This window comes from Podarcis pityusensis (genome assembly GCF_964106645.2).
Source record: "Podarcis pityusensis genome assembly, chromosome: 1".
Lineage (NCBI taxonomy): Eukaryota > Metazoa > Chordata > Lepidosauria > Squamata > Lacertidae > Podarcis > Podarcis pityusensis.
The window spans coordinates 26,826,158-26,970,336 of NC_138028.1; the positions used below are offsets into that span (position 1 = coordinate 26,826,158).

At 42.6% G+C, this 144,179-nt stretch overlaps 2 long non-coding RNA genes across 4 annotated transcripts; both read left to right on the plus strand.

Moving 5' to 3' along the window:
- Positions 1-13,325: 13,325 nt before the first annotated feature.
- LOC308459254 lies at positions 13,326-120,153 on the plus strand. Of its 3 annotated transcripts, XR_013977942.1 has the most exons (4): positions 13,326-13,511; positions 114,728-114,911; positions 116,780-116,838; positions 119,959-120,153. It is a non-coding gene; the product is annotated as an uncharacterized lncRNA (long non-coding RNA). The 3 variants fall into 3 exon arrangements; XR_013977943.1 differs by lacking the exon at positions 116,780-116,838; XR_013977944.1 differs by lacking the exons at positions 116,780-116,838; positions 119,959-120,153 and having other exon boundaries at positions 114,728-115,295.
- LOC308459360 lies at positions 29,885-38,694 on the plus strand. Its single transcript, XR_013978026.1, has 2 exons — positions 29,885-30,467; positions 37,896-38,694. It is a non-coding gene; the product is annotated as an uncharacterized lncRNA (long non-coding RNA).
- Positions 120,154-144,179: the final 24,026 nt, after the last annotated feature.

The following is a 144,179-nucleotide window of genomic DNA, read 5'->3' on the forward strand; positions in this document are numbered from 1 at the left end:
GATTGGGCTGGCTCAGGAGAACCTATGTTCAAGCAGAGAGCCTGCCCCCCATTTCGCCACCGTCGGAGGGGAAAGCAATGATAACCTCTTGGCGTATGGCCAATGCCTCCCCTCAAGACCCCTTTAATGGGGAACCCTGGGATCACCACCACAAGGGGGGCGTGGGTCACTGCTTCACACACGCACCTTTAGGAAGATATACTAAAGGATTCTGCCCAAGGCCTGAAACCCGCAAAGTTGTGACGTTTTGCTATGGGAAAGGCAAAACCTGCCAATGCAGGAAAATTCCTTTCTGACCCTTCAACAGTGACCCTGACATAGCAGTGCCTGTGTACCTGTGGAGAAGAGGTTAACCTGCAAAAGAAGACTTAACTGAGGGAGGGCAGGGTGGTAGAAGGTATGGAGCTGACTGACGCTTCGCAGGTAAGATTCTCCTTCTGTTGTGTGGGCAGGGCGGTCCCTCCCCTTACCTGGCCAATCCCCTGGCAACGCCTCCCCAGGCGGGATTGGGCGATTGACTGAGGTAGGTGGAGACCTCCAGGTATCCAGCCTGGGGAGGGAGAAGCCAGCCCAAACTACTGGGAGCCACTCTGGGATCCAGGGGGCTGCGCACGTCCATGCAAAAGGCGCCCCCCATTTGATGTGAGGAGTGATCATTCCCCTTCCCCATTACAAACAAAATATCTTTATCTTTGATGACTCACTGCCAGAGAGTTCCCACCAGACCTGCCTGTCTGCCTACCAAATTGTCCGTGACAGCACGGGATGTTACCTAGCCCACCCTCCTGTGGTCCTCAGTACTGCTATCAAGTTAATGCCATTAGTTTCCCTGGTTGCCTTCACTAGGGCTGTCCTCCAGCCCATTATTGTCTATGATTTTGTCATCTGCTATAGGTTTCCGCCTTATCCCAGCCAACTCATTGTACCGTCTAGAGTGGATCCAGTAGTTATGTGGTGGGTGAAAATTAAGGCTTCAGATCAAGGTTAAGCCAACAATAAATCTAGCTTTTATTAAAGGTTTTGAAAAGCCGCAACATTATTGATTTCTCTCCTTATTTTAAAATGGTTTTAACAGTTTATCATACAAGCAATTTGGATATGAAAATAGCAGAGGAAAACACATCCATCTAAACCTTGCTTGCACCATTTCTGTACTTTAGCCAAGTTATAGTGAAAAGAACCATTTCTCTCTGCTCATTCTTCTCCATTTGCAGTCCAGCTTCCAATCCTCTGCTCTTCTACTTTCAAGCTCAGTCTCTTTTGTCCCTGCAGTCTGGGTCCTCTGCACCATTTTCTGGCTTATTTCTTCCTATGTTTCTTCCATTCTCTCTCTCTCTCTCTCTCTCTCTCTGTGTGTGTGTGTGTGTGTGTGTGCGCACATGTGCGTGTGTCTAACCCTCATTTCTTGCTTTCCCTTGCTTGCTTGCCAGCTTCACATACATACATTATTTCAATTACCTTGCCCAGCCATGCAGCCAAACAGAAGGGCAGTAGAATTTCCATAGTACCTAGAGGACTTCATACCCATGTTAGTTTCAGTTTCCTGGACTAATCTGTAGTACCTTTAGAGTTTGCCAAAGTGTGCCCACCAATAGTACCTAAAACAAATGTGGCTGTTTTCAGTAAATAGCCCCTCAAAAATCCACAGTGCCCCTACAGCAGCCATTTTGTGTTATTATGTCACAACCCATGGCAGACATTTTGTGACTGAGGCCCATCGCTTTCTCAAGATTCCAAATGTGCCCAATGGTAAAAAAGGATTGACCACCCCGATCTATTATTTTTGCAAATATATACACACACACACACCAAGTATAGCCTCCACACCAAGATCAAGCATTTTATAATTCAAAAGAACCACACAATGATGAAAAGGTCCATTGCTTCCCACTGCCATTCATCTTTGAAAGAAACCTTATCACAGCACATGCTCATGTTTTCTTCTTTATTTTAAAATCCATTAAACATCCAAAAATGTTATGTCTCAGCAGTAACCTGCACAAATGTCTCTGTTTTCATTTTTCAAAAATAAAAATGGGTGGCATCACTATATCTGAACAAGTAGACACAAAACTTGCTGACAGAAATGGTTTAAATGAAGCAGAAAACTATAACAAAGTAACAGAATGACTGATACTCTAAAACAGAGCATCATTGAAATGATCACTCTGCTTGAGATCCCAGACTGTGATCCCAAAATGAAAACAGGAACACAAGCAGGAAGTCTGCATTCAGAACATCCAGGTCAAAATCATTTAAAGGGAAGGCAACAGAAAAAAATAAATAGAGAAGGAAAAATAAAAATCTAAATTTTTAAAAAACCTGTATTACTTGTAACCACACAATCACCTCGCCCCTTATGATTAATTGTACCTATGCAGAATTAGGGGACATTGGGGGGAAAACAGGTCAGGATATTTCCATAATAATGTTTAAAATTCATAAGATTGATGCATGAGACTAAACCTCCTTTGTATTACTCTTTCTCCATTAATATTAATTTTAAAACAGGCCCATCAAAAAAATAAAATTCTTTCTGGTGGATGAAAACATTGCTGTTTGTTAGGCTCATGCCTCCACTGCACATGTCAAACTGGACATTTAAAATTGCATCTTAGCTGCCAAGATAAAGATGTCCTCCAAAGTGTGCTAATATCTGGGAATTGTATTTGGCAGAGGGTTGCTGTAATAGAAACATAATCGTAATTGAGACATTTAAGCTGCCCCTGTACAAGAAATCCTTTCTGTACATCTGGTGCTTCCTGGAAACTTAAACACCAGGGACTTCATTTTAATTTGCCTAATGCCGTGTTCCTGTCGGTAATGATGGCTATGAACTATCCCACTAATCTCTCCAATGTCAATTTCACACACAGACAGTGGTCATAGGGTTTGTGATTAGATTTCCCCAGGTAAATTCACTTTGCACTGGCAGATCCTACAGCAAATATATATTACTGAGGGAGCAGGACCTGTGTGCGGTGAATAAGAAAGCCCTTCCTCCTTTGCAAATACCAAATGTTGCTTGATTCCTATTGTCAAATGGGTATGGAACACAGCAGGCCCAAATATTTTTCTAGCTGGAGTATGGTTCTGGCTGGATTGGATTTATAGTCATTGTCATTACCACCACACCAAACTACAGTGGTCAGGGGCATATATGCCAAATCTCGCTGTGCTAGGTTTGTGGCATATAATCTAATTGATTCAGTTGCCCAGATTTTTCATCTTGCACCCAGATTTTACTGCAAATGCTTCTGATAGTAAAGCTTGAGTAATATATCTGTATAGAACACTATTGCAACTATTCTTTCAAGAAGCTTAGCATTAGTAACATTCCTTCATTCATTATGTTTCTATCCCACTTTCCTTTCAAGAAGCTGAAGGCAGTGTAACACAATTCCCCTTTCCCCCCTCATTTTTACCCTCACAAAAATCCTGTGAGGTAAGTTAGGCTAAGTCTGTAGTGACCATCCCAAGGTCACCCAGTGAGCTTCACAAGTGAGTGGAATTTGAACCTGGGTCTTCATATTTCTAGCCACTCTAACCACACTGGATTTCATGTGAATTTAAGAAGAGCCCTGTTAGATGAGACCAATAACAATTACAGTAACAACAAAAATTGTAATTAATTAGATTTGAAGGATGTGATTTGATGTGTCACAAGTCTGTTTTTGCTGTGTTTTGTCAATTTCACATGTGTTCATTCATAAATACAGTCCAGAGACTCCATATGTCTATTGTAGTAACAGACAAATCTGGGATTTATGTCCACCAATCTGCCACAGACAGCCATCTAGTTCCCGGGTAATGGTGAAGCTGGAATTATCCACAGGATAGAATACAATACCATATTAAAATGTCCTCAATATTGTATCTGTTATGGGTGCAGCCCTTAGCAGCAGCAATTCCCTGGTATTTTGGAGCTTGAGTGAACATGGAATGCCCTTAATGCACCATGTTAAAGTGAAACTTTTTGTTAATTTACTTATTCTATGACTTAAACTCCAGTGTCCTTGAGATCTTCTATTTTTAGCAGAAAATAAGTAAGAAAGTTGTTCTAAAGGCACAAACCTGAGTTTCATAAAATTGCAACTGACTCCCCTATATTACAGTCAAAACATGTTTCATGTGAGATGAGAGGAAAACATGGGAGTGCAATTTTAATTTGAAATTAGGAAAATTTGTAGTATGGTTGTAAATTCTAATTTTATTGGATTTTCTGTTGAAGCGATAATGAAGCATTTTCAGAGCATCCCTATGACACTTTAATCAATACTGTTTGTCAAAAATAGGAGAGAGGGAAAGGAGCGGCATAAATCATAACCACTAGCAAACTGCTAGTATCTGGAGCTTGCACAACAATTGAATGCTTATGGAGATAGAGACAGAGAGAGAAACTGTCCTTGTTCAGAATCACTCTCTGGAAGCTGTATCAAAAAGAGAAGATTCCAGCCTTCTTCTGGCATTTCCTGCAATAAGCCTGAAGCAACATTTATCTCATTGACAACCTCAAGAGCTACCAATGTTTCAAGGAATGAATATGTGAATGATTTCCAACACAGGAATCATGAGAAATCTGATTGGCCGTTATCTCTGCATGGACTGGCTCCACTTTGTAATCAGTATGGTGGCCCGAATTCTAAGTGCATTCAGGAGGATGTGGTGATAATCCACCTCACAGTCAGTAGTCCTGCACAGACATGTAAAATTTCCAAATATTTTGAAGCCATGAGGGGGGAGGGGAAACATTTCCCCCCGGAAAAAATAGAAACTTTGGAAAAATTGAAAAAAAAGTTCAGTGTGGAGTAGTTTTACAAATTGTATGAAATGCAGTGTATATAAAAGTATTGTGCTTGCAATAAAACAGGTAACCACCCCCCTTTCCCTCAAAAGCAAAAAAGAAAAGAAGAAACCATCAAAATAAAAAATAATCAGATTTGCCCCTTAGCACCAACAGCAAATAAAGTTAAGGTCCACCTCAATATTTAAGCTCCATAGAAGGTCTACTCTTTGAGAAGTGCTTTAGAAGAAAAGAAACAGAAGATACAACATATACATGCAGTTTATTCGATCTCATTTTCTGAACTACTGCTATCATTTTCCATTTCTTCTTCCTCTTCCTCTTTGTCATTTTTCTCATGGACTTCTAAAAAATGGCTTTGGGGGGAAAACCTCCCCCCCCCCAATTTTTCCGTTTTTTCCCCAGGCCTTCCCATCTCTACCTGAGGACAGCCAGGGCAAAGTAAGTGTAAGGCAAATTTTTTGCATGCCAGGCCCGGAAGTAACCAACATCCAGTTACTGAATAGTATGTCTGAACTCTGTTTGAAAGGAAAAGGAGTGTGTGTGGTTTTATAAATTAAATTTGTTATTATATATTATAAACCGCATGATGGTAAGAGAGCTTCTAAACAGTTTACAAATATATACAACAGAACATTAAAATGATTGATAAAACACAGTTAAAAGCAGGTATTTAAGAGTATTCAAAAGATTATTAAAGTCAGCAGTGGTTAAAAGGAAGTAAATCACATCCAGCTTCTACGTGTTCAGATGGACTGGCCCTAACGAAAATGTTTTGAGCAGTTGCCGGAAAGAGTACAGTGAGAGCACCTGCCTGGTGTCAGTCGGCAGGGAGCTCCAAAGCGTGGGTGCTGGAAGGCCTGGGGGGGGGGACAGGAAAAATGGGGGGGGGGGGACACCAGGTTTTTTTTTCCTGTTTTTTTCCAAAGCCATTTTTTCCCAAGAACTTTTTTTTTAAAAAGTAAATGTGTGGAATAGTCAAACTATATCAAACTATTTTTTTCATTTTTTCGGAAAAAAACAGCTTTGGGGGGAAACGGGGGGGCAGGGTCCCCAAAAAATTTTTCCAGGTTTTTTTCCAGGACTTCCCATCTCTAGTCCTGCATTACCACCCAAATGCACTTGGAATCCCCTTTTAAACCTTTGCACTGAATTGGAGTAGGTTTGAAGTGTCGCCAGTACGCTTGCAGTTGTTGGAGGTTAGGACTTGCTTGCATTCCCCCAGTTCACCTTCAGCTCACATGTATTTGCCTTCAAATGCATGCAGCCAATGTTGCCGACCATTCAGTACTTGGATGGTTCAAGGTATGACTTGTGTTAAAAACCAAATACCCAACTAGGGACTTAGCAGAGAGGCAATGTAATGCAGCAGCTAAGATCTGGTACAGAAAACATCTTCCCAATACAATTCTAATCTTTAGGATTGCCAGCTCTTGAACGTCAGATGCCTAGGTTGGAGTCAATAATGGATCTGGGGTTGCATGTGATGTGTGTACTGGGTCACTGAGTGAATATCCTAGCACCAATAGCAGTTTTCCTTAGCAGAAGCTAAAGAAGAGCAATTTTCACTAGCAGCAGGAAAGGGTTAAATTTGCCATTTTCCATCAGCTTCAGTCCTGACAATTATCATTAGCACCTCCTCCCAGTACTGTTATTTTTGTCCCCCCCCCAAAGGTGCACCCTAAATGCAAAGGTGAATAAGAACATAAGAAGTGTCTGCTGGATCAGGCCCATGATTCATCTAGTCCAACATTCTGTTCTCATAGTGGTCAACAAGATGCCTATGGAACAGGTGGGAAAGGCAGGGTATTAAAAAAAATAATAATCAAAAAAACACATCTGCAAGAAAGCTCCGAGCATGTGAACACTCTTCCCTTCTGTGTTTTCCAGCAACTGGGATTACTGCTTCCAATGTCAAAGGTAGAGAATAGCCGTCATGTCTAGCCTGGCCTTGATGCTTTTGAATTATGGTGCTGGAGGAGACTCTTGAGAGTCCCTTGGACTGCAAGAAGATCAAACCTTTCCATTCTTAAGGAAATCAGCCCTGAGTGCTCACTAGAAGGACAGATCGTGAAGCTGAGGCTCCAATACTTTGGCCACCTCATGAGAAGAGAAGACTCCCTGGAAAAGACCCTGATGTTGGGAAAGATGGAGGGCACAAGGAGAAGGGGATGGCAGAGGACGAGATGGTTGGATAGTGTTCTCAAAGCTACCAGCATGAGTTTGTCCAAACTGCGGGAGGCAGTGGAAGACAGGAGTGCCTGGCGTGCTCTGGTCCATGGGGTCACGAAGAGTCGGACACAACTAAACGACTAAACAACAACAACAACACTAGCCTGTCCCTCAACTGTGACTGCATGCAAATTACTTTTTGTCTATTGCTTCAACAGGCGGAGTCCCCCCAACCCCAGCGACCCCCAAGTGGAATAATGACTCAAGACAACGTACTATGGGATTAAAATTGGCCACAACTTTATTAAGTTTTGGATGCAGGGAGACCTTGACTCAAGCACTGGGCGTTTATCCTTCCCAGAGCCCAGAGACATCAGGGTTATCCAGAATGTGTGGGTATTGGGCTGGCTCTGAAGAACCTATGTTCAAGCAGAGAGCCCACCCCCCGTTTTGCCGCTGTTGGAGGGGAGAGCAATGACAACCTCTCAGTGTATGGCCAATGTCTCCCCTCAAGACCCCTTTAACGGGGAACCCTGGGATCATCACCGCAAGGGGGGCATGGGTCACCGCTTCACGCTCCCCCTCCCATTTAGGAAGTGAGACTAAAGGATTCCGCCCAAGACAAGAAACCACCAAAGTTGTGACATTTTGCTACAGGAAAGGCAAAACCTGCCAATGCAGGAAAATTCCTTTCCGGCCCTTCAACAGCAACCATGATGTAGCAGCACCTGCGTACCTGTGGAGAAGAGGTTAACCTGCAAAAGAAGACTTAACTGTGGGAGGGCGGGGGGAGAAGCTCTGGAGCCAGCCGACGCTTCGCAGGTAAGATTCACCTTCTGTTGTGTGGGCAGGGTGGTCCTTCCCCTTACGTGGCTGATCCCGTGGCAACGCCTCCCCAGGCGGGATTGGTTGATTGGCTGAGGTAGGCGGAGACCTCTAGGTATCCAGCCTGGGAAGGGAGAAGCCAGCCCGAACTACCGGGAGACCCACTGGGATCCAGGGGGCTGTACACGACTACACAAAAGGCACCCCCCCATTTGATCTGGGGAGCAGTCATTTCTACAGACCCTCCAAGTCTCCCTATTTTCCATGGATGACCCTGATTTAGAGAAGCCATCCTGGTTTCTGATTTGATCCCAGAATGTCTCCCTTTTCTGTGGATGCCCTATTTTCATTGGAGAAATGTTGGAGGGTATGGAATTATCCAGCCCCTGAGCCATCTGAAGACAATCTTGTATAGGGAGTTTTTTTAATGTTTCATGTTTCATTATGTTTTTATATATGTTGGAAGCTGCCCAGAGTGGCTGGGGCAGCCCAGGAAGACGTGTGGGCTATAAATGGTAAAAATATCATTATGGAATGGGACGTCCCTATTTTCATTGGAGAATGCGGCAGTCTTCATTAGAATATCCATTGTTCCAGTGGATACTGGTGTACAGATATAGAGGAAACAGATTTGGAGCAATCTAGGAATGGATAGTTACTAGACATAGCACTTAAGCTGATTCTGTTCCTTGTCACTGTGATAAAAATAAACAAAGTGCTTTTGCACCTGTACTGGCAAAGGACACTTTTACCAAGCAGGCATCCACATCTCGTACAACACTTTCAGAAAAGACTTAATTCAGCGGGGAACCAGCACAGCCCCCACCACATGCAGGGACGCAGGCTGCAACCTCAGCTTATATTTTCTCTAGCCACAGGCTTTCTGGGTATCTCCAAGAATGCCCTTGTTAAAATGCCCTTGTTAGAATTATTAAAGAGCTTTCTCGGCTCCCAGAAACAGCTTAATTGCCTCTCCCAAATGTGACATTTTCTAAAGCTGGTCTGTTGCTGCATACAGAATTGGAGGTGTTGGGTTTTCTGTTGGTTTGTGGAAAAAAAATATATACGTAGGAATTAGAAATTATTAGAAAATGAGATTCAGAACAGCTTCACATTTAGCAGTGAGGGCACCCCCAAACCCTGCTGCACATGAAATGTTTCATTAAACATATTGGCATTTTGAGAAGCAAGTGAGATGCAGTTAACTGTGTGATGTATCTTTTTAAAAAGCTGTGTCGCCCCAGTCCAACGAAATGTTGCACTCACAGCTGACATGTGTGGGATGTTCATCAACAACAAGCCTTGGAGCCATTATGTATTACACACAAATTAGTCTATCTGCATGGCTCTGCAAACATTATGCTACAGATCTGTGCTTCCAACTTTCTTGGGTAGAGAGGTGTTTCAGGGACCTAACTACAAGGAATGTTAATGGTGTGATAAGCAGTTATGTTGTGAGTGTTTGAAAAATAAATATCAGGCATCTTACCCCTACCCACCCAAATGTTATCAGGATCACAGCACACAGGGAGGGGACCATTCAGTCTTCCCACCACAGTTCCCCGCTGTGCCAGTTAGTACTGGGGGAGGGGGGAGAAAGTCACACTGAGAAAATGGAAGCCTTTTTCCTCATGTTAATTGTCACTGGGGGGGTGAAGTTCACTGAGATTGTTGCTGGGGAATGAAGCTTTTAACCTCTACACTCTGCACACTGTGATCTTGAGAACAATATCCTCTCCCAACACATAATTTGGTGTACTTAAAAAAGAAGAAGCATGCACAGTTATTGTTAAACATGTAATGTGGTTCAGCTAGGGGTCACCAACTGCTTTTAGACATGCAGGGACATTTGGATTTGAGAGGAATCAAAAAGGGCCACAAAATTTCTGTTTACACACACAACATTTGCCCACTTACTGTACCTGAGAGGGACTGACTCCTTCCTAAAGCTCTGGAGGCTTTCTCAAGGGGGGGGGGGTGGATCTACACACAGGAAAAAAGCCACTATAAATAAGTTAGAAATTAAATGTTATAACAAAAGAAAAAAACTGTGATGTAAAATCGCAAAGAACTTTCTTTTTGCTCTCCAGTGCCACCTGGTGTTACATGTTTATAACACATTCAAAGCCCTGTTTTTATTAAGTCTGGTCACTGTTACTATAGCTGTGGTCGCAACACCAACCATACAATCTCACGTGTCCTTTTTAAGAAAAGAGATTCAAGCAGTGGAGGTGAATCTCCATTAGGGTGAATGGAGCCATGCCTCACCAACCTCAGACAACCCTACCTGCCTGCCTTCTTACTTAACAGCCAGTCCAGGAGATAACCCTGGCCGTCAGCTTTCGGGGTTGTCCCTATAGAAGTCAGCAGGGAGGAGGAAGGGGGGGGGAATTAGTTTGCTCGGCCCATCACTGCTGTCCTCCATGTCTTCTTCCTTACCAGTCCCAATGGGTACCAGCCACCACTGGATGTGAGTTTTGGGCATGCATACACCTAACACATAGGCCTGCAACAATCACTCAGTATATACAGTCTGTGAGCTTGTCAAGGTTGGAGAAGATGGCAGCTCTCAGACAGTCCTATGGCTTCCCTCAAGGAGTTCCCCTGAAGTTACCAGGATTTGAAAGCCACATTCTAATTCACACAAACCACATACTAATTCTTTCCCTCTTTGATTACTAGGCAACAAAACAGAACACGCTATTCAGGCTGCTGGCTCTATATTTCCCCTCATCTAACAATGGCATTAGAAATTCTAACATTAGTCATATTTATTATATAGTCGGATAATGAAAGATTTTTTTGTGAGCTTTAATGATGCATCCAACCAAGGAAATACAATTTTATACTTTCCTGTATTAATGGTTTACTCACTGCTCTTAACTACTGGATTTTAATTACATTTTTTAAAAATAAAATAAAATAATGAATTGTAATTTTATGTTTCTATATTAATGGTTTCTTTGCTAATTTTCAGTTCTGGGTTATTTTACTGCTGATTAAAGTTAACACTAAATTAATTTGAATGTATTGGATTGTATCGAGTGGTAGCTCTGGACTAGCAGAAAGCACCTCCCAGAAATCCAGGGTGGGGCTCCAGATTTCCACTGATGTACCTCTACCCACTGGACCCCACCTGGCCCCTGAATGCTGCTCTTGAGCATTGAATAACCTTTTGGGACAGTATAGCAGAGAGCCACAGTAGTTGCTGGAGTTTGGCAAAAGTTGAATGTCCCGCCCAGTATGAGTATAAGGAGCTAATTCCAAAAGAACTGTGAGAGCTGAGAAAGACTGTGTTTGCCATCTGAGCGTGGCTGTTTCCACCTGCCTTGCTCCTTTCCCTGCAGCACTGGGAGCCAGGCCTGGCATTAGCCAAGGTCCCCAAAGCTCAGAAGGGCCACTCACTGGCCAAGCCTAGCTGTGCAAACTTCCCATCATCCTCGCTGCCCCCCCATGGCATTTTAGCAGATGGCAGTGCCACTTTTGACTCCAGCTCAATTCTTACCACCTACAGTGGCCACCCACCATTTTAATTTACCCAAAATTCTATGAGATGGGGTACTGCATTTGGGGTAAATTGAAATGGTGGGCAGTCCATCATGAAAGGGAGCCAAGGTTGACTCCCATTCAAATGTGGCACTGCAGCTCTCACCTATCACTAATATGTCTAGCATTGAAAAGATCAGTGTCGGCACCAGGCAGGCCTCACTTGGGAGAGCATTCTGTTGGCAGTGGGCCACAACTGGGAAGGCCTTCTCTGGCATTATTCATTGCATTTTTCTGAAACTGGCTGTGGCGTTTGTGGTGTGTGACATCATACTGGGTTCATAAGGAAAGGGTTAACTAATTGTAAAATGACTAACCTATAGGAACCCAAGGGGAGGAGTTAGAGTTAGAGTTAGAGTTAGAGTTAGAGTTAGAGTTAGAGTTAGAGTTAGAGTTAGAATTGTTAAGAAGTCAGTCTGGAGTTAGAGAAGAGAGAGGAAGGATAAGTCTGTGGGTTGGGCTAGTCTGATGTGAGAGAATCTGTTAAGAGGAGTCAGTCAAACAGTTGAGATAATCAGTCAGACGGTATTAGGAATGTATAGGCTGATAAAGAAACTAAGGTTAAGAAACTGAAAAGAAAAATTATCTGAAACCATAAACTTGTTAATGCTTATAAAATAAACTTGTTTATTTGGTTTAATATTAACAACTGTCTGGACTCAGTGTGTACCCAAGAGTAACGGGTTGGTGGCAGCGGGGAAGCGAGCACAGTGGTGGCACAGGGATCAATAGACCGTCAAACGTCCGGGAACCCTGTGTGATCGCCACACTGGCCCTCTTATAACCCATACCAGGCAGATCCCTATCTACAAATTCCAGACTGATTAAACAGATCTTCTTGATTTTATGGTCACTCTAATTCCCAGGTACTATAATGGGATAATGCTAAAAAGAAAAAGAAATCTAAATATGTTAAGTAACTATACAGCTGTTTTTGGAGTCCATAATTCAAATTACCTGAAACAGATGAGAAAACCAGACCGTCTTTGTATGTATACAGTTATATTCATATTATAATATGAATTAATACTATAATATTCATATATATTCATATACTATCATATTCATATATAGTATTCATAAAGGAGTCATATATGTGTGTTATATGTGTTACACAGTCAGACCTGGGTTTCTGATAGAGAGTTACGAGTCTCCGAGTTTGCTTTCTCTTCTTCTCCGGCTTGCAGTGGGAGGGAGGAATCAACATTTTGTAAATATTCAAGTCACATAAACCAGAACACACACCACAGAAGTGCCCCACAGCCAATCTCTTGCCCACCATGGCTCCTAAAAGATTATTATAGCAGTTAAAAAGATTAGAAGTTTTATAAATTATGATTATGCACTTATATTTCTGTTTATTGATCCTTTAGGGAAGACTAACTTAATAACCTAGACAAAGCACTTTACGCATTTGTTAGGAAGATTTGTTCAGTGCTATGAAAATGACATTGTCAAATGGCATGACTGGTCCTTTGCCAACAGGCTTCCCGTCAGGACAGAGCGGGCCAGAAAAACAAGTCCCTAGAATTGTTCTACTATGTAAAAAACAGCAGGTGAGAATGTTGGAGTCTTTTCTCTTTCTCTCTCTTTTTAAATTTTTTTTTACAGGGGGGGGGGAACTATTGCCACTGCTTCAAGTGGCAGAAGAACAGCAATGATCACCCTGTCTGTATTCTTCCTTTCTACACAATTTCTATACAATTAATGGGGAAGCACCATAGCTCAGTGGTAGAGCACCAGCTTTGAATGCAGAAGGTGCCAGGTTCAAACCCCGGCATCTCCAGATGGGGCTGAAAAAGTCCCCTGGAAAGCCACTGCTTTTGTGGATGTTATTGAGCTAAGTGGACAATGGCCTGACTGCTGAGGTGTGCCTGCAATTGTGAGACCTGAAGAGATTGTGATGGTGCATCTCCCTCTGTTGCCATTGGCTGACTACTGCCTGTGATGTCACAAAAGCACATGGCAACACAGCGGATACAAAGATGGGCCATGAGAAAAGCTGGTAGGCTAAAGGGGAAGCATTTCTCTCTTCCCTACAGAACACAGACGACAATGACTGTGGCATAAAGCATTCTCCTATCTTCTTCCACCTGCAGCAGGCAAATTGGCAGATGGAAAGAGGTGACCTTCTGGAAGCAGAATGTTATGGAGTAATAACAAGGTAAGCTCACTTGCTGAGTGGGGTTATAGCTTTCAGGTGGCTCGTCATACCCATGGTCAGAAGCTTCCTGGTGTCTAGTGATGGACCTAGTGGAGCTCGTATTTGGAAGTCGGCAGATGCTGTAAGGCTGAAGCAGGCTGATCGTTTTCATCTTTTGAAATTAGCCAACAGAAGCTGGTGGATTTTTGTAAGATGAAGCTGGAACATGAATGTGAATGAATGGAGAGAGAATGATGAGTGAATGTGTCTGTTGGGAGCCTGAAGGGCCCCGCCCTACTTCTTTCCACCTGGCTTGGGGCGGGGCCTGACAGGCTCCATAAAGGACTGCTGCTGCCACTGCTGCTGGGTAGAGATGGCTCCATTTTTGTTTTTGAATTGCTTTTATTTTTTTATCTATGTCATTTTAAATTGTGATTGATATTAATGCTGTATTCTTAGTTTTAGATTTTACGATTTATGTGGAAATGGTTTTCCATTTGGTTGTGTACTTTTTGATGTGTTTTATTTATTGCTTATGACTTTTTTATGTTGGTAATTATGTAAATCTTGTCATGTTTTAAGCCGCCTTGAGCATTGTTTCAACTATGGAAAGGTGGCATACAAATAAAATGATGAATGGATGAATGAATGAATGTTTTTCATGGATGTCTGCTGCGTGTGGGTGGATGGGTAGAAGGTTTCTAATGCGGTCAGTGCAAATGCTGTGTGCATGCATGTGAATGTGCTGTATGAAAGCACATGTGCTGTATGTGCTGTGGATATGTATATGAATAGATGAAAGCCATGGGAGCTGGCAGGATGAAGCTAGCTGATGAAGTCATGAGACAGAAGCTAGTGGAGGTGCCTGGGTGATGCTGTTGGATGGGAGCCAATTCCACTCATTGTCCCTGAGGTTTCTTTCCTGCATCATGCCCACAGTACCCTGAGGGTACATTCTATCATATGTGGTGGACCTGTAAAAGGATCAAAAGAATATTGGGAAATAATTCATAATGAATTGAAAAAAAATGTTTAAAAGTACTTTTCCAAAAAACACACAAAAAACCAGAGTCCTTTTTGTTAGGGATAATTCAGACAGAAATTCCCACGTGTCAAAAAAGGTTATTTATTTATGCCACTACTGCCGCCTGTGTTTTGTTAGCCCCCAAATGGAAAACGAGCGAGGTACCAACTAAAGAAGAATGGCAACTTAAACTGATAAAATATGTGCAGCTTGCGGACCTAACAAATAGAATAAGAGAACAAGAAGCACATATTTTTAATGAAGATCAGAAAATGTTTGTTGATTATATGGGGGGAAATTGTGTACACTTGAAAATGTTGGCAACATTAAGATAAATTCAACAGCGTAAATAAGTTGTGATGGATGTAATAATGGAATACTGAATGGTTTAGTTTATGTAAAATATGCAGGGATTTATGTTATGCAAAATAAACCATGGAAAGAGAAGAAGGGAAGTCATTGATATTTTAAGGTTGTTTAAATGAATATTCTAAAATGTAAAACAGAAAATTCAATAAAAAATATTGAAAAAACAACAATATGAATGTTTGAAGGCAGCAAGGCATTCTCAATAATAAGACCACACTTGTCAATTATGAAGAGGAATGCAGGGCTGTCTGAAGACTGCAAGGTTTTCTCAAAACCCCACCCCTAGTGAAAGCAAAGAAGAGAACTGCAAGGTTTAATTGCAAGCCAGCTTCTATTTCTAAATATATATCTAAATATTTCATATTATATTTCTAAATATTTCACTTTTATGGTGTTGTCCATCCTGTTGTCAGTACACTTGTGGGGTAGGCTGATGTGGCGTTTGCCCTCCTATGTTTGTGACATCATACTGGGTTCATAGGTAAAGGGTTAACTAATTGTAAAATGACTAACCAATGGGAACCCAAGGGGAGGAGTTAGAGTTAGGGTGGAGAAGACAGTCTGGAGTTAGAAGAGACAGATAAGATAAATCTGTGGGTTGGGCTAGTCTGGTGTGAGAGAGTGAGAGAATTTGTTAAGAGGAGTCAGTCAAACAGTTGAGATAATCAGTCAGAAGGTATTAGGAAGGTATAGGCCGGTAAAGAAACTGAAGTTAAGATACTGACAGGAATATTATTGGAGAAACCATAAACTTGTTAATGTCTGTAAAATAAACTTGGGGTTTTTGGTTCACTTTTAACAACTGCCTGGACTCCGTGTTTTACCAGAGAGTAACTGGTTGGTGGCAGCGAGGAAGCGAGCACAGCGGTGGCACAGAGATCAATAGACTGTCAAATGTCCGGGGACCCTGTGTGATCACCACAGCTATATATATATTTCATTATAAATAAATCATTGTGAGGTGTTCGCACAATTGTCTTATTGAGAGGGTGGGAGTCCTATGGTATTCTGAAAATTGCATTGCAATAGGCTCAGAGCAAAGACTAAGGCTCCTTCATTGATTATTGTGATTAGGAAGAACAATCAGGAAAGGGTATGAAAGTCCACTCACAGAAAGATCCATAGACATAAATAACTAATAATCAAAAAAGCTGGGAAATGGCTTTTTCATCCTTTAAATTTTATGACCCAAACTGGCATCTGCTGGCTATGAGAGCCTTTGAGAGTATAAGCGGAAATTAATAATAGCTGTTTTGAACTCCAGAGCTTTCTGCTCCTGAAAGGTTAATAGAGAGCCCATCTTCTTAAAAATAAGAAAGAAAGAATAATTCCTTTGCTTTTTTTAGAATGGTTATTGAGTTACAGAACAAGCCAGTAGGAATTTAACCATCAGCTTCCATCATCCTGTAAACCCTTCAGCTGAAGAAATCTTCATTTACTTAGGCTGCAATCCTAACCCCACTTACCTAAGACCCATTAAATTCAATAGGACTTACTTTGAAAAAGACATGGTTAGGATAGCACTGTTAGACTGCCCACTTACAACCACTTTCCAGGGTGTAAGTTCTTCTGAAGTCAACAGGGCTTACTTCTGAGTAGACATATGTGGAATTGTGGTATTTCTTACTAACATGCATAGCTGCTGCAGAGATAATAAGAACATTGGAAGAGTCTGCTGGATCAGGCCTTATCTAGTCCAACATCTTGTTCTCATAGTGGGCAAACAGATGTTCATGGAAAACCTGCGTTTCTTCTTTGGTGATCACTCATAGCCAAGTAAGATTGTCTTCCATAAACAGGGTTTTTACAATGAGTCCATAAGTGACTGTGGAGGCCAATTTTGGATCCACATGTCCTTCCACAGTGGGGACATTTGTTTCCGGGCAGGAGCTGATCACGGTGTGGATTTGCCAAGCGTGCCTTCCTCCTAGCACGTTTCTCCCTTGTGCCCAGAGTTCAAGTGTCTTCAAAGCTCATGACACCTTTGGTAAAGGCTGTTCTCCAATTGGAGCGCTCGCAGGCAAGTGTTTCCCAATTGCTGTTGTTTATACTACTTTTTTTTTTTTTTGTCTTGAGAGAGTCTTTAAACCTCTTTTGTTGACCACCAGCATTACGCTTTCCATTTTTAAGTTCGGAATAGAGTAGTTGCTTTGGAAGACGATCATCAGGCATCCGCACAACATGACCAGTCCAACGATGCTGATGTTGAAGAATCATTGCTTTGACATTGGTGATCTTTGCTTCTTCCAGTACACTGGTATTAGTTCGCCTGTCTTCCCAAGTGATGTATAAAAAATTTCGGAGACAAGTCTGCTTGTCTCCCCACTTGTGACTACCAGAAACTGGCATGCAGAGGCATGTGACTTCCAACAGTAGAGGCAAAGCGTAGCCATTGTGGTTAGTAGCTAATGATAGCCTTCATGAATTTGTCTAATCTATTATCCTCTTTTAAAGCTGTCCAAATGGTTGGTCATCACTATCTCTTGCAAGAGGCTGTGAAAGAAACCTGTGAAAGCAAGTCAGCTTCCCAGCAAGAATATCCAAAATTGTGGATTTGTACACAGCTCCCATCTTTGTAACTTTGCTATTCCCAACCCACTTTTGTCCCTTTTCTCCACTTTAAGAACAACAGACATGACACCATTTCACTGTAAAATATTGATAGCATGCTAAACTATGAACTACAGCTGTTTCATCCCCTTGCCACTTAAATTCTTGTTACAAATCATGTTCAAAGTGACAAAGGTCACACTCGATGCAAATCTGCAGTGCTCAATTCACAGTTCCGCTTGGCAATTGTTTGAATATGCAATATTCTCACCAAAGTGAAATTTGCATGAATATTGTTATTTGGCTCCACTTTGATAGGAACAGCTTCTGAAAGCATTTTCTAGGAGGCGATTTGCTGCATAAAAAAAATAAACTTTGTGCGAAAAGTTGAGGCAGAACAAGAAAATGAACATGGTGGCTGCCTTAGACCTTCTAAAAGCTCCTGTCCCTTTTCTATTACATCGTTCAGAAAAGCACTTCACTTTGCATTGCTACTAGTGCTAACACAAATCAACCTTTTCTTTAGAGCCAGGGTGGGAAAACACTGATAAGGACAATACAGTGGTACGCTTCAGGTTACAGACTCCGCTAACCCAGAAATAGTACCTCGGGATAAGAACTTTGCTTCAGGGTGAGAACAGAAATCGTGCTCTGCCAAAGCACGGCAGCAGGAGGCCCCATTAGCTAAAGTGGTGCTTCAGGTTAAGAACAGTTTCAGGTTAAGAACGGACCTCAGGAACGAATTAAGTATGTAACCAGAGGTACCACTGTAGTGTTGAACCACCTGCTTATTTTAACACAGAGGTCAAAAAGTATGTGTACTGGAACAAAACAGCTGTTAAATGTTAATTTTAATCAACAAGAAAGCATTTTTAAGGTTTTCGCCTTTTTAGCTAAAGACAAAACTGCTTCAGGATCCAAAGCTAAGTCAATAAAACACAAATTATGAATCATAGCAGAACACACTGAAAAAGTAACTTCTTGATCTCAGCTTGAAAGCAATATTTATAATAAAAATATTGCGCTAATATATTCTGGGCTTTTCACATAGGGTAGTTCTAAAACCTGTTCTCATTTGAACCCCAGAAGTACAAAAGCAACATGCAGCAGCTTCTGATCTATGGAAATGTTGAGTTTTAAATATGTACTATTGCATTAACATCCTTCTCCCACCACCTCAGCTGATCCATATTTACAAGCAGATTTTACTTTATTTTCTCTCTCACTATGTAGCAAAGAATGTTCTTAAACACATGCAGGGGAGAAACTGTATTTACACTGACACAGAAATCATTCCAGCAATTTTTTTTAAAAAAGTATAAAAGCTAATAATAGGTTTGATAATGAATGCACATTTCCCTGCTTTAAATAGCAGCAGCTTCTTTATACTTACAATAATACTGACAATAGTGTTGAACCACCTGCTTATTTTAACACAGAGGTCAAAAAGTATGTGTACTGGAACACAACAGCTGTTAAATGTTAATTTTAATCAACAAGAAATCATTTTTAAGGTTTTCGCCTTTTTAGCTAAAGACAAAACTGCTCCAGGGTCCAAAGCTAAGTCAATAAAACAAATTATGAATCATAGCAGAACACACTGAAAAAGTAACTTCTTGATCTCAGCTTGAAAGCAATATTTATAATAAAAAAACCTGTGCTAATGTTGTTATCAATGCCACCCTTTGCTCTAGCTGATTAGACATAATTGCATTACTTTCCATTTTATAGCAAACTACAGAGGTAACACATTGGATTAAAATTATAAATGATCCATTTTACAAAAAATAATGTGCCACTTTATAATGTGCATGGTAAGTTGATATTAAAGAATTATTTAATGGTTTGTTTATTGTGGGTTTCTAGACAGGAGACGGCCATCAAACTTTAATTTTGTGTGAGCTACCAGAATAAATTAGCTAATATCCTGCAAATTGCATCATCTTTCATAAAACCCTTTGCCTGATGTTGTTCAGGGAATCGGTTGGTTAGAAGACTCACTGTCTAGCTATAGTTTCTGCTTAGGCAAAACCCTCTCCTGTCAAAGCACATGAATGCTGGTATCCAGGCAGAATCTCTCCACATTTTCCAAATGTTCTCTTTTTGGGCAGCCTAAGACCAAGCTTTTCCTAGTCTGCAGGACTTTAAGCTGCAAGGAGAGGGGCAATTTCTTGAATGCTCCCTTTGAAACGAGCTCCTTGTGTGTCAGGCTTCTGTATGCCAAAGAGAAAGGCTCAGCTTGGCTGTCACTCTGACATGTTATTACTTTACCAGAGAATTCTGGGAAGTGTAGTTTATTAAGGATGCTGACCCCACAGACCTACAATTCCCAGCACTTTTAACAAATACACTTCCCAGGATACTTTGAGGGAAGTCATGACCCTTAAAGTGGTATAAGGGTGATTTAAATGTGTTGCATGGATATGGCCTTAGACGTGGAGGTAGTAATGGGGTTTGAAGGAGTGATATTTCTGAGTATCAGCTGCTAGAAGCCACAGAAGGGGAGATTGCTCTTGTACGTGGTCCTCTTGAGCTGTTCTGGCAGGCATCCAGGTGGCATCTGTGAGAACAAGATGCTAGACTTAGATGGGCCATTGCCGTGAAACAGCAGGCTCTTCTGCTTTTCTTACGTTCTTAAGTTACTTTGGCAATTAAGTGGTGTACAAGTGAAAATAAGATGCAGAGATGACCACTGACAATAAAAGTTGCAGAGTGTGCTGGCTGCAGTCTCCTGCAATCTTGTGGGCTTTCTTATTCTCTTTGCTGCAGCACAGATAATTCCCACCACTACAACCAGCATTTTAAGATGGGCTGTGAAGTGTAGGTGGGTTCAGGCAAGACCCAAGACTGAGATTCAGCTCAAAAAGGATTTATTGGAACATCAGGAACAAGAATGACAAACAGGGACACTTGGCCCAGTATATATATACCTTATATATATACCTTGGAATCAGCCTGATCCCCTCCCCCTCTTTCCTTTTTCTTCTGTGATGGAACCCCTACTTGGGGACTTCCCTGGCTTTTTTCTGGCCCACATAGGACCAGTCTGGATAGTTGGCCTTGGTGAAGATTTGACATTTTCTCCCCTCAAACAGTTTTTGATCTGGGCTTCCACTGAAATGAGGCTGCATTTTAAGTTGTATTTTAATCCTGTATTTAAGTTATATTTTAATCAATTATTTTTATACCTGATATTAGCCGCCCTGAGCCCAGTCTTAGCTGGGGATGGTGGGGTATAAATAAAGTTTATTATTATTATTATTATTATTATTATTATTATTACACTGGTCAACAACAAATTTGTTGTCTGCATTTTTTCAGTTGATTTAGGACGAATCTGGTGCACTGAATCCAAAAATCACATTGGTTTTGCTCAATCAGGTCAAGTTTTTGAGCTATGGCCACGTGTCGTTTTTTTACGTTTTTGTTCACATGTACGCTTGTGTGGAGCATTTTAGAAGAAGTTGGTGAGGGTAAAATGCCATGTTGAATAATTGTTTTGATTGGAAATGATTATTTTAATGACAAGAAGTATTCAGGTCCAATAGTTCTGGGTTATTGTGTCGAAAAGGGATCAGTTTGAAGTGATAAAACCTCGAAATCTTCCATAAATTGGTGCAGCTGGGATCAACAGAAAGAACTGGAGCAGCCTCAAGTATTCTGATCTTCAATCAACACGTCGTCCTGTAGCTCATTGTGATGAAATTCCAGTGCCTATCTTCGGAGAACTTCCTGACATTATTGATGAAGATGCCTCCAGTGTTGAAGGACATGAAGAAGAAGTGGTTCTTGAAGATGATGCTCCACATCCATTATCCCAAAAGGAATTGAATGATCTAGTTCGCGACCTCAGCTTGTCAAAGGACTCTGCCGAACTGTTGGCATCCAGATTGAAGGAAAAAAACCTCCTCTCTGGCAGTGCTCGCATCAGCTTCTTCCGCAACAGGCATCAAGAGTACCTCCGTTTTTTCTCGGAAGAGAAGGACTTGGTGTACTGTACAGATATTGCGCAGCTTCTGCTCAAGCTTGGAGTGCCACAGTACGAACCCAAAGATTGGAGACTGTTCATTGACAGCAGCAAGCGATCACTGAAATGTGTTCTGCTACACAACGGCAACCAGTTTGCCTCTATACCCCTGGCTCACTCAAGTACACTGAAGGAGACCCAATAGCAGATATGGAACAGGTCCAACAGGGCCATTTCAGTGGAAGCTGGTGAATTCCTTCTCATCCAACATGCCCCCCAAGTCAAAGAAGAATGGACTTAAAGGGAGCATAGATTGCTTGCTACTCCCTGAGCTACCTGTCACAGCTGCCAAGTTTTAATCAGAGCTTTTCCTCCTCCCTCGCTAGCTCTACGCTGCACACATAGCATTGACTTTCTGGTTTTTCTTTGACAGAATCAATTTGTCTTTAACGCTTGCACGACAGAAATTAAACAGGTGCAACTTTCTGCACTGTGTTTCCCGGACAGGAAATTCTGCATGAAATACATTTCTGTGCATCATGAAGTCACTAATGGCACAGAGCCTATGTCTCGAGTTGGGGGAAGTGAAGTAGCAACTATTCTATCTCTCGGGGAATTTACACTGCTTCACGGCTTGCTCTGCAGGAGGCATCCGACTCTTGTCAGACCTTGCAGAGCAGTTCACAGGAAGTCAGATGCAGAATCTGAAAGATGCTCTGTATTGTTAAGGTGATCACCAAACAAAGCATTCATGGGTCTGTACCTAGATCAGGATGCTTCCTCGTGCTCTAGTCAGGTGGGGCTTCACCCACCCGATATATGATATGACTCACATCTTCTTGTATGACTCATAGCTGTGAGTTTTATTCCAGTCCTCATTGATCCCTGGGTTTATTCCAGAGAACTTTAATAAGTGACCCCATACACAAAGCCCTGAGCAATAAATAAAAAAAATGTTCTGAATATTCCAAGCTCTGCTTTCTTATGATTAGTGTTATTAAAAAACATGATTTTGGAACTGACAAGCCAGTTTTGCCAGCCACCTTCGTTGCTAGAGATATTAATAGTGTTAAGAAAGTGATGTTCTCCAGGAAGAGATCATGAGAGAAACAATGATCTTCCCTATTGAAGGAATGACTTTTGTACGCCCATGGGTGAGTCACAATGACGGACATACATTATAAAATTAATATTGTGTATTTTAATTGCAATTTAAATGTAGAAAGAATCTAGTTGCCGTGGTTGTGTCTTTTACTAGATCTAAGAGGTGGATATGAACTTTTCCTGTGGAATCATCTGATGGTTCCTCCTTCACGTCATGCTCCCAGACAGTCAGTGACACATGATTAGCATGATGACATTATGTAACTATGATGTACATGGGAGACACTATGGGGAGATGCACTGTCACTCCCTTGAACTTTATTTTGTTTTGTTGCTGAAGCCACTTCATTGTTAGGTTTATGAATACACTCCTCCCTCTACATGGGAAGGGCTGCATCTCAGGGGCAGAACATCTGCTTGGCATTCAGAAGGTCCCAGCTTCAATCCTCGGCATCTCCAGGTACGGCTGGGAGAAAACCCTGTCTGAAACCCAGGAGACCTGCTGCCAGTCAGTTTAGACAATACTCAGCTGGAGAGACCAATAAGTCTGACTCAGTATAGAACAGCTTCCTACTCCACAGGTCACTATCATCTGGGCTTAACCCCATGATTTCCATAAACCTTGCCTTCCAAGTGAATAAGGGACGCAGGTGGCGCTGTGGTCTAAACCACTGAGGCCCTCAGGCTTGCCAATCAGAAGGTCAGCGGTTCAAATCCCCGCGACGGGGTGAGCTCCCATTGCTCGGTCCCTGCTCCTGCCAACCTAGCAATTCAAAAGCACGTCAAAATGCAAGTAGATAAATGACTGGACCTAACGGTCAGGGGTCCCATTACCTTTAAGTTGACTACACAGCTAATATAATACCTAGTTGAGCAGTGCAAGCCAACATCTCCTTTCAGATTTTAAGGTGAGAGAAAGCTCATCTTAAATAGCCTAAAATTTGAATTTTGGGGTTGGATGGATGAAGGGATGAAATTCATTTTAAAAAGCATACACCCAAATGAAATATGTATTCAAATACACAATTGGACGTGAAGTTTTCTGTGAATGTTAAAAATAAAATAAAATAAAAATGCATTTTACAAATGCAGAAACAGGACAGAATGGATTTGCTTATTTATTTGTTTAGAATATTTTCAGTCCACCCTTCATTGTAGTACAATGTCATTGGAATATATTCTATTGTCTTTGGAAGCTATACAATCTTAAGAGCAGGTTGAAACCTCAGAAGGTATTTCTAAGATAAAGAAAACATTGTTGAACATGCATAATGCTGGTGATTCTAAAGTCATCATGCAAAGCCATGAAATTATATATTTGGAATAGGGCAATTATGAGAAGCAGTCCTTGATACTGAAAATCTGTGTTAACATCAACATATTAATTTTGAGTACACACAAGGTACTTGAAAAAAGCGACAGCTTGTAATTTCTTTAATAAATACAGAGCCACGTTCAATTCCACTCATTACAATTGTTTGCTATGGCTAATCCATGCAAAGCAATGGGTCAAGTTTACACTCATGGATCTCTTATGAATGAATGAGAACTAAGTCGGGAAATAAAGCTTGAAGCAAGTTCTGCACCAGGCAGGAAACGCTGGAATTGCAAGATGGTTCCGTGGGAAAGAAATTCACATTATACTTCAAGCAAGAGACCAGCCAGTCTCTACCTTGTGAATTAACCAACTTTGTGTAGAAAGATTCCAGGCAGGGACAAACCAAGCCTGAATGCAGCGAGAAGCCATATAATATTATTAGCTTTCTTATTTTGACAATGGCTTAGTTCAACCATGTGAAGCAATGATGTCTGACCATGCTGACAGGTGCTGTGATTCATGTAAAAACTGTGGGTTAAACAAAAAAAAATTGGGCCAGCACATTGATGCACTAGAATGGCTGCTCAGTAGATTTCAGCACTTCATTTCCCTCCTCTCAGCTTCACCGCTATATTACTCAAAGCTGGTTCCCCACCACCACCTTGGACAAAGGGACTGTTGTCTAGATGTCAAGCATTTTATGAGAAGCATGAATGCCAGTGACTAAGATCCAGCGCTGCCTCCAAATTCATGGATGCCCAAAGAAAGTGCCATCCATGGGTCACCAACCACCACTGGTATGGGCCCCTCACCTACTGGGCTTACTGGCAGCAGCACCGCAGTATTCAGCAACAGTGCTCCTGAGGGTAGCATCTATTTGCCAGTCAGCATTTTGACATTCCCACAATGCCTCAGCATAATGGCATTGTGGGGGGAGTCAAAATGGCACCTTTCTAACCACTCACCAGTGCCTCTCAGGAAACCAGGTTAAGAGACACAAATGCCAGCTCCATTTTGAATGTCAGGTCCATCTAGCTCAGCATTGTCTACACTGACTTCCTCAGACCTACCTGAAAATGCCAGGGGCCAGCCCTGGACCTTTGCCTGCAATGCACAACATCTACTTCTGTGTTTTGTTGTTGTTTAGTCATTTAGTCATGTCCGACTCTTCATGACCCACATGGGCCAGAGCACGCCAGGCACTCCTGTCTTCCACTGCCTCCCACAGCTTGGTCAAACTCATGTTCGTAGCTTCGAGAACACTGTCCAACCATCTCGTCCTCTGTCGTCCCCTTCTCTTTCCCAACATCAAGGTCATTTCCAGGGAGTCTTCTCTTCTCATGAGATAGCCAAAGTATTGAAGCCTCAGCTTCAGGATCTGTCCTTCCAGTGAGCACTTAGGGCTGATTTCATTCAGAATTGATAGGTTTGATCTTCTTGCAGTCCATGGGACTCTCAAGAGTCTCCTCCAGCACCATAATTCAAAAGCATCAATTCTTCGGCGATCAGCCTTCTTTATGGTCCAGTTCTCACTTCCATACATCGCTACTGGGAAAACCATAGCTTTAACTATATGGACCTTTGTTGGCAAGGGGATGTCTCTGCTTTTTAAGATGCTGTCTAGGTTTGTCATTGCTTTTCTCCCAAGAAGCAGGCATCTTTTAATTTCATGACTGCTGTTACTATCTGCAGTGATCATGGAACCCAAGAAAGTAAAATCTCTCACTGCCTCCATTTCTTCTCCTTCTATTTGCCAGGAGGTGATGGGCCCAGTGGCCATGATCTTCGTTTTTTTGATGTTGAGCTTCAGACCATATTTTGCGCTCTCCTCTTTCACCCTCATTAAAGGGTTCTTTAATTCCTCCTCACTTTCTGCCATCAAGGTTGTGTCATCTGCATATCTGAGGTTGTTGATATTTCTTCTGGCAATCTTAATTCCGGCTTGGGATTCATCCAGCCCAGCCTTTCGCATGATGAATTCTGCATATAAGTTAAATAAGCAGGGAGACAATATACAGCCTTGTCGTACTTCTTTCCCAATTTTGAACCAATCAGTTGTTCCATGTCCAGTTCTAACTACTGTATATACATAGGTGTGGAATGGGAGGAAACCAAATGAACAAGGTGAGAAAACCAAAGTGGTTGCAAAGGCATCCTGATAACAGAAGGTGTGCTTTCATTTTCTATATCATTTGGAAACTAGGGATGCTAAACATCTGCTTGCCTCTCAGGCTTTGTTTCTGTCGGAGACTTTTATTAATTAGTAAATGTTTGCAATGTTCTTGGGAGGTGTTAACTATTATTCAAAGTAATTTACAGGTGCAATCTGGTGTTTGCTAAAAAGAACTTGCTTGCTGCACAGGCAGGGCTTTGTTTACTAATAGCTATCTTCCTGATTCTTTTACAGCTGATAAATGAGGCAAGGGGAAGGAATAGTCTAAAGATTTTTGGCAGGTTGTTGTTTTCCTTAAAATGAAACCCACTCATTAGCCCATCACAAGCTGAGAAATAACTCAGATTAATTAGGACCAAAGCTGATCTTGTTAGAAAATGTGTTTTGAGCATGTGCAACTGGGATTGCTTGACTTAGAGAGAAGTGTTCATGTGGTTGTTTCAGTTACTGCATGGTTCAACTTGGCTCAGTTCTGGCTTAGTTCAAGGGAGCCTCCAGCATGAAACTAATTGACTGCCATTTGTCAAGAAAGTTACATGAGGCACTTCAGTCTACACAGGGACAATGGTTTCTTTCCCTACTACAGATGTTAATGACAGCAATCAACTTGTGAATGGTAACATTTTTGAATTAAGGTGGTGCCTTGACTCATTTTTCCTTCCTACCTGAAGATTTTTAGCAAAATGCTTGGCAAAAGAAGATACACTCAGTCTCCTTTTCAGCTGCATCCAATGGGACATGTCTCACAGCTTACACAAGACATAAAAAATGAACTTTAGATGCTTGGGATTTGCTTTGGATTCTCAATCTGTGGCTAGATTGGGCTCATGTGAGCCCAATAGAGCAGCTAACCCCCCCCACCCCCAAGAAGGGATAGGCAAGAGTTGGAGAAACAGGGTGACACCAATGCCGTAAGAGGACTTGTTGCTCAAATTTGCCTATGATGGAGAATCTCTAAACTTACCAAAAGCATGGCAGAAATCACAGCAGCAGCTAATGAAGCTGTGGACCTCATCTTAAAAGAAAAAACCTCTGTAAAAATGCTAAAGTATTCCCAAGCCGAATTTAAACTGCATCTTGAAGACATACAGAACCATCATCATGATCTGAACATATGTGCATGAAGGATCCCTGAGCACTGAAAGATATTGAATACAGTGGTATCTCGGATTACAAACACCTCGGGTTACAAACACTTCAGGTTACAAACTCCACTAACGCGGAAGTAGTACCTTGGGTTGAGACCTTTACCTCAGGATGAGAATGGAAATCGGGGCCACTGCCAAGAAGGCCCTCTGCCTGGTTTCCTGTAAGTTCCCTTCTCTCAGTGAGGGAACCACTAGCAGACCCTTGGAGGAGGACCTCAGTCATGCTAAACATATGACTTTCCATGCTCCTAAAGGGGCAGAAGGGGTGAGTTTGATGTCATTCTCTGGAATTGTTTTCTACTTGTTTGTAACCAGCGTGTTTACAACATGGCACCCTTGTTTAAGGTGGCCATCAGTAGGTGTTAGAGATATTAGTTCTTTGGTGGAAGTTTAGTTTGGACAAGGGAGAGGGAGGGAGGGAGGGAGGGAGAATGTTGGGGTGTTCAGAGCACATATTCTTAGCAATTATTTCACAAAAGGGAGAGTGCTATATATATAAGAAAATTCTGTACTACAAGAGATTTCAATCTGGAGGTAAAATTCTAATTGTAATTCCAATTGAGCATTGGCATTAAAGCCCAATAATTTCAAAATATACATGGGTGGTATACAAATTTAATAAATTTGGTATAGAAATTTAATAAATAACAACAATAAAAAATCTAATAATAAAAAGAAGCATGGAGTCCCTGGTGTCATTTATGGGTGAAACCTTCATATTGTGTCAAGTGGTTTTCTTTTGTGTGACTGGAAGTGACATTCTGTATCCTTCCCAGTACACTGCATGGAGGAGTTGTTTGGTTGCAACTTGCCATTGTTTCCGTGCCTAATGTATTAATAGTTTGTTTTAAAAGAGGATGTGTGTGACTAATCCATTAAGGGCAGCAGTGCACTGTGGAATTAGAGTATATTAGCACAAGGGAAGGACAAGGGCAATTAAATGAGTGTGTCACAGAGTATGGTCCACGTGTGCCAGCAGTATAGTAGAAGCTTGTTAAAAATAGAGAGAGTCTCATAGCATAATTCAGAGACAGAATGAAGAAATGCATACTTCATGGAGTTTATTATCAGATGTCCCCTACTGCTGTGTTTTTAAACACTGGTAAATAATTTAAGGTAAAAAGGTAAAGAATTCTTGGATGGTTAAGTGCAGTCAAGGGTAACTATGGGGTTGCGGCACTCATCTCGCTTTCAGGCCGAGGGAGCCGGCGTTTGTCCACAGACAGCTTTCCAGGTCATGTGGCCAGCATGACTAAGCTGCTTCTGGTGAACCAGAGCAGCGCACGGAAACACTGTTTACCTTCCCGCCAGAGTGGTACCTATTTATCTACTTGCACTGGTATGCTTTTGAACTGCTAGGTTGGCAGGAGCTGGGGCAGAGCGACGGGAGCTCATACCGTCACGGGGATTCAAACTGCTGACCTTCTGACCGGCAAGCCCAAGAGGCTCAGTGGTTTAGAGCACACACCACCCATGTTATTCATCAAAAATATTTTAAAAATAAATAAATCAAGTAGCACCTTAGAGACCAACTAAATTTGTTCTTGGTATAAGCTTTCGTGTGCATGCACACTTCTTCAGATACCAATTTCTCAAAATTGTTACTATTTATAAAAATTGAGTAGGCTTAAGTCTGCTTGATTTCACTGGAAGAAAGTTAAAGGACATGAAATCAATGAGATTTAAAAGTGGCAATGAAATCAATGAGATTTAAAAGTGGCAATGAAATCAATGAGATTTAAAAGTGGCTGGATGCCAACTTTGGGGGGGGGGATGATATCACATGCTTGACAGGTATCCAGCCCCTCCCACATGCTAGATTTGGCCCAAGCAGATTCTCATAGGGATCTGGCCTCTGGCGCCTCAAAGCTTCCCCACCCATGGTGTAGTGTTTCCAAAAGAGTGCATTAGGTAAGCTCACCATTAAAAGCAAATAGAGCTGAATTCCGTCCCCATCTCTATGTACTAGGGACATAATTTCGCTTTATTTTCCTAATCTAGGCATTTTTGCAAGCACCTTCCCATAAAAAAATGCAGTTTTTTACATACAGACTTTGCAAGATAACCTTTCTTAGGTTTAACATTTTCATCCTTAAATATCTGCCACACTCAGGGTAATGACTCTCAATGTTTACACTGCCTTATTGCTGTAAATTTTATATGCTGACAAGCAGACCGTCCTCTTGGGAGTACCCTAAGTACAAAATTAAATTTAATCACCTAAGTTTTTTTATTATCAATTTACATGATTTGCTGTTGCTGTTGCTACATAGCTTGAAATAATTATACACACCCATCTCTTTTGTCTTTGCTGAACTATTTCATCTCCCCAACCTGTCGTTCAGCTTCTGATTACTTTCATATTGTTTTCCGCCTCAGACCAAGATTACTATTATAACACAAATTTAGATGTATCACGCTTTTTTAGCAAAGGAAGCAGCCTAATAAGAGTCCTTCGTTTTCCTATTTCTTAAAGAGCTGTTATTCTTTAGCCATTACTTCATATTAATTCCAACTTTCTGTTGAATAAGAATGTAAGAGGAGCCTTCTGGATCAGGCCCATCTAGGTCAGTATCCTGTTCTCACAGCTGCCAACAGCTATTTGAAGCCTGCAGGCAGGACCTAGGTGCAATGACACTCTCCCCTCCTGTGGCTTCCAAGAACTGGCATTCAGAAGCATTACTTACTGCCTTCAGCTATGGAGGTGACTCAGGTAAGTGTCAAATAGTATATACTTTTGTAGATTGTCCCACTCATGATTATGGTGGTCGTCAGGTGTATGATCTTGCTAGATTTGTCATTGTCAGCAATATCAAAAGCAATACGATGGCCAGAAACAATTGCAGTGGTACCTCGGGTTAAGAACTTAATTCGTTCCGGAGGTCCATTCTGAACCTGAAACTGTTCTTAACCTGAAGCACCACTTTAGCTAATGGGGTCTCCTGCTGCTGCCGTGCCGCCACTGCACGATTTCTATTCTCATCCTGAAGCAAAGTTCTTAACCCGAGGTACTATTTCTGGGTTAGCGGAGTCTGTCACCTGAAGTGTATGTAACCTGAAGTGTATGTAACCCGAGGTACCACTGTACAATGTGAAAATCTTTATGGACTAATTCAAAACATCAAAACTAACAAACTGAAGTCTCTGAAAGTCCTTAAATGAATCACAGTGCCAGATTTTACCCAGCGTAGAGCAAGCTGTGAAGCTTTGTATAATCAGCAAATGTCCGATTCTGATGTCCAACTCTGAACTCTGCTGAACAGTGTTTCCGAATAACAACTACTGTTTTGTTGAATTCTTCATCAGCCAATTAGTTCAACACTCGTGAGTAGAAAGATATGTAATTTCTTCATTAACCAAACTTTTTTCGAATAGATATAATATACATGAGAATGAAAAATACTCTGGAACAGTGCTCATGCGATTCCATGCACTAAATGCCAGGCCAGGGATTTTGGAGGACTCTGGTAGAAACAGGAGTAGAAATTCCTGATATTCACTTATTTGTCCTAAGTCTGGAACAGAAAACAATCCTGCAAATACATCAATATTGGCTGCTGCTGTTGCTTTCAGTCTGCAAAAAAATGCATAATGCATTACATTTGTTGCCCGTTAGCATTGTGTTTCCTTTGCACTGGAATGAATGGGAGTGGGGTAAAGTAATGGCAGTGCAATTTACATAATCAGTTGCAGAAATTATGTAGGTGACATAATTTTGCAACAGTGGACAGTGAGATGAATAATGCCGTTTTCAGAGGAGGGTAAACTACAGCGGAAATGGAACAGTGCTGCTTGCAACAAATGTAGGGCAGAGCGAAAAACTACGCCATTTAATATCCCCAGCCCGATCTCACATTTCATATAGCCATTGGTATCATAACTAAACACAAGGACAGGCTTTCACTCTCAGATAATAGTAAGACACACTTAACTACAGCAAATATTACACATGCCCAAAGAGGTGTTATTTGGTGCAGGCCATATCTTTAGCACAGAAGCTCATTGCAATTTCTATTCCTTCAAATGTATTTGTTATCATGCACCCGTGTGCCTATCTTAAATTAGGCTGCCATGGAGATGAAGAGAGCTATTCATATGCCTTCTCAGTTTATTTTTTTTTTTTTTAAAGCAATTTATTAAATTTTACAATAAAAATAGACATGATAAACAATGTAACATCGATCTTGACATATTTTCACATTTTCTTTGGACTTCCTCACATCTCCCGCTCCCATTTTCATCGTTGAAACATTTTGTCAGCAATTTATCATCTTATTTAAAATCTTATATCCCTTCTATATTTCATAATCATATAATTCTCAAAAGGAGCTAAATTTTCACAGTCTTACTTATTTTCTTAAAAAACTTCTAAATTTAGTGGTGCTCAGTTGTTTTAGTCTAGCATCTTATTTAGCATTCACTCAAATTACAATGCTTTTGTAAATAGTTCTTAAATTTCTTCCAATCCTCCTCAATCCTCTCTTCTCCCAGGTCACGGATTCTGCCAGTCATTTCAGCCAATTCCATGTAGTCTATCAGTTGTATCTGCCATTCTTCCAGTGTGGGTAGATCTTGAGTTTTCCAGTGTTTTGCGAGAAGTATCCTTGCTGCTGTTGTTGCATACATAAAAAATGTCTGGTCCTTCTTTGCCACCCCTTGGCCGACAATACCCAAAAGGAAAGCCTCTGGTTTCTTAGTGAAGGTATATTTAAATACCTTTTTCAGTTCATTATAAATCATTTCCCAGAACGCCTTCACTTTAGGGCAAGTCCACCAGAGGTGGAAGAACGTTCCCTCGCACTCTTTGCATTTCCAACACTTATTATCAGACAGGTGGTAAATTTTAGCAAGTTTGACTGGGGTCATATACCATCTATAAATCATTTTCATTACATTTTCTTTCAGGGCGTTACATGCAGTAAATTTCAATCCATTACTCCACAACCTCTCCCAGTCCTCAAACATGATATTATGCCCAATGTCCTGTGCCCACCTTATCATAGCCGATTTAACCGTTTCATCTTGTGTATTCCATTTCAACAGCAAGTTATACATCCTTGAAAGTACCTTAATCTTTGGTTCTAACAATTCTGTTTCTAGTTTCGATTTCTCCACCTGGAACCCTAATTTCTTATCATTTTTAAAAACTTCTTTGATCTGAGCGTAATGTAACCAATCTCGCACTTTGTCTTTCATTTTCTCTAGACTCTGCAATTTCCATTTGTCTCCATCCTTTTCTAGTATTTCCCAATATTTTGGCCATTTAGCCTCCATATTGGGTCTTTTTCGGGCCTTGGCTTCCAAAGGTGAAAGCCACCTTGGTGTTTTATTTTCCAGCAAGTCTTTATATTTTGACCAGACATTAAACAATGATTTTCTGACAATATGGTTCTTAAAGGCCTTGTTTGCTTTAACCTTGTCATACCATAAATATGCATGCCATCCAAAGGTATTGTTAAACCCTTCCAAATCTAACACATCAGTGTCTTCAAGAAGTAGCCAGTCTTTTAGCCAGCAAAACGCTGCGGCTTCGTAATACAACTTTAAGTCTGGCAGGGCAAAGCCCCCTCTTTGTTTTGCATCGGTTAATATCTTAAACTTAATTCTGGGCTTTTTGCCCTGCCAGACAAACTTGGAAATATCTCTCTGCCACTTCTGAAAGCACTCCGTTTTGTCCAAAACCTGAAGTGTTTGAAATAAGAACAACATCCTTGGCAATACATTCATCTTGATAGCAGCAATTCGGCCTAACAAAGAAAGTTTCAATTTTGACCAACTATCTAAGTCTCTCTTAATTTCTGTCCAACATTTTTCATAATTATCCTTAAATAGACTTAGATTTTTTGCTGTTATGTTTACCCCTAGGTATTTTACTTTTTTCACCACATTAAGTTCCATCTCATTCTGAAACCGTTCTGACTCTGTATTAGTCAAGTTTTTCCCCAAAACCTTAGTTTTCTGTTTATTTAATTTAAATCCAGCCACCCGACCAAAGTCATTAATCAGTTGTAATACTCTTTTCGTACTGGGCTCTGGCTTCTGCAAGGTCAAAACCAGGTCATCTGCAAAAGCTTTTAATTTATATTGTTTCTGACCGACCTGAATTCCTTCCACCAACTGATCCCTTCTAATCATGTTCAATAGCACTTCCAGAACCGAAATAAATAACAAAGGGGAAATAGGGCAACCTTGTCGTGTCCCTTTTTCAATTTTAAACTCTTCCGTAACCACATTATTAACTATCAGTTTAGCTTTCTGTTCTGAATATATCGCCTCAATCCCATTCTCAAAACCCCGTCCCACTCCCATCTCTTTTAAATTTCCCATCATAAATTTCCAGGAGATATTGTCAAAGGCCTTCTCCGCATCTATAAAAATTAAAACTGCTTTTGTATTTATATCTGTTTGCAAAAGTTCCAAAATGTCAATAATGTTCCTTGTATTAGCAAACAGATGTCTTCCTGGGAGAAAGCCAGCCTGGTCCTTATGAATTACTTCATTTAAAACTTTTTTAAATCTATTTGCCAAAATGTCTGCAAATATTTTGTAATCCACATTTAAGAGAGAGATGGGACGGTAGTTCTTAAGTTGTGTCTTTTCAGCTTCCGACTTTGGTATTAATGTGATAAACGCTTCCTTCCACGACTCCGGTGCCCTCCTCCCCTCCATAATTTCATTGCTGACCTCCATCAAAGGTTGTATCAAGTAGTCTTTCAATGTCTTATAGTACTTGGAGGTCAGCCCATCTGGTCCTGGAGATTTGCCAAGTTGCATGTTCTGGATAGCTTGTTCGATCTCCTGTCGTGTTATTTTAGAATTCAGGATTGTCCTATTTTCTTGTGACAATTTAGATAATCCGTTTTTTGCCAAAAATTGTTTAATCTCAACATCATCTTGCGGCCCTTGGGTGTATAATTTTTTGAAGTATCTCTGGAAACACTTTCTAATGTCCACTGGATTCTGGATGTTTTTTCCATCAACCTCTAAGTTTGTAACAGTATTTAATCTTTGTCTTCTCTTCAACTGCCAAGCTAGCAGTTTTCCACATTTATTCGCCGACTCAAACGTTTTTTGTTTCATTAATTTAACCTTCCATTCAATTTCCTGATTTATCAATTTAGAATATTGTGTTTGATAGAGTTTAATTTCTCTCAGAGTTGGCTGTGACTTCGGATTCACTCTTAGTTTCTTCTCTAATTCTTTTATTTTATCCAAGATCTTATCTTTTTTCTCATTTTGTGTTCTTTTCTTCACTGCATTCTGTTGTATCAAGAATCCCCTCATTACAGCTTTGCTTGCGTCCCAGATTATTCTTTTTTCCACCATATTATTCATGTTTATCTCAAAATAGTCCTTCAAAACTTTTTGGGCCTTCTTGGTAATTTCCTGATCTCTAAACAAATTGTCATTCATCTTCCATCTAAAGGATCCAGTTGGTAATAGTGTCATATCCATCTTTACTGCATTGTGGTCGGAGCAGGTCTTTGGGCAGATTTCCACTTTTCTGACCTTAGGTGCCAGGCCTCTAGAAATCCATATTTGGTCGATTCTTGTCCAGGTCAGTTGGGCTTCAGAAAAGAATGTTCCCTCTCTTCCTAGTGGGTTCTTTGTCCTCCAAATGTCAATCAAGTCCATATTGTCAATCATTTCAAAAAAGGTTTTAGGTAGTCTGCCGTCTTTTGTAACATTTTGACTTTGTGACTTGTCCATGTTAGTTGATACGACCCCATTCATATCTCCCATCATTATGATGTTGTTGTAGTCTAGATAGTCCAGCATTGTCTCCTGCAACTTCCTGTAAAATTCCGATTTCCCTTCATTAGGTGCATAAATTCCTAATATCAGCAGTTTCTCTCCTTGATATTGTATCTCAATAGCCAAAATTCTTCCATGATCATCTTTAAATAGGAATTTAGGTGACAGGCTCTCTTTTGCATATATCACTACGCCTCTCTTCTTAACTTTGTCTGAAGATACAAATTCCTGGCCCAATCTTTTATTTATTAACACTTTTCTGTGGAGCCTCGTCACATGTGTTTCTTGTAAACAAATAATGTCCAATTGTTCTTTTTTTAATATATGAAATATTTTCTTCCTTTTTTCCGGAATGTTACAACCATTAATATTCCAGCTCAACAGTTGCAGAGACATCCTGAACTATCTGGTTATTTTTCAAGGTGTGGTATCTTCTCAGGGTCTTCAGGTTCCACAGATGCTGATGTTGGTATTGGCGTTGCCTCAGGCCCAGGAGGTAATTCAATTCTTTTTTGAAGGTCCTCTCCGTGTGTAGACAGGAATTTGTCTCTCTCTTCCAGTGTTCTCACTTTGACCTTTCTCCCTCTAAAGGTAAAAGAAAATCCTTGAGGAAATTCCCACCTGAATGGAATTGCGTTGCTCCTTAGTAGTTTAACAAGTTCAGAATAGGCGGTTCTAAGGTCAAGCAGTAGTCTTGGGATATCTTTATAAATTTCAATTCTTCTATCCAACACCTCCAGTGATTTTACAAAGTGTAGTCCCAAAATCTTATCCCTTTCCTCCTTTGATCTCAATGTTATCAAACAGTCTCTGGGCCTCTCCTTCTTTATGAATCTTCCAAGTCTGAAAGCTGACACAATTTTAAAGTCCTTTTCTTCCAAGTTCCAGAACTTGGAGAATTCTTTGGTCAAAAACTCAGTTAGATTTCCTTCTTCTGCCTCTTGTAGTGATCTAATCCTTAAGTTGTTCTCACGGTTTCGCAGTTCTATCATCGAGAGATAAATCTGGTGTTCCCCAACTTGTTTAGTGAGTGGTCTTACCTCTTGCTCTAAATTTTCAAATCTTTGTCTGGTATCCTCAGTCAATTTCCGATTTTCTGCTGAGGCCTCCGTTAGCTGTCCAATTGCTTGTGCATTCTGTGCCACTTGTGTGGTTAATTTATTTAGACATTCTGTGTTTTTATCAATCTTTGCTGATTGCGCATCTGCTTTCTTGTCCAAAGCTTCCAATTTTTCAAAGATTTTGTCTAGTACAGAAGCAGATGCTCCTGAGGCCATATCTTCCAGTTGTAACTGCTCTGCTTCGCCCTCACCCTCCACTTCTGAGGGCAAAGTAGGCACAGATGATCTGCGTGTCTGTGAAGCTGAGGTTAGAGTTGTTAGAGTTGTTTGTTTAGCTCTCCCTCTTTTTCTTGTGCCACTCATTCCAACGTTATCTGTCAGTCAAGGTCACACTGAGTTGTTCCCATGGGAATGGAAAGGTCCAGAGCAAGCAAACAGCAAAGGAATCGAAAGTAAAAAGTGTATGTAAAATCACTGTTATAATCCAATCCTCTAGAGGGAGCTTAATCTGTCTTTCAGAGTCTAATTTAATGTCCAAGAACCTTCAAATACAAATGTTTAGCAGAGTTTATAAATGGTCACCTTGTTGCAGGCAGTGCTTATTTATCTCCAAAAAGAATGTTTCAAATTTAAAAGGTCTCAATACCCTCAGATTGTTTCAAGTTCCAATATACAGTATCCAAATCTGCAGTACTGACAGCTCCCTTAGTACTCAGGCAGCTCCTGACTCTGGGTTTCACCTTTTAATTTGTAATCCAATAAGAGGAGGAAAGTCAAGTGCAAATAGAAATCCCAAATCTTTAACTTAAAGTCTTTACTTTAAAATGCAAGTTCAAATAGATGCTTAGATCTGTAAAACTTAGAGTCTCTTTCTTTCAGCCTCCACTCCTCCAGCTGATTGCTTTTTTCCAAGTTCAATGGCTGCGGAAGACGGACTTCCTGCTTCCACGTCTCTCCGCTCACAGCCAAGTTCAAGCCAATTCAAGTTTCCCTTTTAAAATCTCAAATTTCAAGTGATTCAGTCTTTTACTCACAAATTAGTTGCTTTTTCGTCCGGATCCGTAATTTAGCAGGAAAAGGGATCAGCGCTCACCGACAGTAGCAGCGCGGCTTCGCTCCTCAGGCTGTGAAACAGCTCACAGCGCCGCAACCCCCCTCCGTGCTCCGGAGCCCCTTACGGGGTTCCTTCTGCACTTGGAGGGTCGCTCTAGGCGCCCACCGAGCCTCAAGACCCCAGGCTCTTGCCGCCTGGGGTTTTCCGAAGTGGGTCTCCGCTTCGCCGTAGCGGACGACCCGTTGCCTGCGGAGCCTCCTCTCCCGTTCAGAAGAGGACCGCCATTGCCGTTCGCCGCCTTCTCAGTTTAATTTCCCCTTTCTCCTAATTTTTGCAATACTTTCTTTGGTAGTCCTCAAAGACTGAAATCCAATACAAACAAAAATGCTTTTAGAGAGATTATTCAACCTATAATGTCAAATTCAATAAACTCAGGCAACACATTATTTATAAGAGGAGAGAAGGAAATGATGCCCCAAATTTCAAGTATTTTCAGAGATGCTCCGAGTTGAAAATTAAGGATGCATTATTGAAGCACTGAGAAACCAAATTGTTATTCAGAAAATGGAACTAACATAATGATTTTTCCATCTGGCATATTTATTCTGAATCCAATGGTCATTAATAAATCTAAACCCAGGGGAACTGAAGGCACATTTGGGGGTAAACGCCTACTGTTATTTGTTGAGAGAAGCTAAAATTGAGATCTTCAGAAAAATATAGTTAATTACAAATCATGCTGCCTTCTTCAATGCCCAATTGAGCTGTATAAATTAGTGTATGTGAAGCAAAAATACAAATATTAGCTAAGGTAGGCTACACATACCATGTACTCTGGCCTGTTTACATCTGCTGCAGAGTTTGTGGTTTGTTTTTTTACAGAAATGATATTGCATTGCTATATATTGGCACCTGAGGATGGGAAGTATTCAGTCCTGTAATTGTTTTGGTGGAAAGCTGAATGGAGTCATTTCACTCTTCCAGAAATGCATTCTACCACTCTGAGCATACACAGAGGCCTCAGATAAAGGAGCGAAGGATATTGTGAGAATAGGATGCTAGATTAAAATAGTAATTGGACCAGCTGGATCTTCTTATGTTCTTAAGACTCCCAAGAACTCTGCATTATCTTGTGTCAGGGACTGGCTGGATGAGGAAGAGTGGTGGAAGCCACGCACCCAAGAGCCCCCCAAGGGAAGACACAGAAGAAGATGACTTAGATCCAGGAGCCTGGTGGTGGGACACTGGCCACACCTCAGAAGTGGGGATGAGCTGGGAGATACTAGAAGCAGAGAGCTTGAGGGATAGTGAAGAGGCAGAAACAGGCAAGTAACCCAGCACAGGCCAGGGTTATGAGGTTTGCTGTTTGGATGCAGGCACCGACAGCGACGACAGATGGGAGCCAGACTCTGCAATTCTCCCATGGATCTCCTGCTCCACTAATTCCTAAAATGTGACAAATGTTACATATTGCCAAGCAACTAGCTAGGTAGGTACAGAGGGAGGCTCCTGGGGTTTGCCGTAGCAGAGGATCACAGAGGGAGAGGCCCTGACTCAGAGGGTTAGAGAGCAAATGAGGGGTTGTACAACAGTTCGAACAACTGCTTCATAAAAGGGCTTGCCTTTACGAACGTCCTTGCATTTTTTTTCTTTCCTTAATAAAGAAACTAAGTGCATGTTAGCCTCATTTCTCTCTCTCTGACCTATGGATGACCAGCTCTGCCTGTAGGCTCTGCTACATCTTGATTCTCCACCATGAGGAGACTTCCATGCACATTGCACATTTAAAAATTGAAAATATGTGTATATTTGGGAAAATTGCATACAAAAATGTGTGTGTTCCCAGTGCACATTTTAATGCTGACAATTACTTTAAAAAAATACAAACTGATATGGAAATGGAAACTGAACTTATAATTGGAAAGAATGAAAAACCAAAAATGACAGATTGGCCCATTCATTATACCCCATGATCATTTTGATGCTCCATTTCTGAACCTTTTCCAACTGTGCCCCCAACATTAAAACTCTCTCTCTGGGTTAAAAATAATCTCTCTCTCTCTCTCTCTCTCTCTCTCTCTCTCTCTCTCTCTGCATGTGTAACAAATATGTGCTACAATTCTCCTAAGATATTGAAATTATTTCATCACTAAACACTTCCAGCAACATATAGCAAGGCTTATTCATGGTAAGATATAAAATATATTTTCTATTCAGTGGGAAGGGGGAAAAGGACTTTGTTTAAAGAGAGCCAAGAGAAAGACTTAATAATCCCCCCCAAGAGATAAATCATCTTGGTCATGTAATTAACTCAAAATTACAATGGCAATAAAGGTACAGTTAAATTCTTATTGACACATTAAAATTGTGTGGAAATGTTAATACATTTAATTGGCATTTAACTAGGTAGCTGCAGCTAGTTAATTAGATATCAATTTACATACTTAATAAATGCCAGAACATTTAACGATTATGCCCACACCCATCAGAAAAGGCATATATATTATTGGATCTCTCTGCTACTGTTGCATTACCTGCAGCCTCTGTGGAACTTACAGCCATATTGTGCAGCCTGAACAGAAATCTAAAAGAGAAGCTGTGGCTTTTAAGGTGCTGGTGTTTTCTTATCCTAAAGACTGGTACAACAAGGAAATGGGATACACATTGTCCCTTAAGTGTTTGTAGGAATCAAGAAACTGTTTGTTCACAGGGTGGACCACCACGTAGCCAGTTGGACGTGTACAACTGCTTTGGAGACTATACTTTCTGGGAGCCAATGACCTATTTTGTCCGAGAATGAAGATGTTGTGCTTCATGCAGAAGAATTGTCTGCACTGCTCACCTATTGGTGGTGCTTCTCTATTCAACAACTCAAAGTGAAATTTTGATGGAATGTTAACAGTTCGAACGATACAAAACTTGGCTCTGATCATTCTGACATCCATTAGGAAATTTACCATACATGCTTCTCCTAAAATAAGGTGGTTCTCATTATTTCTGAAGTTGTGCAGAAGAAGGCTAAAATATTTCCTGTGACTCATCAAATCATGCAATACCCCATTTTCTGCCAATATCCCTTACATTTAACCAGTACTTGAAGAGGACAGCCTGAGCCACTGCCAGCCCGAGCAGAGGCAGGACCCTAGCTCCTACCTGATCACTCCATTGTGGCGCTTCTGGTTCTGCGGCACAGCGCCCTCTGGAGATTGCGTGTGCCCCTCCAACCCCCTCCCTCGCATAAAACAATTTTTTTTCAAAAACCCGAACTGGACATTTCCTTAAAAATCCTCCCCAATGGGCATGTTGACCCCGCAAAAGAGGACATGTCCAGGTTTTCCTTGACATATGGCAACCCTACCTTCACCCGAAATGATGCAAATCTCCAAATACAATAGGCACATCAATATGTGAAATACACATGCAACAAATATTCTTGCATATGAATGGAGTTTCAAATTCTACCCGAATGGTCTTAATCAAGGGTGGGTGTAGGGGTACGGCAGTTGAAGCAGTGCTTGAATTCAGTCAGACTGCTAGTGGTAGACTCCTTCTGAAAACATTTATATATGTACAGTGCCCACATCATTTTATATTATTTCAATCATCCGTAAAGTAAAAAATGTTGATTTTACTCCCATAATGCAGTGTTGCAGCCTCCTTAGTGAAGTACGTTCTATACTGACCCACCCAAGCTGACCACTAGATCTTTCCAGGCTGGGAGGATTATAAACAGCTTACTTCTCTCGCTGAACCTTCTTTGAGCAACATTTTTTTCATGAGCTTTGGAATGTTCCTTTATTGTTGGTTGTTCTTCAGTCTTGACGCCTGGCTTGTTCTTCTTGGTTTATCCTCTGGTTTTGACTTGCTCTTCAGTCCTGGCTCTTGGGCTTATTCTTGCTTCTTGACTTGTCCTCCAATCCTTCTTGCTCTTTTGTTCTGACTTCTGGCTTGACTCATTACACTTATCAGTTCAGAGCATTGACCTGTTTCGTTGCTTGGCTCCTTACTTCAGAGTGCTGCCGGTGGCCTAACCCAGACAACAGACTAGAAATAAGTACAGCACAGAGCACTAGAGCACATACTTTTCAGATTGACTTGTGACAGCACACACTTCCCCTGACCTCACAAATTCATGACTAAGATGAGATATTTGAACTGAGGGTTGTCCAGCTCATAAACTTAATCGTTACTCTGCATCAGCTATACAAGGAATATTATTCTCCAAAACTCTGGACCAACTTTGATAACAGACTTAAAAAACAAGACAACACAAAATTAATGAGTTTTCAAAGTTGCATGGAATGGCTTAACCAGTGTCCTTAAAAACCAAGTAGAAGCGTGCAGTAGCAAAATGTTTAGCAATTAAAAATGGAATTTTGACCTCCACCGAGGTCAAATGAGCAACCTCATGAAACTTCCACTCAGCACAACAGTTTAATTATAAGTCTATAACCTATGAAAACAAGTGGGAATACTCTGTTGCTTATGTACAAAGGGCAACAAAAGGGCTGTGTCTCAAAGGATAACAGAAGGGCTAATTTGCATGCTGCGCCTTCATGACAACCACTCTGAATAAGGCAGATGTACAAAGTTTTGTTGGAATCCACCACCAAAACAATCAGACTTATCCTTGTGTGTGTCCATGCTTTGATGCTGTCAGGCTTCAGGGAATCCAGTCCCTCCCACAGTGGCAGCCAAGAAGCAGATAAACAAAAACCAGGTCTTACCAAGTAATTTATTCACTATGCACAGAGAGAGACGAAGGAATGCAGTCTACCTATGATAATGGCATTGCTCCAAGTAAAGTCCCACCCCCTCCATCTCTCCTATTCTATGTCACCCCTGTGTTGGCTAATCTGAGCTTTCTGCCTCTGAGTTTTCTGTTCCACTACTCTCAATGCACACCTGATCCTGGGGGGGGGGGGGGTCAGGCATGCTGTCCAAGGACACTGAGTCTGTCATGGTGTTTCTTCTTCCTGCTGTTCCTCTTTCAATATTTCCCATCTTCTCCCCTCTGCAGCCTCTGAACTATGCCCTTCTACAAACCACTGTTCTAAATCTGTACTATCCTTCTGTTCTCGGGAAGGTTTAGGAGAAGGGGGGGCAGTCCCCACCATTCATCCTCAGTCCAGCCCCTGACAGATGCATTCATTGAGCTCTTACCTGATACAGAGATCCTATATTGGGTCCAGTCTTTGGGAAAGTTCTGTGCATGCATCACTGTTGCATACTTAGACTTCCCTCAATATTGGAATGAATGGGGGAAATCTGCCGAGAGCTCCATTAACACACCAGGAGGCCTACAGAATTATAGACGGAGATCAATGTATGTGAGAACAGAGAAACCATTCTATATGCATTAATTTATTATCTGATTCCAGATTTATTTCCTCCAGCTCCAGAATAATCACACTGCTTAATGCCTTTCGGGGAATTGCCCCCAGTATCTAGCTATTGCTTGGAAAGTACTGAAATGAACTACATTGCTATGTAGTTGAGTTTTAAAGAGACATTTGTAAAGAAATAAGGCCAAATTCCTCTGTTCAGTTAATGTGGCTTAACTGTTGGTTAAGAGTGGAGTTAATGGCAATCAATGTGATGGAAAATGAAATTTGCCCTTGAAATGTAAATGTTACAATCTTGCAAAGTATGTCAGACATTCCTCTATAAAGTCACTGCAACACTTTCTCATGCTAATCAAAATTTTATTTACATTTAAAAATAATCCTTTTAATGAAGCGCCTACCAGTTTCAAATATCACCAGCACTGAATGTTCAAACTGAAAAAGTACAAACTGCATAGCATGCAAATTTTTCACAAGAAGGTAGAGATTAGTTCACCCCCTGACTTTTAAGATATATTAATAAGGCATGGCTTGATGATTGCATTGCTGAAAGTATAATATGGTTAACAAAGAACTTTTTTTAATCTTCTACATAATCCTTGGAATAAGAAATGCTTTTTAAAAATGTTTCTAGCCCTTATGACTTTGAAGAAAAGCCTGCAATCATTAGTATATTTTCATATATCTTTTTAAGGATACATCAGATGTTGATCAAAATAATGGGCTGCATTCAACTAACTGGGCCTGCTAGCAGAAGACCATACAAGGACTTCTGTTAGCTCAACCAGGCTTTCCTCCCTCTTCTCCCCTTTGCATGCCCCCAAATTAGGTCAGGGGCGGAGGAAGGGGGTACACTGGGTGCGGGCCACCCCGGGTGTCACCACTGAGGGGGTGACAAAATGCCGGGTGGCACTCACCGCAGGGCCTGCAGTGTGCCCAAGCCACACGTCTTGCCTGGGAAAGACGCGGTGGCATGGGCGCGTGCAGGCTCCACGCTGCACAAACTGTCAGCCCACTGCCTCCCCCCCAGCTGTAGGGCAGTTGAGTGGGAGGAGGCAGGCAGACTCTAGAGGCCTCACGGTGAGCCCCGCTCCTATGGGCAGCTCGCCCTGCTCCTAGGCGCGCTGCCTCAGGCGCCCGAGTGGCTTCCTCCAACGCTGGATTAGGTTGGGAGATCAGGACAACCCCAATGCCTGGGGGGAAGGGGATGGTTGTATCAGGCAAGCAGAGATGCTTGTGCTCTGGGAGCAATCTCCTTAACGCTATGTTGGATTTTATTTTTTTCAGATCATATTGATTTTGGTTGTTGGTTTTTTTTTTACAGCACAACTGTTCCAGCGTCCTATGTTCATATCTGGTGTGTGTGTGTGTGTGTGTGTTGTTAGAAGTGAAGGTAGAGAGAAACACTGCCAGCAGTGATGGATTTTATTGTCGCAGAGTCCCAAACTTTGCCTCGCCCCAGTATACCTGAAGGAGCATCTTATCTCCCATCATTCAGCCTAGACACTGAGGTCCTCCTCCGAGGGTCTTCTGCTGGTTCTCTCACTGTGCCAAGTGAGGGAACCAGGCAGAGGACCTTCTCAGAAGTGTTGCCTGCCCTGTGGAACACCCACCCTTCAGATGCCAAGGAAATAAACAACTATCTGACTTTTAGAAGACATCTGAAGGCAGCTCTGTTTAGAGAAGTTTTACATGTTTGATGTTTTACTATGTTCTGATATATGCTGTGAGCTGTCCAGAGTGGATGGGGAGCAGCAAGCCACTGATAGTTTTCTCACTAGCGGTAGCCAGCATTGAGCCCTGAAATGGGGTATTCAGGGTTGGGTGGGCAAATGTGCACTTTGGAACCTCTGAAAACAAACCTCCAGGGATCTTCAGGGATCCTGACCCATTAGGCCCCTCACCCACACCAGCCTGAAACTGGAGGAGCAATTTTTGTTTGTTTGTCTGGTTGTTGTTTTTTAAAACACACACACCCTGCTGCCTTGGCTGGCACAAACAGAAAGACTTTGGATATGGCTATCTACTTATGACAGTGGTGCTAAGTGGGTGGGTGATAGGGTGAATAAGGACTTAAGGTACGGTAACCAATTTTATTTATTGCATTTATCCCCTTTTCCTCCATGGAGCTCAAGGTTTCTCCCCCTCCTTGTTTAATGTCCACAATAACCTTGTGAGGTAGTTTAGACTGAGACAGAGTAACTGGCCCAATTTAGCCCAGTGAGCTTTGTGCCCAATTAGGGATTCAAAACTCTGGTCTCCCATGTCCTAGTCCAATGCTCTAACCGCATTGGCTCATATAACCACATGTAACTGGAACAATAGCATACAGTGGTACCTCTGGTTGCGGACAGGATCCGTTCCAGAGGTCCAGTCGGATCCCGAGGTTTCAGCAACCTGAGGACTGCTTTTGCACATGTGTGCACGGTGAAACCTGGTAAAATACTTCCGGGTTTGCCGCACGTGCATCCCGATGTTTATGTAACCAGAGGGTTACGTAAACGGAGGTTCAACTGTATTCTTTCCCTATTTATCCCTGTATCCACTTCCCTTCCCTATGTTCTTGTTTCCCCTATGTCAAATTTCAGATTGTAAGCCCATTGGGGCCGGGACTGTCCTTAATTACCCCCACATTCCTTGACGGCACCATATAGATACTGTATTGCATTGTCATTTCTGCTTATTGGTGGACGGATGCCCTTACCAGCAGGTGTCATTTGATGACAGCTGAAGCAGAAGGTGGCTGGAAATGCTTGTGTATATTCTTGGGTATTTATGTGACTCTTTCCCACATCTAGTAACTTTTGGTGGTCAGATCTATGTGGAAGGGCTTTATCTACAGAATTTCCCTGTACACTGGACTTAAATGCAATCACATATTTGATAAACTCTGTGTGTGTGTGTGTGTGTGTGTGTCTGCTTATGGGAAATCTACTGCCCAGACACTGAGGTCCAGTGCCAAGGGCCTTCTGGCGGTTCCCTCGCTGTGAGAAGCCAAGTTATAGGGAACCACCAGGTAGAGGGCCTTCTCGGTAGTAGCACCTGCCCTGTGGAATGCCCTCCCACCAGATGTCAAAGAGAAAAACAACTACCAGACTTTTAGAAGACATCTGAAGGCAGCCCTGTTTAGGGAAGCTTTTAATGTTTAATAGAGTGGCTGGAGAAACCCAGCCAGATAGGCGGGGAGTAAATAATAAATTATTATTATTAGTATTATTAGTATTATTATTATTACTGGGAAATGGCACATGACACAATGGATCCTGTCAGACAACCCAGTGCTATGTTAGTACTATTGAGTGGTGACTGAATCAACTGAGGGGGAGAAATAATAAACTTGGAAATTCATTAGACTGAGATTAAGCTTAACTTCCAATGGATCTCAAGGGAGAATTAAATCTCAGACTTGCCACACATGGGAACTTTAATAAGAAATATGCATTGTGAACAAACAATGGTAAAAGGCACACTGAGTAATAAAGCAATCTTTCTGTTTTCTTTTTGCAGTGGAAACGATAAATAGTCTTGATACTTAGCTACCATGTCTTTGTGCTGATCATACATTGCTGACAAGTAATTTGCACAGTATCAATATTTTTTTGGTTTTGATCCAGTGTCATCAGCATAATTTCAAGACAAGACGTATTAAAGTAATTAGATTTTTAATTGATTCTTTTGCTTATTTTTTTTCTTCAGTAGAGGAAATTCATCAATGTTCATTTTGCAAATGAGCTAACAATGTTTTTTAAACGCTGACCTCTGGGAAGGAGGAGGAGGACTAAGGTCAATATTAATCAGTTCATTAGCACATTAATAGGACCGTGGATTTCATTGTAAAGAGCAGGTAAGTTCGCTGCCAACACCCATGAATAGGCTGTAGTCCAAAACATGAAATGTATATTCCAGAGGCACAAACAAAGCTGGAGGAGACAGTTTTCATTAAAGGGTTAAATTCTAGTAATATAGGAAGAGGTTAATATAAAAATACTTGAACGTAAGAAGAGCTCTGTTGGATCCGGCTGAAGGCCCATGAGCTGGCAAGGCTCATTTGACAGCAGCAAGAAACTTAGGCTTTAGTGTCATCAGCCCAGTCCTGTGGAATGCTCTGCCAATACAGATTCAGCAAACACCTTCTGTTTTCAGTTTTAAGTCCCTGTTGAAAACCTTTCTTTGCTGCCAAGCATACACTGGCAATAAAGAAAACACCCTTCTGTAGTAGTTAGTTAGTCTCTGATTTTAAAATTTTGTATTATTTTTATTGTATGGTTTTAACTTGTGATTGTTGTAAATTACTCTGATTTTTAAAATGAATAGCTCTCTCTCTCTCTCTCTCTCTCTCTGTGTGTGTGTGTGTGTGTGTGTCTGTGTCTGTGTGTAACAGGTGTACCAGGTTCCCAGGGATCAGTAATCTGTCCTCCTCACAGCACCTATGCTGTACAGGGGAGAAAATGTCATTTTTCTTTATCATTCTCCATTAATTAATGTGAAAATAAATCAATTTTTTAAAAAATCAAAGGAGAGAGAAAAAATGGTGAAATTCTCATGAATGGGATGGAGGGTTTTGTTGTGTTTACCCTACTTTCCAGGTGGTCAAATGGGCTTTACATGCTTCATGTAATTCATTCTATACATCTTCATTCATTCTATACACAGTGTTGCAAGCACTTTGCAGCCTTCCTGGGTGCTCGCTTATATTTCCTGAAAATCTCGTGCATCCTCAGCTGAAAGTCCTATAAGCACAGGATACAGGGAGCTTGTTTACTGTGCACCAGATATTTGTTTGTTTTTGGTATTTTTGGTTGAGGTTTTTAATTTTTAAAGAAACCCGTGCAGGTTGTTTAAACAAAAAAACAAAAGTTAACAGAAAGGACTTCCATTAAAAATAGAATCAGCAAGTGCATTGATCTCAGGCACTTCACAGCCAGTCTCTCTAAAGCTCAGGAGGAGATATTGCGAAATTGCTCTTGCAATGGGACATTTATTGGATCAGGAAGTGCAGGCAGCCAGGGAGACAGCAGAGTGCTGAAGGGACATATGCCACTGGAAACCGAATCGTCTATCTCAGGGATGTCCAACTCCCAAGAGACTGTGATCTACTCTCAGAATAAAAAAACTGGCAGTGATCTACCCATGGGGGGGGGGAGAGTTCAGAGTTCAGAGTTAAGTTCAGGCCAGGCCAAAGTTATTGAGTATTTTTAGGGGACACGCCAAAGTTGCTGAGCTTTTTTTAGGGGGGCAGGCAAACATTGTTGAGCTTTCTTGGGGGGCAAAGTTGTTTTGCTTTTGGGGAGCAGGCCATAAATTGCTCACCAAAAAATAAACCAGGCAGCGAGAACTCCGTCTTTCATTTTAGCATTTGTGCGCAAATGAAGGACAGAGCAAGGGGGCGGGGCCAGATACATTCATTCTATGGTTCATTTCTCCCTCAGGGACAAAAAGGAGCCCGCAGTTGATTGGTTGGACATCCTTGGTCTATCTGGTTCAGTATTGCCACTCTGCTGACTTGCAGCATCTCTCCAGGATTCCATGCTGAAGTCCTTCCCAGCCCTACCTGGAGATGCCGTGGAGTGGGTGAGGGACCATCTGCATTTAAAGCAGTTGCTCTGCCACTGAGCTATAGACCTTCCCCTTAGATCAAGAGCCTCCACTGTGGTAGCCTTAATATTTTTTGGACTACAACTCCCATCAGCCCTATCCAGCATTGCCAATGGACGGGAACGATGGGAGTCGCAATCCAAAACATAATAATAATATTTTAAAATAATTTTATTATTTATACCCCACCCATCTGGCTAGTACTACTTGATGGGCCTTTCGACTCATCTGCAGGGCGCTTCCCATGAAATGGAGGGAGAGTGAATTGCTGCTCTTGTTGGGGTTATTGCGAGTGTGGTAGCCATCGACCCATGGCCTGCAGAGTCCTTCCCAAGCATCCACAGAGCCCCCTTCCCACCTGAAATTCTGTTGTAGTTCCGAATAGGTGGCAGTGTATGAATGTTTACAGTGCGTTTGAGTTATACCTATTGACAGGTTCTCTGGGTTGCAAATGTGCCTACAGGCCTCAGAAGACTGAGGAGCCCTTCTCTTTTTTTGTGTTTAATGTTTCAAAATGTTTTCCATATAGAATCCAGTGACATATAACAAAACACATGTAAAGCCAAGGGAGAGAGCTACACTCCTTTGAAGTGAAAGTAAAAAACCAGGGCAATACTACAGCAATAACAGCATTCAAAAAGTGTCCTTCCATAAATCCCCATGCAATGTAGTACGCATTTCCAAATGTCCATCAAATCAATCTTTAGGGATCTGCAATATCTTGCTATAGTAAGTCGAGCAGCCACCATGAAATGTATAAACATATCCTTTGGGGAGAGTCCTACAATTGTTATACATTTGAAAGTCAAAAATCCCTGTGTGGCTTGCTGATCTCCTGCAAGGCACCCAGGGACGTTACCAGTAAATCGCAATCTAACTTTTGCTCACCCCTGGATTAGATGATTTGAAACTAAATTATCCTTTCCCCAATCTAAAACATGTTCAGGGTCCTGCCCTACAAGCGGAGGTGTAAATAGGGAGATTTCTGAAGTGCGCCAAGTTTATTAAGATTCTGGAAGTAGCAAGGAGTGGCATGGTAGTTCAAGCAATTCAATCTTGTTCATTCTGAACAGCCTGTACGAGTTCATAAAAAGACCAAAAATCTGCTGAGAACAGTCTCTGGGTCACGGCACTACTGTCCTCCTGACACCAGCCAGAGCAAATGCCTAAGAAAAGAGGGTGAAAAGCCTGATTACAGATTAGCTTCAGTGTTATTTCAATCAATCCCCTGAATGAAGTTAGCAATCAGCAAGACAGTGAACAATGAAGTGGCATTAGAGAGCCACTGTGTGTGTGCAAAGGAAGAGGAGAGGAAGAGTCAATTAAAAAGATTCTGTTATTTTTAAAAGTTGCATGACGACTTCGTTTTCCCCTAAAGGTCAATTACAAAGAGAGGGAGAGCCATTGGGGGCAGGGCTCTTTAGTCACAAAGTGTCAATTGCTGTTTTGACCAAGTTCATCTCAAGTAGCTTGGTTAGGCTTGACATGCATCAGGAAAATTCCTGACATGTCCTAGATTTCAGGTGTAAAAATGGTGTTGGGGGGAATTTTGCAAATTGGCAAAATGTCAGGGAAAACCCAGATGTATGGTTACACGATGGTAAAAGCAGTTTTGGAGGTAGGTTTCCCCAAGAAAGCTCAACAATTTTTGTGGTTTTCTTTAAAAAGCTCAACAATTTTGGGGTCTTCCTAAAAAAGCTCGGCAACTTTGTGGGTTTCAGGAATTTTACTTTTTGAAACCCTAAGCTTGGTGGATTCTAGTGCCATAAGCACAAAGAGTCATCTACTCTGCTGATCCGCACCATCTTGCTTGTGGGCTTGTTGTCGAGGCATCTGGTCAGCCACAAGGAGAACAGGATGCTAGACCAGATCGGCCACTGGCCTGGTCCTTCAGGGCTCTTCTCACAGAACAGTCTTATTATTGGCTGTTTTCATCAGCAGACTTATTGTGGGAGATTAGGAGATTTCACAAAGTATTCATGCACCTCAGAATTGAGATTCTCGATTTAAGTTGGGTTTGGGGAATTGGCCTGGGGCTGCTTTCCCAACTGGACTTCAGAATGAGAAGCTCGGTTCTGAAGTCCATGAAATCTTAACTTCAGTGAAAGCTGTGTGAAATCTTAACTTCAGTTCACCCCATCAGTTTGCAATTTTAAAGACTAAACTTCTAAGAATTCTGCATTGAAATGTTACACGTGCGTGTGATACGTTTTCATGCACATGCTTCCTTATATATGCAATTTGGTGCACAATTTTGTCCACTACTTAAATTTGCATGTGCATCTTTGCAAGTTATTTTCCCTAATTTCTGCTTCTTGATTTCACTGATATACACATTTTATACACAAGTGTGTATTATTCACAATGTGCATAAAAAGTCCCTAATATATGTATGCACTTAGGGGTTGACAAATTGCAGCATGAATTTCGAATAAATACTCATTTCAGTGGATAGCTGTGTTTCGGTCCCTGTATTGGTTTGAAAAGTGCATGTTAGATGGGTTCACACTAAAATGCAAACAGAAACAAACTTATCCACCCCTGCATAGAAAATAGAAGCTAGCAAATCTGCTAGAAAATTAGAGAGCCTTTTCTGCCTTATGAACGTAAGAGCCGGATGGATCAGACCAATGGCTCATTTAGTCCAGGATCCTGTTCCTACAGAGGCCAAGCAGATGCCTTTGGGCAAGTAGGATTCAAGCAGAAGAGCTTCCTCCCGTCCTGTGGTTTCCAGCAACTGGGATTCAGAAACATTACTCCTTCCAATTGTGGAGGGCAGAGCCATAGCCATTATGAGCTCCCCATCTGCATTCATGCTAACAAACTAATATATGTAAGAATTCATTTAGATTCGTACTTCCATTGAGAGAGCTGTCCTAATAGAGGTAAAGAATGTGAGAAGCACTGAAGGTTAATTGTCAATTATCCCGAGAATTATGTAGAAATGAGAATAAAAACACAGTTTAACATATAATTGTCCTTTCCTCATTTGTGCCCAAGTATTTGATTGAACAGTGCTAAATTGGTTTAGTTGCTGTCACTAATGTTTAATTCTAGGAAGTTTGCTTTTTTTTAAGTGGGAAACAATTACGGTAGCACTGGAGTGTGCTCAAGGATCAAAAGAAATGTCACCGCAATGGGTATAGAAGGGGGGACGTAATCTTGTGCACACCTCCTATAACTGCCGCTGGAGAACCTGACTATTTGATTTGTTTTTTTTAATAACCAACATGCTGTAATGATGTGTGACCATGATTGCAGTCGGAAGAAAAAGAAATAAAGTGAAAACAGTGATCAGAGCATATCCTGAGCATGAAAATGAGCTCTTAATGCCAAAGGGAGGCTGGGTAGAAATTGCTTCTAACTCTGTGTCACAAAGAAGACTGGCTTGCTTCTGCCCCCTGCCCACTTGCACTGCTCCCTCTGGTTTAAATAATTCAGTTTCAGAATTGCTTCATATGATGGGAACTGCCTTTAAGGAACATGGCCAGCTCTGCCATTAGGCAGAATGCAGTGACTCAAGAAGAAGAGTCTGGATTTGATATCTCGCTTTATCACTACCCGAAGGAGTCTCAAAGCGGCTAGCATTCTCCTTTCCCTTCCTCCCCCACAACAAACATTCTGTGAGGTGAGTGGGGCTGAGAGACTTCAGAGAAGTGTGACTAGCCCAAGGTCACCCAGCAGCTGCATGTGGAGGAGTGGAGACGCGAACCCGGTTCACCAGTTTATGAGACTACCGCTTAAGCAGCATGTGTAGGGGGGCAGTGGTGGTACCCTACTGTCGGGAGCCAGAGATGGTTGTACCTGTGTTTGCCTGTGCAAATAGATATCACTTGGCTACTAATTCATACAAAGATTAAAAGTTAATTTACATGGATCATTACTTGATTTGTTAACCCTTCCGTAATCCACAGTAGTATTTAGGATTTCAGTAAAGTGGGTAAAATACTCAAAATATCAAGAGTTTCATAACTCTTTTTCAACCTGTGGGAGATGGTGTGGTTTCACACATAACTAGCCTCAAGCAATTTTAAAGGATGCTTAAAGGATCAATCAAACTTTTATTGCCATTTGCTTATTAAGGAATGACTATACCTGGTGGCATGACTGAGTTTCTGTTGAAGCATGCTGAACACTGGACAAGGGGGGGAAACCAGCACAAAAGATAGTGCTATGCAGTGCCTTTTTCTAAAAAATATATATGTTTAGGGGTACTCTCATTTTCCAACTCATATTGAAATACTGCCCCTCAATGAGGCCAAACTTAGATTCACAAAATGTTTAGGGATATGTGTACCTCTGCGTCCCCCCAGAAAATAGCACTAGTGCTATGCTTGCATCACTTCAAACACAGCCTTAGTGTTGCAGAGTGTAAAGTTTAAGTATTAAGCAGCAGCAAACATGGGATCCTTAATGCAGATTCACCATGGTAGGAGAAAAAAGCTATGTGGGAGGAAATGCTGACTCTTTCCCTCTCTTGCCTCCTCTCCCTAGATCTTCTTTTCTACTTGGGATTCTGTGAAACAGGCAGTGGTTGGAAAGGGTCATAGCTCAGTAGTAGAGCACATACATCTCCAGGTCCAACGGAGAGACTTCTCTTTGAAAACGATGCAAAGCCATTGCTAGTTAGTGTAGGTTGTGCTGAGCTAGATGAACCAGTGGGACAGTATTCAACTAACTAATATTCCACTTGCACAATCAGGCTTTCCCTCTCTTCTCCCCACCATCGGTGCCCTACACCACCCCCAAATCTGCTTCAGCGGACTGGGGAACTCTCCAGAACAGATCTAGAGGGAAGATTGGGTATATATACTCAGCTCTTCCTCATATTCTTCGAATGCTCTTATTGTGATGTCAACGTGCCTGTAAGCGTTTCCTCTCGCTCTTAAACATGTCCATGTAAAGATTGAGTTACCTTTATTAATAAATCAATGCCTCTTTCAGTTCCCCTGTCACTTGTCACTCACTCTGTACAAGAAGCATATGGTGTCTTGAAAACACCTGCTCAGATGTGCTTCTGCTGTTCTCTCAAGCTGTGGTGATTGTTGACAAACTGTAAGTGTGAATCTTTTTTTTTTAAAAAAAATGTTACTGGAATGACTTCATGTTTAGAAAATTGAACCTTTCCTCTATGTTATGCCCATAGGCATCTGGTTGGCCACTATGAAAAGAGGAGGCTGAACTAAATGGGCCTTTGGTCTGATCCAGCAGGCTCTTCTTACCTTCTGAGTCAAACAGAAGGTTGTTATGTTTAAGTTACATCATCTGAAGGGACCAATAGGACACAGTCAGCTGCCTTGTATCAAGTCAAGTCTTTGGTCCATCTAACTTAGTGTTGGCTCTGCTGGGTTGCTGTGACCCTCTAGGTTTTCAGAAGTGTCCTTCCCAGCCTTACTCTGGCCCTCCAGATGGTGGTGGACTGTAACCCCAGTTCATTGGCCATGCTGACTGGGGCTGATAGGACTTTGAATCTGACCTGTGCAAGGCCACATGTTCTCCACTTCTGCCCTAAACTATAAATTGTAGAAGCTGCCATCAGGCTTGAGCCAATTGTATTATTAATCCCCATAGTTGTTCCCTCCAGGAGCTTTCCCACAGCTGAGTTCTGGTTCTGAGTTCACTGTAAAATAGGCAAAGGGATGCACTGGGTGGAGCCAAAGAACCTTCTCTTCTCCCCATAACTTTTACAGTACCAGTGAAGCCACTCCTCGTGGCACTTATTTCCTAGGGATGTTATCTTCCGGTATTGCAGGTGAGTTTGATTGGGACAAATGCATCAAAAGGGATGATCTGTAGGGGTAAGAATAGGAGTGTGGGAAGGGTTCAACACCACCCACCTGAATACACCCATAGCACTTTAAATTGCACCCTACCTTCTGAATTCCACGTGAATGGGACAGTCCCATGTTTAAACATAGGAGTCAGCCACTATACTTTAGGCCCCAAGTGGCTATGGGGAAATCTCAGCCTGAGTTCTTGGAATGCTACTGCCAGTCAAACTTAACAGCACCAAGTTAGAGGCATATGTAGTCTGACCTGGAATAAGACAGTATCAGCTGTTAATTAAAATGGAGTGGAAATACCTTGAGTGAGTGCCACTGCTAGAAACCTTTTGCAAATATAATCTCCTTTAAATAACAGCTATCTCAGTGAACAATTAAAATTCTTTAAAGTGTGAAACTGGGGGCAGGGGAAGCAATCAACGGCAAATAAATTGTACAGTTGCTCTTGAGTAGATAAGGGAGTACTTGGAGATAAACACTGTTATCATATGTGTTGAGTAATTGTTCAGAAAATATGTTCTTGAGGCACAAACCATCAATGAATTGTTATGAGAGTAAGCACATGCTGATAAAGTCAGGGCTGAGGTCCTTCGCTTTGTGTGATGTACATGAAAGTAAGTGCCCACGCAGGAAAAGAAGAACTGGAATGAAAAGGCACCATGAAAGGCAGCAGTGGGTTTAAGGCATATTTAAGTCACAATTTGTACATTGACTGGTTTGCGTAAACAGAGAGGGTCACAATACAACCCAATTCAACCACGCTTCCTCTTTCTTGACTTCTACATCATAGCATCTGGTGCATCCTGTATCCCTTCTGTGTACTTCCCTCTTTAACTCAAGGATCCAGATAGGGTTGAAGATTCCAAAAGCCACCCCTAAGAACATAAGAGCCTGCTTGATCAGACCAATGGCCATTTTAGTCCAGCGTCCTGTTCTCACAGTGGCCTATGGTAAACCTACAAGAAGGACCCAAGCACAAGAGCACTCTCTCCTTTTGTGGTTTCCAGCAACTGGTATTCAGAAGCATTATTGCCTCCAACTGTGGAGGCAGAGCATAACCATCATGGCCCTTGGTCCTAGTCTTCCATGAATTTGTCTAAACCTCTTTTAAAGCCATCCAAGTTGCTGACTATCACCATAACTATGCACTGTGTGAATAGGGACTTCCTTTTATCTGTCCTGAATCTTTCAGCATTCATTGGAAGTCTGCGAGTTAGAGCGTTATGAGCGAGGGAGAAAAACTTTTCTCTATCTACTTTATAGATGTCATGCATAATTGCACAAACTTCTATCATGCCACACTGTACCAATTAATTGGTACCAGCCAAGTGTTGTAGTTGTTGTTTTGATTGTGGTGGTTATTCATTAACTCCATCCAACTGATGATGGGACCTAGAAGTTGCCTAATGATATCAACCACTGATGCTCGGCCAACTCAAGTTAAACTGTATGGAGATCAATCAAAGGTACATTTAAAATTTTTTTTAATTCTGAATGCCCTCAGTCTTGTTCACAAGATTGCATTTTATAGGTGAGGGATTAAGTCCAGGAGCCAGTAAGTTAATATAGAACTGGTATTGTAAGCTACATTGGTGCTACCAAATCACTTTCCCAGTCTTATCCAAACACAATGAAAGCACTGGTTTCAACTTGTTCAGGGAAGGCTTTTCTGTGGGGAAAAATGTATTGAGTGATCCAATCAGAGATCTGTGTGCATTAGAATAATTCCTGCTCCCATCCCATAAGCCCCAGTCCACTTCTTCTATAGCCCATGTCAGCTTTAATGAATTTAACCAAACTTGCATGATTAAATTGTGTCAGTCAAGATGAATGCTTTTGACACCTAAAAGAAGGTGCCAAGCAACAGCAGCCAGTTTGGAAATGAAGCATTGCATTATCTTAATTCTTCCGAGATGAAGTTACTGCAATAAGCAGGGATGTTGGCTAAGTGGAGGAGATTGTCTTCCCCTGACATGGGACCTTGATTCAGAAATCCTTTGAATCCATTAAGACTGACAATTTTCACATTTCACAGAGGGTTCTATACAAAGTCAAATTATGTTGACCCAAATGAACAGGAATATATATATATATATATATATATATATATATATATATATAACGTTCATTGGTTGAAAGCAGAAATTGCTGGATTTGTGTGAAATTGATTCTTACATTTTGCCCTCCCCTTTCTTTTAATAACATTTTAAAAATAACTGGCAATTAACCTCTAAACCTTTTCCCAAACTTGTTCTTTCAGTCCAGTGACGGTCTTTTTAGAAAGAGGTTAGAGTTAATCACACATTTTGAGGGTGGGTAGGTTATTCTGCATGGAACTCTTGAAGATGCTTTCAGTATAAGTAATTAGAATTGCTGGTAGCAATACAAGATGAGGGCAAGTTCAACAGAGCATGTCCAAAAAGCAGAAGAGCACAGAGAGCTTGAATGAGGGAAAGGCGGGATGAGAGTGGGGGGCAGAGAGAGAAACAAAATGAGAGAACAGAGAGTATGTACGAAGGAACCTGCCAAGTTGGTGATATTTTGTGAGAGGGAAGCTTGTTAAAATTGAGAAAAAAGGAAAATATAAAGAGCATCTCAGCATTCAAACTCTAATTAGATAGCATACACCAGAGAACTGCGTGAAAGTCTTCTCTCTCTGAAGCATAACCAAAACTATCATAGGATCAGATCCACAGCTGGTGTAGACCAGGACTGCAAGTTTACACCAGCTAAAAAAGCTTTCTGAGTGCACGCTAAATAACATCAATTTGTGTAGCATCTCCTTCTGAAGATGACATCGCCCAGCCATGAATGAAATGTCATTAGTCCTATTTCATTGCTAAGATGGATTAGTCACTGTAGCTACGCACCACTCTGGCACCTTGGGAATTGTGCATATTAATCTTCTGGCAAATATTTACTGAACCTTTTCAACTTGCCTTCATAAACATTTGTCTGCTTTCCACTGGAAAAGGTAACTTCTTAGGCATGATAATGGGATCTCACAGCAATGAATTAAACAAAAATTATGCACAAAGCAAAATTATTAATAATTATGCAAAATCTATTACAATGTCATGTTCCCGCAAATTTTGTGCTCAGGTGAAGAAAAGTGGATCAGAGGCTTCACTCTGAGCAGAGCCCTAATGCCACTGCTGTTTGCTAATTGGGCTCATGAAAAGTTCAGAGTAATGATTCCACATGCCAGGATGCAACTGCCAAGTAACAATTATATGTCCCAGTAGGAAACAGAAAAGATACCAAAAATAGCAACACATGCACACACATAGGCGTGATGCTAAGATAAATATTGCAAGAAGTGAGATTGTTGAAATGGCTAAACTCAGTTAAAAAAACCTGAATTAGAGGGAGCCATATCTGTTCATTGGCGTTAAGAATGCATTTTTCTTTTTCTTTTTCTGAAAGTAGTTAAAAAGTCTTAAAGGGCTGGCAGAGGATTTAGGGATAGCTAGCATGGAGACCTCCATATGTTGTGGATACACTTCCAATCGCCTGTGAGATTCAGCCAAGCTGCCTGGGCCTGATGGGAACTATAGTCCTGTCAGCATCGCCCTAGAGCCAGTGCACCAACTGGACTCTTGCACCTCAACCCCGACTGGGCTAGGCGAGCTGGGTAGCACCGCCAGAGACCTCCTTCTCACAGGAAACGGTCACAGTGCTGTGGACTCACAGCTCAGAGCTGAGAGCACCGGATTCACTGTCTCAATAATACAGTCGTTGCGCAGCAGAGTTTTGCAGAGTCTTGCAGAGTATAAACCACTCGGAGAGCAGCTCTGTAGAATATCTTCCTTTTATTCTATAACTACAACTATGATACAAAACTATATACAGAGCTGAATATTCTAAGCATAAATCAATGCTACACTGAGAGTCTGCAGCTGCTCTAACAGCAATCTTATCTCTAGGATCTCCAACACTCTCACTCTCTCCGATACACTGACTGACTGACTCTCTCTCACACACACACTGATATGTTGCTGGGCAGAATAAGTATATAGGCAGGACACGCCTCCTGCTCTCTCTGGAGAGTCAGCAGAGACCATCAGGAGATGATCAGGAGATTCTTGGGTATGGGAGGGGTGAAATCTCCTCATCCTCCCCCATTTCATCCGACCATTTCAAGAATCTTTAACATAACTGCAATTTGCACATACACTCCAAAAGTTGTTCTCTGCTTACAACCTTGGTTAACATATCTGCAGGTATCTCTCTCCCGGCATATAAAACACTTTTACAATACCACTGAATAAGCAGCTTCTGGAAAAATCTTCACACACATTTCTTTCTCTCAAATACAAATTGACATTTCTAATTAGGCAGATTTGAACAAACCATTTTTCAGAACTCAAATACACGCTTTCCTTCAAATATCAGGTAAGGAAATAAATAAAGCGTTTTGTGCTACTACTCTCAGCACACTTCATGCCTGGTTTAAAAACCCCACCAGAGTTGCTCGTGACCGCAGTCTTTGCAAACTCTTCAGAAAACCTTTTCGGTGGTACACCCTTGGTTGTTCTCTCGGATCTGCGCAAAACTCTCTGATCCTCTTGTTCTGGTGCTTCCTCCTCTTTGGGAGAATGGGGAGCTAAAGTATATGAAGCTGCTAAGTCTGAGTCAGCGTCAGACTCACCTGAGGCTTTTGGGCTCTGATAATCTGTGCCATCATCTGGAACTACATTGGCATCAGGATTATCACCACCAACAACACTTGCCTCCCTCTTAACTTTCTTTGCCCCTTTAGCACCATCATCACAAATGGGATGGCACTGAAAAACGCCAACTCTGTCCCATTGTGGATTGTCATCAATACTCCTGGTGAGCCTTATGGTTTTCGTGTCTGTGATCAGAACACGATAAGACCCTTTCTCATATCCTAGGAAAACACCATGTTCTCCACGCTTGCTCAGTTTGTCACCCTGCGAGGTGTGCACCCAAACCTCCGAACCAAAAATTTTAAAATGCTTTACACATGGCTTTCTTCCGTGAAGCATCTCATTGCTTCCGTGAAGCAATTTACACTAGACTGGTATCTCCTGTTATACACATGACAGAAAAACGAAAGAGCTTCAGCCCAAAAAGGATTGGGCAGCCCTGAATCATGTAACAGCGTTCTGATTCCTTGCCGCAGAGTCTGGTTTACTCTCTCACATAAACCATTCTGCCAGGGTGATCTGGGCGTGGCCGTCCTATGCTCAATGCCCTGTTCAGAAAGAAAACTCTCAAACTCTTCTGAACAAAACTCTCCACCCTTGTCTGTGAAAAGAAAACGTACATTCTCATTATGTACATTTCTAAGCCATTTACAAAACTGGCGAAACTTGGTAAAGGCTTCAGCCTTTTTCTGCAGCATATAGACCCAAACATATTTCGAATAGGAGTCTATCAGAACCATGAAAAACCTTGAATTGCCTCTAGAGAGCGCTAGAGGCCCCACTAAGTCTGCATGAATGACTTCATATGGTTTCTTGGCCTCTCTCCCAGACTCTGTACCTTTGGGAGCTTCCCTTGCCTTACTCTCTGCACAAGAAACACATTTCATGTGGTAGGGACATTCTTTCAACTTCATACCCTGAACCATATCAGGCATTTTTGCCACAGCCTGGAAATTCAAATGACCATAAACGCGATGGTAATAATGAATACATTGGTCATGCAACTTCTCATTCTTATCTACAGTTAAATTGCAACACTTTTTCTCAGTAGCTTCTGCAGTGCCTGTACCTGAAACAAAAGGCAATTGGTACAATCCATTTACACATTTTGCATACAGAATGAGCTTGCCATCTCTAAGAATTTCACAGCGAGATTTAGCAAACACCACCTTAAACCCTTGACGATCAAGCTGGGAAACACTCAACAAATTGTCCTGAATATCAGGCGCATATAGGACATTCTTAATAGTTGCATTCAGGCTCTTTAAGAACACAGTTCCCTGAGCCATACTCGTGAGAACTGTCCCATCTGCTTGATGAATTTCTTTCTCTTGCTTCTCAAGCTGAACAAAGAGATTCTTATCTTTGGCCACGTGGTTTGAACAGCCAGAGTCGACCACGAAGAAACTCCGCCCACGTTGACTGGAACAGCGAGAGATCAAGGCCTTTGAAGTAGCAGGTGCTTGGGGATTTCTTCTCCTCCCCCTCTGCCTCTGAAGTTTCCCTTCTTCTTTGAAGACTTCTTACACTGGAAACTCAAATGGCCTTGTGCTCCACACGAAAAGCACCGCTTCAATTTCAAAGCTTTAACAGCAGCAGTTTCACTTTCACTTTCCCCTGCTGAAGACTCAGGCACATTTTCAAGCACATTTTTAACAGCACCATTGTCCCGGCTTTCTCTAACAGCCTGTCTGCGATCCCATTCATTCAGGAGCACGCTAGACACATAATCTTCTGTTAGCCGGTCAGAAGGCATTGTGGAAATCTGGGCAGCCACTCCATCATAAGACTCATCTAGGCTATTGATCATCAGCATTGCAAACACAGCCTCTGAAATAGCCAGGTCTCGCTGAACAAGGTCCTGTCTGAGACGCTTTAATTGAGATAGATGGCTAGGCAAATCACCACCTTTCTCCAACTGCAGCCTGCACAGCTTCTTAAAGAAAATCACACTGGAACCAGCATTCTGCCTCAGATGCATATCTCTCAACTTATGCCAAACAGCTTGTGCAGTCTCTTGACCCTCTAAGTTCACCAGCAAGTGGTCTGAAACACTCAAAATAATTGTCCCTCGGGCTTTCATATCTGCAGCATGCCACTCAGCCCAATCATCATCATCCTTATCTGGAGGGTCATCTTCTATCGTGTGAAATAGCTTCTCCCTCTGTAAAAGCGCTTTCATCTTTACTTGCCAAACTGCATAGGTTTCAGGCGTGAGGAGAGGAAAGGACAGAGCCATCTGGCCAGAATGTGCACAGGCCATGTCTGCTATTACTTAGAGCAAGACACTTCCCTCGTGCAACACAGATAAAGCCTTGACTCCCTCAGCCACTCTCTCTCCCACTCAGAGCGCAATTAACAGGCAAACAGGGATGCTATCTTCTTCCTTTGGCAGTCAGCAACATACCTCCATAAATCAAGCAGCAGCAACAGCAACAGCGGCAGCTTGAACACTCTGCTCCAAAACAGCTCTGCTTCTGGGCACCGCAAATCAGTCCAGCATGCAGCGTCCGTTCCACCGTCCGGCAATCAGCAACAGAAACCTCTGGCGACTGGGACGCCTGGGATGCCTGGGATGACTGGAACAACGCCAGGTCAGACGACTGGAACAACGACTGGGCCCATAACCGATGTCAGCATCGCCCTAGAGCCAGTGCACCAACTGGACTCTTGCACCTCAACCCCGACTGGGCTAGGCGAGCTGGGTAGCACCGCCAGAGACCTCCTTCTCACAGGAAACGGTCACAGTGCTGTGGACTCACAGCTTAGAGCTGAGAGCACCGGATTCACTGTCTCAATAATACAGTCGTTGCGCAGCAGAGTTTTGCAGAGTCTTGCAGAGTATAAACCACTCGGAGAGCAGCTCTGTAGAATATCTTCCTTTTATTCTATAACTACAACTATGATACAAAACTATATACAGAGCTGAATATTCTAAGCATAAATCAATGCTACACTGAGAGTCTGCAGCTGCTCTAACAGCAATCTTATCTCTAGGATCTCCAACACTCTCACTCTCTCCGATACACTGACTGACTGACTCTCTCTCACACACACACTGATATGTTGCTGGGCAGAATAAGTATATAGGCAGGACACGCCTCCTTCTCTCTCTGGAGAGTCAGCAGAGACCATCAGGAGATGATCAGGAGATTCTTGGGTATGGGAGGGGTGAAATCTCCTCAAGTCCAAGGCACCATGGATGATACCATGTTGGCTATCCTGATTTAACACTAAAATCTAGGCATATCAAAGTGTGGGCTGATCTACACTAAGGGGTGACTATGGGCAAATATTGAGTTGAAATTGATTTAGCAAGAAGTTGATCTGCTGCCATCATATCCAGTGTCAGGGATGTGTGGACTTTCCTCTCCTAAATGGGAAATTCCACCAGTTTCTTGAAATTCCCTTTGCTTACCCCAATATTCTTCAGATGTTTTGCCTGAATGGAAACCTCCAAATTTCTCTCATAAATTCTCTTTAGGTAGAGATGAATTGTACCTTAGCAAGATATGGAACCAAGCACCAGATTCTACAGCTCTTATCAATTTTTATTTGCTTGTCTTGAAATGCTTTGGAATTCCCCCCCCCCCAGCAAAATTTGATTCATTTGATGACATTTGGTGATAGTTCAGCTCTGTGGCACAGAAATGTATGTGACATTTCTAATCTCCTCTGAGATGTTGCTGTGTGATATTAGTAGTATTGCTAGAATTCTTTTTTGCTATATTTTGAAGATGTTTCACAAGCACAATGAGAAGAGGGGCTGATGGAACATATAGTGTGACACATCTAGAGAACATCAGGTCGACCAAGGCCACTTTAAGGTATTGTCTCTCTACTCCAATCCTATGAGCCTTGATGTGGACCTTTCACATTTCATAGGTCCTTTCTCCACTTACGGCTTTAGATACAAGTTCCACTACATCTACATCTTGCTGCTGCTCCTCTCCCCCACTGGAACAAAGACACAAGACAACAATATGGGATTAAGGGTCATAACTTTACTGACTATAAACATATTCAATGACCAAATGGGCTAGCATAGCCAAAGTGAAAATGTGGGGTATCTAAAACTCATTGGAGTTTTTGGAATTAAACATAAATTCAATAAATCACCACCACCATCATCCCTTGGGAGCCTGGTTGGGCAACACACAGGCCAGCCAGTTGGCTGTTTTTACTTACTTAATCCACTCATCCAAAGTTTGTGCTGGGGCCTAACCGGGCTATTCTGCACCAACATTTGATGGGCTGGAGTCACCCAGGCCCAAGGATGTTCCTTTCCAACATCCTCTTCAAACTGACTGGCAGTAAGAGGGAGTAGGGATTTATCCAACAAAGTACATAATTCCTCTGCCCAATTGTTATTGATTCCTCTCTCCCACTGGACACTCGTAAGACACTGGCTACAGTGTAGGTTGCTTCCTTAGAGGGTACAGGGGAAGAAGTTGGAGAAAAAGATCCATTGCAGACACTTCCTTCCAGTTGCACATCAATGAGTACAACCCATTGTGTCTGACAACCACTTGGGCAAAAATGTAGTGCTTAGAAATTCATACATGATTCTGTGCTTTTGCAACAAAAGCATATCCTGTTCCAGTCTAGAGTATACATTTCCGTTTCACTGTTCGTAGACCACATATATATTTCATTCTACTTAATTGAAGCTCTTATCCAAAGATGTTTCTTATAGCTAGAGCTTACAATTAGCCAAGGAAAAAGAGGGAGAGAGAGAGAAATGAAACATATATAATTTATCAGTTTTGAGTTGTTCTTTCTAAGCTGCAAAATGTTCATTACCTTAATAAGGTAACTTCATACATATCTAGGGAGTGGCTATGCTGTAAACAAGTAGGTCACTTTCATGTGGTGGAAGAAAAGATAGGAAATAATGTGATGTTGAAACCCAAATGCCAGTCAGAGTGCTATACAATCTATCCACCTATCTTTGTGATAGTGATCCAGTCCAAAGGATCATCTCTTTCAGAACTGTCAGTCCTAACTGGAAGTAGATCAACAGTATTGTTCATAGGCCTGTTATCAAATGTTAAAATGCTAAGACTGAACCTTGACTGAACTTATGTAAAGCTCTTACTCATACACCAGAGAACTGCATGAAAGCCTTCTCTCCATGGACGTTTGACCCAACTCAATAGAAGCATTATTTGTGTCAGAATGACTTTATCAGAAGATAAATACTGGGTGTGGAAGGGACATTTGCTTCCACTTTTCATGTTTCTACATAACATGTAGAGGGAGAAATTGTGTGGCTCTGTACCAAAAAGCACGGTGTTCAAATACACAACTCATCACAGGTAAGGATAGGGAGGTAATCCAGTTTGGTTCACATTGAAAAGTAGATCTATCAAGGCCTGGCCCACCCATGAGGTGGGATGAAGCAGTCACCTCAGGCAGCAGTAGCCCCCATGGGTGCCCCACCTGTCCTGCTGCTTCTGCCGCTGGTGGATAAGTGGTGCTGGCATTGATGTTGAGATCTCACTGAAATCTTGCAAGATCCCATGAGAAATCTCAGGAAATCATGCCATAAATGGGTGCTGATGCTGGCAGAGGGGGGTGGTATGGCAGCAGTGCCGGTGGCTGAGCTGAGTGGCACGGCAGAATGAGGCAGCACTTCCTGTTTCACCTCAAGAGGCTCATTCCCCCTGGACCTATGTAATTCACAATTTCAAAAACCACACAGCGATCCTTCAAAATGCTTCTCTGAATTTTGTAAGAAATGCATATACTTGGTGAAATGCATACATTAGTAAAAATAGCATACAAAATGCATTATATTGAGGAAAATGTAACACATATATTAGGTCATCTTGCATATAGAAATGCAATTAGAAGAAATTCGCACAAAAATGTGGGTGATTTTCAATGAGAACTTTTTCTTAAAAAACCACAAATTGATTCGGAAATGGGGAGAAGTTGATTTAAGATAAGAAAATATGAGAAACTGAGGGCTCAGCTACACAGCTGCAAATAAAACGTTTTAATGCATTGCAAAGTGCAATATACAAATGGGACACTAGATGGTGACAGTGAGCTATGAAAAATTCAATGTATTTTTCAAAACTTTTTTTTTTTTTTTTTTAAATGCATTTTCACAGCATTTTTTAAAATATTCCACCTGAGACAAACCAAAATTGATTGATTCACCCATCTCCAGTTACTGGAGAGAGCTGATTTTTCCATCTTTGCATGTTGCTCAAAAGCAAGAAAGGCAAAGCCACAAGTCCATTAGCATATGCACTCTTTACTGCTAATCCTCATGAGTAGAACCACTAGGGAATGCTGAAACCAGTAACCATCAAGGTTCCCAAAGGAACTGACAGAGTTAGACTTCCGGAGGCGGCGCGATCGGCAATGGCTGCCCGATCCTTGTAAGGAGAGGGTAGCTCCGCTGAAAAAGGGTCGTCCGCTGCGGCGAAGCGGAGACCCATTAAGGAAAACTACAGGCGGCAGCAGCCTGTAGTCTTGGGACCCGGCGGGCGCCAGAAGCAGCCCCCAAAACGTTGAAGGGACCCCGTAAGGGGCTCCGGATCGCGGAGGGGGTAGCGGCGCTGTGGGTCGTTGCGCAATCAACGGAGCGAAGCCGCGTTGCTGTTGCCGGTCAGCGCTGACCTTTCTTCCTGCAATCTTCAAATTTAGAAAAGCTGCAACTCGTGAGTAATTTGGACTTTAAGTAATTTGGACTCTAATTTGGACTCGTGAGTAATTTGGACTTTAAGAATTTTTGGAGACCTTTAAAATCTTGAACTTGGCTGAAAGCGGAGTGACGATAAACAGGAAGCCCGTCTTCCGCTAACACTGAACTTGAAAGCAAAGAACAGGAGGAGAAGAGACTAAAAGCGATGCTTTAATCAATTGCTGGCACCTATTTAAAATAGCTAAGGGCAAAGAGATTTTAAGCTGTTTGCTTTTGGACTTATTTGGGAACAAGGATATCTTTCTTCTGTTGAACCAGTGGATTACAAATTAAATAAGAATCCCAGGTGCTGGAGCTGCCTGAGTAATTGAGCATCAGTCTGCAACATTGGATACTTTGAATTTAGACTTTGAAACATTCTGAGCTGGAACTTGTTATTTTGAAACATCTGCAGTCTAAGCACTGTCTGAAATACTGTTTTGCCTTACATATACTCTGTAAAAATTTAACTTTGTGGAGGTCGTTGGATGTTGAATTAGAGCTATAAATTCGAATTGGACTTGACTTTCTCCCTTAAGACATTTTAAGCTCCCTCTAGAGGATTTCGGACTTACAGCAGTGACTGTGTTTTACTTTCCTTTTCCCGGCCTTCTGTTTGACTGTTGCATCTGCGCTTCTACATTCTCATGGGAACAACTCAGTTTGACCTTGGCCTTTAGATAACTTTGGAATGAGTGGAACAAGGAAAAGGGGAAGAACCAAACAAACAACTTTAATTTTATCTGCAGCCTCACAGCGTAGATCATCTGTGCCTGCTTTGCTTTCCACTTTGCCTCCTGAGACAGAGGCGGCCTCCCTGTCACAGGCAGGGGAGGGAGAAACGGAAGAATTACAATTGGAAGATATGGCCTCAGGAGGGAGTGCTTCTGTTTTAGATAAAATTTTTGAAAAATTGGAGGCTTTGGATAGAAAGGCTGATTTGCAAACGGCTAAAATTGACCAGAATACAGAAAGTCTGAATAGATTAACTGGACAAGTTGCACAGAATGTCCAATCCATTGGAGAGTTGAAGGAGGCTGTAGGTGAAAACCGGAAATTGGCTGAGGATACTAGTCAAAGACTGGGAGAATTGGAGAAAGAAGTTAGACCACTCAGCAAACAAGTTGGAGAACATCAGATTCACTTTTTGATGACAGAGCTGCGGAACAGGGAGGCCAACTTGAGGATACGGTCAATACCAGAAGTAGAAGAAGACAATTTAACTGAGTTTTTGACCAAAGAGCTTTCCAAGTTTTGGAAGTTAGAGGAAAAAGATTTTAAAATAGTATCTGCTTTCAGGCTTGGAAGATTTAGGAGGAAAGAGAAGCCCAGAGATTGTTTGATTATATTGAGATCCAAGGAGGAAAGGGATAAGATTTTGGGCCTGCACTACGGGAAGTCACTGGACATCTTGGACAAGAGAATTGAAATTTACAAGGATATCCCTAAACAACTGTTGGACCTTAGATCTGACTACACGGAACTAGCAAGATTGTTGAGGAGCAACTCAATTATCTTCAGGTGGGAGTTTCCTCAAGGATTATCTTTTACTTTCAGAGGGAAAAAGATCAAAATTAGAACATTGGAGGATAGAGACAAGTTTCTGGGAGCCCACGGAGAAGATCTTCACAAAGGACTTGGAGTACCAGGGCCCGAACCTTCAGGGGAGCCTGCGCCCTCGGATCCTCAGGGACAGGAGAACAAGGTACCACCCCAGCAAGAATAACCAGATTTATTCAGGATGTCTCTGCAGCTTCTGAGCTGGAATATAAATGGCTGCAACAGTCCGGAGAAAAGGAGAAAAATCTTTCACATTTTAAAAAAAGAACAATTGGATATTATTTGTTTACAAGAAACACATGTGATTAGGCTCCACAGAAAAGTGTTAATAAATAAAAGACTCGGTCAGGAATTTATATCTTCTGACATAGTCAAAAAGAGAGGCGTAGTGATTTATGCAAAAGAGAGCCTTTCACCTAAATTTCTGTTTAAAGATGAAAATGGAAGAATTTTGGCAATAGAAATACAACATCAAGGAGAAAAAATTTTAATATTAGGAATTTATGCCCCAAATGAAGGAAAATCGGATTTTTATAAGAAGTTGCATGAGACTATGCTGGATTATCTGGATTACAACAACATCATCATGATGGGAGACATGAATGGAGTCGTATCAACCAATATGGATAAGTCACAGAATCAAAATGTTACTAAAGAGGGAAGACTGCCAAAGACCTTTTTTGAAATGACCGACAATATGGACTGGATTGATATTTGGAGAGTGAGAAACCCCCTGGGAAGAGAAGGAACATTCTTCTCTGAAGCCCAACTGACTTGGACAAGAATCGACCAAATATGGATAACTAGAAGTCTGGCACCCAAGATTAGAAAGGTGGAAATCTGCCCAAAGACATGCTCCGACCACAATGCACTGAGAATGGATATGACACTGATCCCAACCGGCTCCTTTAGATGGAAGATGAATGATGGCCTGTTTAGAGACCAAGAGATTGTAAAGAAGGCCCAAAAAACTCTAAAGGACTATTTTGAGGTTAATATGAACACCAGGGTGGAAAAAAGAACCATATGGGACGCAAGTAAAGCTGTGATGAGAGGGTTCCTGATACAACAGAACACCATAAAGAAAAGATCACAGAATGAAAGGAAGGACAAAATTTTGGAAAAAATTAAAGAGCTAGAGAAGAAGTTAAGATCTAACCCAAAGTCTCAGCCGATTCTACGAGAAATTAAACTTTATCAAGCACAATATTCTAAATTGATAAACCAGGAAATAGAATGGAAGATTAAAATAATGAAGCAAAAAACTTTTGAATCGGCTAACAAATGTGGAAAACTGCTAGCTTGGCAGTTGAAGAAGAGACAAAAACTAAATACGGTAACAAACCTAGAGATTGAAGGAAGAAGCATTCAGAACCCTGGAGAGATCAGAAAGTGTTTTCAGAAATATTTTAAAAAGTTATATACTCAAGGGCCACAAGATGAAATTGAGATTAAACAATTTTTGGAGAAAAATGGATTAGCAAAGCTGTCAGAAGAAAACAAAACAATTTTGAATGGTAAAATAACACGACAAGAGATTGAGCAGGCCATCCAGAACATGAAACAGGGCAAATCGCCAGGGCCAGATGGGCTGACCTCCATCTACTATAAGACATTGAAAGACTACCTGATACAACCATTGTTGGAGGTCAGCAATGAAATTATGGAGGGGAAGAAGGCGCCGGAATCATGGAAAGAAGCTTTTATCACATTGATACCAAAATCGGAAAGTGAAAAGACACAATTAAAGAACTACCGTCCCATTTCCCTTTTAAATGTGGATTACAAAATATTTGCAGATGTTTTGGCACGTAGATTTAAGAAAGTTCTAAATGAAGTAATTCATAAAGACCAGGCAGGCTTTCTCCCAGGCAGACAAATGTATGCTAATACAAGGAACATCATAGATATATTGGAACTTTTGCAAACAAACATAAATACTAAAGCAGTTTTAATCTTTATAGATGCGGAGAAGGCCTTTGACAACATATCCTGGAAATTTATGAAAGGGAATTTAAAAGAAATGGGAGTGGGACGGGGGTTTGAGAATGGGATTGAGGCAATATACTCAGAACAAAAGGCTAAACTGATAGTTAACAATGTGGTTACAGAAGAGTTCAAAATTGAAAAAGGTACACGACAAGGCTGTCCGATTTCCCCACTATTATTTATCTCGGTTCTGGAAGTGCTCCTGAATATGATTAGAGGGGACCGGCTGGTGGAAGGGATCCAGGTCGGAGCGAAACAATATAAACTTAAAGCGTTTGCAGATGACCTAGTTTTGACATTACAGGAGCCGGAATCTAGTACGAAAAGAGTATTACAACTGATTCAAAACTTTGGTCGAGTGGCGGGATTTAAATTAAATAAACAAAAAACCAAGGTATTGGGGAAAAATTTGACAGATACTGAGTCGGAACGGTTTCAGAGGGAGACAGAGTTAACGGTGGTCAAGAAAGTGAAATACCTAGGGGTAAACATAACAGCAAGAAATCTGAGTTTATTTAAAGATAACTATGAAAAATGTTGGTTAGAAATTAAGAGAGACTTGGATAGTTGGTCAAGATTAAAACTTTCTTTGTTAGGCCGAATAGCTGCCATCAAGATGAATGTATTGCCAAAAATGTTATTTTTGTTTCAGACACTACAGATTGTAGACAAGACAGAGTGTTTCCGGAAGTGGCAGAAAGATATTTCTAAGTTTGTCTGGCAGGGCAAAAAGCCCAGAATTAAGTTTAAGATATTAACGGATGCAAAAGAAAGAGGGGGCTTTGCCCTGCCAGACCTAAAGCTGTATTACGAAGCGGCAGCTTTCTGCTGGCTAAAAGATTGGCTACTTCTTGAAGATACGGATGTATTAGATTTAGAAGGTTTTAATAATGCATTTGGATGGCATGCATATTTATGGTATGACAAGGTTAAGACAAACAAGGCCTTTAAGAACCATATTGTCAGGAAAGCAGTATTTAATGTCTGGATAAGATACAAAGACTTATTGGAGAATAAAACTCCGAGGTGGCTGTCACCCCTAGAGGCTAAGGCCCGAAAAAGAGCCAATATGGAGGCCAACTGGCCAAAATATTGGGAGATATTAGAAAGAGATGGTAACAATTGGAGATTGCAGAGTTTAGAGAAAATGAAAGATAAAGTGCGGGACTGGTTACACTACGCTCAGATTAAAGAAGTATTTAAAAATGACAAAAAGTTAGGATTCCAGGTGGAGAAGTCAAAGCTGGAAACTGAACTGTTAGAACCTAAGACTAAAGTACTTTCAAAGATGTATAATTTGTTGCTGAAATGGAACACACAAGACGAAATGGTCAAATCGGTTATGATAAAATGGGCACAGGATATTGGGCATAATATTATGTTTGAAGACTGGGAAAGGTTATGGACCTCTGGGCTGAACTTCACTGCATGTAATGCTTTGAAGGAAAATGTAATGAAAATGATATATAGATGGTACATGACCCCAGTTAAATTGGCCAAAATATACCATTCGTCTGATAATAAATGTTGGAAATGTAAGGAAAATGAAGGAACCTTTTTTCACCTCTGGTGGACTTGCCCGAGAGTGAAGGCCTTTTGGGAGATGATATATAATGAGTTAAAAAAGGTGTTTAGGTACACCTTTACCAAGAAACCGGAGGCCTTCCTCTTGGGCATTGTCGGCCAGAGTGTGTTAAAGAAGGACAGAACATTTTTCATGTACGCAACAACAGCAGCAAGGATACTGATTGCTAAGAACTGGAAAACTCAAAATCTACCTACGTTGGAAGAATGGCAGATGCAGCTGATGGACTATATGCAACTAGCCGAGATGACCGGCAGAATTCGAGACTTGGGAGAAGAGAGGATGGAAGAAGACTGGAAGAAGTTCAAGATTTATCTGCAAAAGTATTGTAATTTGGCCGAATGTTGATTAGGATGTCAGAGTAGAAGTAATTGTCTACCACTAAATAAGATTTAAGTTTAAACTATATGTTAATGATCAAATTCAAGATTACGAACAAAATGATAATTTGTTTGGAAACAATTCTTTAACGATGCAGGTGTGTGCGGGAGGCGTGGGGGAGTCCAAAGCAATGATGAAAAGATGTCAAATAATTAATGTTATTTGTTTAAATATGTTTATGTATTGAAAAACTTGAATAAATATATATTAAAAAAAAAAAAAGGAACTGACAGAGTTAGCATAACATCACCTTTTGTGTGGCCCATGCCTGGCCCATGCTTAACAGTTCTCTTGTAATTGAGATCCATTTCTTCCAGGACTGTGATATTGTTCATCTTAATGGAGGCATGTTGAATAAAATTGTCTTAAGGGAGTTTTAAAAGTGCCTCATTTCTGTCTCCTTAAGCATTTTATGATGGATGCATTATCCATTAAATGTAAGCACTATAGTCACCCTGTCCAAATTGCATTCTTTATTTAAGTAATTTTTAAAGAATGATCGTGCACTCCTGCATTTCTTCAAGAGTTCCAAAGCTCTTGGCCATGGTTGCATTGGGAGATGGAGCAATTAAATATGAAAACATCTTGAAATACTTCCTGGACAGACAGGGTTTCCAAGATTTACAGTGCTAAGTGTAATTACGCAATTCACAAGATGCATGAGCATTTTCAGTTTCATGGGGAATGGCTGGGAGGGGGAGGGGGCTTTCTGTTCTCTGCCATTGCTAATGGCCCACACAGGAGGATGTGGAAATGCTTTCTGTTGGGAGTACAGAATATTTTAGCACAGACAACATGCCAGGATGGGATGGATTGCTTCAAATGCTCTGGGGGTTACACTGTTTGAAGAAAGCAGAATTGTTCTCACTATCCTTGTGGCTGTTGGTGTGAAGCTCTCTTAGGAAAAGAATTGCAGTAGAGAAAATAAAGAACAAAGGTAAAAAATAGCTACAGATCAGGAGATGAATTTATTCTTCTTAAAAGGGGGGAGGGGAATATCCGCTTTGAATTTAGGAGAGTAAGTCCACCTTTGGACATAACACTTTGGGCATGTGAAATATACTCGGAGTCCTGTAGTGATTGCATGCTCTTTATTGCAGCTTGTAAAACAGCGATTGAACTGCCTGCCAAACCTCAGGCTTTTATATACATTATTTACACAATGAGTCCTGTCTGATTGGTTGATTCTTCTTCCCTCCTGGAGCCTGATTGGTCTTTTCCTGCAGGCCAATCAGTTGCTGCATTCTATGATCCTACCAGCCTAATAGGCTGATTAACTTCTTCCTGGAGCCTGATTGGTCTTCTCCTGTAAGCCAATCAGTTGTTGCATTCTAGGATCCTACTTGCCTATTGATCTAGGATCCAAGGTTAGTACATAACAGCATGGATAGCCAATATAGTGCCTTCTAGATGCTTTGAATGATAACTCTGTAACTCCCATCAGTCCTTGCCAGTGTGGTCACTGCTTAAGGATAATGGGAGTTGCAGTTCAACATCTGAAGGACATCACATTAGCTTAGGGCATGAAGAGAAGCTCAGACATTTCTGATTCTGTTATCAACAGCTATCAATTGTTGTTTTGTCCAAACTATGAACCATGATTAATTTTAACCATATTTTATCCAAAGAAGGCAGGCTCAGAAAACATTGTATGATTTAGGCTGTTTGTATAAAACATGGCTTAAACTAACTGTAGTCAGCTTTATACTCTCTAGATAGTGTTGCGTGGAAATTCCCAGCTAAGACAGCCAATGGTCCAAGATAGCAGGATTTATAGTCAAAAAACATCTGGAGGGCACTGTGCTTCCTACCACAAGTTAAGCTAATCATAGTATGGTCTGTCTTAGATGAAACAACAAAATGTGATTCGTTGGAAATGGAAGGAGTCATTCTCCTTCTTGTGGTCAAACCAGAGGATGAGGGATAAAAGAGGGAGTGCTCAAAAGCACAAGGCTCATTCATGTACCAATATTGTTTAGGCACTGAACCAGACATTTACAGGTGCCAGGGAAAACTTCGGTGGCACCCACAAAAGATCTCAGCAAATATCCCCTAAAAAGTCACAACACATGAGACTGTTCTTCCTGCTCAGTTGTCCATCAAACTGAATGTTTCCCAGGATTGGACATTCACTGTTCCTTTCGTTCTGAGCCGAAAAAAGGTGCAAAGAGCTTCTCTCTGTGAGAGAGCGTGGAGGTAGTGGTTGATGGCTCATGTAAGTGCCTTTTTTATTGGGGAAGGGGCTGTGAGCGGGATGCCTTCACCATATTGTGGTCGGCTCTCTCTGCTCTTTTAGATGTAGCCCACTTTTTAGATGTGGCAGCCATTTTGTGTTAGGATGTGCCCCCATGGGAGCCATTTTGTGACAGGTGCCTGAGGCATTTTCTCAAAATTCAAAATGTACCCACCAGCCCAAAAAGCCCAAGTTTCTCATTTCCAACCTGTGCACTGTACAATATTCTGGAGTGAGGCTGAAGGAAATTATCCATTACCATCTCCCAACACAATTATGTCACAACATTGCAGTATTGCACAGCCAGATGGGGGATCAAAAGAAAAGGCAGGAAGCATTAGTGGGGAGTAGTGAGAGAGGAAAGTTGTGGACTTTCCTTCCTTGGAGGTTTTTAAGCAAAGGTTGGATGGTCATTTGTAATGGATGCTTTCGTTGAGATTCCTGCATTGCAAGGGGTTGGACTAGATGACCCATATGGACCCTTCCAACTCTACAATTCTATGGTTCTGTAAAGGTCAAGGTAAAGGGACCCCTGACCATTAGGTCCAGTTGTGACCGACTCTGGGGTTGTGGAGCTCATTTTGCTTTATTGGCCGAGGGAGCCGGCGTACATCTTCCAGGTCATGTGGCCAGCATGACTAAGCTGCTTCTGGCGAACCAGAGCAGCACACGGAAACGCCTATTTATCTATTTATCCACTTATCTATTTATCTACCTATTTATCTACTTGCACTTTAACGTGCTTTCGAGCTGCTAGGTTGGCAGGAGCAGGGACCGAGCAGCGGGAGCTCACCCCGTCGCGGGGATTCGACCCACCGACCTTCCAATCGGCAAGCCCTAGGCTCTGTGATTTAACCCACCGTGCCACCCACGTCCCAATGGTTCTGTAGAGAGGAGTAAATTAAGGATGACCAAGGAAGAGGATTCCTGTGGTCTCCATATATGGCGTCCTAGCTGAAAAAAACCTACGGAGCAAGATTTGAATGAGTTAAATGTACCACTTATGGTTCCTTCCTGACACAAATTATATAGCTGCTCTATTAATCCACAGTACACAGAAAATCAAAGGTTGATACTCTGATATTTAGTATAAGCAATATACAATTGTGGTGGGGAGGTGGGGAAATCTTATTATCTGGCAACCATCGGTGTGGCCAGTCTCACACCTTGAGAACTACAGTGCCAGTGATTGAAAGACTTATCATTCATAAGGACCACCTGCTTTTCCCTCTAGCAGTATACAGATTCATGTCCTGGGAGGACTTTGGGGAATGCAACTGGAAAGATTCTGTAGCTAGTGCTGCTGTTTTATATAGGCAGAAAATGCAAAACTGATATTGATCATAACTTCCACTGTTACTGCTCATAGTGTCGTTTGTGTCTTGTTCTTCTCTGGCATTTCACATTGTTTATTAACCCGGTGTTCAAATATTAATTGCCCCTTTGGAAGAGAAGTGTTGACTTGAAGAACAATGGTTTGGAGCCAGCAACCAAATATATACCAAACCCCCAGTGGGCTTGTATGAACAGGAGAAAGGTGTCAGTCAATGTGCTAGTTCCTCTTTAGCTGCTTAAATTCATAAAGACAGCCATACTAATACAACAGGTTGCAGGCAGAAGTAGAGAGAAAAAGGAGAGGTGAATGCAGAGACAATGTAAGACATGTTACCTTTGCTTGGATGGACAGGTTAAAGCATCTCATGAGAACCATGAGAACCACCTAAGCCAGTGTGTCTACAATATAGTGCCTTCCAACTTAGTAGACATCCAATGAAATGGAATGTTGGACAATTCAGTACAGTTATTCACATAGGCCATAGTTAAACTATGGAACTCGCTCCCACAGGAAGCGGTGATGGCCAGCAACTTGGATGGCTTTAAAAGAGGAGTGGATCAATCCTTGGAGGATAGGTCTATCAGTGGCAATGAGCCACAGTGACTGTGTACTGCCCTCACAGTCAGAGGCAGAAATGCTCCTGAATACCAGTTCCTTGAAACCACAGGAGGGGAGAATGTTTTTCTGTTCAGGTCCTGTTTGCTGATTTTCCACAGGCACCTGGTTGGCCGCTGTGAGAACAGGATGCTTAACTTGGTGGGCTACTGGCCTGATTCAGCAGGCTCTTCTTATGTTTGTGTAGATTGCTCTACAACTAGTTTCATAGCATCCAGATGGTAATCCTCTGACCTGTGCCTCTCTATCCAGCCCTCAGCACTCTCCTCTGGCCACAATCCTCTTGACTCTGCATGCCATTTACTCTGGCTTCTCCTGCTTTTGGGCTCCTAGCCTTCCACCCTGTCCCTTCCAATGGACACCAACCACCACAGATCCTAGGCCTGATTCATACACGCACATTCATCCAATGCGTGTTACAGTCACAAACTCCTTTTCATCATTTGGCCCCCAGGCCCCCAATCACACTTCAAGTGGTGTTGCTTTAAGCCAGGCATCCCCAACCTGCGGCCCTCCAGATGTTTTGGGCTACAACTCCCATGATCCCTAGCTAACAGAACCAGTGGTCAGGGATGATGGGAATTGTAGTCCAAAACACCTGGAGGGCCGAAGATTGGGGATGCCTGCTTTAAGCTCACATCAGAGCAGCAAAGGGGACCTTGACTGTCTCATTCATAGTCATAGCTTCACAAGTGCGGTTGTCAGGAGAATTAACATGAGCAAACCTTGCTTAGGTTGTTGTTTTCTATGTGCAACCAGTGGATATCCTGCAAGTCTACATGGCAGATTTGTCAATGTAATAGGTGAGTGTTATGATGCATGGCCAGACAAGTCTTAGCGAATGCTCTGAGTGAATAAATGAGGTGAGGCAGGCTGAGCATAATTGTCAATTCTGTTTGCACTAATCGGCAACTGATTTATAAAGTGGGAAACAAAAACAAGAAGCCACCAAGGAGAGCATGAAATGGGACAGAAGAGTATATTCAAGCTTGACAACAGTGTTTTATTAAGTACCTCAGTGAAATAGCATGGAGAGGTGGTCCGGAATTATTTGATCAGGCAAGCTCCCATATTGACTGCAGGAGTGTGCTTCATGTAAGGCTACAATTGAAAATGCTCCAGAAAATGCAGCTAGGGAAGAATGCTTCTACAACAGTCCTGACTGGCACGTCAAAGTCAATGACACTTGACTTTCAGGATCTGCACTGGCTGCTGTATGTTACCCAATTTAAGACATTGATGTTAACATGGAACCGCCTGAATTACATCGGACTTAGGTATCCGATAGAGCACCTCTTCCCATATATCCAGGCTTTGAAGTTGGAAAAGAGGGCTCTTCATACTGTCCCTAGGGCAATGTGAGGACACAGACTAGGCCCTTCTTGGTGGTTGCACCCTGGCTGTGGAACTCCCTTTCTTTGGAGAAATTGAGGGCTGCCTCTTTGATGAGCTCCTGTCACCAGTTTGCAATAGTTCCATTTCCCCAGGCTTATGGTAGTTTTCAGCCACATTCACTAGGGTTACCATATTTCAAAAAGTGAAAATCCAGACACAAAAGTTGGGCAAAGTTGTTGAGCTTTTTCAAACAACTATGGCTTTCCCCCAAGATTTCCGGGAGCTGTTATTCGTTAAGAGTGCTGAGAGACCCTTACTCCCCTTACAGAGATGCAATTCCCAGGCTTCCTGGGAGGGGGGGAAAGAGTATTGATTGTTACTCTGAGATGTGTGGCTCTGAGGGGAATGTGTTGTCCTAGCAACTTTCAGCTTCCCATTTGTGTGTGTGTGTGTGTGGAAAGCCATGATGGTCTAAAATAGTAGCATAGTGCTTTAAATCTGTGGTGTGAATGTGGCCTTAATGAGCCAACTCCAGAACAGAATATTGTGTTACTGCTGTACTATTGTGGTCAACTTCTCAACTTGTTTTATCTGCATCCGTTTCTTGGTTTCATGGAATCATAGAATTGTAGAGTTGGAAGGGATCCCAAAGGTAATCTAGTCCAACTCCCTACAATGCAGAAATCTCTGCTAAAGCATCCATGACAGATGGCCAACTTCTGCTTAACTTCTGCTTAAAAGCCTCCACGGAAGGAGAGTCCACAACCTTCTGAAGGAGACCATTCCACTGTTGAACAGCTCTTCCTGTCAGGAAGTTGTTCTTGAGGTTTAGTCAGAATCTCCTTTCATGAGGCTTAAAGCCATTGGTTCGAGTCCTACCCTCCAAAGCAGGGCTTGTTTCATTTAAACACTATTATTTTGACTGTTTCTAAAAAAATTAAAAATACTGTTTTAAAATATTTCAAAAAATAAGAAACTTTGTAGTGCAAGCTAAGGACGTACAAGACCAGAAAGAAGCTGACCGGATCAGGTAAGTTTGAGGCCTGCTGTTTGAGGACGGTGCTGTGAAGGTGACTGTAATAATGAGGATAGGATTAGAAAAAGCAAATACCACCATTGGAGGGTGCGTAACGTCTTGACAAATAGAAAGTTCCATATTAATCTAAAGATTAGATCCTATCATACAACTATATCGAATATGTTTCATCACGTGGTAGAGACCAGCTAGTTGACAACAGCGAAAAAAATAAATTTGGAAGTTTCTTATCACAGATGAATGGGGGGGGGGACTCTGAGTTTTATGGAAGGTCAAACTTGCAAAGTGAGAGATAGGATTGTTTTCCATGTTGCATGTGTGTGTGTGTGTGTGTGTGTGTAATATTGGGTAGAGGTTGTTGAGTACCAAGTGCACACACAGTGCGTAAGTGATAAACACCCCATGTATTTTGCAAAGGTGCCGTTACCCTGCATACTTAGAAAAAATGCAACCGCTGACCTGTAGAATCTATTTATCTATCTTTTTGTTTGTTTTATTTAGCAACATTTAGATACTGCTTAATCAATTAATTATTATTAGTTTATTTCTTAATTACCCACCCTTCACCCCAAGGTCCCAGGGTGGGTTACAGTATTAAAGCACAATATTAAAAAAACAATTTAAAAGCAACTTACATATTATTAAGTATTATATCTTTCAGCAGTTTACATAATAGTATAGAATATAAATGAAAATGCAATAGAAACAGATGTTAAAAGCTGTGGACACAATAAAATTATCGGAATATAGATCAAATCAACAGGATTTTTTTTTAAAAAGAACAAATATATGAGTATAATGAAATTACATGTCTGCTCAGGCTTGCCAAAGCAAACAAGTTTTTAGTAGGTGTTGAGAACAGTATGATGAAGTTCTTTGCCCCATATTATTAGGCAGGGAGCAATAGGTGCTGCCACACTAAAATAGTGATTGCTCACAAGTGAAGAAAGAACACTATGTGGCACTTGTAAAAGTGCTAGTTCCACAAACTGAAGTGGTTGGGTTGGCATATCTGGGGTAAGCAATTCTTTAAGGTAACATCAACAGTATGTGATGAGAAAGTGACAGAGAGGTTTTGTCTTCCTTCATGCATTATACACAGCAGGGTCGTACTGAATGAAATTTTCAGAGCAGGGAAAACCTTCTTCAGAAGTTCGCAGCCAATCAGAATACACGCTGCCTCAGTAAAGATCATGCTACTTAGTCTAGTTGCCAAGCAACATTTCCACCAGTCCCCTCTCTTGACTCATTGACGTTAACCCTTAAATTGCAATCTGAATGAACTCTGTTGTTGCACTTCCAACAAAATGGGTGGCATTCAACTAAGTTTTAATCACAGTCAACCATTTGAAATTAATGGGCCTAACTCAACCATGTTCATTTATTACAGTGAGTCTACTCTGAGTAAAACCTACTCAGAACAGTGCCAGAGTAAATGCTTTGAGTGTAAAAGTTGATGGGTTTAAAGAACATGGATTAGCAAGGTGGTGTTCAGAAAGCAGTATTCTAGTCCTCCTAATTAACACTAAACATTGTTTTTCATCTCAAACTTTATTGCTGCCAGCTATGGAAACATTTACCTGCTGAAACTATTCCCCATTTAATAAGCAGCTTGTTGAATATGCCTTTTTCTTGTTCCATGCAGACTTCTCTTTGCGCAGGTGTATAAAGTGGGTGTAGAATACTCTTTGTGCATTTATACCATTGCTATCTTTTCTCTTCTTTTCAGCTGTCCACTTTCCTCTTCCTAGATAATGTTTCTAAGCCCATTTTTAAAAACATATGACAGCCTTTCAGTAACATATTCCCCAACCCAGCAATCATGATGCACGAAGCTTTTTCCCCTCTTTGCCTTTCTCCACACTACAAAGAAAGGGAGTAACAAAGGTTCTTCAAAGAGCAGCTTGTAGAGGCTCCCCAAGTTTGCATTTTCTCCCTACAATAACAAATGCGGTTCTTTCTCAGGTAGTGCATTAATCCCATGCCGACCAAAAATGGGTTAGCAAGCATATAAATGAGCTCAATCACCCTTCACTCAACACCATCTCAAATCTTGGAGAAGTGAGTTAAAAGGAAACAGTTTACAGTCTCGGAGGGAGCGACCGGGAAGAAGGGAGGGGCTGGCTTTCCATCTCTCACAGTTAAAACTAAAAACTTGTAGCCAGGAATAGACTACAATACAATACCTTCCAGAGCCTCCCTGAAAGAAGGACTGGTGGTTAGGCATTGCTACCTGTCAGTTATCAAAACTGGAAGAGATTTCTGCAGACAGTATCATACTCAAAGCTGGCAAATCATGGAAGAATAACAGGCAGTATAACCCCCATGCTGCACTATTTTAGAGCTGCAGTAGATCTTATGTACACAGAGGGCTGGGGCAGAAATTCATTTCAGTTCATATTTAAAAGCATATCCACCTAATTTGTGCTTTGCAAAACAACACGTGACCCAAACCACAGCTTTGAGACAGAATTTCTACTTCTCCCAATTCAGCAATTCAGTTATCCAGACAAATTGTATGTCAATTAATAATAATAATAATAATAATAATAATAATAATAATAATTTATTATTTGTACCCCGCCCATCTGGCTGGGTTTCCCCAGCCACTCTGGGTGGCTTCCACAAATACCAAAAATACACTAATATATCATACATTAAAAACTTCCCTGAACAGGGCTGCCTTAAGATGTCTTCTGAATGTCAGGTTGTTGTTTATCTCTTTGACATCTGATGGGAGGGCGTTCCACAGGGCGGGCGCCACTACCGAGAAGGCCCTCTGCCTGGTTCCCTGTAGCTTTGCTTCTCGCAATGAGGGAACCGCCAGAAGGCCCTTGGCGCTAGACCTCAGCGTACGGGCAGAATGATGGGGGTGGAGACGCTCCTTCAGGTATACTGGGCCAAGGCCATTTAGGGCTTTTAAAGGTCAACACCAACACTTTGAATTGTGCTCGGAAACATACTGGGAGCCAATGTAGATCTTTCAAGACCGGTGTTATGTGGTCTCGGCAGCCGCCCCCAGTCACCAGTCTAGCTGCCGCATTCTGGATTAGTTGTAGTTTCTGGGTCACCTTCAAAGGTAGCCCCACGTAGAGCGCATTGCAGTAGTCCAAGCGGGAGATAACTAGAGCATGCACCACTCTAGCGAGACAGTCTGCAGGCAGGTAGGGTCTCAGCCTGCATACCAGGTTGCATCTACTAAGGGGAGACATGTACATACAAAGACATACATTAGCGAAAATAACACCAAAATGCATTATATGAGACAAAATGCTTTGCAGAAATTGCATATAAACATGTGTATATTAAGAGAAACTCACTTTAAACTGCTGGTGGATTTTCACGAGGACTTGGAAAAAAGTACAAACTGATGTGGAAAGCTGGAGCACTGAACTTAGGGTGGAAAAATGAGAAACTGAGAGACACTGAAACCCCCTCCCCCATGCGTCCCTCAGGTTTTCCTCCGTGCAGGTAACAGAGCCAGATGCTCATTCCTTGGGGGAAATGCCCTCTGCTAAGCCCCTCCACCACCAGCTGGTCCTGGGGGTGCTTGAGAGCTTTTATGGAAAATTAAAATGGTGGTTTGGCAGGCCAAAAAGAAAATTCAAACATTGTCCTAGAGCAGAAGGGAGCATTGGGCTCTGCCATGTACAGGAGCCTTGGCAACTGCCCAAGATTCTCAGGTGTGATGCCGTTTCTGAGTCCTTCTTCATGTTTGATCTCACACCATGACCTTGAAGGAACTTAATAGGAATGAATGATTCAATGTGTGATTTGATTCTTAGTTGAGCCATTGCAAAATTTTACAAGGATGGTGTTTCACCTAAAACCCCAAAATACTCTAGGGCATTGCAGTGGGTGGGGAGTTGGTCCCCTCGGGAATAGTTGAGGTCCCTTTGAATTTTTATCTTTCTAGTATTTCATAAAAAAATGGGGTGGGGAGAACAGATGCTGGCGGTGTTCTTCCCACTTGCTTACTAAAATGTAAGCTTTTCCCCATTTCTCAGCTTTCTGCCCAATGAGTGCAAGTGGAACAGTATAGAATGTTAATGTTATGACTGCTAATTTTATTATTTTCTACATACACTCATACATCCCCCTCTATTCTCCATCTAAACAAGCAAGATACATTTTCAGGGTTAAGGGAAACATTTCCCCTATGAAGAAATGTGTGGGGTGCAAAGCAGTAGTAGCAAGAGGTGCAACCTAAGGGCCAGATAGAGAGGCATTGGGGGGGGGCATATTCAAACCCCAGGCCTGAGGTTTCCCTCTCCTACCTTATATAAAAAGGAGATAACCCCTTAGTGTTAAAAGGACAAAGGATACACTGAAAAACTCCTTCCAATGTATTCCAGTTGTATTGCCTGCAAGTATCTGCAACTGCAAATTTACTTTAAGGAATTTTTAGGGAAACTGGGTATTCAGAGGAAAGAAAAAGAAATGCAAATACAACAATTTACCTGCCTGATACGAAATCACTATCATTGAATACTTAATAGCTTTCTTTGCCCACCTTACACCTGCATAAATCCCTCTAGTGCAAGCAATTATAGGAAACACTACTCATGATATGATTTCACTTCTGAGATAAATTACTAGGTATTTAGATTTGGTCCTTTAGCTAGCAAATAAAAAAAATGTAGTTATGCTTTTGAAAATAAATGTAGGAGAATCAGCAAGCTGTCAAGATCCACGGTTATCAGGGATAGGAGAAAAAGGCAGGTTCTATATTGAGGCTGTATATTCCTGCAAAGGGAAGACCACAAAAAGGCACAACCTTCACAATGTTGCATACCTGTCCTCTTGACAACTATTGTGTCAAAAATCAAAGTGTTGTAGGAGAAGGCAGAGGGAGTTAGCCACTGTGTCAACTGGAATAAATTGGTTTTCTTCCAGTATGAGGGTTTTATTAATTTATTTGCCTCTCATCTTTATTTTGCCCTCTGCTTTAAAACTCCTGGGTGGTTAAGCAGTCCAAGTCTCAACATTAGCTTAGACAGCTAGCAAGGATTTTTCATAACTGCCACCATCAGGAGTTTAGGGTGCTGTGGACACCCTAAAAAGCAGATAGAAAACATGTGGAAGGTCTGCTTTAATGCTAGCATGAAAGATTAAAGAATTTGCTCCGTTTTACTCCTTCTATTGGTTTCACACCAGTGGCGTAGCGTGGGGGGTGCAGGGGGGGCCGGCCGCACCGGGCACAACATCTGGGGGTTAGGGTTAGGGGGCGCAAATCCACGGGTTAGGGGCGCAAATCCACGGGTTAGGGGGCGCAAATCCACGGGTTAGGGGGTGCAAATTACTTGCCTTGCCCCGGGTGCTGACAACCCACGCTACACAACTGTTTCACACTGCTCTAAATTCTTTTCTCCTATATTTTGGTTCAACTAGGAGAATTTATCAGATTAGTTTTGGAATTAGAACATACACAGTTTGCTGAAGCTTTCAGTTCCTTCAGTTCATCTGCATCTCTTTCCCAACCACAATATCAGCAGGGTTAACAGAACACATACAAACATAGGCATCTGTTCCACCTAGCTCTGATTGTCTATATTAACTGTCAGTAGCTGTCAGGAGTCCAGTTCCCCGCTTAATAACACAGTGAGCATAGTTAATTAAAAAAGATACTTTATTGTCAAAACAAACAGATAGCTCCGGACGGCTTTAAAACAGCCTCCGCCATCATCATTCAAGATAACCCTCCTGAGGACTGCTTCCGGTGTGATCAGAAGCAACTGAGCATTCACTTCATGCTTCTTTTGTTTTGCTTCCTATCTTGCAGCCCTCCCATTCATCAAGACCTCAGACTGAGTGGGTCAGCTCCCTCCTCTTCCCCATTCTCTGAGAGGCTGTTGCTTAACTCTTTCCCACCTGTTTGTGCTTCCGGTGAGCTTTGCCCTCGTTCTGGCTTGCCCTCAGCCATTGCCTTATCAGCCGGCATTCCAAGGGGAGTTGGCACTGGCTGATGCTCATCTTGCATGGCAGTTAACTCTCTCTGTTCCTGGCTGCTTTCTTCAGTTGGCAGTAACCCTTCCCTGGGAGCTGGCTGTAAACCTTCCCTGGGAGCTGGCTCATTCATGACAGTAGCTCTTGAAGGTTTCAGAAGGAAAACATTCCTATTCCTACCTGGAGTTTTTGGGGATTGAACCAGGATGCTTCTGCCTGCAAAGCAGATGCTCCACCATTGGACTATAGCCCTTCACCACCCTCCTCAGTTCACAAACCCAACAAGGTTGAGCGTAGTCATTGAGCAGCACAAAGTCTTGAGGGGATTTGTGAGTGCTCAATTATAGTCAGATTTGCAAAATCCCCATGAGTTAGTATGAGCCCTCCCTGCTGGTGTCAGTCCCCTCTCCCTGCTACTCTCTCTTTGCTCAAGAATAGCAGAAAAGACTCACCAGAGGGAAGTGGGGAGAGGTGGAATTTTATGAAGTCTGAAAGTAGCCAGTGAAGAGTATGACTTTTTCCAGCTCGGGAATCATGATTCCTTTAGCAGTCCCATGATTCCCTAGCCAGAAATGAGTCACACAACATCAGTTGTAGCCACAGAGAGGCCACTGTATTAGATGACATGCTGATTTGCCTGCCAAGGTTCTGCTAATCTGAGCAAATGAAGCCAATTTCCAAGAAAGTCTTGGTTGCACCCAGCCCTTTCCAACCAGTGTTAAGCAAACCCTTGCACTCCAGAGGGTAATCTGAGCAAATGAACTCCTTTCAAAGAAAGTCTTGTTTGGAGCTCAACCTTTCTACCAGTTTTAGAAAGGTTCTTGCAACCCACAGCTTCAACACTGCTTCTGCTGCTAAAGTCATTATAAATGTTGCAGGTGAGCAGTAGTTTTCTATTTATGAAGTCAGGACCATAGCGCGGGGGGAGTCAGTATCTCTGCCTCAGGTGAGCATTCAGTGAGTCAAAAGCCAGGTAACAAGAGAACAATGGCTTGACAATCAAGCCTGCAGGGAGCCCCATAAACCCACCGGGGCTGCCACTGCCAGTCTGAACTTAAAATAGATAAATAAAGCCACTTTGTCTCCCTTCCCTGTTGGTTGTATAAAGAGAAACATAGTCCTTGTTTTGATTCTAAACTCAGCTTCTTCTTTTTTGACACTGTAACACTCCTGATTTCTGAATGTAAAAATGTAGCTGGGCAAAAGGCTAGATATTTTGTATCTAGAAGTGTGTCTTGAAAGTGTATGAAACCTTCATTGTCATGCCAGATGTCTCAGAACTAATTTTGGCTTTCATGAAGGATTTGCCTGTAGCCTCCTAAGTATCAAGTGATGGCTAGACATGAGGAGGGAATTCCATCCAATTTTGCATTGAAAGGTGAACCTATCTAAATCACACTTCCCGAAAAAATCCATGAACCAAAGCACAACTATCCTTCAAATACAGTGGTACCTCGGGTTAAGTACTTAATTTGTTCTGGAGGTCCGTTCTTTAACCTAAAACTGTTCTTAACCTGAAGCACCATTTTAGCTAATGGGGCCTCCTGCTGCCACTGCGCCGCCGGAGCACGATTTCTGTTCTCATCCTGAAGCAAAGTTCTTAACCCAAGGTACTATTTCTGGGTTAGTGGAGTCTGTACCCTGAAGCGTATGTAACCTGAAGCATTTGTAACCTGAGGTACCACTGTACATATTTCCCTGTGTGTTGCAGTGTAGTTCTCAAGCCATGTTACACAAATGTGTGTGTGTGTGTGTGTGTGTGTGTGTGTGTGTGTACACACACTAGGGTAAAGTGTGCATTGAAATGCACATATGCCTGTGGAAATACCATACAAAAATGCATTATGTTAGGGGAAATTGTTTTGCAAAATTGCATACAAAAACATATATATTAGGAGAAATGCTCACTAAAATGTTGATGCGTTTTCATGACTTTTTTTTACTAATAAAAATGCAAAGTGATGTGGAAATATAGAGAAGTGGATTTAAGTTTGGGAAAATGAGAAACTGAAACTGACAGATTTGCCCATCCCTAGTCATGACTGAATTAAATTTAAGAGAATGGAAAAGATGTAAAAAGCATGATTATCTCATTGATTGTGCCCTTCCCATCAGAACCAGCTTATTCCTGCTGGTTAAAGACTTTATTAAATTTTCAGAACTATGGCTTTATAAGTATAGAGTCAGGTGGAGAAAAAAACCTATTATATTTAATAGCAATCATTGGTACCTTGGGTTCCCTAAGCTCACACGGAACATTTACATTTCAAAGTGTTCTTTAGTCTCTAAAAAAGGAAACATGGCTTTTCAACTAGTATTCTTCTCCCATTTGGAAACAATCTTCCTTTCTTCATGTTGAAGATTGAATGTGGAACTTTGTCCCCAACCAGAAGAAAATATTTATATTCAAATAGCCAGCCCAGGGTTTGAATAGTTTGTTTACCTGCATTGAGAATGTCCAGGCTGCCTAAGGATTTTTAATGGGATTGTCCCTTTGATTCTAAAAATATACATCAGAACAATAAGCAAGTCTCATTGGGGACAGAATACATTATGGCAATAATTGGTTTCTGAATGATACAGCAATTTTAAGTTTGGGCATTTTGGCACCACTTAAAACAGGCAGCAAAATGGGTTAGCTTAGCAGTGACAATGGTGCAACTTTAAGCAGCCATGGCTTCTTCTGAAGAATTCTGGGAGCTGTAGTTTGTTACAGGTGCTGAAAGTTGTTAGGAGACCCCTATTCCCCTCAGAGAGCTACCCTCCTCAGAATGGTTTAATAGTCAATCCCTCTTCACACGAAACACTGAGAATTGTACTTTTACTGGTGAGAGTCAGTGTGGTGTAGTGGTTAAGAGCGGTGGACTCGTAATCTGGTGAACCGGGTTCGCGTCTCCGCTCCTCCACATGCAGCTGCTGGGTGACCTTGGGCTAGTCACACTTCTCTGAAGTCTCTCAGCCCCACTCACCTCACAGAGTGTTTGTTGTGGGGGAGGGAGGGAAAGGAGAATGTTAGCCGCTTTGAGACTCCTTTGGGTAGTGATAAAGCGGGATATGAAATCCAAACTTCTTCTTCTTCTATAAAGGGAATAGTGGCATACTAACAATTCTCAGCATCCTTAACAAACTACAGCTCCCAGCATTCTTCAGAGGAAGTTATGACTGCTTAAAGGGCTTCAAACATATGGTATAAATGTGTCCCTAGAGTGATTAAATAAAATTTGCATACCTTCCAACATTTCTCCAAGGAAAATAGGGACATCCTACAGAGAAGTGGGACATTCTGAGATAAAATCAGAAACTGGTATGACTTCTCTAAATCAGGGATGCCCCTGGAAAATAGGGACACTTGGAGGGTCTGAACTTGATCAGACAAACAGAAAAGCTAAGAGATACAAACAGAGGAGTCGTTATCATGATGCCTGGCTCTGCCGCCTGACCTGCACAGATTCAGTAGCCATGTACAAATTCTACATGCAGAGACTTTTTTCTTTGTGGGGAGGGGCTGTCATTCATTCCCACTTCCCACCATCATCCCATGATAGGTGGTCTCAATGGGGCTCCTGCCTTTGATTCCTGCTTGCTGCAATGATACCTGATGATGTGCCATTGCTCTCAGCATGAATTGTGTAGAAAAAATGTGACTGCCCCTCATGGAACTAGTGGAAGAGCAGGCCGGTTTTGCATCCTCCACAATGCCATAAACCTAGCATTGTTCTGGAGCAACATAGGAAGGAAATGGTGTCTTCCACCCAAGAAATAAAAAATGATGAGACTATTCAGGGGAAATTCTCATAAGAAGAACCTGCTCAATCAGGACAATGACCCATCTAGTTCAGGCTCCTGTTCTCACAGTGGCCAACCAGATACCTGTGGGAAACCAGGGAGCAGAACCTGAGCACAAGAGGCCTCTCTGCTCTTATGGATTCCAGCAACTTGCCTCTGACTATGAAGGCAGACCACAGCCATCATGGCTAGTAGCCATGAATAGCCTTAAAAAGGTAAAGGTAAAGGGACCCCTGACCATTAGGTCCAGTTGTGGCTGACTCTGGGGTTGCGGCGCTCATCTCACTTTATTGGCCAAGGGAGCCAGCATACAGCTTCCGGGTCATGTGGCCAGCATGACTAAGCCGCTTCTGGCAAACCAGAGCAGCACACGGAAACTTCGTTTACCTTCCCGCCGGAGTGGTACCTATTTATCTACTTGCACTTTGACGTGCTTTCAAACTGCTAGGTTGGCAGGAGCAGGGACCGAGCAAGCGGAGCTCACCCCGTCATGGGGATTCGAACCGCCGACCTTCTGATAGGCAAGTCCTGGGCTCTGTGGTTTAACCCACATTGCCACCCGCGTCCCTCCTTAATGAATAGCCTTATCCTCCATGAATTTGTCAAATAAGCTTTTAAAGCCATCCACGTTGGAGGCCATAGCTGCTTCTTGCAGAAAGTGAGTTCTGCATTTCCCTCTACTTCCTCTGTGTCTCTTGTGCGTATTTATAGACTGTAAGCCCTTTAGGGGGCAGGGCACTATATGGTATATGTGCTCTGCCCCCAAACTGCACAACAGCAGTAGCATCAACAGCAACAATAAGGTGTCCCACCATCACACACACACACACACACACACACACACACACACACAGTTTTGAACGGCAGCCTGAAGAAATTCTAACCAGGAAAAGTGCTAGCGGTGCATTCTGACAAATGTCTAAACGGGCCTCAAGGCTGTCAAGCAGATGGAGAGGAAATTGGCGCAGCTACTCCCCCCCCCCCTTCTGAGACCTATTAAACAATTTCCTTCAGCTATGGCCATCATAATAAATAATAAAATAATAACAATGGTTGTAATATCCAATTTCCTGTGCCTTCCTTGTTTTCGGTCTGTCTAAACTGCACCGTTCCTACCCACATGCAAAGGCTCAGCGACCGGATGGAGCAGAGGTATGTTAAGCATACACAACAGCAACAAAAAGAGGCCACAGCTTCAAAATGGGCTTTTATAGACAGGATACAAAGTGCTTTATTAGTCTTGCAGTCAAATTGCTTCCTGGAGGAATCGAAAAGAAGGCTTGCAGGCACAAATCTTCTAGGTTCTTACAAGGTCTTTGATAATGCTTTGAAAATTACATGTGGCGTGTTATAGCCAACAGGCTTTTTCTCAACTCAAGCCAGCCCCGCTGCCACCAGTCCCATCAGAATGTAAAATTTCCCTTCAAGTTGAACTTGATTGAAATATATTTTTTCTCATTAGTTCCCTTAAGTAGAGGGTGTTACTGTAGAAAAACAACTAGGCCGCTGGATTTCTCTCTGTGTCTCTCTCTCTCTCTCTCTCTCTCATATTTAAGAGTGGGAAGTTATTTGCATGCATACATCGCCCTTCAAAATTTTCATTTTGGTTTTTGAGCGGCTGAATGTGGAAGACAGAAGTCACTTTGCAAGGGTGCTTCAGAGAAAATGTATGGCTTTGGGGATAATCTATGGCAATAATAACGGAGATGGTGCTGTCACAAAAACCCTCATTCCAAGAGGCATTATATAGACGGTCTTTTAAAAAAACTGCATGTAGTAGCTCTGCAAGCTGCCATTTGGCATGTCAGCCATTCAATCTGTTGCATGGCTTATTAAATACAATAACTTGAATGTAATGTTGTACCTTTCAAATGCTGTGATGCAGACGCTCTGGTGTTCGGTACTTTATTTCAATTGCAAAGCGGCATAAGAGCAAAATGATCGATGGGCTTTTAAACATTGCAAAAAGCAGGTTTTTAAGGGAACACAATGCCTGCAAAATGATTAGATTGGTAAGGAAAGGACAAATTTGAGCCATTATTTTAGCTCCCAAGGGCTGAAGTACAGTACACTTCAGTTGCTTTATTCTGCCATACTTTTATACACCTGTAATTCCAAAAGTGTGCCATGAGAGAAGGGCTATTGTGTAATGAAACATGGGGGGGGGGGAGGAATCATAGTGTTAGAAGGAACTTTGAAGGTCCTCTGGTCCAAGCCCATGCTATAATAATAATAATAATAATAATAATAATAATAATAATAATTTGTATATCGCTGAAGATCATAGAGTGCTTCATGAAATATAAATACAAAAAGGGAACACAAAAATAATAAAAACAAAAACAAACCAATAACCCCCTCCTACAAACACATTTCAAAGGGCATAGAATGTTAATCAGCCAGAGGTCATGTTAATGAGAAATGTTTTTGCCTGATGCCTAAAGATATGTAATGAAGGTGCCAGACAAGCCTCCCAGGGGAGAGCATTCCACAAATGGGGAGCCACCACAGAAAAGGCCCATTCTTGTGTTGCCACCATCTAGACTTCTCATGGAGCAGGCCCATGAAGAAATACCTAAGGTGATGATTGCAGGGTCCAGGTCAGTTCATATGGAGGATCTTTTGATCAAAGCAGGATTTTCAATGGATCCTTAACAGTTGGCTGCCCAGTGTCATGCCTCAGCCATGGGAATCCTCATCAGTAGAAGGCCAGGATAACCAAGCCTTACACCAAGCCTTGGGGAAGGCTCCATGTGGGAGTAAGGAGCCAGGATCCTGCAATGAGGCCAAAGAGAGGCAATCTGAGCCCAGGGTCAGTTCCCATCTGTCAATGAGGCTAAGTGGGTCTCAAGCCTGCAGAAAAGGTGGCGCCTTAAATGCCAAATGGAAACTCACCCATCCAGAGAAGTGCCTGACCACAGGCAAGGACTGAGTAAAGATCTCATCGGGAGTAAGACTCTCCTGTTACTGCTCTCCAGAAAATGATATTCAGTAGCATCCTGCCTCTGAACTTGGATGGTGCGTATGTAACAATCAGGACTAGCAGCTTGGCTTCTTGGACCTCTGATTTGACTTCAGGCTGTTACTTCCAGCTCCTAGCACATAGTACCCAACTTTCACTTGGCGACTGCCTGCAGCTCCTCACACACTATAGCAGTAATGAGGGCTGTCCAGCTGCAAATACCCTGCAGTCCTAATTGGATGGGAAGCCATGTTGCAGAAGAGTATCAGAAAATTAGAAAGCAACAACAACCCTATACCTCCTCTCTTCAAATCACCAAAACCCAAGAAGCTGAATGCACTATTTAGCAGTAAGCAGTAAAGCCCACCACTGGCTGGGCCTGAGGTTAATGCTATTGGTGGCCACCTCCACTACTGGTGGCTGTCTTGCCTTTGAATATTAGTTGCTGGAAATCACACGTGTGGAGAGTGTTGTTTCACTCAGGTCCTGCACTTGTGCTTCCCCTAGGCATTTTGTTTGGCCACTGTGAGAACAACATGCTGGACTCGATGGGTCTTTGGCCTTACCCTTCAGTACTCTTATAACATTCTTAGGTGAAAGGAAAGCCAACAGCTTGCCTGTTGCTTCCATTCTGTCAGGCACTGTCAGGCTTCAGGGAAACTGACCCCCCTCCCGCACAGCAGGCTGCCAGTAATGAAATGACAAGAAGCTATTTATTCAATATTCACAGAGAGAGACATAGAAATGCCATCTCTTGGATAATGGTGTTGCTCTGAGTAAAGCCCCACCCCCTCCATCTCTCCTATTATACATCATCCCTACATTGGCTGATCTGTGCCATCTGCTTCAGAGCTTTCTGTTCTCCTGCTTTCAATGCCCCCCGGGTCCTGGAAGAGGGGGGATCTGAAATGCTTTCTAAAGATACTGAGTCTGTCAGCTGTCTCTCCCCTGGTGCTGCTGCTGCTTCTTCCTGCTCCTCTCCCAGTTTCTCCCCTCTGCAGCCTCTGAACTGGGACCTTCTGCAAACCACTGTTGTAAATGTACATTGTCTCCCTCTTCTCTGGGAATTGCAGGAGGAAGGGGGTGGTCTCCATTCTTCCTCAGTCGGTCCCTGACAGGCACCTAAAGGGGAGAAGTGAATTGGGTTCATAAGATGGGTGTGCATGCACACTGCGGCATACATCCTCTAAAAGCCCATTTCCACGACACTGAGGATTCTTTTAGCTGCAGGGAGGGGCTGCACCTTTGTAGTTCAAAAGACTGCAGAGGAAGAAATTAACCTCAGAGGATGAACTTCCGCTGAGCCCCGCATTCCTCCATTTACTCATAAAACTTTCATGGGTCCCTCCTCGTTTGGCTTTATTGGATCTTAAACAGCAACTTAATCTAAATAAGTCTCCTCCATAAACTTATAATCTGCTCTCTCCTTGCATCACAAAACACCTTCCGGGAGCCAAGACAATAGAAAACATTGCTGATTAAATTCTACCATGCTGGTAATAACAGTCCACTTACGTGAGGGATGGAAGGAGTCACACATCGGTGGTCCTAAGGTTCATCTCTCGCAGGTTTCAGCTGAAACTCAGGTACCGCATAACAGGTGGGATGTCGATTCTCTTAATTTAAATTAGCTTTGGAAAAAGATGGCCTGAGCTACAATATCTCCCATATGCCCCAGGCAATATGTGAGGCGGGGATTTTCATCCTTTCTTTCTGGTTACTTTCTATTTTTAAACCAGTGGAGTGGAAAGTAAATTGCTTGTCAATAACTCTTTGCTGTCACCAAAGCAGTTGTTTCGGAGGTGAGCATTTGCAAATTGTTTCCTAAATTACCATAAAATAAATAAGGCAGAGGGTAGAAATACGTTTGAATATGGGGTGTGATTGTCCCCCCACCCCTTGTTATCTTAGTGGGAGAGAACCAAGTAATTCTTCAGCAGCTATAGCGCCTTCTCACAGGTTTATTGACTTTTCCATATGCTTGCCGAACCCTCCCCCAAAAGTAGCTGAATGAGAAGCACTCTCAGGTGCTTTGCAGGGAGATGCCTTTGCACAATCAGTTTAATGCTACAAAAGAGCACCGACCATAGGATGAAACTGGCAGGGACTGTTCAATCACTCCCATTGCAGAGAGTGAAAACACATTGATGAATTAGCTGCTATATTGCATGTTTGCACAAGTAATTATTATTCTGGGCCTGCCTCATTTGGACCAGACAGCACACCCAGTTATGGGTGGACAAACCAGTCTATTACTCCCCCCGCTCCACATTCTTAAGGAACTTCCAGAATGTAACTGTTTTCAGGTTGCACAATAGTTTATTGTAATGTCTTGTGCAACAAACCTGCCTCTTCAAAAGATTGGACTTGTTGAAATAAGGAAAGTGATGGGAATATGAATATGGAAGTGGAGGTTACCATTTGCTTTGATGCAACATCATCTAACCTCCACACAAACAAATCAGAGGTTGCTGGAAACAGCTCAAAGGTCAGCCAGTGACATATTTGCATCCATTTTTGACTGATTAAAAATAATAACCATGAACCTCAGCATTTTAGTGTGCATTCTTCCTAATATACACATTTTTCAATGCAATTTTGCCTAATATACTGCAGTTTTATACTATTTCACTATTATTATTTTTTGCTTTTCTATACATATTTGTCAGGGCTGCCTCAAGTCTAAGCTCACAAAAGACCAACGCCTTTCTTTTCTTATATACAAACGTGTTTATTGCAGTTCATTGTTTGCTTCAGATCCGAGGCGCGCAGCCCTACGTCTGCTAGGCTTAGACCGCTGAAGTCCCTTCTGAATCTGTTCCCGCCCTGCACCAGTTTAAGAGGCTTGCGCTGCTCCACCTCTTTCTCTCTTTCCTTTTCCGCAGGGTCTTTCTGCCCACCGGGGTTTCGCCCCTCCTGGATTCCTCCAACGCGGAATCAGACTGCTCTTGCCCCCTCCTGCGGGCTTTGGGACCTGGCCCCTCCTCCGGGCTCCCTGTACTTCCGCGCGCCTCTACATTTGAACTTGGCGCGCGCCCCCAACCTCTAACTTTCCTTTTGACAGCTACGCTACTCCCTTCACTACTCCCCTCCCCTTCCGGGAGGGTGGCTTGCTCCGACCTCCCTCCTTTCTCTACTGCCGGAGCCGCCTCCCCTGATACACTGGAACCTCCACCCCCTTCGCTGCACTCTGGCGGGGAGGCTGGTCCTGACGCCCAGCTGCCACTTTGGGATCCCCCGCTGGCCCCCTGCTCCTGACAAGTCCCCCCTGGGGCTCCCCTGGCCTTGACCACCGGCGCCCCCTTCTGGGAATCCTCTGATTCGCTGGAAAGACTCATGGAATCTCTAGAGTCATTGTCATCCTCTTCCTCGCTGTCCTGGGATTCATCCCCATCGCTCTCCATCTCCTGCCTACCCTGTGCCTCTGTCCCTGAACCCCTGACATCCATCCCCCCCTCGAAGCCCCCCCTTCCCCCCTCCCGCTGCTCGGGCGCAGGTTCCGGGAGCTCCGTTGTAGCGGGGGTAGACGCTGGATACAGTTCATCGACGTCGATCTCCTCTGCTTCCAGTTCAGTGTATGTGTGCTCGAAACCGGGGTCCTCCCCCAACACATCCAAACCCTTCCCTCCCCCTGTTACTTCAGGTGATGCTGCTTGCCAAGGCCCCTTCGCCAACCCACTTCTGGTTGATCGTCCCACCAATAAGAGCGGTCCGTGTCCACCCCCGAGCACGATCCCCTTGGAGGGCTCGATTCCGGCGTGGTCTCCTCTGCGGAGGAGAACCCCCGGAAGGTGCTGCCTGAAAGTGTGGGCGTAAAAAGCCAGTCGTCAAAATACTCCTCTGGCATGGGCCTGTGTGGGAAGAGTGCATGGAACTCGTCTTTAAGAAGAGGTTCCTCCAGAGCATAATCTGGCACCCAACTGTTGGCGCTGGCCGGGGTACCTTCCCTGGCGAGGAGGTATTCCACTCCCTCCTCCCCCCATCTCGAGTCCAGAATTTCCGTGACCTCGTTGAGTGTCGGGGTCCTCGGTGACTCCCCCCCCCGGTGATTCTCTACGTGGGTCTGGTGCCGTCCCTGGCTCCTGAAATCTGTGTGGGGCCTTGTAGGGTGTAAGCACCGACCTATGAAAGACCGGGTGCATTCGGGAACCTTCTGGGAGGGTCAACCGAAAAGCTACGGGATTGATCCTGCCCTCAACTTGGTATGGCCCTAGCTGTTTGTGTCCTAGCTTCTTCTTAGCTAACGACTTGGCCGGCACCGCCTGGGCTGCTAACCATACCCAGTCCCCCACCTGGATGTCTTCTCCTGCCCTCCTGTGCCTGTCTGCCTGCACTTTGTAGGCGTGTTTAGCTAGTTCCAAGTGCCGTCGTAGCTCCTCGTGGACCTCCTGCAATTCTGCTGCTAAATGCTCAGCTCCCTGCGACTCCCCCTGCGTCGTTGTCTCCAACGCCGGGAAGGTTCTGGGATGTCGCCCATTGTTGGCGAAGAACGGTGTCACCCCCGTTGACGCGTGCTTCGTGTTGTTGTAGGCAAACTCGGCCATCGGCAAGTAGTCCACCCAAGTTGCAGGCTTTTGATTGGCGTAACATCGCAGGTACTGCTGCATGATGGCGTTGACCCTCTCCGCTTGGCCGTTGGTTTGCGGGTGTCTCGCCGACGCTAAGTTGATCTTGACATTCAGGATGCCCAGGAGCTTCTGCCAGAAACTGGAAATGAATTGGCGACCCCGGTCGGACAGGATGGACCGCGGTAAGCCGTGCACCCGGAACACGTGGTCTATGAACAGCTTGGCGGTCTGTTCCGCTGTTGCCACCTTCGCGCAAGGAATGAAGTGCGCCATCTTGGTGAACAGGTCTACAACCACAAGCACCGCCGTCTTGCCCCGCAAACTGGGCAGATCAGTAACAAAGTCCAGCGCCACCCGTTCCCACGGCTGTAGTGGCGTCTCCAGCGGTTCCAGCAATCCCGCTGGCTTCTTGTGCACTGGCTTGGACCTCTGACAAATGTCACACCTGGCGACGTAATCCGCGACCTCTCCCCGCATCTGGGGCCACCAAAAGTCTCTGGCTACTAAGTCCGCCGTCTTTTCTTTGCCGAAGTGACCCGCGCTGGGTGCGTCGTGTAACTGCTGTAAAACCTTCGCGCGGAGATCGTCTCCGGGCACGTAGAGAGCACCTTTGCGGGTCAGCAGACCGTCGCGTATCTGGAATTCGCTGTCCTTTGCTGTCCCTCTTCGCACCTCCTCCATCTTGGATTGTGCGAACGGATCCGTCTGTAGCGCGCGTCGTACCGCGTCCAGGTCCACGGCGGCGGAAGCGCACGCCCACGCTTGCGGTGCAAAAATGTGCCTGGCTGCCACTGGTGCCGCTTCCTCGAGATACTGCGGTTTCCTGGAGAGCGCATCCGCTATGACGTTGTTGTCTCCCGGGATATACTCTATCCGGAAATCGAAATCCGCAAAGAACTCCGCCCATCTCATGTGCCTCTGGCTCTGGAGCTTCGCCGTGCGCCAATACTCTAGGTTCTTGTGGTCCGTGCGGATCTGCACGGTGTGCTTGGCTCCGATAAGGAAGTGCCGCCACGCCTTGAAAGCCGCGTGGATGGCCAACAACTCCCTGTCCCAGATGGTGTAGTTCTGTTCCGACTTGCTGAGCTTCCGGGAATAGAAAGCGCAGGGCCTCCAGTTCCCTTGCGGATCTTCCTGCAAGAGGACGGCCCCCACTGCTCTGTCAGATGCGTCAGTCTCAACCCGCATGGGCCTGCCGGGATTCACGTGTAGCAGCTGGTCTTCGGACGCGAAGAGACTCTTAAGTCTCCTGAAGGACTGCTCCGCCTGGTCCGTCCAGGTGAACTTTTTCTTCTTGGAACTGAGGGTGTCCGTGATAGCTGCCGTCTCTTTCGCGAAACCCCTGATGAACATGCGGTAAAAGTTGGCGAAACCGACGAACCTCTGGACCTCCTTCCGATTGCGCGGACTATTCCAGTCCAACACCGCGCGGACTTTGGCGCTGTCCATGGCTAGTCCCTTGTCTGACAGCCGGTAGCCCAGGAAATCCACCTCCGTCACGTCGAACTGGCACTTCTCCAGTTTGGCGTAGAGCCTGTGCTCCCGTAGCCTCTGCAGGACCTCCTTTACGTCTCTCTCGTGAGTCTCCTGCGATTCTGAGAAGATCAGAATGTCGTCGAGGAAGCATACGCACTTCTTGTAGAGGAGTCCTGCTAGCACGTGGTGCATGAATGCTTGGAAACAGTGGGAGCCATTTTGGAGACCAAACGGCATAACTCTGTATTCATAGGTGCCCAGCGGCGTGAACATGGCCGTCTTCCACTCGTCACCTTCCCTCATGCGTATTAGATTGTATGCTCCGCGTAGATCCAACTTGGTGAAGATCCTCCCCTTCCTCACCGTCGCGAGCAGGTCGTCAATCTTGGGCATGGGGAAGGCCTTGGGCTTTGTCATCGAGTTGATGGCCCTATAGTCCACAATGAGCCTTTTTTGGGGCATGTCCTTCTTCTTCACGAAAAACACAGGACTGCCCCCCACGGCCTTGGATTCTCGGATGAATCCCCGCTTCAAATTGTGATCTATGAACTCCCGGAGTTCCTGCATTTCATCTTCAGACATGGAATACAGCTTCGCAGTCGGCAGCGTCGCCCCTGGTAAGAGGTCAATTGCACAGTCGTAGGGCCGGTGGGGTGGTAATTGGTCAGCTTCCTTTTCACAGAAGACCTCCAAAAACCCCTTGTACTTGTGGGGCACTGCCTGCACCATGCCTAGATGCAACTGCTGCCCTTCCTCCTGGCCCTCCTCCTCCTGGCCTGTCTGGATGCAATGTTGTGCGCAGTAGGACGAGCCAAAGGTGAGCTGCCGCTGGTACCACGCTAATGATGGGCTGTGTCTATCTAGCCAACTCATGCCTAACACTATAGGCGTGTCTGACAGTTGGGTGACATTGAAACTGATGACCTCGCGATGATTCCCAATTTTCAGCAGCATGGGTGGCGTCTGTTGTACCACTTGCCCACCCAGCAACTTTCTGCCATCTACCGTGACGACGTTCAGAGGCAGCGTGGCTGGTAGTAGCGCTATGCGATGCTGCTTGATGAACTGCATCCCCACGAAGTCTGCGTTGCTCCCTGAGTCAATCGTAATGGGGACTTCCAGGGTGAGTCCATTAGGTAGCTGGAGAGTAGCAGTGAGCTGCACCACTGGCTTGGGTGGTAAGGGGTCTGTAGGCTGCAAAAGCGCTGGGGACTGCTTCACTGACTCGCCTGGTGGAGCCCCAGCACCTCTGCTTCCATCCAGGCATTCTCGTTTCCCTGAAACTGTTCTCCTTGGAACTCTTCCCCTGTTACTGTTGCTAAGGCTGCAGTGTGCTTCTGGAGCCTCTGGGGACACTCTTTAGCCATGTGCTTTGGGCTGTCACAGATGTAACACTTCCTGGTCCCTCTAGGAGGCTTCGCCTTGACTGCTCCGGACGCTGAGGCTCCGGCAGCTGACTGAGCCTTTGCATGACCCAGCTCCATTGGCTCCTCCCCTCCCTTCAGCATAGGCGAGGGACTTGTACGTCCCAGGTCCCTGGGAAGAAGAAAAGGAGGCGCTCTAGCTGGTGGGCGGACGTGACGCCCCTCCTCACTGTGCCAAGGGCGTTCTTCGTGGCGCACCCCTATCGTGAGTGCCCTCTGGACGACATCTGCTAGGGTTTGAGGTCTGTCTCCCCTAGCCAGCTCATCTTTTACTGAGCCATGAAGCCCCTCCCAAAACAAGTCTCTCACTGCCAGGGAGTCTTTTTCCCAGCCCAGCACATTCAGCAATGCAAAAAAGCGAGAATGGTACTGACGCACTGTAGCCTTGCCCTGCCGCAATCCATGCATCTCCTGGCGCGCCACATCAACGTCAACGGTAGATTGGAAGCAAGCGTCCATGGCTTTGATAAATTCGTCAGAGTCCCTGCGGGCAAGACCATCTTCGCGCCACAAATTGCGTAACCAGGTTCTAGCTTCCCCATGCAAATGCGACACAATAAAGCCTACTTTCTCCTCCTCATCTTTGAAGTCTTTTCGAAGCAAATGCAGCGCGTATAGGACGTCTGCTCTGAAATTGGGATAATGCTTCAGGTTCCCATCGAAGTGGGCTACTAAATTGCCCCCCCTTCGTCCCAGAGCGATTCCCTCTGATCTGGACCCCGGGAACCCCTCTTTGCACGCCTGATCCCACCTGGCTTGCAGATCCTGGCATCGCGCTTCTGCTTCGGCAACTGTCTTCTGAGAGACCCGTACTGCAACGGAGAGTTCAGCGACTGCGTTTTGCAGGGTCGTTATCTGCTCCTCAGTAGTCATGTCTGCCAAACTTCGTGAGCTTTGCAAAAAAAAATTTTTTGCAGTTTTTTGGAGAAGGGACTTACTGTCAGGGCTGCCTCAAGTCTAAGCTCACAAAAGACCAACGCCTTTCTTTTCTTATATACAAACGTGTTTATTGCAGTTCATTGTTTGCTTCAGATCCGAGGCGCGCAGCCCTACGTCTGCTAGGCTTAGACCGCTGAAGTCCCTTCTGAATCTGTTCCCGCCCTGCACCAGTTTAAGAGGCTTGCGCTGCTCCACCTCTTTCTCTCTTTCCTTTTCCGCAGGGTCTTTCTGCCCACTGGGGTTTCGCCCCTCCTGGATTCCTCCGACGCGGAATCAGACTGCTCTTGCCCCCTCCTGCGGGCTTTGGGACCTGGCCCCTCCTCCGGGCTCCCTGTACTTCCGCGCGCCTCTACATTTGAACTTGGCGCGCGCCCCCAACCTCTAACTTTCCTTTTGACAGCTACGCTACTCCCTTCACTACTCCCCTCCCCTTCCGGGAGGGTGGCTTGCTCCGACCTCCCTCCTTTCTCTACTGCCGGAGCCGCCTCCCCTGATACACTGGAACCTCCACCCCCTTCGCTGCACTCTGGCGGGGAGGCTGGTCCTGACGCCCAGCTGCCACTTTGGGATCCCCCGCTGGCCCCCTGCTCCTGACACGTCCCCCCTGGGGCTCCCCTGGCCTTGACCACCGGCGCCCCCTTCTGGGAATCCTCTGATTCGCTGGAAAGACTCATGGAATCTCTAGAGTCATTGTCATCCTCTTCCTCGCTGTCCTGGGATTCATCCCCATCGCTCTCCATCTCCTGCCTACCCTGTGCCTCTGTCCCTGAACCCCTGACAATATTTCTCCCTAATATACACATTTTGGGGGGTTGGAAAACTGCACTACAAAATTCAACGAAGTACATAGTTGCACATAAAGGGCACACTAGGTAGGTTCCCATTAAAATGAGAACTAAATTGAATTTCCCCCCTACCCCAGTGCAGTAATGTGTAGAAAACAAAGTATGATACCATTTTCAATGTTAGAAACTGCATGAAGGGTTCTGAAAATGTAAACAGCAGATGTGTCCCTCCACCCACAATCTGGAACAACTTTAACTCTTTGCCTTCAGAACTGGAATGGCTCCCCCAAGCCTGCTATTTGCACTGGAAAGGAACTCCCATTCATAACAATGGAAAGCAGTTTTTTTTTGGTGGAGAGGGGGGATAACACAATAGCTGATTACATGAATGGTTAGTTTGGCCCTCAGGGTTTCATAGGACTAAAGAGGGTGATTGAATCCATAGGTACACTTAGTTTCTCCACTAGTGGAACCCAATTTTCACCTTCATTTTCAATAGTTGCTTTTCAAGACATCTATGTTAAACCATTTTTGCCAATATTTCATCTGAAGGCAGCCAGTTTTCAGTGGTATTATTTATTTTCAAAGTGTAAGAACCTGAATGTAAGTGTCCATTTGAAGACTGTTTTTATGAAACTGAAAGAATAACACCATGGTGGTGGTGAATCAATGTAAAAAAGGACAAATTCTACACATTGGTAGAAGAAATGTTTCCTTTAATATATTCTTTTTCATCAGTTTGGAATCTGGAATACAAAACATCCCTATTTCAGTAACACGTCATTCACTCACAAGATTGCTTGCTACTGGAATGGGTGAAAATCACCTGATAAGCGTTTAGAATAGGAGTTTTAAATTCTTTATGCCCAGAAGAGAAGGCACATTTGACATTATTTTAAGAGATCTGCAATGTTATCTTTCACTTGCTGTTTGGGGTGGTGTGCAGCTACAAAGAGCTCACGATAAAACTTCGCCTCCAATCTCATAATAATTTCCTCCTAGTCAGAATTATTGTACAGGCACTCGGTTTATTGCTTACAAGCAAACATTAGAGCGTTATGAAACCAGCTTATTGGCTCAAAACCTACATAAATAAGGCAAAACTGCTGCTTTTATGGCGAGAAGGGTGTTATTATGTGTCAATCATACAACTGATGGCTTTGCGTGCTCGCAAGCAATAAAAAGCTAGAGCCACTGTGCCACTAGGCTATTTCTCACATGCTCTCGTCGCCTGATTGTTAGGGTTTAAGGGTGGGAGAGTTGAGAATGAAGGGATGTCACTTGGCATGAGTGGGAGGGACAGTGTGCCTGAGTTCTAATTGTATGAGAGACCCCTTCATTCATTCATCCATTCATCCATCCGCTCGTATTGTGAATGGGGCCTCCACATATAGGAGCTGCAGTTCTAGATGTGCAGGCTTCCTGACTTCAGCCAACCACACTCCTCTCGTGGATATCAGAAGTAGGGCTGGAAAAACCATACGACATTGGCGTTGGAACCAGTGATGAAACCACTCTGAAATAAAGGGCACACATGCCCTTATGGTCTCTTCAAGTCAACGGGCCTTTTCATGGCTTCAAAGCAGAGCGAAAAGCTGGGGTGCTATTTTAACAAGAGCCCTTATCTTCACCAGGCACCATTTTAAAATGTCATAAAATGGGATCACAACAAAATAATAAAAATCTCTGCACTCTCACTCCCACCCCGCACCTCCAAATATCTGTCACTGGTCAAATCTGTAATAATAACAGGAGCAAAAAGCTTCTTGTCAGGGCTGTCAGGGCGGTGAAAGAGCTGCCTAGTTCTCAGTAGGCATCTCTGCAAAGAAGCAGCTATAGACATGCTCAGAAATTAAGGGGTGATCCTGGTTTGGTTTGCCAGGGCTATAAAGCCAATGTCTAGCCTCCTCACCTCCCCAGTCTGCTCACAAGAGCTTGAAGTCTTTGACCTCCTTAAAGTAAGTAGCCTAATTAAGCCACATGGGTTGCATAAACACACCTTTTGCTTAAAACAGGATGGCAAATCCTAAATCACAAAATCTGGAGGAAAACACAAACAGCATCTAAAGCTGGGCCCAGGGCCAAGCAGAATGAAAAAAAGACACTTCAGGAGGAATTTCCAGTTCACCAAAGGGGGTGGGATTCGTGAGGACTAGGGGGAGTTAATTTTCCCCACACTATATATGTTGAAAATGCCCAGACACCAGTAGGAGGGCCAGATTGGTTCTGATAGTGCATCTGAGGAGCCCCAGCCTTGCCATTGTTGTCATGCACTCTACAAGTCCATGACAGTGACACCAGTGTTGGGAAAGTGGATCAGCAGCAGCACCCCACCATGTTGGCCACTCCTTCTGTAATGCAGTCCTTGTTAGATCCAGGTCTCGATTCAGATCCAGGCACTCTTGGAGGAAACTGATTTTCTAGATGCATTTCAACTGGGGTTTGGGCCTGGTTTTGACACAGCAACTGCTTTGGTATGATGACCTCTGTCAGAAGGGGGACAGGGGAAATGTGTCCTTGTTAGTGCTCCTTGACCTTTCAGCAGCTTTTGACACCGTCAACCATGGTATCCTTCTGGCTGTCTCAGTTGGGGAAGCAGTGGCTCAGGGCCTACTTGGATGGTCATTTTCAGAGGATGATGCTTGGGCAGCGCTCTTTGGCTCTGTAGAGCCTTCATTGTGGGCTTTCTCAGAGTTCAATTTTATCCCCCATGCTGTTTAACATCTACATGAAACCACTGAGTGGGTTTATCTGGAGTTTTGTAGTACGTTGTCAGCAATATGCTGATGATACACACCTCTTCTTCTCCTTTACACCTGCAGGTGTGACAACAGATATGCTGGACCATTTTCTTGCCTCAGTAATGAATTGGATGAGAGACAATAATCTAAAATTCAATTCAGATAAGACTGAGGCACTGTTATTGGGTGGTTCCCTAGACTAGATGAATGGGAGGTTGCCCGCACTTTATGGGATTACGCTCCCTCTGCATAAGCAGGTATGTAGCTCCGGGGTCCTTCTGGATCCATTAATGCCACTTGAAGCTTAGGTGGCCTCAGTGGCACAGAGTACCTTCCATCAGATTCACCTGGTGGCCCAGCTGCTCCCCTATCTGGACAGGATTAGCCTAACTTGTTGTCTATGCTCTGGTAACCTGTAGGTTACAGTATATGTGATGCTGTCTCTGAAGAGCGTTCAAAAACTTTAGCTAGTGTAGATTTCAGCAGCCAGGTTGCTCACTGGGACAAGATGATCTGAGCACATCACACTGATCCTGGCCCAACTGCACTGGCTGCTAGTTAGTTCCAGGCCTAATTCCAAGTGTTGGTTTTAACCTGTTGTTTAGTCATTTAGTTGCGTCCAACTCTTCGTGACCCCATGGACCAGAGCACGCCAGGCACTCCTGTCTTCCACTGCCTCCCGCTGTTTGGTCAAACTCATGTTGGTAGCTTCGAGAACACTGTCCAACCATCTTGTCCTCTGTCGTCCCCTTCTCCTTGTGCCCTCAATCTTTCCCAACATCAGGGTCTCTTCCAGGGAGTCTTCTCTTCTCATGAGGTGGCCAAAGTATTGGAGTCTCAGCTTCAGGATCTGTCCTTCCAGGGTTGATTTCCGTAAGAACGGATAGGTTTGATCTTCTTGCAGTTTTAACCTATAAAGCCTTAAATGGCTCAGGACTGTAATACCTCAAGGGCCCCTCTCTCCCAAATGAACCAGCCTGGATCCTTTGATCATCATTTGAAGTCCTTCTTCATGTGCCTCCTCCGTGAGAGGCCTGCAGGGTGGAAATGCAAGAACGGTCCTTTTCTTCAGTGGCTCCCTGTTTGTGGAATGATCTCCTCAGGGAGGCTCTCCTGATACCTTTGTTACTTATCTTTAGCTGCCATGCAAAAATATTCCTCTTCTCCCAGACCTTTGGCTAATTAAACAATAAACAAACCTCAGAGCAGGATTGTGTTTAAAACAGTGAACCAGGAAATAGCCAGAATCTCTGTCCAGTGTTACCCCGGGTTACATACACTTCAGGTTACATACACTTCAGGTTACACACTCCGCTAACCTAGAAATAGTGCTTCAGGTTAAGAACTTTGCTTCAGGATAAGAACAGAAATCGTGCTCCGGCAGCGCGGCAGCAGCAGGAGGCCCCATTAGCTAAAGTGGTGCTTCAGGTTAAGAACAGTTTCAGGTTAAGTACGGACCTCCGGAACGAATTAAGTACTTAACCCGAGGTACCACTGTTGTTTGGTTGAGCATCTCAATAGAAGTTTCCTTTTCCTCCATCCATCATATTCAAAGTTAAAAGTCGAGTCAATCAACATTTCGGCTCAGTTATATACATACCTCAGCATGATCGTGGCATTACCAAACTGACAGGGGTGATGCAGCTCAGCAAACCTTCTGGAGGAGACTGGCCTTCGTTTTCAGCTTAACATCCATTTTAAAACATGTAAATGAAAGAAAAGCTGGCACATTTCTCATGTCAGGGTTTCCAAGGAAGGAGCAGGGCCACCGAATATGCAAATACAGGCTTGGATTTTAAATTACCTTTTGTCACCTACCGCAAAGAGTGAATAAAATCTTGTAATTATATTGTATTGATAGGCACACTCGAATGGGAAGAGTTATTTTCAAAAGGTTAATTATTTACATAACCTCGTTCTCTCCAGCTCATCTTACCCTAACTCTTCCTGTGCAAAGAATATAGCTTTATCTTTTGTTTGTTTTTATTATTTTTTTCAAATGCAAGAAGATCATGTCTTCCCCCAAGGCTTGATATGAGTGCAAATAAGTCCAAACCAAGTATCTCACACTAGATGTGCCTATAGCAGCCTGTTTTCATTAATGTTTTTTTTTTTAAAAAAAAATCTACTTTTTAACTTGATGCTTCTATTTTTTTTTAATAAAAACTAAGAATCTGGTATGTTTCTTTTGCTGTAATCCAAGAATGATTCAAGCATGTAACTGTTAGAAGAAAACAACTGCTCTTTTCCTCTTATGGGGCACCCAAGAGATCATATAGAGTCCTCTTTTTAGGTTCTCTATCGGTAGGAGAAAAATAAGAGAGGCCAACCAGAGAATATTGAGAAGCAAGGCAGCTAGTAAGCCTGATCTTTATTAAAGCTGTTGCAACAGTGTGCTCCCCACACCCGTTGCCTAAAAATCTACAGTGGCAGCAGCAAATGAAATTCCCTGAGAACAGTTTAGAAATGGGGGGGGGGGGACACCACTGAAAAGACCCCTTCTTGTGCAACCACACTTCAAATCTCCTTCAGATATGGAATACAGAGGCCAGCCATGTGCATTTAAATAATGTGAATCTCCCCTAAAATACACATTTCAGTGTTCACTGGCCACTAAAAATTCATTTCTTGTGCAGTTTTTTAGCCTAAAAAATGCATCATGAAATTTGGAGAAGGTTACAGTTCAGATCTATGCATTAACCTGGAAGCTGAGGGTCAGAGGTGTCCCATCCTGTTTTGCTGCCTGAGGCAAAATGTTAATGTGTCACCTCCTCCAGCAGCCGCCGCCAAAGTGACAAAGCCTTGTTTACTAGGGTCATGCTGTTGCAGCAATGGTTTTCGACAGTGGAACCCCTCACCACAAGAGGAGTGGCGGAGGGTGCCAGGTTCCAGTGAGATCTCTCTGGAACCTAGAAGCCAACACTGCAGCTGGATCTCCCCACTTTTTTGGTGAGTGGGGCACCTCCCCATTGGGGTTCTGCTGCTTGAGACAGCTGCTTCAGTCCGCCTCATGGGCGGTCCAGCCCTGGTGAGGTTTGGATTGGGTCACTCAGAAATGTGGTCTGAACAAAATTCTCTTCCCAAGTATACTTTGGTTTCTCTCCTCAAACTCCTTCAGGCCCTCTGCACTTGTAAAAAAAATACAGCTCCTTCTTATTGATTTCCCACAGTCAACACAGAGACAAATTGTGTGATTCCTAATAATATATACACTGAGGAAACTTGGATAATAAAAGTGTTTATTATGTGGCAGCATGAGGAATGAATGTAAACGGATCTCAATTCAATCATAACTTTATTCCCGATTGAACAGCTACGGTAAATCCAGAGATGAAATGAAAGATTAATTCACTGAGATTGCAGTTTGGCAGCCACAGGTTACTGCCAATTTGCTATTCTTGCAATGGTGTTTGCTTTTTATGCACGCGAGCGCACACACATGCATACTTGCACTGAACTCCGGTAAATGGCTGTGTTTCCAGCCATATTACAACACAGCTTGGCTAGGACAGGAAGGATCCTGATTGTTTCTTCCCTATAGGAAGAGCTGTAGTTCAGCAGTAGAGCAATCTGTCTTGCATGCAGAAGGTCACAGGTTCTATCCTTCGTATGTAAGGTAGGGCAGGAAGAGACTCCTGTCTAAAATCCTACAGATCTAATGCCAGTCAGTGTAGATAATATTCAGCTACATGGACCCATAGTCAGACTCACAGAATCATAGAGTTGGAAGGAACCCTGAGGTTCACCTAGTCTAACCCCCTGCAATACAGGAATATTCAGTTGTCCCATACGAGATTCAAACCTGCAACCTTGGCATTCTGAGCACTATGGCTCTAACCAACTGAGCTATCCAGTATAAGGCAGTTTCCTATATTCCTTTCTGGCACCCTCATGCAGAAGTGGAGTTTGTGCAGTTATTGGATGTTTCACTTATTTATTTTTGAGGTATATATCCCACCCATAGCTGTCAAGTGTCCCTTATTTGAAGGGACAGTCCCTTATTCCAGCGCCATGTCCCGCTGGTGTCCCTTATTGATGGATGTCCCTTAAATGTCCCTTAAATTTCAAAGGAAGCAGCTCCTCTCCCTCCCTCCCTCCCTCCCTGCTGGCCAGGGAGGAGGGAGGCTCCAACTGTGTTGCTTGGCTATGTTGCTCACCCAATAAGAAGTCTAAGAACGACTGGGGGGTGGAGCTTGCATGCCTTGTGTGTGGCTAATTAATGCAAGCTGAGGGGGTTTTTGAATGCTGGACGCCATTTTGTTGCACGTGCTGCTGCAAACTTTGCAGTGCAAAGCCAGGCCGGGGAGCCATCTTAAGTTGAGGCTGCATAGGCCTTGTGGTGCATGTGATTCAGATTCTATTCAGTTGAACCTCTGGTTACAAAGTTGGTTGGACAGTGTTCTCGAAGCTGCCAGCATGAGTTTGACCAGACTGCAGGAGGACAGGAAGACTGGAGTGCCTGGAACAGGTGAGGCTGCAGGTCCCTTATTTTGGCTGCTGGTCCCTTATTTTCAAGGCTGCTGGTCCCTTATTTTCAAATCTGTAAGTTGACAGCTATGATCCCACCTTTCAAAAAAAAAAGAAAAAAAAAAGACATATCCTGCTTGAGGCAGAAAACAAATAGGAATGTCTACATTTCCCATTTTTGTTGTTGTTGTTTAGTCGTTTAATCGTTTTCCAACTCTTCATGACCCCATGGACCAGAGGAAGCCAGGCACTCCTGTCTTCCACTGCCTCCCGCAGCTTGGTCAGACTCATGTTCGTAGTTTCGAGAACACTGTCCAACCATCTCGTCCTCTGTCATCCCCTTCTCCTTGTGCCCTCCATCTTTCCCAACATCAGGGTCTTTTCCAGGAAGTCTTCTCTTCTCATGAGGTGGCCAAAGTATTGGAGCCTCAGCTTCAGGATCTGTCCTTCCAGTGAGCACTCAGGGCTGATTTCCTTAAGAATGGATAGGTTTGATTTTCTTGCAGTCCATGGGACTCTCAAGAGTCTCCTCCAGCACCATAATTCAAAAACATCAATTCTTCAGCGATCAGCCTTCTTTATGGTCCAGCTCTCACTTCCATACATCACTACTGGGAAAACCATAGCTTTAACTATACGGACCTTTGTTGGCAAGGTGATGTCTCTGCTTTTTAAGATGCTGTCTAGGTTTGTCATTGCTTTTCTCCCAAGAAGCAGGTGTCTTTTAATTTCGTGACTGCTGTCACCATCTGCAGTGATCATGGAGCCCAAGAAAGTAAAATCTCTCACTGCCTCCATTTCTTCCCCTTCTATTTGCCAGGAGGTGATGGGACCAGTGCTCATGATCTTAGCAAAATAATATACAGAATAAACTCATAGAGTTGTAGAGACAGAGATTCAGGAAAACAAATATTCTCCATGCCAGCTGGGAAAGAAAAGTATTGGCTACCTGCAGAACAGTGAGGAGTGATGATGGTCAGGTGTTTTATTTGTCAGAATCAGAAAAGGGATTAAGAGCAAAGTAACTGGCAGTTAAGCTTTTTAACTGTTCAGGAGATGCACCCTTCTTCTCCAAAGTAAATCCTTATCTATTTTATGTTGCATCTCAACCTAGTCTCAGTATTGATGAAGGAAAAATTATAAAACCTTTATATAAAAATAATATTATTTGGGGAACAATGGAATGCTGCTAGCTCACAATTATGGATGGATGAATCTTCCAATTTGTTTCTCTCAGTTTCTTCTTTTCCCAGTCATAATTCTAGTTCTCCCCTTTCTGCAATGATTTGCAATTTAAAAAATCAAATCCTTATGAAAATTCATCAGCATTTTAGTGCAAATTTCTCCCTATACATGCCGCTCTTTTTTGCAGTTTTGAGTAACAAACACATTGCTGCAAGCAATTTTCTATAATGCAATGCATTTTTCTTTGTTATTTTAATGAATGTATGCACTCTTTTGCTAACTAAAATATGCACTTTTGCACACATTGTTTGGCTGGAGAGCTGCATTCAGGGAAGTGTGAATTTTGAATGATAATTGTGTTTTGGTTTACGTACTGTTTTGAAATGTGCAAATTAAGCAGCTTTTCATTAAAATGCTAACAGAATAGAAATTATCCGCCACTCTTGCACACAAATCTGTTTCAGCAATGTGGATTTGCTAATACCTAGGATTTGTAGTCCCAGGTAGATTAAACCAAGCTACATCTTTTTTCAATCCTTAGCATCACCAGGAAGGGATGGGCAAGACTGCTGTCTTAAATCCTAGTGAGTCACTGCCATGCACGTAGAAAAAAAGTGAGCTATAGGGACCAATGTTCTGATCGTTGTTGTTTGTTGCTGTTGGTGTTGCTGTTGCTGTTGTTGTTTTAAGGCTGTGAAACATTCTGCAACAAGTGACCCAACCCAAATTCTACATCAAAGAAAGCTGAGCTTTGCAACCTGTATAAACTGTGTTAAGATACAGTGGCACCTTGGTTCTCAAACTTAATTTGTTCCGGAAGTCCATTCCAAAAGCAAAGCGTTCCAAAACCAAGGTGCGCTTTCCCATAGAAATAATGCAAAATGGATTAATCCATTCCAGACTTTTAAAACAATCCCTAAAACAGCAATTTAACATGAATTTTACTCTTGAACGAGACCATTGATCCATAAAATGAAAGCAATAAACAATGTACTGCAGTCACACAATCAATCGATGGGTTCCACACAGTCACAAAAACGAAACAAAAAAGCCGCAAAAACAAAAATGCAAAATAAATAGCAGAAACAGACAGACTTCAGCGTAACACTAAAAATGGAAGTGTGGCACTCAAAACAGAGCATGTTCAGCTTCCGAAAAATGTTCGCAAACTAGAACACTTACTTCCGGGTTTGCAGTGTTTGGGTTCCAAGTTGTTTGAGTACCAAGGCGGTTGAAAACGAAGGTACCACTTTACAAAAATTTAGCTATACTCAAGGCCTGCCAAGTGGCTCAGGAGCAGCCAATCTCCCTCCACTTAGGTTCACAATGGCATGTGCACCACTGCATTTCCACATAGCGCAATCACATTTAGTTGTGGTATGTATATGAATTCCAGACCCTTGGGGAGTGGTCCAATAATTGCCTTCCTTTCTCATCAGATTGTTAGCCTTTCCCTGAGGTGACATTCAAGTGTGGAAGCTTTGTGCAATCGGTCCTGGCCATATGGGTCCAACATTCATCACAGCCCACTAGACAGCACCATGCAGAAGGGTCTATCATACCTCTGGAGGTCCACATAAAGCAGCTTGTTGTCATCTGTCTGAGTGCAAAATAGAGAGAAGAACCTCCCCTGTTTTGTCCTCAAAACCTTATTTTTGTAGATAACAATGAACAAGCAAGCTAGAAGGAATGGCTTGACAAATAAGCAAAGACAGGGAAACCTCTTGAAGAAGACTTAAAGCATCCTCTTTTCTTTTCTTGAAAGGTCCTTTTGCAGCCTCCAAAAGGATCTGTGTACATCAGGGGATGCTTAGAGATGATAAACAGAGGTGGAAATATAATTAGAAGATGGAGAGTAAAAGGTTACCAAATTAAAGGCATTTGAATTCCTGCTGGCTGAGGAGATTACAAGAACCACATAGAATACTTCAAAGTTTTCAAAGAGGAAAGAGATTAAACAGAGCACTTGGCTTCTTTGTTTTCAAGTGTAGTGGCACAAAATTGCCAGCCCCTGTTCTTTAGCTGGCTGCTCCCAATGTCAGTGACGCCCTATTATTCAGTATTAGCCAGGAAAGTATTTTGCCTCCTACATCTTTGCAATTCCCTCCCCCTGCACCCATCAGTCTGGGTTTGCCAGCTTTTATCACCTTCTAGCAGTAACTACTGCTGTGCCAAAATCTGCCCTCTGTTTTCTCAAAGAAGAAGAGGAAGAAGAAAAGAAAATTCCACTGCGGAAGAAACTTCCGTTCTTCTGCCTCATTCTCAGAGCCTGTAGGAATTCTTCCATATTTCTGTGGGTCTGAGGTTTTTGAGCTTACCTTATCATTGTGTGATGGCTGGTGGTAGGGTATGTCCTTTTTCTTTCCAGTATTCCCCCCCCCCCAAAGTATTCTGCAGCCTCCCAGGCTGCCCATATTTACTGAATGAAAGAAGTTACCTTATGATATCTTCCCCATGAGTTTTAACTGAAGCATGGACACCCAGGGAGGCTGCAAAGCACAGACCACTGGTGAGATGATATGTAGAATGAAAGAAAGGACACTCACAAGCATCCTCGTCCATCACAAAACTTAGGTAAGTGCAACTAAAGCTATGCACCCCACCCATTATTTTCTCTCCCCTTTCATAGTTTCCAATGCAATTTCCTTTCTCACCAATTGATGGATAATTCTCAGTGGAAGGCTGGAGAATTCTTTTGGCACAGCAGTAGCAGTAACACAAGGAGCTGCAGTTTGCAAAATGTTTTCTTGCATTGGAAGAAAGCTCCTGCTTGGAAATCCAGCTCCTGACACAGATCAGACTACAGTGACAAATTGATTGATTAAAATCCCATGAGATAAGTATTGAAAAGGTTGATCTCATATATATATATATATATATATATATATATATATATATATTCAACATCTCACAAGGTTCCATTATGGATTCGTGAAACTTGCTCCATCAATCCAAGAGGGAGATAAACATCAACTTATATCCAGGCACCAAAAGCTGCATGGCTCTTTTTTCAAAAATGTACTCAAAATCACGACATTTCATAATTTGCACTGCTTTCTCTTGTTGAAATCACATCAGTTTAGAGATCGTTTATCTTTCAGTATAAACTGACTGCTGAATTTCTCATTGTATGATGCTGACACAAGCCAAGACTGTTGCCTCATTGACAAAAAAACATAAACCTTGTGAAGAAGATGATGAGAAAACTTTATAACAGATCGATCTTTGGCTTTACTTTTCAAAGTTTTTGCATTTCTTTCATTTTTTAAAAAACTGCCTCATCTTCCTGTTATTGTTTATTTTTTTGAATGCACTGCTTATTAATATACTCTTTAATCATTCACACCATGCAGTACATGGGGAACCAGCAGGACATTATTCAAGACCAGTTGGTCCTCGTAGTATCGACTGAGGTCAAGGAGGTTTTGGCAGAACCAGGCCTTTTGGGGGACTAGATCCAGGGCAGAATATGATAGGAGAGGGCCTAGAATCACTATTAAGTCCTTTTTTGTAATGGTTAAGTTGTGGGTGAACATATCAGACGACACAGCGATTCTTCAAATAGCTCTTCTTTATTCAGATGCCAGAACAGAACTGAACTGAAGGGCTCAGTCAGCCTGCTTATATAGTGCTCCAGTACCTTGTTACTGTAACAACTTTCTAAAACTATCCAATCACTGAATGTCACTTTCGATCCTTCATTTGCATAACTATCTACAGTATCCCCCTGCTGGCCCAGGGTGAGAACTTCAGTACGTAACACCAATGACTCCTAAGTTATTCTCTGGTGTGGATTTCAGTTACAGAGCTTGTAAGTAGGTCCTTATTGTTGAAGCTGAGGAACTGCAGTTCCTTAGTTAAACCTCTTTATATTATAAGCTTGTAGGTAGGACATCTGCTATTTTTAATTTTAGTGCCAAGCAATTGCTGAGAGGATGGTCACATTGTGATAATCATAATGTTAACAACAACAGCAACATCTCAAACTTTTCAGGATATTTTATTTCTCAGTGTGAAATTTCCCTCAATGGTGATGAGACAAGAGAGAGAGAAAAAGAGTTTTAAATTTAATCATGGGAAAATATTGGGGGGAAAGCTTCATATTCCTTATTATGCCCTTTTCATTCAGAGTGGTTGGTTTTCGTATCCCATTTCTCTCACGGAAATTGATGAGAAACTGATTAGGAAGAAAACCAGTTCTACCTATTTCCTGCTGTACCCGTTTCCATGATGCATAATATTTGCATTTCAAGTGCAGCAAGGGAATTCTTTTGTTTGCTTAACAATCTGTTTCATTTGGATATTTTAAAATGTCATGGAAACATTTCAGCTGGCCGCAGGTTTTCTAAAAGCTTGTTTACCCAACACTACATCACAATTTGGATGAAAACAAATCTTTGTCGGAAACCACTGACTCAATGAAGCTTTCTTGTGGTTTCGTTCCTGCACTGAAAGCTTGGTCACATTAATTATAGCATTGATATATAGTGATTTACATTTGCATAGCCACTGGAGATATATTATTTCCCATTCTAGCATTTATTTTTTATATTAAAAATACCTATATACAAAGAAGACTTGCTGTATATGGGGAGATTTAACAGAGGCTGCCTTCGAGCATCAGGAGCTGTTCATAATTCTTTGAGTTGCAGGATAACATATTTTGGAATCTGCCTTCACCTTGAGCTTACCTTCCTCTTTCGACATTAGGGATGGAGGAGAAATGATAAAGAGCACTGTTAATTATGTATCACTGGCAAACTTAAAACACATGCAGAAACAATGATATGAATGAACACTTGGCCACATTTGCTTGACTCATTTCCATTCTTGGAACTCTCTGTCAATTTCTGCCAAAAGTTCATTAAACGCAACAACAAAAATCCCACATTCAACCCATGAGCCTTTCACCAACACCGCCTCTCCCCCTTTGACAGTTTTCAAATGCAATTTCTTTTCTTGTGAATTGAAGGTCAAGAGGATAAACATGGAAGAATTCTTTTTGGCTCTGCACTAGATAGGAAAGCAGCCTCCATTCCACATGAATGGGAAACTGAGGTACAGGAAAGTGCTCTGGTAGTCAGTGCACCTGCTCGTGCACAATGTGGATAAATTAAGGGCGGTGATAGAATATTCAGCGGATGGAGCAAGCCAAGCACATTGCTTTAATTAATGAAATTCATTATTTAGAATTACCCTCCCTTCCTCTTCTTTAATAAGTTTCCTTTAACCTTAATTGTTTCCGATCAGCGTGTTCTTTTCTATTTTCCACCTACACTCTCCAGCTCTGTCAAGGGTGCACAACATTTCTCTCCCCGGCACCTATAAGCCTTCAGCAGCCACCAAGACTGTTCCCTCCCTCCTCTCAGCTGGCCTGCTATTTATAAATGACGCCATCTCTCATCTCAAGATGCCGTACAAGTAATTTGGGCAATGAATTCAAAGTCAGGGCTGATCAAGCAGTTTCACTCCAGATTCATTTCTCCTCAGCAGACCTGGGGAAGGCACACAAAGGTAGCCATGGCACTGCATTCTATGCAGCCCATTTTGACAGGGAACGGGGGAGTCAAGCTTATCTGCAAACTATCTGAATTCATCTACACCACTTTAATGATGTTTCCCTGCAAAGCCACCTGTGACCTTTGGCTGAGTAATGAAATGCACTCTAAAGAATTCCATACTTCTTAGGAGAGGACACCATATCCCTTGGGTGAAGGGACAAGAAAACAGAAAAATCATGCCACTTGCAGCAAGATCAATGATGCCAGCCATTTTTATAGGTCCCTCTTGGACAGAGGTTAGGCACCTGGGTCTAACCTAGACATATCCTTGCCTAGCAGCTTTTCATATATAAATGGGCATATTGTCTTTCTGGTTTTATTGGTTTCATCAGGCCATCCCAAGGATGGACCTGTGAACACAGGAGTAGGTGGCACATGAAAGGGCCAAACTGGATGTATTGTTTGTTAAGTATAAATATTTAATTCACACTGAAATGGAGAATGCCTATGTGTATTACTGAAGGTTTAAATGTGGGGTTTTTCCATGGAACTATACTGAAACAAAGAATAGGATTCTGAACTCTGAGTTGATAATTAACTGTTATTCTCTGCAAGCTAACACATGAGTGATTAACCTTAGATCACATGGGAGGCTACTGAATTGCAAAATCGCCATCTTGGAAGGGTGGCGGCTGAGTCTTTGTTCTCAGGTTCTATAGAGATAAGGATGTAATGAAGTTCTCCAGGAACACACAGCCTCAGGCAATATGGAGGCTGCAGGAAGGGAGCGACCTCTGCTTCTAGGAATTATCTTTTATTTATGAGGAGAAGAACCTGTGGTGGACTTGCACAATATATTGTATGGAACTATTATTATCATTTACTGGTTTTTGTTCTGTTTTGGGGAAAGTTCTGCAAGTAAGGTTTTGAATCAATCTAATGGGCCTAGACAGTTTTTATTCCAAAAGGTGTCCGTTTTTAGGCACCCAGTCACTTCAAGCTGTGCAATATTAATATCTACAATAATGTTAATTGTGAGAACTTCACAGTATGTAAGGAACCCCTATCGTCCTGGCACACAAACACCATATTTTATTGGGAAGAGGCAAACACTAGCTAAGGTGGTGCCCCCCTTCATTCATTCCATTTTTACCTCCCATGCACCCAGTTCCTCCAGTGAAGCCAGAGCAGTGCACATGGTTCTTTTGTACCCATTCCACCCCCAAAACAGCCCTGTTATGTAGGTTAGGCTGAAAGATGCAGCACAATGGCCCAAAGTCAACTGATGGTTGAGTACTGGCTCTGCTGGTCCCTAGGGGTCCCTTTGGAATCAATCAAATTTTATATTAAATTAATTTCAGCTGTCCAGTAGATATTTTCCAAATTAACTTCAATAAAAATGGACACATTCTCAATTGGACAGAGGACATACCCATCTCTAGAAGTGAAATGCCCTTAAAGAGTTCCTAGATGCCTTTAGGAATTTTGTACAAGCTAACAACCAAGTTCTGTAAAAAGGATTTTCACCCCTGGAATAATGCCATGGACAGTTTAAAATTCAACAAAGAGGATTTAAAGTAGCAATGAATATTCAAAGTGGAATTTAGAAGGAAAAATACCTAGGTCTTTCTGGATATCCCACCCCCTATTGCGATATAAATAATCACCTAAGTGTCCTGCCTATGAAATATGCATGCATTAATTAAGCAAAAGATTACTGCTCAGTACATACACTGCATTTCTCACTCGCTGTCTTTCTCTTTTTGCCTAGGCAAGGTGACTGGCCAGCATGAAAATCAGCAGAGGTGAGGGAAATATAGCTGTGGAAAACAGTTAACAGCACAAATCAGAGGAGCCGCATGCAGCTGAATGGTTCACGATGGTGATGCATCACTACACACATGGGAGAAGTAACAATGAGGAAAACAATAGGGGCTGGCTACTACAGAAAGCGGGTAAGGGACCTGAGAAAAACAAAGCCCTAAGCTTTTCTACTAAGTACTTTTCAGTGAAAGTCATAGGGCCCCTCTAAACTGCTGGTTTATTGAGCATTAAACCAGACTTGCTTGCAAAAAGCTTTTGTGGAAGTTAAACTATAATCTGGTTGTTGTTGTTGTATTTTGTTCTACATTCATTCTGATTTGTTGGTGGAGTAGATATGCTGCAGTGAGCATTTATTTTAGACAGTATTTATTACATTTATAACTCATCATAGGGAAGTTTTTGATGTTTAATGTTTTATTGTGCTTAATGTGTTTCATTTGCTGGAAGCCGTCCAGAGTAGCTGGGGCAACTCAGTCAGATGGGTGGCAAACAAGCAAATAAACATATAAAAATCATCATCATCATTATCATCATCTTTCCTCCAATGAGCTCAAGGTGGTGTCCATGGTTCTCCACCTCCCCATATATCACCCCCACAACAACCCTATGAAGTAGGTTAGGCTAAGAGACAGCAACTAGCCCAAGGTCAGCCAGTGAGCTTTACAGCTGCATGGGGACTAGAACCCTGGTCTCCCGGGTTTGAGTCCAACACTTTGACCACTGCACTGGCTCTGATCTGTTCGTGGGCTGTTTATACATCATTCATTCATCCCATGCTTTCCAGTGGACTTGTGGATTTGTTGCCAGGCAGATGAACATGACAGAGCATGTTGATCTACTTGATTTGTGCTTTTAAATTGCTCCCACAGCTTATAGGCAACATGGAATTCAAGCAGGGGGGTGGTTAGGGGGTTGTCCAAGCAATCCGAGCCCCCGGTCTTTAGAGGTAGATCCCAGATCTCCTGCCTCCCACTTTTAAAACATTTTAAAAATATATTTCTAGGGCTTCTGGAGTCACTGCAAAAGTGCACTGCTGCTGAGACCCCACCATTTAAATTTCCCAGGAGAATCTATATATGCAGCATATGCAGATTTTATGCAAATTTGTACCAGGGACCTATGGTCCTTTGAGAGCACGGTAATGGCGCTGACCCCAAATAAGGTATTTGTGTTCCATGATTTCTTGCCACGATCCCAATAATCTCATTCCCACCCAGGTGTATGAATGCCCAGCAACACATACATAGGCCCAACTAGACAATTAACAACAGCACTAATCATCTCTTGAAGGGAGAAGAGGGAACACAGTGCATTATCCTAAGAGTTGATTAGGTATATCCCCGGTTTTCAATACAATGTGACTTTCATGTAGCCCTGAGAGCTAAATGAGGCTAAGAATCGCATATGCCACACCCTTTTTGCACACTGAGCTCTTGTTCTAAAGGAGTATGCCTTTAGAAGCCTGCTTCCATTTAACTATGGAGCATATCTGCACTGGCTGCCCATAGACTACTGTGTCAGGTGATACTTTATTGTGCTGATATACAAAGCCCTGAACAACTTGAGTGCAGGATACCTTCAGGACTACCTGAGCCTTTCTATCCTAGCTTGATCACTGAAATCCCATGAAAGAGCACTGTTGGTTGTCACAAGAGACCTGATTGACCTCAACTGGATGTTAGTTGAGGTCAACTGGATGTTAGTGCCGCTAGTCTTAGGGTGTAAAATGCTCTTCCAGCAGAGATATGGCAGACATCCTCAGTTCTAACCTTCAGGTGTCTCTTGCAGAATGTCTGTGTCAACAGGCCAATTCAGTGCTTTAAGCTTTAAAGATGAGCGAACCATTTTTATGATAATTCTGTATTGTTTTTAACAGTGTTTTGTCTCTTTTGTTGTACACTGCCTTGAGATTTTGTAAAAATGGCCATCTATAAATATTTTTATAGGTAAAGTAAATAATCATGCATATTGTAATTTTTATTGTTGAATTTCCTCCAAGGAGCTCAGGGAGTACACTGTTTCCCCTTCTTCATTTTATCCTCAGAACAAACCTGTGGGGTAAGTTATGGTAAGAAACAGTGACTGACCTACTCATTGAGTTTCATGGCTGAGCAGGGATTTGAACCCTGGTCAGCTAAGGTCCTAATCTAACCCCTCTAGCCATTACACTACAAACTGACTCTCTAGATAAATTGCATTGTCTATGTTTTTTCCTTGTTGCCAATTTATTTTGCACTAGATCTTTGCTATAATTCCTGGCATCGAGCAATGTCTCTAACCTTCAGGGATGCCTGTTTGCTACCAGCCTGGGAGAGGAGAAAAGAGAGATGAGTTTTAAAATGCATATGTTGTCTTTTCTGTGCCATAACAAGCTTGGCATCCTACCAGCAATGTCTGAATCTCTCTCCCAGGGTAACTAAGACAGCTCAACCAGCTGTAGTCAAATTGCATTGGAAATGGATAGTTTGCAAATTCTCCCCTCGAATGAAATTTTAAATTACAAAAAAAAGTCATCTGACCGGTTATCTCTTACTAAAGTGCTGTACGATTTGCATATAAACTTCATTTCTTTTTCTAATTACACAGAGTTAAAATGCATTCATTTTCCCTTTGATTATGAGCCGGCCTTGCCAAACACCTGTGACTGCCACAAATTCTAATTTGTTATTTATTTACTTCAAAGCAATCTTATTATCTAAATGATTCAAAGCATCAAAGGCCTTAATTATTGATACTCAATTTGATAGGCTATGCTTTCCATGTCCTTGGGATGAGGAAGATGACTCTTCATTTCCTTTGCCTCAAGTACACACTTGGGGGGGGTTAGTGGAAGAGAACACAGGATTTTGTACACACACACACACACACACAGAGAGAGAGAGAGAGAGAGAGAGAGAGAGAGAGAGACGACATCTGAAATTAAAATCCTGCTTAGCTTCATCCAGGTTTATACAATAGGATTGACTGCTACAATCTTCTGCCAAACAGAACAGGCTTTATTTTAAGAGAGAGAGAGAGAGAGAGAGAGAGAGAGAGAGAGAGAGAGAGAGAGAGTTTATTTTTAACACACAGAGAGAGTTTTAATGTTGGGGGGGCACAGTTGGAAAAGGTTAGAAATGGAGCATCAAAATGATCATGGGGTTTGACTGATGCCTGCAAGGAAAGGTTGCAGCTAGGGCTGGGCAATATCTAGTTTTTAATATCATGATACATCGCCAGCTAAACACTGCGATGTCTCGATATACCATGATGTCTGAAATGAGGCTGGAGCTTATAATAATCTGGGAAAATGTTGGGGGGGAATCTAAATTTGATGTGTCTAATTAAGTGAAAATTTACTCAATGATAACATGCTTAACTAAACCATTAAAGATTTCTGGAGAATATATAACTGTTCTGTTAAGGGCTTTATATACCCAGAAGTAACACCTTGAACGTGGCCCTGTAAAAAAATTACTAAACTTTAATTGCTAAATCTGTATAGTGTTGATCCACCAAGAAACTTAAAATAATGTGTTATGTACTGAGTTGAATAGGATCCATTCCATTCCTCCTCACCACTATGAGCTGAATAAAGAGCATTAAATCCACTCTCGACTCCCAGTATATTTCATAATGCATATGGATTCCACCCAACTGCCTCTCATATTACTTTATTTATAATGTAATATATTTATATCCTGCCAAGTCGAAATTCAAGGCAGCTTACAACATTTAAAAGCATCAGTCATAGAATAAAAAATAATAAAAGCAAACTGGTTAAAAACAATACTTAAAATACACCACAATATATGTAAAACCAGCAATTAAAATTTGAACTGGCAGCAGCCCAGTCATCAGGATCGCCTGCACCTTTGTTTCCAAATGCATAAAGCCCTTTACTGCAAAATTGTTTGCTTCCTTTCCTGAACAGGAGCAGGAGCCAAGCCACAAGGATCTTGTCACAAAGAAGAAACTTTGTTTGCTAATGGGAATCTCCATCCCACAGCACTGCTGAGGAACAATGATTCCAATAAGCAAACAAAGATACGATCTACTGGGCTCTAAGGCACACACTCTAAAGATCCCGATATTGTGCTTAGCCTGATGTTGTGCTGGGTCTCTATTTTAAGCTTTTTGAGCTGTTTCCGCTTCTTTTTCCATTGTGTTGCCATACATCCAGGTTTTCACTAACATTTTGCCAGCCAATTCGGCAAATTCCCCCCCCCCCCATGCCATTTTTACACCCAAAAACCAGAACATTTCAGGTATGGCAAGCCTAGATATATCTCTAAGGGCCACAGGTCAGTGGTAGAGCTAGTACATGCTTTGCTTACAAAAGGTCCTAGGATTATTCCTCAGTATCTCCACACATGACTGGGAAAGAGCCTTGAAACTCTGGAAAGCTCCCAGCAATCAGTGCAGACAAGAATGAGTCTGATGGGCCAATGGTATAACATAGACTGCTTCCTAGTTTATGGGCTAATAGCCGTAAATAAATAAATAAATAAATAAATAAACAAACAAACAAACAAACAAACAAACTGCTTCCTAGGTTTCTAATGTTTAAAGTAACCTTCATATTTTTAAACTAAAGCAACTATTGCTAAAAGAGAGAGAGAGACTCCCATGCTTAGCTGCCATTCATTCATTTATATATTAAAGCATGCATGCATTAATATCCTGTCTGACCAGCCTGAAAACAGGCTCTTGAAGCAGCTTACCCAATTATTGATGTTGCAAAGCTGGTGGAGATCAGGATGCAAGGGGTCATGATATGCATAAATTTCAGTGGGAGACGGGGGCTGGATCTAGACACATAAAAGAAGTGTTTCAGTTAAATGTGTTGCAAACTTTGTATGAAAAATCAGGTTAGCAAAAACGGAATTCCACAGCACCATCTGGTGTCACAGTGTTAGAATGCATAAACAATGTATATAAAGTGCTTTTTCTTTGCCAATGTAGCTGAGTCCAGGGATAGTGGAGCTGGCATTTTCAGTGGCAACCACACATTTAGTATAAATTCTGGTTTCCCCACAGATGTGGGAAAAACACACCAAGTGTTATGTGTGAAAATCCCTTTCGTTTGTAGCAGGTTAAATAGAACTTTAAAAGCCGGCTGTGCTTGCAGGGCTATAATGTCTCTCACCTTATCACCCTATGAGCACCTGCACATTAAAGTGTTTGCAATATTTGCAGAGGATACTGAGCCAATATTATAAGCCTGGCTGGACACCACTCTGCTATCGTCAAGAAGGAAGATGATGCAATGAGAAATGGGAAAGTGTAATGGAGATTATAAAGCATCTGGCGTGTGAAAAATCCTACCAACATTGCAACAGACAGAGAATGGAAGTGACCTCAAAAATGTAATAAATTATATTACTCCACTAACCCGAAGCCTAATAATAATATGGTTGCACAAATTGATCTGAAATAACATTTACTGCATCTAATGGTTTACATTAGCAAAGGAGGAATGACAAAATGAATCACATACTGACATTCAAAGGATAGCAATCCGCTTACGCGAAGATAGACGCTCTGACAGATGCTATAACCCGAGCAAAAAGCATACTGAGTGATTATATCTTGGTTTGTTGGTCATGTCAGTAACATGGGAACTCACATTTAGCAATACCATAAAAAGACAACAAAAAGCAAGGGGTGGAGACACACCACTCAGATTTCCAGTTTAGCAAGAGTACTTGTGGTTCAAATAAAACTGAAATGTCTATTTTGTAAAACCAGGAACGGGGTCTTAAAAGTAATACAAGCTCACACATTTATGTACTGCATCCTTATATGCACCTTGAAATTAACACATGCAATCCTATACAATACACTAAGGACTCTTAGCTAGAAAAAGAAAACATAACCGACCAGCCAAGTTTCAAATGCCAGTCAAATACCATATTTTTCCATGTACAGTGGTACCTCGGGTTACATACGCTTCAGGTTACATATGCTTCAAGTTATACACTCCGCTAACCCAGAAATAGTGCTTCAGGTTAAGAACTTTGCTTCAGGATGAGAACAGAAATCGGGCTCCGGTGGCGTGGCGGCAGCAGGAGGCCCCATTAATTAAAGTGGTGTTTCAGGTTAAGAACAGTTTCAGGTTAAGAACGGACCCCCGGAATGAATTAAGTACTTAACCCAAGGTACCACTGTATAAGACTAGGTTTTTCCCCTAAAAATAATGTCAAAAATTTGGGGGGCGTCTTATACACGGATAGCGCTGATCCCCATTTTCTAAAATCGAAGTCCCCCAAATAGGGGGCGTCTTATACATGGGGGTGGGTGTCTTATAGATGGGAAAATACAGTAAATTGACACTATACTAGCTGCACCTCCTCCCATGTTGTCAGAATTAGAAAACTTTAGAGTCAAAGGGAATATTGGATGTCATCTAGTCAAACCCCTCTCTTGGTGTAGGATCTGATGGAAGTATTGACAGGTGGCCATCCAGCCTCTCTTTAAAAACCTCCAGCAAAGGTGTATTCTGTATATCTTGGGATGAATGAGAGGAAAAAATACTGAATGGTGGTGGTGGTGAAAATTGCAGATGGCCACCATTGCTGTACCTTAGCCTTTGTCAGCTGTGCTGGCTGAGGCTGACCAGGTCCAAAACCAGGTTAGGAACCAGGTTGGCATAAATGGACTTCTGCCTTCATTAGTTATGTTAGGTATATAGACCTTCCTTCTTATACCTCTCATGGCTTGAATGAGAAAAATGTTCCTGTTACAGTGGTACCTCGAGTTAAGTACTTAATTTGTTCCGGAAGTCTGTTCTTAACCTGAAACTGTTCTTAACCTGAAGCACCACTTCAGCTAATGGGGCCTCCTGCTGCCACCATGCCACCGCCCCGCCAGAGCACAATTTCTGTTCTCATCCTGAAGCAAAGTTCTTAACCTGAAGCACTATTTCTGGGTTAGCGGAGTCTGTAACCTGAAGCATATGTAACCTGAAGCGTATGTAACCTGAGGTACCACTGTATTGTATAGGACGCTGGAAGACTCTGACTAATTGATTGTAAACTCCTAGAAGAAAGCAAGCCCTGAACAAAAGAAACTGCGGGCTCCCTTTGAAGTGAATCTAGAGTGATAGAAGCAAAAGCCCCTGAGGCCTGTGAGGATACAAGCTTTAGAGTGTAATTGCACAGATGCAAAAGCAGAAAGAGGATGCCTGCAGAATCCTTAATGTCAAGGAGGCACCCAGGAACACTTAGCAGCGAGTGTTCATACTTCTGCCTCTGAAAAAGACCAGCAGCAAGTACATATCTTGCGTGAGTTATCATTTTCAGGATGGAGGGAGGGGCTCTGTTTAAATATGGATTTTTGAATGGATTTAGGCATTTGCAGATTAATGCGGAAATAGGACAGAACAGGTTTATGGTGAGTGAAGTCAGTGAACACATGTGAAAGTGACTCTACAGACTGGTAATAGATCCAGCCAATTACATTCCAAATGCAAGAAGAGCTCTTCTGGATCAGGCCAAAGGCCCAGCTAGCTCAGCAGCCTTTTCTCACAATTGCTAACCAGATGCCTTTGGTAAGCCCTCAAAAAAGACCTTTGTAATTAGCTGCAATTCTTTTCCTGCTTCCTCGTTTCCATGCTGGATCCCATACTCCTCTGGTTCCATACTCCTCTGGTTCCAGTTTCTACCTAGTAAGAACATTAAAATACAGAAAGATAGAAAAATGCATGCCAATTATTTCCTTAAATTCTACTTTTTTAAAAAAAAAATGTTTGTATTTTCCTTTTCCACCCACCCATCGATTTCTGTCTCTCCCTCTGTGACACATGATTTAGGAGATCATGATCTCTCAGGCTATGGAAACCACACGACATCAGTAACAAACTAAGTGTTGTGATTCCCCTCAATTGGTTGGCTGCCCGGGGCGTGGCGCAGCAGCAGGGACGGCCAAGCAGGGGCCGGAATGCCCCCTGCAAAATGTGGGAACAGCTCCCGCTCACAACTCCTCCCCTCTGGAAGGAGGAGAGGCTTAACTAAACATGCTTTTACTATTTGGCTGAGATGCTCAAAATACAGGTAACCTATGTGGGCAGATTCAATTGCCTTTACTCAAAGGAGTTTCCTGAAACACATACAGTGGTACCTCTGGTTGCGAATGGGATCCGTTCCGGAGGCCCGTTCACAACATGAAAAGAAAGCAACCCGCAGCGGCGCATCTGCGCAAGCGCAGGTTGTGATTCGCCGCTTCTGGACATGCACATGACGTCATTTTGTGCTTCTGTGCATGCGTGAGCAGCGAAACCTGGAAGTAACCCTTCCCGGTACTTCTGGATTGCTGCGGGACGTAACCTGAAATAACATAACATGAAGCGGACGTAACATGAGGTATGACTGTATTTGTAAACCCTCAAACGTCAGCTCAACAGAAGTTGGGCATCATACCTATTTTGCCTGTTCTGTGGATTTAGCATGACAGTTACATTCCACTAACTTTAAAGCTGAAAGGCGGCATGGGTAATGGAATCTGCTATAATGTAAGAGTGAAAAATGTGGAGATTTGAGAAAGGAAGAAGACTGGAGTTTCTCTCCTTGCTGTATTTAGTTAATACTTCTGGGATTATCACAAATGCTTCTCTTAAAAAAGCAAGCGTACAGTAAACAGCTTTGATGCAAGGCCTCTATCTATAGCTAAAAGCAATGTGGCCGACAAATGCTATCTACCAGTGCCTTTTGGCTGGCATGCATGCCTAATTGAGTGCCACATTGTGTCCGTTTTATCTCCCCTCCAAGGTGCGCAACAAGAGATCATAACTGACAAGTGAAAGCACTGAGTGAGCATAAATAACACATTTCATTGATCCACAGATGATTGGGGGTGGAACTTGAGGCAGGCCAGCCTGCGAGCCATTGAAAAACGTATCAGTAATGTAATTCATTTTGCTGCCATTCACAGTGACTTCTCGAATTATTTTAACACTTGTTCATGTTGAAGAGATCAATCAGGATTGCTTGCAGTTAAGCTATTTTGCTTTGGCCATGGAAAATAAAAGGCATAGGCTGGATCGTCATATAGTCTCATGAAAGCAGCATGGGATGCGCTTTTAAGTTCAACACAGTGGCCTCTAAGTGGCAGCTGAATGAGTCGTATGAATGGCAACCCACAAAATACCAGAATTTAAAAAACATAATAGGTGCACGGCATTAACTACAGTATAGCCACCTCACTTCAAGTCTGAAATGGTCTCATCCAGAAAAAAAGATGTTATCACTTGATTCCAGGCCTTCCTTTCAGCAGTGCAGCCAAAGGCTAAGCCAGTCATATGACAGCTGACAGCATAGATCAGGCGTTGGTAGGCAAATTTACAAAGGCTTTGTATCCTGTATCATTTAGCCATCCCTGAAATGTAACTTTCCCCCTGATTATGAGTTTGCAACGTGAATCATAATTTGCATCTTTGACAGCGAAGGAGAGACTGATGGATTGAAACAATGCTTTGTTTGAATAATGTCAGCCGCTGTGACAGTGACAGTAATGCGGAGTGCTAAATAATAGGTATACCTTGATACAATTTTTAAAATATGCAAGCTATTGTCTTAGCTATCAATGCACCACTGTGCCTGGCCTGCCATCTAATTTCACCCATCTCATTGACAGCTTCCTACAGGAGACTGTGCTCCCTTCCCAATCACATGTGATTGTAATTAAATAAACACAGGAAAGTGTTCGTACGCAGCAAAATGAAAATGAGGACCTGAACTCTTTGGTTCCATTTTAATGGAAATAATTTCCTGACCTCATGCCTACAAGTCACCTCAGATGATAATTTTAAGTTGAAGAACTATGGATATATATAGATTCTGAAGTGCCATCTTGTGCCCTTTCAATGCTTCTCACAACTGCAGTCTTCTCTCAAGTTCCCCATCACTGTCACCATCATTAAGTACATTTGCTCTCTCTGTCTATGGCTTTGCCAAGCTATTTGGGGAAAGTAGAGGTGTAGGGACTAGAAAGTAGAGGTGTAGAGACATCACCTTGCCAACAAAGGTCCATAAGTTAAAGCTATGGTCTTCCCAGTAGTGATGTATGGAAATGAGAGCTGAACCATAAAGAAGGCTGATCGCCGAAAAATTGATGCTTTTGAATTATGGTGCTGGAGGAGAATCTTGAGAGTCCCATGGACTGCAAGAAGATCAAACGCATCCATTCTGAAGGAAATCAGCCCTGAGTGCTCACTGGAAGGACAGATCCTGAAGCTGAGACTCCAGTACTTTGGCCACCTCATGAGAAGAGAAGACTCCCTGGAAAAGACCCTGATGTTGGGAAAGATGGAGGGCACAAGGAGAAAGGGACGACAGAGGATGAGATGGTTGGATAGTGTTCTCGAAGCTACCAGCATGAGTTTGACCAAACTGCGGGATGCAGTGGAAGACAAGAGTGCCTGGCGTGCTCTGGTCCATGGAGTCACGAAAAGTCAGACACGACCAAACGACTAAACAACAGCAGAGGGGTAGGGAAGGTTGGAAGGTACAGGTGTGTTCCCCCAGGAATTGTCTTTCCAATGAGAACTCTTAGAAAGGTCCTGATATCTCTTTCCCCTGCCCACTGCCTCTGGGAATCATATAAATTGAATCTCATGGTGAGGTGTGCTAGGAGAAGCTCACTCACCTAGAGTTCCACTGAGTCATTATTCCATAAGTAGTGACTGAGGTCCCAACTTGTAGTGTGTCTGAGGTGGGTTAAATGTAAGAGATTTATCTAGAACCACTACTGCAACCCACAAACATCTAATCTTGTTTTTGTTCCTCTCACTTTCTTATTTTCCTCATCTTAAATTATGATTATTATTAATTTATTATTTATACCCCGCCCATCTGGCTGAGTTTCCCCAGCCACTCTGGGCGGCGCCCGATCAAGTGTTAAAAACGATACAGCATTAAATATTAAAAACTTCCCTAAACAGGCTGCCTTCAAATGTATTTTAAAGATCTGAAGCAGCACAGGAAGACAGTCCTGAAACCATTTTAACCCTCCCAAACTGACCAGCTCTGCATTTTCACATGGGTAAGTGCCATGACAATTCATCCTTTTATTTGCAAATATCTCCTTACATTCAAATTTTGTATGCGTTCCAACTAATATACACATTTTCGCAAAGCTATTTCTTCTAATATAATACTTTTGTATGGTATTTTTTACAAATATGTGCATTTTAATGCACACTATCCACTAATATATTAATTTTTGTACACGTTGTTTTGTTGGAGAACTTCACTGCAAAATTCATTTAATTTTGTAGGATAATTGTGTTTCGTTTAACATAAACAATGTAGTTTCTCATCAAAATGCAAACAAAATACCCTCCCAAATCCTAGTTTAAAGCAGCTCTTGAGGTCCTGATAATGGTAATGAAAGAGAGGATGGTTTAAAAATAAATAAATAAATAAATAAAAAATCACAAGGTGATACAGGATCAGGGAATTCCCTTAATCCTACTCTATTATATTCTGCCATTCTAATGTCTCTTGGAGTGTGCTCCTCTTGTCCTGTTGAAGGATGAGCAATGGCCCATCTACTGTAGTCCAGCTTCCTGTTCTCACAGTGGCCAACCAGATATGTATGGGAAACCTTAAAGCAGAACCTAAGCGGAACAGCACTCTCCCCTTCTGCAGTGTCCAGCAACAGGAATTCAGAAGCATATTGCCTGTGACCATGGAAACAGAGTATGATCATCACGCCTAGTAGTCCTTGATAGCCTTGTCCTCCATGAATTAATTTAATCTTCTTTCTCTTGTGGAAGCAACTACAAGCTCAATGAAGAGGTACCGGTATTTCCTTTTATCTGTCCTGATTCTTCCAACATTTAACTTTGATGAATGTCCACGAGTTCTGGTTTTATGAGAGAGGGAGAAAAAACAGTTCTCTATGTACTTTCTCCATGCCATACATACTTTAATAAATGTATATCGTGCCACCTCTTACTCACTTTTTCTCTAAATCACAAAGTCCCAAATGCTGTTTACTACAACCCCAAGATCTCATTCCTGGTCAGTCACCACCAGTTCAGACCAAATGAGTGTATATGTGAAATTAATATTTCCCCTCTCCTGAATTAATAAATATAATGTCTGATGCATATGTGAAGGTATGGAAGTGAAGATCTCACATGCATGTTTTGAACAAAAGGACTGCGCTGTTGCTGGAGTTACAAGTCTAGAAATTTAGTCTTCATTCCTCAAAGTTCAATCTGGAGGCTTCACTTTGTATATATTTATTTTTCAGATATTCTTTAAAAACCTCCCATTTAGAAACAAATTCCTGTTTTGATTTATTTTTTATTTTTTCTGATAAACCATCTAATTCAGCATATTCTGTCAGCTTTTGGATCCAATCTTGAATAGAGGGGATTTCATTACTCTTCCATTTTGCTGCGATCAAAACTCTTGATCAAAACTCTTGCTGCCGCCGTCGCATATAAAAAGATACCCTTCCTCTTTTGTGGAATATCCAAATCTGTTATTCCCAGGAGGTAGGCCTCTGGTTTTTTATTGAAAGAGATCTTTAGCATTTTTTGCAGTTCTGCATGTATACTCTCCCAGAATACCTGGGAGAGTATACATAAATAGATAAAGGCAGATTTCAAATATATCATAAATGCTGAAATGTGAACTTAAGAAACAGAAACCGTACTTACTTCCATTGATTCAAAGAATACCATAAACATCTGGCAAGCACAAGACTGTTTTCAGAACTATAGCAATGGTGTTGAAAATTAAACAGCATTGACTAGAACACACAGGTACCAGAATGTCTTGACCTTACTATTTAAAGTAAGAAGGGGAAATTTACTTTTCATTAAGAAAAATAGAAAAGCCCACAAGAGCTGCGCATCTGCCTCTGCTTACTTAATTCAAAGATGCATGGCATACACAAGTGGCCTTGACAGATGTTTGGTAACAAATCTGCATTTAAACTCATCCAAAGAAACACAGTCTGTTGAGGGAGTGCAGCTCTCACATGCAGAGGAGGTAATTGAAGATCAACACAAAACCAGTTAACATTGATCAGAGTAAAGCACATTAAAAGTCTGCACACAGTAAACAAAGTGAGTGCACACGGTATATCTAAACCAATATGTTGCTGTTCATGGCAAGAACTAAGAGAACCTGGTATGCTTTTCTTTTTTGTTACTTTTTGGTTACTCATGAAGTTTCTGCCTCCATTGGAAAGTTCAAAGAATGAGTTAGTTCCTTCTTCTTTGCTACAGCAGGTCCACCTACTGGTAATACATAATATGCCCACTGCATAGTGTTTTGCCTAAAGAGAGGGGAAAGATACAAATGGAAATTATATAAAGCCATAAGGCTAGAGGAAAAAGCAAAGTAAGTAGCCTGTTCAGGGCACTGCAATATCTGGGGATTTTCTTGGTTCCTCCAAGCTAAACTTATATGTGGTCTCCTCATGTTCTGCCGCATCAGTATCAAGCAGAGGCGCTGTCCTCCAAAGAACATTAAGGAGTCCTGATATGACATCGTGACATCACCCCACGCCCAGCTCCGTGTTTGGCCTCAATGATGGGGGACCTGGCCCCCTATATATATATGGGGCCCAAAGAGCCTCAGCCGCCTTGAAGCCAGCGCCTATGGTACCAATTGTAGGCTTTGTGTCCTTAAGGTTCCAGCTTCACTTCAGTCCTTGACAACTGTAGTTATAGGATCTTGGGTAGATGACCTGAATCCATATAAAGCAGATCCATATGTTCATAAGGTGATTTCTTGATTATATTGATGAATGCTGAATCAATACTGCAAGGACAGACATAAAAATAAAGTGTTTTCTACAACTGTGGAACTCCCTCAGTAGAATTTTAGTCAAAATATTTACTTACCACTGTAAGACCATATTTGTCAAATCTTCCAGTTTTTGGTAATCCAGAAAGAGAATGCCCAGCCTCCACTCCTACTCATGAAGCCCTTTTTCTTATCCATATGACAAAAGTGAACCCAAGAAAGCGATGGTATATACTAGGAGTATACCACCACTCTGTGCTGGGGTCAAATAATGAGGTGAACAAGGGTGGTTCAGAATGAATTTACCCCTCCCAAAGTCAAACCATAATGTCAGCAAAGCACCCCCAAGTTGGATCAGGGCCCTTCCAAAGCCTAGTCTTACCATGTTTTACTATATTCTCTACTTCCCTGAATGCTATATTTCTGTATTTTTTGATCTCTTTATAGTTTCTACTCTAGGTCCATGGGATTTGGAAGAAGTGAGACTGTCTAAATGCTGCCCACAGAAGAGCTTTGGATGCTTTTGTTGTTGTTAAAGTAGAGTAGCAGCGCAGCAACCTAGAATTCATTGCAAGAGAGCGAACAAGGATCCCAGTCCGTAGATTCCTGTAGGCACTTTTGCTTTGAACACCACTATTTTTTGAGAAGTAGGAAACATATTTAAAGAGCAATGGAGACTAGGATGGATTTCTGTAACAGAGGAGAAAAATTAGCAACCTGCTCCAAGTATTCAACCCATATTTGAGAAAACTCCCCTCTTTTTCATTTTGTCCCCATGATAGTGTCCTGAAATTCATGTTAAGTTGACACACAATACACAAGGAACAAAGAAGGCGGGGAGAGTGACAGAGACAAAGTATGTCGTCCGAGAATTTTCAGTTGATCATATATACTTTAAAAAAAAGAAAAAAAGTTCTACTACATTGATGTATTTTGACAGGACATTTTTTCCTGCCTCCAAGGCTTTTAGGGAAAATGGACTCATGGGTTATTACTGTTCCAATGAAGAGTGTGACTGAAATGATTCTGCTCATTTCCTGGAGCTATGCATTAACCAGAAGGCTTGCGGTGTGTAACTTGCAACTGCGTTTGTTTTTTCATTCTGCTTTGAAAGGGAGCCATAGAGGAAAGAACCATTAGAATTGTTCTGATTTTAACAACCATGGCAAATAAATTAGGCTTTTGCCATGCTGGGGAAGGGAACAGCAGCTTACACACAGTTTCTTTGGCTCATTGGCAGACCAACTCTGCATTACAAAGGTGTCTGCAACCAAGACATGAAGGCTGGCAACATCAACCCCAGGGTGTGGAAATCCCTTACAGACAACTGCAGTGCCTGGAGACAGTCGGATCATATATCCACAGTAGTGGCCAGAGGAGGAATGATGGCTGGGAGGAGCCATGGAGAAAAGAAACGCCATGGTGCATCTGCAGAAGCACAACCAGATGCCTTCATCTGCCCCAGCTGCAACAAACATGTCTTTCCCATACTGATCTCTACAGCCACAGCAGATGCCGTAACTCTCCAATGGTTTGACCCCACCAAGGCACACTCCTCCATTGTCCCCCACGACAGATGGATGCCAACAACACTGTAGAGACCGTGATCTTTTTAAATATGTGCAATGAAGATGTGAAAGAATTGGAAGTTCTAAGATGCAGCATATCATCCTGTCTCAGAGCCAAAGCTCCAGGGGACAGGTATAGAGAAAGGGCAGGAGATGTCCTGTGGGACTGGGGAAATAAAAGTAGAAGTCTTTTAAGGATCAAGTTGCATTGCTTTATGTATCTGCATCTGCAGGAGTGTCCCGTGAGTTGACAAGACAAATTTCACAGAAATATAGACACAACACGTAGGCTAATAACTGTTAAATCACATGTAATAGAATAATGATATCATTCAAAAGTTAGAAATAAATCTATTGGAGTTCATATATACACTGTAACAGACTAGTGGTGCAGAACGTCAAGCCATGTGTTGAAGATAGGCGTCAAAGGTCAGTCTCACAATGGTTATTCAAAGGTTTCAACAAAAGATGTCTCAAAAGTCTAAAAAGTAAGGTTTTCTCAAATGTTTTTCAAAAGTTCCAATGGAAGACGTCCCAAAAGTCTCAAGGAATTCAGTTACCTGAATGGGGTAACTGTGCCCCTGAAGGACCAGGTGCGCAGCCTGGGAGTCATTTTGGACTCACAGCTGTCCATGGAGGCACAGGTCAAATCTGTGTCCAGGGCAGCTGTTTACCAGCTCCATCTAGTACGTAGGCTGAGACCCTATCTGCCTGCGGACTGTCTCGCCAGAGTGGTGCATGCTCTGGTTATCTCCCGCTTGGACTACTGCAATGCGCTCTACGTGGGGCTACCTTTGAAGGTGACTCGGAAACTACAACTAATCCAGAACGTGGCAGCTAGACTGGTGACTGGGGGCAGCCGCTGAGACCATATAACACCGGTCTTGAAAGACCTGCATTGGCTCCCAGTACGTTTCCCAGCACAATTCAAAGTGTTGGTGCTGACCTTTAAAGCCCTAAACGGCCTCGGTCCAGTATACCTGAAGGAGCGTCTCCACCCCCATCGTTCTGCCCGGATGCTGAGGTCCAGCGCCGAGGGCCTTCTGGCGGTTCCCTCATTGCGAGAAACAAAGCTACAGGGAACCAGGCAGAGGGCCTTCTCGGTAGTGGCGCCCGCCCTGTGGAACGCCCTTCCAGCAGATGTCAAAGCGATAAACAACTACCTGACATTCAGAAGACATCTTAAGGCAGCCCTGTTCAGGGAAATTTTTAACGTGTGATATTTTAGTGTATTTTTGGTTTCTATGGAAGCCGCCCAGAGTGGCTGGGGAGGCCCAGCCAGATGGGCGGGGTATAAATAATAAATTATTATTATTATTATTATTATTATTATTATTATTACTATGACAGTATCATTCCGGAAACACTGTCCTTGGGACAGCTACTACTATACTATAAGATCCACTGTCTTGTAATATCACACATGTGCTTTAACTACTGATGAAGCCCAGGACGGCGAAACAAGGCCAATATTCCAGAAATCCTTGTCTAGACTCTGTGAAAGGATTTTGTGGAACTGTAACAACCTTTCACGTGGATTGTTTGGACTTTATGAACAGACAGGTGGAATAGACACCATTACACGGATGGACCTTATGCATGAACTGACTAGAGAATGATCTGATCCACTGGGTCTTCTGCTTTGTTTGTTTGTTGAACTTTATGAGTTTCTTCCGCTGAAATTTACAATTTGATACTATCAATAGTATACCTTATTTATCTAAGAACACAGCCAGTTACGTGTGCTTATTGAGGATGCTTTACGTGACCATAGGTTTGTTTGTTGTTGTTTTGCTAAATATATCAGGCAATTAAGAGATGGGTCAAATGCCTGTTATGAGCTGGACTTCTTGATTCTGTAGAAAGAGCAGGAAGAAGCCAGATTATCTGGATTATGTGGGGGAGCGGACTGAGTTTTGAAGACTTACTCTACATGCAAAAGCAGTATTTCACAACTGGTTTATTTCTGTTTACAATGTGCCCTGAGAAATGGCATTTTTCCATTCAGCCACACTGAGGCGAGGCTATTTGTTTGCCCTTAATAATAGTGCATAATTTACTAATCATGTTCAAATCTGACTTCCAACAACCTTATAGGTATATTTTCAGCTGCAATCTACAAATTAACCTTGAGTTACAAAATGATCCTTCCATCTACCACTTCAGTGGTTGATGATAGCCCTGATTATAGAATTTCCACAAATTATAGTGCCATTGAGCTTTTCTCTCTCTTCCCTCTCAGGCTTGCCTTTTTCACTTAATATTTGATAGGGAACAAAGCCAAGGAGGTTATTTGCATCCTTGTCACTTGCACTGGACTCGCTGAAAGGGATTATTGAAAATTGATGTGAGGAAAGTCATTTCCCTTCTTGATATTGGATCATTGCTGCAAATGGACCACAGCTGAATTCTTGTTTACTCTGCAAGAAATAATAATCAACTGGATGGGTGTATGCTTATAATATGTGCAGTGTCGGAAATGAGCCAACATAAACACACTACAGATTTGCCGGCAATTTCAAGAAATTCATTACCTTCTCATTAAAAAAGTAGAAAGAATGAAGGATAAGCTTCCAGATTCCATGCTTAGAGTCTACAGACTCTGACGTGCAACAAGCTAAGTTAACTTACCACAAGATGACTAAAAGTGCTGTAAAATGTATTTTTATTATTGGATTGCATGGTTGGTCTGGATGGTACTTAGGGGTACCTTCCAAACCTGTGATTCTGTATCTGTGAGAAAAGAATCCAGTAAAAAGAGAACCTGCTGAACTGGTCAAACCCGTCTCTTTGTAAGGTGATGGCCTTAGCTGACCAACTGAGTGCTCTTCTCAGCATCTTAAAGAGTGAACCATGTGTCAACTATGTGATGATACCCTCTAATAGGAGGGGGTTGGTCTTTTCCCAGCTCACCTGACTGGATGCCAAGTCATCCTGGGAGGGAGAACAATTGGCTGGGGTGGGGATAGTTTTGGTGAATAAGGTTTTTGGCTGGGCTGGAAGGTGGACAGATAGGCTTGACTTTTCTTGGAATCCAAAGCTATAGCTTTGGGGAGGGGGTTTCCCCTGGAAGTCTAATGGGGAAGCAGAATCTGTTGGAGTATTAATGGGGTGAACCCATCCACCCTATGCTCAGGGTGGATCTCTACTGACCTACATTCCAAGGAAACCAAACCCTGGGTAAGCACTGGGATCCCTAGAGTACCTAGTCAGGTTACAGCAATTTAAAACTACAATATTAAAACCAGTTTAAACCAAATTGTATAACAAGAAAGGCGAGGGATTTCCGAAGATCTGTATTTTCCGGATCATGAGTCAGATTCAGATTTGTGGCAGGGTAGATTGAGTCTGGATCAGTCCAGACCAGATCAGGTTCAATCAGGATGTACAATTTGGGGGCATAAATAGACACTAGGAGCCTCTTCCACCTCCATGAAATTGTTTAATCCACTTTTTAAAGTCATCTACATCAGTGAGCATCACCTTATTGTATGGGAGAAAATTAACTACGTACTGCCTCCTACATAGCTTCATTAACACTTGAAGTTTTGTGTCATTACCTGGCTCACTTGACTCACATAGGTACTTCTCACAAGTGCCAGAAGCACCCAGGGTCACCTGCATATGGATTGCTAATGAGACAGTAACAAAGTTACTGTGACCAGGTAAGCTCAGCAAACACCCGCTTGTGTGAGTGGCCTTCTTGCTTTACCAGCGAAACAACAGAGCAAAGTGAGATAAGGAATGTGATTCCTGTCCTCTGCCTAGGAAATTCACAGCTTGCACATTTTCCTGTGCACAGAAGGGAGGGCCTGACCTGATGTGAATTGTCTCTTCATATATGGCATTGCTCAGATGAATACAACACTCAAGAGCCAATACATCTCCTTCAGTGTCCTGCAGGGAGATGAATTGCAAGCAGAATATTAGCAACACAGAGAGAGAAAGAGAGACTCAAATACTTCAATCTCTTATGATGCAGGCACTTTGAAGTAGACAAGAAGCAACAGGGGCTACGTTGTTTAAAAACAGATGTTGCATTTGAACTACAGTGTACAGGGCAATGTAAATTAAACATGAGTGTTTATGGAGATGGATTTTGTGCCTCGATTTTTATAGCATATATAATAAAAGTAAATCCACAAAATATTACTGTTTCCTATTAGGTTTTATGCCTCTTAAATCTGCAGTGCTTTTCTATCTTCCACACAGGAAATAAACTACTCAGGGGTCATGCCAAACAAACAATACATTTGGATTGACATTTGTCTGCTCTCTCCAGCTCAGTGCAGGGGATAGTCTATTTCACTAATAATACTCACCATGACCTGCTTCCTCAACCTCTGGTCAGCTTTTGTCAGTGTTGTTTTCTCTATAAGTTCCAGATCACTGTAATTGAAAATGCTGTGCAAGCTATCAAGATAAGCTAGGCTTTGCAATGCCAATGCCGAGGAGTACTTTGCTCAATTGCAGCTCCTCTATAGCGTAAGTTTTACAAAAGTTTACCAGCCCTGCTAAAATGAAACAGAAACTCTGCATGATAGAATATAACATGAGCATTCTAGTGACCTGTGATGATCTGTTGTTTTCCATGAAAGAGTGTCTTTAAGTTGATCCACTTGTTCTATAATGGGAGATTATTCAGTCTACTAGTATAGCATCAAACATAAGCCTGCTTCAAACATTCAAAAGGATGTGTGTGGTTAGGAACATGGGGACAAGGGAAGCTGCCTTATACTGAGTCAGATCATTGGTTCATCTCCCCATTGTCTGTACTGGCTGCCAGCATCTCTCCAGGGCTTCAGACTAGGACTCTGGAGATGCTGGGGATTAAACCTAGACTTTCTGTATGCAAAACAGAAGCTCCACCAATGAGCAATGGTTGATACATTTGCTAACTTTACAGGTTTTGACTTGCACACCAGTGTTGCCTTGCTCACTGCAGCTGGAACACCCTGAAGCCTTTCACATAAACCTATATAGCTCACACTTGCACTGCAATACTGTATTTGTAATCTTAAAACTGAGAAGTAAGTTTTTGTACATATGTTCAACGCATCATGTCAATGTACTCAATAGTCTTCCACAATCATAGGGCTTTTACTGGATGAAGAAATACATATTGTCATACTTCTTTCTCCCCACCCCCTTCGCCGACATTATAGAACCCAAATTCACATTAGTGGATCTCCAATGTTCATCCCATTTTAGATGAAATTGGGTAACGGCCTAAATAGCAGGAATTGCCATCATATTCAGTCCATGTTTGCACAAAACTATAATGCGGATGTGTCAAAGCCTTTCTCCACACAAAGCGACATGTCTCCATCAAAAAATATTGTGGCCAGCAGACTCACCTGAAAATAGCCTCTGCCTTGCAGAGGACAAATCTCCTTTGAGTTGGCGTGAAAGCAAATATTTCGTCACTACTGCATTGATTGTTCCCAATGAGCTTTCAACCAGCTCACAGTCTTGCCTCTGCTCTTTTGTAGGCTCTGTTCATACTCATTTCCTCCCTTCCTGTGGTATAAACTGCCCTAACCATTGTCCTGAGGTATCCCTGATACTACAGTGGGATTTGAACCCTTCTCCTGGGGAGGGGGTGTTACTTGTGTGCTCCATGTGCAGGTCTTCTCAGTTCTGGGCAATGGAGTTGGCTGGATGTTGCAACTGCAACTGAATGTTGCAACTGCCAACTTTCCTGTCCAGCTCTTGCCATTTCCCTGGCCAGAAGAATTGTTTGCAGGCTGCTGATGCCAACACTTGTTTGGACTGCCAGGAGAATTGGAAAAAACACTCTCTTGGTTCAACTTTTGGTTCAAGATGCTGCCCTCCTGAACACTGGAAATGTCTGTAGGCTGCTCTGGGAATCCATTTTTAAAGTGAGTAGAGGATGGGTTCTGTGATGTCATCCCTCTGATCATTGCTGCATGTTGATGGGGAATGGCCAGAGTGGAAGAACAATGGTTCTGCATACAGAAGGTCCCAGGTTCAGTCTTTGGCATCTCCAGATAGAACTGGGAGAGATTCCTAGCTGAAATCCTGGAGGACTGCTGTCAGTCACTATGGAAATTATTTTGGGCTGGATGGACCAATGGTATGATTCAGTGCAAGGCAGCTTCCAATCAACAAATGATTGCCCAGAAAGCATTGTCAAGGACTTTGTAGGAGATGTTGTCATCATTACTGGGCTGACACTTTTCCTCATACCGCAATTCCTGTGCTTTCAACTTTGAGAGTGCATTGGATCATGACTAGGTTGAACTGGGCCATAGGATCAGCCTATCCAGGGAGGAATGTATTATGTGCAGCTGGTAGAACCCTACATTCTCTTTATATTCAACATACACTGGGTGAAACACTCTTAAAAGCTCATGGAGGCTGCCTAGCAACAGTGCTTTGTAGACTGTGCCCAATGACTCCGGGCTGCAACATCTGTTGCCTTTTAAACTTGAGTAGCAGGAGTAAAAAGAAAGTCAGTTATTCAAATAAATCAAGAACAAGATTCCATTAACAAAATGGGACTTGAAAAGTGGGCTGTATTATTCATTGTCACTGCGCAGCTGAAGGAGAAAAATTAGGAATGATTTGTTTGTGCCTATATTCCTCCTTTCGTTCAGAATTGTTTTGCCAATTCAAGCATAACTGCAATCCTGAAGAAAGTCTCTTCCCAAACTTCATTACTCAGCCAGAGCTAAAATCAGCCCGGAAGTTTCAAGTAATGATAAAATGCAAGTCAAAATTAAAAACACCAAGTTAATAAAAGCTACAGTTATTCGTCTCAGATTGTTGGCTGCACTGAATTTGGTTCAATTTTCTTGGGTGAAATGCATCCCATTCTTCAAAACAATGCATCAAATGCCTTGTCACTTCAGTGTAATCAAAGCAACAATTGGATTTTTAAATATTTAGTCTGATATTGATTTATTGCTGGCTTGATTGGTAACTCAATTTGTCCAGAAATATAATTTGTGAGAAAAGTGGCATCTGTCAGAAAACGACAGCCATTCAGGGCATTCATCTTGGCAAAGTCCTATTGAACATTTCTGTGGGGTTGCATGCTTTCAAATGAGAAAAACAAAACAAAAAAAGTCAGGGGGGAGGGGCAAAACCACTGGCATTGGAGCATGTACCCTACTGGCCACAATCCAACATGGAGGTAGGCATATTTAGGACAACTGAACATATGAAGCTGCCTCACCCTGTATCAGGCCATTGGTGAATCTAGCTCCATATTGTAGACTCAGACTGATGTTATCTTCAGAATATATGACACTGTATTCTGTTGTCTGGAGGATGGAGAGGTGAGGGTGTATATGTTGAATGCTATTACTTTTGCATGGTTGAAATGTAGCTTAAGAGTTAAATCCCTGTCCATCACCCCACCCACTTTTGCACCTCCCCTGCCTGCCACTGAAAAGTGGCTCCTGAAATTTTATTTGAAAAGGAATTTAGCCCTCTGGCTGAAAAGTTCTCTTACCCCTGGTGTAATCATGCATAAACGTGTGGCTTCTGTTTTCCTCTGAAAGCTCAGACTGACAGAAAATGAACGGGGAAAGCACACAGACACCCAGCCTGAAAGATGCTTTCGGAGTTTGCCACACCCAAAACTCTGAAATCCTTGCTTGCTTCTACAGTCTGGTTGGAGCTCTTTTCAGCAGTCACTTACTGTAAAAGGCTTCCCCCCAGCAAAGTACCTATCTCTTTTCCCTGTGTCATCACCCTATACTTACTTTGTGTGCTTGAGCCAATCAGAGATGTTCTAGTCTAAGCGTAAAGTGCCTGGTTTATTATCTACAGTTGCCTTCAATTGACTGTCTCCTCTGTACTACCCAAAAAGAAAAAGGGAAATTCCCATTCTGTGTATGGCACTTTGAGTGATAACATCTTATTTTTGGTTTTGGGCTTCTTCATCAATTTTTTTTTTTTTTTTTTTGCCCGCACACAGCACTCAAAACACAATTGAAGCTTGATTCGTGAAAATTCCTTAGCTGATTTCTGATGGGTGTTTTTAAAGAACTTGGAGGGGCTTTGCCAGACTCATCTGCAGGCAAACAGAATGAGAAATGGGATGCATTAATAAAACCACGGAAGGCAACTTAGTGGAGTGTATGGTTCAGCAGTCAGACGTTATTGCAGTGGCTTGACATTTAAGAAAAACTGGGAAAAGCTGGAGGAAATTGTTAAAAAAGATGCAGTTCTATTGAAATGCATAAAACATATGAACATGAGAAGAGCCCTGGTGGTTTAGGCCAAGGGTCCATTAAGTCCAGGATTCTGTTACCAACATTGGCTAGCCAGATGCTTCCTGGAAACCCACAAACAGAATGCAAAGACTGTGGGTGAGTGGATAGGGAATTGATCTATGAAGCTTGCAGTGTGGGGCTGAGTCTTGGGAGCTCCCTCCGGGGGGGGGGGTTGACAGGGGGAAGAGCTGCAGCTCAGTTGTAGGCCACCTGTTCTGCATGCAAAATGTCCAGGTTCAATCACCAGCATCTCCAGGTAGGGTGTTGTTTGTGTGCCAATAGCTCCTGTCCATGGCCAGTAAGGCTGCATTCAGACAGCCCTTTATTCCACCTTCACAAAGTTTCTTCCACTGTTCATTTTCACATTTTATGCAAACTTTGACATGGCATAAAAGCCACTTCTGGAAATCTAGTGGAAATTTAGCACTAATTTCCATGTTTATTGTTTCTAGGGTAAAGAAATCTATTCACAACCTTGTTAATTTGGAAAATCATGCAACTTACTTGTTGGTGAAATTTGGGGTCATATACCGGCATCCGCATACTGGGATGGGGGTGGCGCTGTGGGTTAAACCACAGAGCCTAGGGCTTGCTGATCAGAAGGTCGGCGGTTCAAATCCCTGCGACGGGGTGAGCTCCTGTTGCTCTGTCCCAGCTCCTGCCAACCTAGCAGTTTGAAAGCACGTCAAAGTTCAAGTAGATAAATAGGTACCGCTCCAGCGGGAAGGTAAACGGCGTTTCCGTGCACTGCTCTGGTTCACCAGAAGCAGCTTAGACATGCTGGCCACATGACCCAGAAGCTGTACACCAGCTCCCTCAGCCAATGAAGCGAGATGAATGTTGCAACCCCAGAGTCGGTCACAACTGGACTTAACAGTTAGGGGTCCCTTTACCTTTACCTTTTTACCTGCATACAGTTATTTTCTGCTATTTAACAGCACATGGCATTACACATGACACAGTTCCACCACATAACAAGGTACATCAGTGTATATGAATGCAAACTCAAGGTAGAAAATACAGCACTAGATTGACCAGTGAGTTGACCAAACCTAAAGCAGCTACCCATGCTGTTTTTATTTGTTCTCAAACAACTGGCATTCAGAGGCATACTGCTTTTGAACATTAGCCTTCATATAGCTAGCTTCAATGGCTAATAGGTATTGATAGACTTGCTTTCTAATTGCCGTTTAAGGCCATTTCAGCTGGTGCCCATCACTACGTTTGTCTAAAACAATACCATTTGTTAATTATGCATTGATGAGATAATTGCCAAATGATGATGGGTCTTGGCAACCTAACATACACCTACAGCCATGGGCATGGGCGGTCTTCTATATTCTGGTGAAGATAAGTCAAGGTTATTTTCTGGTAGATCTAGGGTAAGGCTTCAATGATGAAACAGGCAAACTGGTCCTAAACCAGGGAATCCTTGTTGAAACCAGGGTATCACCTTGTCTTGAATCAACACGGCTAGAACTGATTGTGTGGGATGGTAACTCAGATGTTGCTTGAGTTTTCCAAAGACCTACAAAGGGTAAGACCTGCACGATTGCCTTGTGTGTTATTTTCTACTATTCGTTTTGCAAAAACATTCCTGAACCTGCCCTTGCTGATAAAAAAACAAACCACTTTTGCTGCAGAATCTCACTGGGGCTAGACCACCAAGAGGGTCACTTTGTTTTCCCACGCATCCAAGATAATTAATTACAGCACTGTTGCCAATGTGCGTATCAACTTGATGCATAAATTCAGCTGATTTCCGGAATGTTTTGGCTTAGAAAACATTGAAGAGATAAGAGTTGGATTTTACTGATGATTTTGTTGTTGTTGCATGACTTGGATTAGGCTCTGAAATAGCTGCTCTCCTTCTCAGGGCATGCGTATATTATGGACTATATAACAGATTTTCTCTATCCCGACAGAATCCTGGGAACTGCACTCTTGTGACTGGGCTGAATAGCTGGACATGAGGTCTCTATCAAAAGTGGTTCCCATGATACCTTGAGGGAAAGCATATCAGTTAAACTAGTAAAAAAACTGATGTGCATTTCTAGGACAGAGTCATGCCCCCAGCGTCTATTCAGCAGGACCCTCTATTTTCTGAAAAGCACATAATATAACAGCAAATTCTTTCTCTCCTTTTATATGTGTGCATACGTGTTTGTGAGGTTTCCAAAGCAAACAGAGCAAGTTAAATCAGATGTCACATTCCACCCCCACCCCCACAGACACACATCCCATATGCAAGGCAGCAGCTAATGATGACTGCAGGCCTCGAAGAAAATCCTTTGCAGAGATGAAACTATTTCATCAATTCATCTGCACTTTCAAAGTGAGACAGGAAAGGGAAGAAATGGCTTCGGTCACAATTTTGTTTTGTTTTGTTTCTCCTTTGCTTTTATATCAAGAGTCGTGGGGGTCAATCTGAGTCTGGGATATTCATTATATTCCTTCCCTTGGGTAATTCAGAAAAGGTCACAGAATGTCAGTAATCATCTTCTTTATGTCTTAGTGGCAAGTTTATGACTGAAGGATTGCCTCGCTAATATGTGTTTAAATGAGGAGCTGTTGGTGGTATTTAAGGGAGAGTTGGCATTTGAAACAGGCAACAACAAGAGATCTGGCTGGTAAACAGGAACACTATTGATGTCAAGGCTAGTTTCGAGAGTTAAGGCTTTAATGGAACCTCTGGTCTAGCATTTTGGGGTTTATTTTGGTTCCCCCCAACCTCAAGAAGATCCTTGGGGTTCCATTGGTTAGAATGTTTCACTAGGACCTGGGAAACTAGGGTTCAAATTGCCACTTGGCCATGAAGCTCACTTGGTGGCATTGGGCCAGTCACTGCATCTCAGCCTAACCTACCTCACAGGGTTGATGTGGGGATTAAATGACAAGGAGGCTCGCTTTGAGCTCATTAGATAAAAATGTGGGTGTGGCGTTTGCCCATTCATTTGAAAATGTTTGAACGGGGGGGGAGAAAGGGTTAAAAATGTAGACCAATAGGAAAGCTGGAGGTGGAGCCTACATATTTATAAAAGGGCTTAACCAAAGGTTTGAGTTAGTTGTTGGTGATTAGTTGGTTGGTTTTAGTGGGTTGGTTGGTTGGCAAAGGCAGTTGGAAATAGAGAGACAGTTAGTGCAGTGGGTTCTTGAGTGAGGGGAGGTAGAAGAGATAGTGACAGGATAAAATAGGTCTAAGAAGGTAAAGAGTAACAATGTGTGGAATGCAGTTAAAGTTTGTTTGTGTCTACAATAAACTACACTCTTCTTTGTTACCTTGAGAACCTGACTGAGACTAAGTGATTTTACTAGGGAGGACCTGGTTGGTGGCAGCGGATTAGTGGTGTACGGGTCAATAGTCGATGAGACGACCGGGGACGAACGCAACAGTGGGATAGAAATGTAAATAATGATGATGATTTGAAAGTTGGAAAATGAAAAGTAAAACAGGATAACTCGGTTAGAACATGGTCTGATAACGTCGAGGTTGCAGGTTCGGTCCTGGACAGCTGCATATTCCTCAGGACCCCTTCAAACTCTATGATTCTAGTCTAGTCTAGTCTGAAAGGGTTGGCTTTTTTAAATGTAGAGAAAGGGAACCTGCGAGAGGCCCCTAGTTTGGGGAGCATCCATTGCTTATGATTAATGTAATGTCTGGATCAGGGAGGGGGAACTTTAGTCCTGGGAGACAAATGCTGTCCTCCAGGCTTCTTTAGCTGACAGCCAGGACTATCTCCAAGTCACTCTCCTCCCTGAGCCACACCCCTCACCAGCCATCCACCATGCTCTGCCTAGATGGAATATGACTCTTGAATTGAGATAATGCCTCTTGCTTGCCTGGATGGAGAAATGTGGTGGTGTGTGATGTTTGCAGAAACCGATGGCTTTTGCACAATTGGAATTCAGCACATTGCTGGAGACGCAATGAGGAAAATGCTTCTTTGAAACATATGCTTATGCAATGTTCGATGCTTACGAATTTTTGGAAAAAAGTGTTAGGATGTATAAACACTAATTTGGGGAGGGGAGAGTACAAATATCAAATTATAGTACCATCCTAAACCATATACCAATGATATGGAGTTTGACAGCTGGTCAGTGTAGATGGACTCTTCTGCCAAAATCTGATATTGATTCACTGGAAAGATAATACTATGGCCCCTTTCATCAACAGATAGAAGATATGACAACTCTTGCAACATATGAATGGATTGCTTTTAGATGCAGATACCTGAACTGCATTTATAAAAAATAGGACTTGTTATTAATTGTATATTCATTGGAATAATAGCATTACTTATATACCTACTGAATTGCAGTTTCAAGCACCTTTTCCTTTTTACCTTTAATTCACTTTATTTGACTACACACACACACACACACACACACACTCATTCACACACACCATGACTGGAATGCCACCTATTAAACAAAGGCAATTTCCTATGTAGTGGCAAGAGCCTCTTCAAATATCTAGTACAGTAGTAGCTAAGGTGAATCTAGTTTAACATTACTAAATACTTGAGATTCTCTCCTTTTATTTCAATTCTGTTGGGTAGATTGTGTGTTTCTGTGTTTAATAAATATTAATCTATGCACTGGTGAAGCAATGCTTTTATCTCCCCATTACATATATTAATTATTGAGTAAATCCCCTGAAGATTTTCCCTGGAGTATTTGAAGATAATTGTGGGGAGGGCTTCTGGGGCAAATTTGTAAGATCTGTTAACTGTTATGAATCATAATGGTGTGGAATCCACACTGGTAACAATTGCCTTTAAAATTTTAGCACATCGGGATTTTGATACAAAACAGTCTTTCAACTGATCAGGCTTTCAAAACCTACTTCTGTTCAATCATCTAAAGTAATTCTCCTGTATTAGCTTGTGTTTGGGGGTAAGGAACTGCCATACTTCATAGCAGAAGGCTATGTGGCTAGGTAGACAAATAACTCTAGAACATGGCTGGGTTGTGGGGAGCAAAGTACAGAAGCTCTCTGTTCACCTACAGAGTTTAGCACACACACCATCTGATATGGGAAAATGCTCTAGTCCTGTGGTTTTCAACCAGTGTGCCGTGGCACCCTAGGGTGCCTTAAATGATGGTCAGGGGTGCCGTAGGCAACACTGGTCTCTGTCCCTCTTTCCTTTTCTCCATCCTCTGATGCCCTTTCACGTCTCTGCCTCCCAAAGGCTTGCACAGCTGTTTGTAAGGGAGTTGTGGACTCAAAAAGGTTGAAAACCTCTGCTCTAGTCCACTGATTTTCTGACTATTGGTTCCATGTGGTGGTGGAGAGGCTAGAAAGCCAGAGCTGGTCTGGGGCTCATGTGCTGGATCAGGATGTTAACCTAAATGAGTCCCCTATAGAGTATAATGAATCACATATACCACAGGTTCCAAACACCCCTTATTTCAAAGACAGAATCTGTCTAACTCTATAGCAGGGTGGCCATGTGTCTTTCTTTCCAGAGGACGGTCTTTTATATGGAGTCTTGTGTTTGAAGACCCATCTGGTTTAAGTCAAGTTTAAAGATAAAGAATATTAACAAGAGAGGGCAGGAGGGGCATTGCGGTTGCCCATCAATCTTGGACAACAGACTGAGAAGGTGTACACTGGTAGAAATGGGGGAGAAATTTGATCCAGTTCCCATTTAAGGGCAAACCTACCCAATTCACATTTCTGAACTTAAACACACCCATCCTTTCAAATTCACACTTCTCCACATGTCGCAAGGTAGTTCTCTAGCCAAGTGATGTATATAAAAATGCATATACCAAAGTAGTGCATATGTTAGTGAAGATAACGGACAAAACGCATTATGTTAGAGAAAAATACT